Source organism: Asterias rubens, chromosome 3 (assembly GCF_902459465.1).
Source record: "Asterias rubens chromosome 3, eAstRub1.3, whole genome shotgun sequence".
Classification (NCBI taxonomy): Eukaryota; Metazoa; Echinodermata; class Asteroidea; order Forcipulatida; family Asteriidae; genus Asterias; species Asterias rubens.
The window spans coordinates 4,418,133-4,549,338 of NC_047064.1; the positions used below are offsets into that span (position 1 = coordinate 4,418,133).

Here is a 131,206-nt window from a genome sequence, read left to right on the forward strand (position 1 = left end):
CATATCACGGCTGGAGCTCGAAGGCTACACCCGGGCCCAAAAAGCCGATGGTCTCCGCACCACACCGTTACGGCATTTTGACTCCGTAAATCTACTTGTTTGTGCGAAGCATCCTTCTGAAAGCATCTGAAGCTGTACGCACATTACAACAGTAAATTACAAGGATTGTTGCATCAAACCGGTAACCGGGCAAAGCTCGTTCCACGAGCCGCATCTTGAGACCCTACTCGATAACGAAAAGGACGTGGGTTCGATTTCTGGCCGGGTCACCTTGTGGAACCTCCCCAGTCTGAACACCACACTACATGGCGGTGGATTTGTACAGGCCGAGAACATAGCCAAATGATACCTCATCTTTACGAAGGGAAGATATTTCATTCCAATTCAAAACTCACAATTATTTCCACAACTCACAAGATCATATCTGCTATCAAGACACAACAATTCTCTCTCTGCAGTTCGGTGAGTGTGCATCCACCGTAAAAAAGACACCAACTGAAATGAGACCAGCTGTAATTTTGGCACTTTTCCCGTACTTAGTCCTTGCACTTCGTTCTTCAGTTCATAATGAATCGTCCGAAGATCCCGTCTCTGCGGCAGCTGCAGGGTTGAACATCACCGGTACCACCATGGGACACGGAGCCGTGACTCTCCCGGTCAAGGTACCCCTCTACATCGGGGGTATGTTCCCCTACCAGACGGACCATGTGTTCGGCCGGGTGGAGGAGACGGTGAATGCCGCAATAGACCACGTCAATAATCTGGACGGTATACTCGATGGATATGAACTACGGATAAGAGGAAACTGGACAGAGGTAAGTTGCTTTCTTGTGAGAATATTTGTCACATCAAAATTATATAGGCAGTATCAAAGGAACATAAATTTCATCCCCCCCCCTCTAGTGCAAAAAACAACCACAGACATGGGTTCGAATCCCACCTTAGTATTATGCCTGTGATTTGTTTTCACAGAACTCGGGAAAGTACGGAGTATACAGTGCTTAACACACATCGGTGAAAGGGTGCAACCAAATTAATAACCCCATGCATGATTTTTAAAAGCAATATCTTTTTCCTGGCACAGCGTTTCGTGGCCGAGTGGTCTAACGCATCGATAGTTCTTACGGTCGACTTGTCTATACAAAATGTCCTTGGCCTAGTGGGGCATAACTGACCTTTATATTGCGCGACACCTATACTCATTACAAGAATTAACAAAAATACAGAAAGACAAAAAATACAAACACACAAACAAATCAAGTAGGAATTAAATGTGTGAAGTTTATTTAAAAGGGAAGGTACACGTTTGGTATTAATTACTCAAGACAGATAGTAACTTAAAAACTGACTTTGTAACGAGCAGAGCAGCTGTTGATAGTATAAAAGATTATGAGAAACGGCTCCCTCTGAAGTAGCATAGATTTTGAGAAAGAGGTAATTTCTCACTTAAATAATAACAGACGTTTAGCCAGAAGTCTTCTATTCCTACCTGAGAGCACACAAATTCGTCCAACAGGGTGTTTTTTTCTCTCAACATTTTCTCGCAACTTCGATGACCAATTTAGCTCAAATTGTCACTGGCTTGTTATTTTATGCTTATGCTGGGATACACCAAGTGAGAAGACTGGTCTTTGACAATTACCAGACGTGTACCTTCCTTTTAACCCTGTAGTCCCTGCACCGCCCGAGTTTGCCGAAATGATTTTTCAAGATTCTTGCAGTAAATTACTGGAATCATAGTTCAACATTTTCAAGGCTGATTATTTATAAATAAATGCACAATTTGTGACCCTTTCGGCGATATTTGTACAAGTCCTCATGGGGAGGGGGGGGGGGGGACACCAATAATTCCCCTCGTTAAACGCCTGCGGTAATATTTATGGCGATTATTTTTGTATAACGATAAAATGGACACAATCATTAGCTTTTCAAGGCTTTTATCTGGCACAATGCTGATTATTTGCGAAGGCGTTAGTTTTCGACAATATCACCATAAATGATAAATACAGTTTCCTTTGTGTTTACTAATGAGCGTTTGTTGTGTAAGAGCTAAACTTAGTTCATCATCATTAGCTTCGACAAGTCAACTGTGAAGGGATGAATCAATAATGATCTATAAAAAACTAGATGAATTCACCAATGCGTAGACCTACTAATGACTATCTAGTTTTATTTTGATATTTCTTTTTATTCTACAAACAAAAGCTAGAGCGAGGTTTCCTCCTACCGCATTATACAGTGTATCACTTTAGGTGGCTGGGCGGTCCAGTGGCTAAATGGTTAAATACATTAAGTGTAGGAGATTGTCTAACATAGGTTTTCTCGGCCAATTTCGGAAAATGAGCAGCCTATTTAACCACCAAGCTATTCTTTTTCGCGCAAAATCAAATGCTACTAAAAAGGTTAATTCGATTTCGTTTTGGGCTTAGTCAAAATGTAATGTTGCGTCATTCGAATTAACAAAATAATCATTCAATTTAACAATTCATCAAAGCAGCATTCAAATTCGCAGACGCTGCTTGAGGCGTGTGTCACGAAAAAGAATGACGCTACGCTAAATTGAACAGAGTGCTAAAGGAATTTGACTCGACCCAAAACGAAACTGAATGGCCGAATTCTGAATTTGAAACGCAGTAACAACTGGATAGGCAAAACAGCTTTAATTCGAACGCATGAAAATGAAATTGATTGCTCATTTTGCCGAATTTGACTGAGAAAACCTTTACAAGGAGGGATATTATTTCATAGTTTTGGAGCAGCGTACACAAATGCCCGACCAACCAGGGTAGCCCTTGAGATTCACCTGGTTGCTATCTTTTCACCAATTTCTGCCTCGTTTTGTACTTCATATTTAAACCCTAACATTTTGCACCCATATTAATGCAGGTATCTTCACATTACCCCATCTCAAGCCAAGTAATGGGTTTTAATAGATTTAATATTTATGTTCGAAGGAGGCAGGACGAAACTCTGCCATGTCAGCATCCTTTATTGGACTGTACACAATTTGTCTGTCAAATGGTAGATAAAACCAAATTATAAAGTTTAATTAGTTAAGCAAACAAGCTTAAATTAACTCAGCAAATACATAGACTTTTTATTTTAACAACACATGGTAGGCATACAACACATCATTGGAAATTGCAAAACAAACACTTATAACCTATAGACAAAACCTGTTAGCATTGACAACGTGACAACGTAACAGAGGGACGTTGCCACCAAGCGGGTCCCTCTCGGCAGGGGTTCAAGCATGACGTTGAAAAGAAAAAAAACAACACCAATCTATGACCCTACCTTTAAAGGGTATAATGTACTTTTTCCTAACAAAAACACAATGTCCACAGATATACATTAAACTTACACAGTTTGGAGATTATGATAGTAGAAAGCTTCCCTTGAAATTTTAGTTACTGAGATGCTGTAGTTTTGGAGAAATGAGTAAAAGTAATAATTTTCGTCTCAGTTTTAGCATGTAAAAACGTATTAACCAGTTATGCTATGGTTTTGGTATAATATCATAATTGGTTAAGGGGATTTTACATGCTAAATAACTTTGGTCTCATGAGACCAAAACTATTTTTTGACTTGGTTTACTCATTTCTCAAAAACTACACAACCTTAGTTAGTTTATGCACGCAAAATAATTATTGCCATAAAAACTTACTACACCTGGAAATGAGCAACGGAGAGCTGTTGATGTATAAAACATTGTGAGAAAAAGGTAATTTCATACTCAAATCTTGAGAGGCTTCAGGCCCGAAGTCTTTTAATATTTTTTTATGCATCTATTAAAAGCACACAGATTAAAGTTGTGCAACAATTATTTTTCTCTCTCATTATTTAGTGCAACTTCGATGACCAGTTGAGTAAAAAAATTCCCAGTTGTGTTATTTTATGCATATGTTGGGATACACCGAAGTTGTATACTGGTCTTAATGATTGTGTCCAGTGTCTTTAAAGACAATGGACACTGATTGTCAAGGACCAGTCTTCTCTCTTGGTGTATCTCAACATGTGCATAAAATAATAAACCTGTGAAAATTTGAACTCAATTGGTCGTCGAAGTTGCGAGATAATAATGAAAGGAAAAAAAAACACCCTTGTCACACGAAGTTGTGTGCTTTCAGATGCTTGGTTTCAAGACCTCTAAATCTAATTCGGAGGGCTCGAAATCAAATTAGTGGAAAATTACTTCTTTGTCGGAAACTACGTTACTTCAGAGGGAGCCGTTTCTCACAATGTTTTATACTATCAACAGCTCCCCATTACCCGTTATCAAGTAAGTTGTTATGGTCATATTTTTTTTCGTATATCATTGGAAATGACTCTGAAAATCAATGGCAATAAAATTTGTGTGGTAAGAAGTAGCAGCTATGAATAGTATGATGCATTTTGAAAAACTTTTCACCGTGAAGTACTACGGTTATGAACATTGATATCGCTCTATATCCCGAAATTTTAAGGCCGAGAAGCGATACTGTCAGTAAAGTTTCTCAGATTATGTATTGCAGTACCAGATTTTTCTTCCTGCGTTGACAAAACCGCTACAAATTTTTGCAATTATCTCAAAAACGCTACCATTTTTACAATTATAATATAGAATTGAAACATATAGGGTCCAACTACCGAACGTATACAATCCCTTTAATGTAGGTTTTTATTTCTTAAGTAAAACGAGGAGACTCTCAATGAAATTAAAAAAACTAAGCCCCGTTTTATTAACTCAAATTATTGGTAATTGATGCCAATGGCACAATTAGTTTTGACAAAGCCAATTTCATTGATTACTGTTTTGTTTTAATTGTCTTTCCATAATAAAAAATGCACTCATAAACTTGTATACTTTACCGTCATGGGCTGTTGTGTTTTTTTGTTCTCATTTATAAACGAGGTGAAATGGTTGGACTTGGTCGATCATACATATATTGGTTAACATGTTGTTCCATTGTGTATGTAAAAGTGCTGCGCAATTCATGGCTGTAAAACATAAAAGGGTAATTTATAAAACGGTCATTACTTATTGTACCCATCCCAATTACAACATTCATTGTTGTTGTATAAACCTGCTACTGATTTCAGGAGTCGTTGTCACTGGGCATGCCTCAGTGGTCTTGCGGCTATCGACATTCTGTTTTAGAATGCAGGGTTGCGGGTTCAAGTCCCTCCTGAGTGGCAACACTTTTAGAGGAGCTGCGGCTAGCCGGTTTTGGTAATGTTGGTGGCTGGTCGCTGCCGAAAAGCGGGCATCCACCAACTAGGGTCATTACCACGCAGTTATTGCCAATAAAAAAAAAACCTTATTCCTGATTCGACCAGAAAAAACCTCGGTGAACGTCTTCAGAAATTGTGGTTTTTAACGGTGATTTTCAAACTCAATGAGGTACCTTGTAATGTTTAATCTTTGACAGGGTAAACCGGACCTAGCCCTGCGGCTGTTGCATGACTTTATTTATGTCGACCCTCCAATCCTGATGTCATGGGGCCCAATGCTTTCCAGCGATGCTGTCGTCGTCAATGAGGTCGCGTCCAAGTACAACATCATCCAGGTACTAGTTGCTGACTTCTGTGGTGCAGGAACACACTATAATAGATTTCCCCGTTTTGTTACTGTTGTAAATTTTGCATTTCCAGTTATAACTCAATTTCTGCTCTAACATGAAGAATGTCAAGTCGTAGCCGAGATTTGGTGGAAAGTTTCCCATCTTCATCTGGTGCTCGATAAGGCATGGGACACCCCTCCTTTTGTGCCTTCATTGTGTTCTGGGAATGTCAATAATTATTTTGAGGATTGTAGTGGGGGTGCAGGGGGTAACTTCTGTATCACAAAAACATTCTTGTTTGTGAAACGTCCCCGTCAAACTCTAGCATACCATGCCAACATGCCCGTTTTCCAACACGAACAGTATGCTTTTCAAAGTAAGGCCGGTCTTCTCACTTGGTGTATCTCAACATATGCATAAAGTAACAAACCTGTGAAAATTTGAGCGCAACTGGTCGTCGAAGTTGCGAGATAATAATGAAAGAAAAAAACACCCTTGTCACACGAAGTTGTGTGCGTTTAGATGGTTGATTTCGAGACCTCAAATTCTAAATCTGAGGTTTCGAAATCAAATTCGTGGAAAATTACTTCTTTCTCGAAAACTACGTCACTTCAGAGGGAGCCGTTTCTCACAATGTTTTATATTTTCAACCTCTCCCCATTACTCGTCACAAGTAAGGTTTTATGCTAATAATTATTTTGAGTAATTACCAATAGTGTCCACTGCTAGCTACTTCAAGTTTTCCGCAACATAAAACAAAGGACGACTGTTTTAAAACTCAGTGTACAGTCGGTGTTCTAGTACATGGGCCACAGTCATGGCTACACATTGTTTGTGTCCCTTTTTCATGAACAATAGTTTCAAAACCACTGCTGAAGCAGTTATCTAGATAGCCATGGCGGCCTTACACTTTCGTTTTGCACTACGGTGTTCCTGTGTACAGAGAAAGAGTCCTATATAGGGCTATTATCTAATGGGAGACTTTCTGGGACGATAGAGGGCAGCAGACTTACCGGGTAAATCCATTGTTCTCAGAATTATGCGCATGTTCAGAACTACGTAAACAATGGAAATTTACCCGGTATGCCTGCTGCCACCTAGCGTTGGAAAGTCTCCTATTATCATTTATAAAAGTTTGAATGCCAATGATGGATAAAGAGTATTTTATATAAGATCTGTAAATAGTTACTCAATATCAATATTATGTTCATTTTGGTGTCTTTGTAACAAAAAGTGTACCCATGACTTTGGCTGTGCACTCTAGTTGTTATCACCCGTGTCACCCCACTCTTTCCTCGTTGCAGGCAGCCTTAGCGATGGTTCCCCCGTCACAAACTCTAGCATACCCAGTACATATTTTCCAACACGAACAGTGTGTTTTCAAAAGTAAGGTTATACGACAAATTCCACTACCGACTTTGCCTGTTCAGTGACATAAAATATTAGTTTAAAACTAAATGCTCTAAATTGTATCACCCAACTCTTTCCTCTACTTTCTTTGCAGGCAACCTTAGCTAGCTCACCAACCATTTTGGACCATTCTCGTTTTCCTCTCACCATTCGCCTTGGTATAAAGGAAGATGATCTAAACCAACCTCGGCTGGCTCTAATGAAGAGAATGGGATGGAAGAAGGCCGCTATTGTATTCGAAGACATTGAGTACTTTCGCTCGGTAAGTTTTCCCTTGCATCAAAACGACAGTGTTTTGACGCTGCATATTCGATGTGCGGACATTGTGAGAACAAAAAGATGTCCACGTATAATACCGTTATCACGCTGCATCCATCTTGGTCATGTTCCTTGTATCGAATAACTATAATGAATGCCAATAATCATTTTGTAAATGTGAACCAGACTATTTTGTTCTTCCAGTCTTGGTTTGGTTACATTGATATCAATGGGGAAATTAAAGACGTCTGCACCATGATAAAGGTCTTTTACAAGGGACTTGAAACACTATCATGTGGACTTTATTGAGCTCTGTTTTGCAGTCTGTGGACACTCCTCTGTTATGTACACTTAAGGAAAATCCCTTTCTTCAAAGTGTGTCAGTCCACATAGTGTTTCAAATCCCTACACAACAATATCATGTGACTGATATCCTACTCACTTTTGCTAAGCAGAGAAAATAGTCGAAATTTTCAAAATCTTGGACACCAGCATCAAGCAGAGACTTAGCTGAGAAGGCACGTTGGGGTACTTACCCTTCCCCCATAATGCCCAATAAACAATATAAGGAAGTGTGTCAGTCCACATAGTTTTTCAAATCCCCACACAACAAAATGTGACTGGTATCTTACTCACTTTTGCTAAGCAGAGATTTTCTGCTTATAGGCAGCTCAATGAAATTTCGCCTAGTCGACAAAGCAGGATGGCAGGTGTGATGTTCTTGGAGTGGGAAAAGGGCCAAGCATTGATTCCCTATTTGAAGTCTTGTTGTTATTATCCCCCTTGCTGAGGAGCAGACACCCCACAGACACTCGATGGGTATCGACCAAGGGATGAACAATCTAGGCCAACAGCGTCAAGAAGAGGCGTAGTCGAGGAGGCATATGGGGGCACTTACCCTTTCCCCAATAACGCCCATGTCTCCAAGTGCCTCTTTTTGAAATATTGAAATTCGAAATTAAAAAGTAGCAGATTAAAATGTGTTAAAGATTACACAGTTGTGCGTTGACGCATATTATTATAGATACCAAAGAGAGAATTCAACACCAAAGTGTGTTAAAATAACGCCAATACAATCGTGTTGGCAGAAAGTAGTGTTATTTTAACACTTTATCTATGTTGTAAATTTAATTATATTTTGGTAAAATCTATTATTATGACATCCATTGTGTCAACTTGAACACCCCAGTTTCGCAGTGCATGATTGTGTTTTGTTTTACCGCCACGTCATTATAGACCTTTATCATGGTGCAGCCATCTTGAATTTTTTTCATTGATAATAATAATTCATTCCCCCAAATCTTCAAAGGACAGCATGTCTTTGGTTTTTAACAGTGTTTCAGGTGGAAATACTTCTCAGGAGGATGCGTGTGGGAACTTTATAATCAGTGAGCTTTCAGATAGAAATATTTCTCTGGAGGATCGGTATTGGTATGAACTTATAATTATTGAACTTTCTTCAGAGGGATTTTTTTTCCTCTTGCGGATTGCTTGTGGTGTGTACTTTACAATTATCAGTAAGCTTTCAGATGGAATTATTGTCCTGTAGTATTGTTGGGCTTACTGGTGTAAGCTTACCAATTAGTGGGCTTTCAGAGGGAAATATTTCTCTAGAGGATCGGTAGACCTACTGGTATAAACTTTAGAATTAGTGCGATTTTATTCGGAGGTGAATATTTCTCTGGAGGATCGGTACTGGAGCGGTGTGTATAATTTTATAATATTACCAGTGGGCTTTCAGAGGGAAATATTTCTATGGAGTATTGGTAGGCCTACTGGTATGAACTTTAGAATTAGTGCGATTTTTTCAGAGGTAAATATTTCTCTGGAGGATTGGTACTGGACTGGTGTGTACTTTATAATTATCAGTGAGCTTTCAGATGGATATATTTCTCCGGAGGATCGGTACTGGAGCGGTGTGTATAACTTTATGATATTACCAGTGAGCTTTCATATGTAATTATTTCTATTGATGGATGGTACTGGTATACACTTAATATAATCAGTGAGTTTTCAGAGGGAAATATTTCTCTAAGGATCGGTAGGCCTACTGGTATGACTTTAAGAATCAGTGAGCTTTCTGTAGACGGAATACTGCTCTGGAGGATCGGTACTGCACTGGTTTGTACTTTATAATTATCAGTGAGCTTTCAGATGGAAATATTTCTATGGAGTATTGGTAGGCCTACTGGTTATGAACTTTAGAATTAGTGCAATTTTTTCAGTGGTAAATATTTCTCTGGAGGATCGGTACTTGACTGGTGTGTACTTTCTAATTATCAGTGAGCGTTCAGATGGATATATTTATCTGGATCATTGGTATTGGTATGAACTTTATAATCAGTGTGCTTTCTTCGGAGGTAAATGGCTGCGGCATGCGCCGTAGCACCTTGTAAACCCGTATAAGGTGTTACATAATTGGGTCTCAGAATTTATCTCTGTAATAACCTACCTTTCTGAAAGTTTGTATATCTCAGCGCCTTGAGTACCTTGTTTGGTAGATACGTGTGCTACTATATAAGACTTTGATATTATTATTATTATTATTATTATTATTATTATTATTATTATTAAATATTTATCTGGATGATGGGTACAGGTCATGTACTTTAGAATCAGTGAGCTTTCAGAGGGAAATATTTCTTTGCAGGATCGGTACTGTGCTTTATTATCATTGGGCTTCAATGGGGAAATATTTCTCTGGTTGATAAACTCCGAGAGTTTTCAAATGAATGCTGTATAGTAGAAGAATTGCTAATTTGCTAATGACCGATATTACACATGTATCTTTTGTTACAGAACATTCTTGATCTTGAGGACACGTTGACTAAAGGAGGGGTAACCATACTGACTGTAGAGGCAATCACAGATAAAGACCAGCATCAAGCGCAAATTAAAAACCTTCAGGTGAGTCCATTCGATGAACTAATTTAATTATATTGGCGTGTCGAGCGGATAAGAACACCGGACTCAAAAGCTCGGGTGTTTCTGATCGACAGAGTGTGGTTTAGTAGTACAGTAAAGAATCCCTACTTCACCGCGTGGGTTTTCCCTAAAATAATTCTCTGTGGCGTAGGGAGTATTACATCCACAACTTATATTGCTGCGATCTTCGGATGGGACTCAAAGCCGTATGTCCCGTGTGTTGTGTAATACACGTAAAGGAACACATATCATTTATAAATGCAGTTGAGACGCCCTTCGGGTATATAAAGCGCTATATAAATATCGACTATTATTTTCAAGAGAAGTGGTTCGCCCCGGTTTTCATAGTTGGATTGGCTGCATATCGCACCACAGCCGATTGTGAACCATTACATGGTGCCATAAGGTCTAATTTAAAGGCAGTGGACACTATTGGTAATTACTCAAAATAATTATAAACATAAAACCTTACTTGGTATCGAGTAATGTGGAGAGGTCGATAGTATAAAACATTGTGAGAAACAGCTCCCTCTGAAGTAACGTAGTTTTCGAGAAAGAAGTAATTTTCCACGGATTTGATTTCGAGACGTCAGATTTAGAATTTGAGGTCTCGAAATCAAGCATCTGAAAGCATACAACTTCGTGTGACAAGGGTGTTTTGATTTCTTTCATTATTATCTCGCAGCATCGACGACCAGTTGAGCTCAAATTTTCACAGGTTTGTTATTTTATGCATATGTTGAGATACACCAAGTGAGAATACTGGTCTTTGATAATTACAAATAGTGTCCAGTGTCTTTAACACGCCGCAGCTCCACATATAGCTTGCAGGAAATACAAGATTTTAGGAATTTGTTTAAAACTTGGAAGTGGGAGGTCGCATTAGCCAATGAATGAGGTATCGGCCTAATACACAATTTAGGAGCAGCGTATGAACATGCATGGTCTCCAGGCCGCTTTCCAATTTGGAAAATACAGGGTTAATCCGCCATGACGGGCACAGGTTGCAAACATAAATTGCGAAGGACGAAAGGATGGTGGGAAATCTCACCTCAAACCACACTAACAGTTCCTAAATGGAGGGGGTCATTGTTGAATGTTTTTGAAAGAATGAAAATATTGATTACTTTTCCTTCCTTCGACCCCCATCAGAATCACGACGCAAGGATCATCTTTGCCCATTTCTACGAGAGGCCGGCCTCGAAATTCTTCTGCGAGGTAAGTAGAAACAAAAACATCCATTTATATATTAATTTGCAACTCAAACATCCCGAAGTGTATGTAATTGGATTGCTGCTTTCCATGCTCTACTTCCATTGTGCTCCATTGTATCATATTCTCCTTGTGCCTTGATACACATAACAATAGTCTCCATTCATAACGTTATCATGCGATTCACGACTCGTATATATAAATAGTGAAATGCGACGGAGTCAGGTGTTGTGTACAAAACGACCCGTGGAAAGAATACGAGTAATATTAGTTAGATTTACTGCAGCCATGTGAGTTGGTACAGCACTCCACACAATACTAAAACTATTGTCTCCATTCAAGACATTATTACGCGATTCATATTGAATACGCGATTCACATGACTCGTTACTATAAATAGTGAACGGCGACAAAATCAGGTATTGTGTACAAAACGACCCGTGGAAAGGATACGAGTAATAGCAGTTAGATTGACTACATTTCCCAATGTGAGTTGGTACAGCATTGCACACTATTAGAACTACCCATTCAAGACACTATTACGCGTTTCATTTGAACACATGACTCGTTACTATAAATAGTGAACGGCGACAACGTCAGGTATTGTGTACAAAACTGTTGTGTTCTTACGTCGTCAATATTGGTATTAGGGACTTTTCGTTTTCGACGAAGGATGGTTCTGCGACGGTTGTTCAGCTAAACGTTGTCGTTTTCAGCACAACGAAGATTCATCCCAAGTACTGTCATAGAAATTGAGGGACGACCGTCCTCAAAGCCGACGCATGCGCAGATGACGCCAAATGTCATCTTTACCGTCGCAGAATCATCCGTCGTCGAAAACGAAAAGTCCCTAATAATAGACAAGGAAACGGATGTAACGTTGCGTCAATTCACGTGGTTAAAACAAGCAAAACAACAGAGCTCTTGCGTGAAACAATGACATCATATTCTATAAATAGATCACTGAGTCTGCATACACTACAAAAACGACACGTGGGAAGTCTACGAGCAATAGACAACTAGATTGTAACTCCCCCCCCCACACACACAAATCTGCAGGGTGAAGGTTGTTCAAGACTGAAGAGCAATGCCAGTGATAACAAACGTGTTACAATAATTAAGGACGATTGACGTTCGTAGAAATGTTGTTACGTGTTCATGTTTTGATAGTTTTCTCCGAATGTTTAATTCGTAGAGTGTGCCCTTAATAACAACTGCTATACTTGTTATAATTGTTATAATTGTTATAATTGTAGATATATTAGATTACAATTTCCTTACCAAATTTGAAATTGTATCGGAAGAGATAGTTGCAGAAAAAACCAAAGCGATCAAATGGGAATATCAGTAATATTCGTTTACTTTATCCATCACAAATATACTGCCATTATAATATATTTCAACTATCACAAGTTATACCTTTTCACAGCGCAAAAAGCACATCGCACAACCTGTCAACACAACATCGAAAACAGTTTTTACATAAAGACCCTTATGAAAGCCGTGCATTCAGACACATTTTGCAAATTGACAGTGGCGTAGTTCTTTGTACCCGTGCTTTTTTCCACATTTTTGTTTATTATGTTTGCCATCAGTCTTCTTACACATTTTTGGAATGTGCCGTAGGCCTAATTGACATCAGAACAACAGTATCCCCAGGTGTCACTTCTTAAAGGCACTGGACACTTTGGTACCTGCTCAAAATAATTGTTAGCATAAAAACCTACTTGGTAACGAGCAATGGAGAGCTGTTGTTAGACATGGTAGAAACAACACTTTTATGCTTAGAGGAACACGTTGCCTTGGATCGGTCGAGTTGGTCTTTGAAAAGCATTTGTAACCGTTTGTTACGAAATGCATATGGGTGGAAAGATGTTGTAAAAGTAGAATACAATAATCCACACAAACATTCCTCGAAATTGCGCGGTTTTCCTTTTAACTTGTCGACTAACACGGTCAGCCATTTATGGGAGTCAACTTTTTGACTCCCATAAATGGCCGACCGTGTTGGTTCGCAAAGGAAAGAAAAACCACGCATTTTTGAGGCAATGTTGTGTGGATCATTGTATTCTACTTTGTATTCTTAAAACATCTTTCTAACCATATGCATTTTATAACAAACGGTTAGAAATGCTTTTTATAGACCAACTCGTCCGATCCAAGGCAACGTGTTCCTTTAAAATTAGTTTTAGCAATTGCCAAAAATGTACAGTGCCTTTAATAGCACCGTAGTTTCCGTTTGCATTCGATCGTCCGCATGCATTTTGATGATATGCCACTATTTGTGAGATAGTCTGACTTGGAAGTAAAAACACACATATACGTTGACTGCGTGTGTACAGATTTTATCAGAACCTGGTAGTGTCATGTTGTGTTGTTGTGTCTACCATGACCAAATTTCTCAGAGCAGGAAAAGTAGCTAAGCATAAAAAATTGTGCTTACCAAATTAAGGTTACCAGCCAAACTCCTTAGTCACATTTGTGACTGGTATCCTGCTAATTTCTACAAAGCAGAAAATTATTCAGAAATGGTTTCTGCTTAAGCAGTTCTATTATGGGCCCATGATCTCAAAACGGCTCATGGCCTGTTTTTGTTTTTGAATAAACATAGGAATTATACGCAATGTAGAAATTATTTGGAAATATATTGGCCGGGCATGGGAAATCACGCTTTGGTGGGCAGAAAACTAGGTCATGCTATAAATAGCAGCTATAAAATAATATTGATAACGTCATAATTGAACTGGGGCACGAATCTCATCAATCAACAGGTTGTGGCTTTATTAATTGGCCAATATAGTAGCGGGTGGTCTTAACTAACGAGCCTGAAAGCACGACTTTATGCTTTAACCATGCGCGCGCAATTCTAAAAACAGTTGGACTTCCAACACATTTAAGCATGATTTTTATTACTTATAGTTTGTTTATATTTAGAACCCAATGTTAAGATACTCATGTGAGTTTTCACGCTAAAACCATTTGAGCATGGGGGGTGTCAGAATGATAAGCATGTTTATCATTTGAACAAGTTTAAAAAGTGGGTACAACAATATGTGTTTAAAACTCTCAACACCAATTTAATAATAATAATAATAATAATAATAATAATAATAATAATAATAATAATAATAATAATAATAATAATAATAATAATAATAATAATAATAATAATAATATCGAAGTCTTATATGACACACGTATCTACCAAACAAGGTACTCAAGGCGCTGAGTATATACAAACTTTCTGAAAGATAGGTTATTGAAGTGATGAATTCTGAGACCCAAGTATGTAGAACCTTATAAGGGTTTACAAGGTGATACGGCCTATTTAGCAGCCACAGCCAGGAACAACGGGCGAACCCCTTCTCTTTTCGATAAGCGCATGCTTTTACATGCGTTACACACCACATGGGACCAACGGCTTTACGTCCAATCCGAAGGACGAAGCAATGGTTAAGTGTCTTGCTTAAGGACACAAGTGTCATGGCTGGGGAATTCGAACCCACACTCTGCTGATCAGAAACACCAGAGTTTGAATTCGGTGCTCTTAACCACTCGGCCGCGACACTTCCACGATTTTACATTGTATATTATTATTTTCCTTTATTGGTTTGGATGTTTTCCCCGTAGGCATCATTCGAGGTCCTAATATAAATTTGAAGGTCAACTGATGTTGATGTTTTGATGTTACTTTCAAAAGTGTTTGCAGTTGTTTCGTACTGGGGGAACAATATTAAGTGTCATGGCGGGGATTCGAACCTTGACATTTTAGTGGACTCGGCCATGACAAAAGCGCCAGCCAGTTTGATGCTCCACACACACTGCTCGCACGTCAGTTACTATTTATAGATGTCACATTAATGTTATATCTGTATACTTAGAATTCTAGAAGTTGTAAATCAAAATCATCCAGGTCCCACTTAATGATTAATTTAAAATTATGAAATCATACCCACCTAAGAAAAAAAGAAAAAAATAATAATAATATGGAAAGGTTTGCAGTAACGCCATAATGACATCTCTAAATGAGTTGACGTTTCGATCAGTATGCTCTGAGCATGAATTAAATAATAATATAAGTTTGATTTTAAATTTAAAAAAGCTGGTAGGGCCTATTATAGATTCGAGAAAGTCATAATGGCTTTCTTTTAAAGTAGGCCTACTGCACGAACAAAACCAAAGTACAAACAACCTCCAATTATAAATAGATCAATCAAAACTAACACAAATAAGTGTCGGATCCAGATATTATCCCACGTCCATCAGCAATGTATAAACAAACAATTTGCATGTTGCACGTTTTTAGTGCATTGTCTGTGGGCATTATGCAGAAAATGTGTTTTCTTTTCGAAACAGCACCATCTGTTAAAATCCGTTCAGGGAAAGAAAGAGTAAAACACCCTACCCCAAAACAAAACAAACACATGAAAAAACAATTGGTCCGTGCAATTTTAACAATACTATTTATGCTATTTTATTTATGGAACCAGATGCCTCACAAAATGAATGTACATAACCAAGCTCAAGCCTGAGGACTATGTACACAAGGGTGCTTGCAATGTGGACCAGAAACACCAGTGTTAAACCCCTAACGCTTATGCCCCTTTCACAAGGGAATAATTGAGCCAGGGTCCCTTGTAATTTGTAGCAGGGTGTAAATAATGGTTGTGTGTCCAGGGTCCCTTGTAAAATCTTGTCAAACATTTCTACATAATTTTGCCGTGTCCTACTTAAAGCTTGCAAGCCCGAGGAAACATGTGAACAAAGGTGCTTGCTGCGTGAACCACAAACAACGTGGTCAACTTCTATTCCAGGGGCCTATTATTACACATTTCTAGAGGAGAAAACCCAAAACATAAGCTTAAGGCAGGGTGTACTTTTGGAAGTTACTTTACAAGTTAAAGGCACTGGACACCTCTGGTAATTGTCAAAGACCAGTCTTCTCATATGCATATGCATAAAATAATAAACCTGAGAAAATTTGAGCTCAACGGGTCGTCGAAGTTGCGAGAGAATGGAAGAAAAAACACCGTTGTCGCACAAGTTGTGTGCTTTCAAATGCTTGAATTCGAGACCTCAGCTGAGGTCTCGAATTGAATTCAAATATTTTAAAGAGAAATAACTTCTGCCTCAAAAACTACGTTACTTCGGAGGGAGCCGTTTCTCACAATGTTTTATACTTTCAACAGCTCTCCATTACTTGTTACCCCAAATTAAGTTTTTATGCTAACAAATTTTTTGAGTAATTACCAATAGTGTCCAGTGCCTTTCAAGATCATAAATACTTGGCGAAGAGCACTTAAGAGCTGTTAATATTACAAAACACTGTTATAAACGACCTCCTTTACAGTAGTTTTTGATATAGAGGTATTTTTTCACCACCATTTTTGAACCTGGGGTAGTGGGAAAGGCTCGGCTCATGAAGCTTTTCCCATGCATCTAAAAGCACACAATTCTATATGCAACATGGGTGTTTTTTCTTTCATTATTCTCTTGCAACTTCGATGACCAATTGAACCCAACTTATCACGTACCCGGTGTGTTATTTTATGCATATGTTGGGATTCACCATGTGAGTATACTGATCTTAGATATTTACCGAAAGTATACACTGCCTTTAAAGGCACGGTACACTGTTATGGGGTTTATGAAAGATGAATTTTGACAAGATTTTCTTTCGAAAATGCGACTGTGCAAGATAACATACGGATCAGATAGGACAGTTTTGATTATACAAACAATAAATGGAACTGTAGCGCATGCAATGGAATGCATTTTGATGTATTTTATCTGACTTGCTCTATTATAGAGGCAGTATATGGAAGTATACGAGGCATGCCGTTTTCTTAATTTAAATGGTTCACTTGATTTGATTATCGGTAGTAAACCTTGAAAATATATAAAAAAATACAGAGAGAGGCCAAGTCAAACCCATAGTTCATTTGCAATGTAATTCCACTGTCGATAGAAACAACATGGTCTTGTTGACAGTGTACGGTGTACCGATGCCAGGCCACTTGGGCTGTTTATGCTGGTTGCGCGGCTACAGCCGAGTGCGGTATATACACGACCGAATGCGAATACACTGGAGTGCGTTTCGACTGAGGGACTCTGATGGTTTTAAACACTTGAGTACATGAGCTTTTTTTTCTTGAGTACATGAGCTGAGACATTAAGACATTCTATATTTAAAAACCCCGAAATGTGGGGCTGAATGGATGGGTCAAAACAATTTCTAAAATAAATCTAAATCTTGTATCATTGACTATTCTGAATGGCCCATATTAGCCCCCAAATAATATCACACTTGCCATGATATCCTAAGCTGGACCATACCACACACCACAGAGGGGTGTCAATTAACAGGGATGTGTTCAGGAGGGACAGCAAGAACGCAACATCCTTTGTGTGCAAAATCGGTGTGTAAACTGTCATTGGTACACATTATAAATTGTAAAAAAAAAAAAAAAAAAAAAAAAAAACAGCCAGGCAATGCCTTCTTTCTTGACATGAAATAATTGAACAAAATGCACCCGCCAAATCCTCTTAAGGACACTGTACACTTTTGGTATTTTGTTAAAGACCAGTCTCCCACTTGGTGTATCTCAACATTTATGCACAAAATAATAAACAGGTGAAAATTTGAACTCAATTGGTCATCGAAGTTGCGAGATAATAATGGAAGAAAAAAAAACCACCCTTGTTACACGATTAAGTTGTGTGCTTTTAGACGCTTGATTTGGTCTCGAAATCAAATTCGTGGAAACATACTTCTTTCTCGAAAACCACGTTACTTTATACTATCAGCCTCTCCCCATTGCTTGTTACCAGGTAAGGTTTTATGCTAATAATTTTATTTGAGTAATAACCAATAGTGTCCAATGCCTTTAAGCAGACAAAAAAAACCAAAAAAAAAAACCAATCAATACGTGGACATGTAAGCACCACACTTATACAACATTCAAAACATATCATTTTATAATCGTAGAAGCATCTGCTGAAAACGTGACTGAAACACATTGCACCAAAAAGCTGCCTCGCTGTAGATTCTAATCATTTGAGCAGAGTTGCCTTTGTTTACGTGAAAAGACAACCAAAAAAATCACCAAGAAAAAAGCCCAATATAAACAATAAATAACAGCACCAACAAGAAAAAAATACGAAAAACTTTCAAACCAAAACCTTTATTTAAAGTTCCAATTTGAAATCTCATGGACTATAACGTGCATAACACAAGACAATTTCTCAAGAGAATGAATTCCTCTTCCGAAAAATCATAAGTTGAAAAAAAGAAAATAATCCAGCACTCGGTAAAAGCTCAGAATTCCATGGACCTTCAATACCGGATTTCTCGATAAGTCGGACCAAGATATTATCAGCGGAGCTTTTCTCTGAAATAATATCTTTTTGTCCTCTCCCTGAGTGGTTAAGCGTTCAGGCACTTCGCTTTAATGTATGATCTAATCGGAAATAAATGGAACGATAAGAGTTAACAAATAAAGAGAAGTCGAAGGCTGCATCAATTAATCTTTTTACATTAACAGAAACAAAGAAATATATTAAGTGGGGCTTTGAAGATACCGCCGCCCTTCAATGGCACAATAGCCTTACTCGAAAAGAAGAAGAAGAACATTCAAGAAAAACAAGTATCAGAAAACGGGATGAAAGTGTAAAAAGAGGCCGACAACGGACGTGTATTCACATCCTAGTATGAATTTGAATCTTTGGAATGAAATACATCTTCTCAGTTTAACCGGAAATGATCTTAAGAAAACATTATTTTTGAGTGAGGCTCTTTTACCACGGAAGGGCCGCCCGGTTTATTGAAAGAAGAAAACATACATCAATGTTTTGCAAATGAAACTAAATGCATTCCGCTCTGTCGTTCAATAAACACACCATAATGGCAGACCTGAACTAAGCCAATTAAAAATCATGCGGTCTTGTTTTATGTGGAAACTTCTCAAAACCTTGACTTTTTTCAAGGATGTTGAGCATGTTACTTTTGAAGGTGTTCGGGATATGCTTTACGATAACCAATGACGCTCATGGCGTTGTAACATACAGTATATCCTACTATACAAGATTGGACTATGTTTGAATCACGAAACCTACTCCTTTTACACATATAGCGAAATATGCTGCAAATCAAACTTGGAAAACCGGGCGAACCCCTTCTCTTTTCGATAAGTGCACTGGGTTCTTTTACGTGCGTTTATGCACACCACATGGGACCAGCGGCTTGACGTCCCATCATGACAGTCAAGTTGGTTTGATATTGGATATTGAACACTCACATAGGTTTCTACAGCGAATATTAATGTTGCTTTTATATCAAATAACGAAACTTTTCTACAAGGTGAACATTCACTGTACAAACCTGTTCAATATCGTAATATCAAACTAATTTTACTGTCATTAAGTTGGTTCAAACTATTAGCCGATCATGAGAATGTTTAGAGATACCAGCAGCTGTTGAGACTCTGTGGTATAACCATAGAGTAGGGCTCATATTTGAAATGTTAAAGTACAATGTTTTAAAGGAAACTGATCATTACGTAAATGCGAATTACGTTAACTTTTACGACATTCGTGTGTAGGCCCACTCCTTTCGCAATTCAGTCCGACTGTTCTGCGGCCCATAAAATCTGAAGCCGAATCGATAACGACCCGGGAAAGCTTAAGGTGTTCAAACGTGTAAAATACATAATATAACAGATACAAAATAATAATAATCTTGTATGTACAATAAAGTGCTACCCCCTTAGTTTACCTTTCCGGGTGTAGAAGCTGATCATAAAGTGAGGGTTTATACAGAATTTCATCATGTTTTCCACATGCATGCTTTCCCAGCGTATGTATGGCGAGTAGCTTAAATACCTCATGCCTGTCTCGTCAGATTCATGAGCTATCGGAATTGTGTGAGCTGTTTTTGGGATGGATTGGTGTCACTTTTTTAAGGCACTTTTTTCTGAATTTTTTTATGGACCGTCTTCCTGGCTAAAATGAGGACGCCAAAGTAAACTGTGTACAGATTATAACATTTACTTTATTGTGTAAAAGTTTCTTAAATATTCTCGTGAGACTCTGTGACCGAAGTGAGGAAGGAGTCTAAGTTTGTTTTTTTAATTCTTAAATGGACTCAATAACCGCAGTATGATATATACGCATCACATTCAATGTTGAGGCATTAATATTTGGGATTGTTGTCATTTTTTTCTGAGGTGTTTTTACGGAATTTCTTCATGGCTCAAATGAAGACGACACAGTAAACTGTGGATAGATGATGTTCGTTTTTTTTTGCATTATCAAGTTTCTTGACTAATGTTCTTACGAGACTGTGCGGAAGGGTTCTAAATTGGTTTATATTACGTGAATATACATAGCTGTAATATGAATGTACGCAGCACACGTATTGGTCTGCTTCAATGTTCATCTTATAGCCTTGCTCAAGGCAGTCGAATTATTCACTCCGAAAAAAAAACAAAAAAACACGCCGCTGCAAAAACCCACCTTTACTGTGCGTAAAATGTGTGTGAGTAACCACATCGCACGACACGACACGACAAGACACCACACCCCTTGTACGCTATCCGCATGCCTACGGCCTCCGCATGCGGGAAAGTGGTACGAGTGCGGATGACTTGTGCACAGTAGTCATACGGTGGGCGTTGAGCGATGTGACAGTGTATACGGTTGGGTCGTGCGGTGTGACTGTGATGCTGTGTGAATACGGGTGAGTTTACAGCGGCGTCTTTTCGGAGTGAATAATGCGACTGCCTTGAGCAAGCTACTTAAAGCCAAGCCTTACCGAACCTAAAATGTATCCGATTCGGTCAGATTAGCTGCTTCACTGCGGCTAAACCGGAAAACACGATCGAGCACACAAGAACACCAGTGCTCTACCAAACGCTATATAAGTTTGGCCTAATCAAACGCTGCTATAAGAATTGCATTTATTACATCTTTTTTAATCTCACTAAAAGGTATATCGTCTAAAAGCTTACGGCCCTCAAATAATCTGGATTCTGAATGGTTGGATCAATGACGCTTGGTGGCGCTATGACTCCTCCAATAACTCCACGTGCACATCAGAACAACTGGAAAAGGTTTTGCAATACCACCTTGCACTCCATGGGTTCTACCAAGCTGCTGACGTAGAAAGGATCGACTTCGGAGGAATAGTAAGAAATAGTTGACGTACCTTTTGATGTTAGTTATGCCCTTACAACGATTTGTGTTTGCACTGTATACTCAGTGACCTTCCTGAGGCATATTAGTCGGGTGGGATTCGAACTCAAGACCTCTGTAATTATAACAGCTAGACCACCAATAATGCTTTGTTCAGGATGTTCTGGGCCCAATTTCGTAAAACCTGTAAGAATTAAAAATTGCCAAGCACAGACAAATCCTGCTTCAAATCTTGCTTCAACTCCATAAAGTTCACATTGATGCAACTGGTGCCGAACTTATTCTTTGCTAAGCAAAATTTTCTACTAATAGCAGCTTTATGAAATTGGGCACAGATCGTCTTCAGGAGCATGCCCCAATGTTCTGTTTGTTCTTTAACCCAGAAACCATATCCAGATCAGAAAGCGTACATAGAGTCACTGTTAGTCACAACAGACTCTAGTGCCCGCGATGTCCTGTCTCAATCGTACGATAGCATGATGGTCATGGCCATGGCACTCAATGCATCCGTAGAACACCTCGCCAAGATGGAACCGCCACGCCGTCTGCAGGACTTCCAATACGGCGACACTGCGATGCGTGAGGTGATCATGCAAAGCGTACGCAATGTGCACTTCTACGGGGCTACGGTGAGTTACACTTATGCCTAGACCAATATAACTCATGTTAGTCCCATGCTAAGGCCTTAACTTAATACTCCTTATAGTCTACCTTCTTAAACCACGCCTAAGCAGACAGTGTGGCTACGACTTTTTGTATCAGTCAAGTGGAGACTCTTGAACGCTAGGTGGCAGCAGACTCATTAGGTAAATTTCCATGGTTATATAATTCTGAGCATGCACACGTTACAGAGATCAATGGATGTACCAAGTAAGTCTGCTGCCACCCAGCGTCCAAAAGTCCCCCATAGACGGTACATTGATAGACGGATGAACAAATGGAAAGTTCTGCATTTGCCTCTTATCGTTCTTTGATTGTATCGAGCAACTCGACCCGCTTCCACTTGATCCAACGATACTTCAAAGGGGCTGTATCATCATGATTTCGTGTACTGACACACAGGCCTGCTTAATAATGACGACACAACCCCTTTAACATTATTTTGATGCCCTAATATTCTTATAAATAGGTCACTATAAGTGTGTGTAACCATCTGCTTCTTGTATTACGCTAATTTTCAAATAATGTGTCTTTCTAACGGCAGAGTCAAGTATCGGTGGACGAAAACGCAACAAGGACCAGTGAATCTCTACGTGTCGTGGTCAAACAATTCCAGAACACCACCGAAGGTATTTTTCCCGCCCACCAGTCCACCCGTGACTTTTTTTTCTGCGAGTGTTAATAAACACACTGCGCAAGGAGACACGCATGTTTTTTACAACGTACATCACATGGGAAATCAAATCCACATTATTTGTTCACCACTAGAAAATCCAATAAAACCGCGCATGAGGGACGACAGAGTGGCGCCAAAATCATTGCTTGATACACTCTGCGGATGAGATGGCGCATTTTGTTTCATTTCATACACAGGCGGTGTACTCTTTATGACGTCATAGGGCAAGCTGTTTTTGCTAAAATCAAAGACAACCCCCCCTTCCCCGCCCCCTCTCTCTTTCCGTCGCAAAAGTAGACTTTGTTCTTGTTTGCTGCACTTTGAGGGACTGAGTTCGATAGGTTGTCGTTAGTGAGCATAGAATGATGTGCGCTATTGAGTTTTGAAGTCCACCTTTTGATACACAGAGTACAATATTTTACACATCACAAGTCATGCGTTTCGGTGTATACAGTCACACAAATCGGCTTTGTGCTTAAACCTACATTTCCCTTGCAAATTCCAGTTGGTTGATCCTTGTGTCACGCTTGAACCGCAAACACTTTCAAACTCCAAAGCCGCTTACCATTAGGAAATAGCTATAAACCTGCTTTTTGACAAGGTTGCATTTCTCCTTTTGCTTATTTGCCAACAAATGGCGTGAAAACTCATGCTAAGGAAAAACATACAACCATACCATTGTTATCTTCTGTACAATGTCGCCAACAAAAGCTTCAATAAAAACATCATGTCTCGAGAAAAGTGCAGTTTGTTGGGCATCCTTCAACTTAAACCAACATTGTTAAAAACCACTCCCTTTAAGCTTGGGACTAAAATCTAGTCCAAGATGATTAATTTAATTGTCATCCATCAGATATAGACCTACCCCTATACCGACTAAGCAAAGCAACTAAACAGCAAACTCTTAAAAATAAACAGAGATCTGCTTTTGCATTGCCTAGCACCACACTTAACTCAAGGGCACTGGACACTATCGGTAATTACTCAAAATAATTGTTAAACTATAAAATACTTCAGGCCTGAAGCCTTTCAATGCAGCTGAAAGCACACACATTTTGTGAAACTATGTTTTTCTTTCATTATTCTCTGGCAACTTAGATGACCAATTGGGTTCAAATTTTCACATCAGTTATTTATGCATATTATGTTTGAATACACCAAGTGTGACTAGTCGTTGACAATATTACCAAAACGCGTCCATGTGCTTTTAAATATCAGACATTACTGATGCATACAGTCTTATGTATTACCCTTATTATGTTTTAATACCTCGTGCATGTTCTCTTTTTAACGTCTAATGGACTTTACGAACTCGTCCACTGCGGCGTATTCCTTTCTTTTTATCTGGTCGTAAATGCACTCAGCAGTAATCATATTTTATTATCATGCATCATTACAAGAATCTTATTGTCACTTGCTTCTGTCACGTTTTGTTTGTCCATTATCACCTCCTCCCTGTACCTTACATGAAGTGTAAATATTAAGGCGGGGAAATTATATTTGCTTTTTTCTTTTGTTTATTCCCGCGCCTTAGATGGTCCGATGAAACACGTGCTATTGTTCGACTCCCCGGACGTGGAGACAAGCTTTGAACGCATCGGCAACAATAACTTCATCTGGCACGGTTTGTTAATTACATTGACAGTCAATTCAGGCCTCGTCGCACGAGACCATTTGAGCAAAATGAGCACTTTGGTTTCACAAAAAGAGATTTTCTTTTTTTATCGAAGCGGTTTACTATAGCTTCTATTGTAGATTATGTTAAAATTTGTAACACGAAATTACTTTCTGAATGGGACATTTTCTGAGACCTAGTTGTATGCAATTATTGCATAGTGTGACGTGGCCTTGTCGAGTTTAATAAAGAATTAAAAACTATGGCAACGATTCATGTATTGCTGGCTCATGATTTTTAACCGGAGTGAACAACATTGGTTGAGAGAGAAAATATAAACAAAAATCACAAATTTGCAAATCACTTTACATGGTATACATGTACTTATGAAGATGGTCACGATGGAAAACTTCCATTTAATTATATTTGCTTGGATTAGTGTTTGAGAACATGAGTAAGATGTACCATACAATGTAAAAGGTTAAGGGATAGGTAAAATCATCGAACAATGTTGAATCAACAATGTAGAATGTATTTTTTGTTTTACCAATGGGTAAGCTAAAAAATATCACCGGCTATTTTTTCACGAACGGGTTTTAACCCCCTTCACAATCCGCGAGGGTAAGTCACGGATATCATCCCTACGAGCCTGGCTGATAGAGCAAAATGCACTACATTATCCTAACTTTTGACGAATCAATATAATGGGCCTTGCTCTATTAAGGCACAAGTGCCATGAGCAAGATTCGAACCGAGATAACATAAGAACTTAGGCTATTTATTCTGCACATTAGAACTGCCATCCTCAAAAATGTCCAACCCCTTTTTTCTTAAGGATTCCCTCTTTTGGATCGATTTAGGAGAACAAAACTTCCCATTGAAAAGCACTACGACAGTGAGAATTATAATGTGCATAAAATATTTGCGGCCCGGTGATCTAGATCGCTCAACCACGATACGCCACGTTTACAAGTACATTAGTTTATTAAATTGTACTGTTTATCGGTTAAATATTCAAACACACTTTGTGTTTGAAGTTCCAACTTACAGTAAATTTGACGATCAATGGCCAATCAGAGCCAGCCAACGTGAATAATTAATTCTGATTAATTCAATACCTTGTTTGTTCTGATTGGCAGGAGAGAACATCCCAGTCGACGGGGTGACGATCAAGGAACAAATCATCGTCAAGTCTTTGAGTCTGCGCATTACAGTCATCGTGTTAGATATGGTTGGCGTGTCCATAGCCCTTGTGTTCATTTTCATCAATATACGGTACAGGAACAGAAAGTAAGTTTTAAAATTGAGCGGTTTGTGAAACAAAAAACGGAAGAAAAGAACAGTTTAGATAAGACTATTGTCTGCCCTTTTACCGTAAAATTAGCATAAATGTTATTTTATATACATTCATTCATTTGTTTTTTATTCCAACTTGGAACACACCCCTTAACAGCGGAGTTGTCATGTAACAAACACCAGTAACAAAATTCATACAGCTTATCACAAAAAGAAGTTTAGCAGAAAGCCCACAGAAAAAGCAAGGGTTGAACTTCATATAAAGTATAAGGCAATGTGGGGAGGGGAGGATACAACAGGGTACATTTTAAAGACCAACAATCGCTTCTTTTGAATAGACCTTATGCATATGACGTCATTTCAGTAGGGCGCCCTCACCTAGAGGTCAAAAGGAGGTTGTTCATTGGCCAATACTGTGCGCCGCGCGTACACATCTGTGCGTCTCGATTGTTTCGTCACCGTTTTTCCTCTAAGATGGCGGCTGGTTGACGTCAATGCATAAGGTCTATTGTAACGTCAGTTATGTCCGTTTTGTGTTTGTCTCGTCTCTGTAGGGCAATCAAGATTTCCAGTCCACAGATTAACAATCTAACGGCAGTGGGCGGGCTTCTCCTGTACAGCTTCGTTGTCATGAACAGTATCGATTCTTCGTTGTATGGGGAGAGAACAATACTCGTCCTTTGCCACGTAAGTAACAGTTTGATGAGATATTAAAGGCAGTGAACACTATTGGTAATTACTCAAAATAATTATTAGCATAAAACCCTACTTGTTAACGAGTAATGGGGAGAGGTTGATGGTATAAAACATTGTGAGAATTGGCTCCCTCTGAAGTGTCATTGTTTTCGAGAAAGAAGTAATTTTCCACGAATTTGATTTCGAGACCTCAGATTTAGAACTTGAGGTCTTGAAATCAACCATCTAAACGCACACAACTTCGTGTGACAAGGGTGTTTTTTTCTTTCATTATTATCTCGCAACTTTGATGACCGATTGAGCTCAAATTTTCACAGGTTAGTTATTTTATGCATATGTTGAGATACACCAACTGCGAAGGCTAGTCTTTGACAAATACCAATAGTGTCCACTGCCTTTAATTGGTAACGAGCAATGGATAGCTGTTGATAGTAAAATACATTGTGAGAAACGGCTCCCTTTTTAATTAAACGTAGTTTATATGAAGGAGAGGTAATTTCTCACCCGAATATTAAAAGACCTTTTAATAAAAGCACACACTGCAAACAAACATTCTTTCCTTATTTTCTGGTCTGGTCTTTGACAATTGTAAAGGGTGTCAATTGCCTTTTAGAGGGGTTTAGACAGTTTCAAATCAGATTATGTCCTCCATCCATACGGCAAATTGTGTATACACAAACTTCTTCTGATATGTGCACCTTCTTTCGAATCATCCTCCTGCAGCCAATGTTGCCCATGTTAGTTTTTCTTAAGGCACTGAATTGAATAAGCGACAAGGGTGTCTTTCTTCCATTATTATTTCACAGATTTGTTATGTTTTGCATGTCTTTGACAATAATACCAAAGGTGTCCAGTGTCTTTTAATCAGTGGGAAAGAATCATACAAATGGTATCCAGTATTTTATAAAGGTAACGTTTATGAAGTTTATGTTTTCCCTTTGTATAGTTAAATGTTTTTTTTCATCGACAGGTATCGACGTTTCTTCTGAGTGTCGGTTTCTCTCTTGCCTTCGGTGGACTCTTTGTGAAGACGTTTCGCATCCACAGCATCTTCACAAAGGCTGTAACTCGACTCAAGAAAGTGGTTGGTATTTAATTTGTCTGTGACAATTTTCCGTGTCATGACCGAGCGTTTAAGCGCACTGGACTCTGATCAGCACAGAGTGTGGGTTCGAGCCCCGGCCTCGACACTTGTGTCTTTTAGCAAAACATATAACACCTTTACTGCTAAAAAACATTGTTGTTATGCCCCTATATTTGTATCTGCGAAACGTTCTGTCAGAATTTTTCTCAGATTCTAATTGTGGACTTTTATTCCGGCGTGCACATAAACCAATTAATTAGATTTTACGTTCACTTTAAGAGTCTGCTTGTGAATTCGTTAAGCTGGTCGCCGGTCCAACGTTTGGATGTGTATAGACGATGTGACCTCTGACGTCACTAGAAAAACCATAACATGATTCGTGCGCATACCGCCGGGCAAAACCTTTGTGTTTTGGCAGCCAGCTAGAAAGTGTATGCAATCTTACCATGACTACGGGTGTTTTTGCCCGACGAAACATGACGTATACAGTGGTTTGTCAACAGAGGGCGGTTCGAATGTAATAATAGGTCACATCGTCTATATGTATATATATTATCAAGAATAATTTAAAATAATGTCCTCGCCGAGCGCTCAAGCGCTCTGTAGTTCTGACAAGCAGAGGGGTGGGTTCGAGTCCCGGCATCGGCACTTGTGTCTTTTAGCATTACACATATGCTTTGGAATTTTACTGTGTTTTTGCGCATTGTCTTTTTTTTTATTATTATTATTTTTTTTTTATTGAGAGATGATGCCACGTTTTTTTTGGAATTCCCTATTCTGTTAGAATTCTAAAATATTTAAAATATCAATCTAAACTATTTTCTTTCTTTCGATTGTACTCCACCCCAACTAGGAGCTGCCCGACACTCGTCTCATAATGTGGGCGTTTATACCAGTGATTGTAGACATCATCCTCATCACATTGCTTATTACATTGGATGAGAGCGTCGTAGAACGAGAAAAAGGAACTGCACTGGTAAATTTCCTTTCCGTTTTTTTTTAGGGATGTAGGTCTACTCTCATAGGATTATGTTAAGAACAAGCGTCTTCAATCTTTAACGAAAACCGTGTATTTTGAAAACCCCTAAGAATGCACCATGATACAGGTCTAGTATGAAGTGAACATCTATATTAAACTTAACGGTTGATTTGAACAATTTCTCCACTTAGTCAAATATTCTGAGATTCGATCATTATTTTGGCAAATTATTTTTGCTAAAAGAATTAGAAGAAAAGAAAAAAGAAAAAATTACTTTGGAAAACTTGCTGTTTAACATGTGGTTTTATTTCTAAGCGCATTATCTGGTGAATCGTCTTAATTTAAAGACACTGGACACCTTTGGAAATTGTAAAAGACCAGTATTCCCACGTGTTTTGTCTCAAAATATGCATAACATAGCAAGTCTTTGACTATTTGGACTCAATTTGTCTTTAAAGTCGCAATTGGTCATTGAAGAATAATGATAGAAAACACCCCTGTTGCACAATGGTGTGCTTTCAGATGACTAATAAAAGGCCTATTAGAAATACCTCTTTATAAAAATTAACTACATTACTCCAGCTCTCCATTGTTCGTTACCATGTATGTTTTCATGCTAACAACTATTTTGAGTTATTTACCAATATTGTGTCCAGAGTCTGAAAGTTACGGCTGGTAACACTAAAGACATTAATCACTCCACTGTTTCTCCAAAGTACAATGACCTGGGGAATCGAAGTGACTGATACCCCAGACTGGACTATTCCACTATCTACGAAAGGGGATAATATAGGTCCTTGAGTTGCCCCGTATGGCCTGAAGATACCTGTGAAAATAAGATGTTGAAATTGAATACATGTACAGAATAGATGTGGTAGAAAAATCCGAAATCAAGGAACAAACCACGGACTCGGGTAGGGGCTTAAAACTGGCAACGCAACAGTCTTCTTAACTAATCCAAAGACCAACAAAACTATTTCTGTACCAAAGACTTTGTTGAATTTGTTGTACAACACAAATGAAACATTATGATATTGAACTTATGACACCTGACATAACCTTCCGTTCACTATTTGTGCACACAGGTAGATTCATCACAACCCGAGAGGGAGATCTTGTTAGTCCCCGTACGTCAATACTGCACGTCTAGTAACCAGTTCTACTTTGTGGTGGTGTTGTACGTTTCTAAAGGCGTTCTTTTGGTGTTTGGAATCTTCTTGGCGTGGGAGACCAGACGAATCACTGTGGCTGAATTAAACGACAGTGAGTCAACAATTGTGCATTAAATTATTATTAACTATTTTCTCATCAAAAATTCATGAAATAAACTATTTTCATATGAATTTATGAAATAATGGAACTGGATAACCAACTAAAAGGTTGTTGTAATTCTATAGTTGTAGTTTTAACCATAAAACTAACCTGTGAAAAGTAAGGTGGTAGAATTTTTGAGATAATGCGGTAAATCCGAAGCGGTAATAATATTTATGTGAACGCAGGAATATTAATCTGCAAGGGGAGACTTTTGGGACGCTTGGTGGCAGCAGACTTACCAGGTAAAATCCATTGTTCTCGGTAATGTGCGCATGCTGAGAACTACGTAAACAATGGAAATTTACCTGGTAAGTCTGCTGCAACCTAGCGTTCCAAAGTCCAATCGGAATACACAATCTGAGAAACGCTACCGTCAGTAACGATTCTCATACTGTTAATATTGGGGATAGGAAGTGATGTATGTGTTTATAACCACATTACACGCTGCTCTACTTCTTACCAAGTAAGTTGCTATTACCATTAATGTTCAGAGTCATTACCAAGCATATACAGATCAGTAATTGCAAGGGTCGTGGGTTCGAATCCCACCCGAGTAAAAATGCCTGTGATTTTTTTCACAGGACTCGGGGAAAGTACTGAGTATACAGTGCTACACACATCGGTGTATATGGGTAAAACCAAAAATTAATATCATATACAGATCCTTTTAAGGATACACACACTTTGTTTATCGGCTTGTTCTTGTTTTTTTTCCGGACAGGTAAATATCTCGCAATGTCTGTTTACATCGTTGCATTGACTGTGGCCATCACACTACCGACTCTGGTATCCGGAAAATATGACGTCAACTTTGAATACGTCGTTCTCAGTGTCGCCGTAATCTTTGCCAACACGACTGTTTTATGTTTGGTGTTTTTACCCAAAGTAAGTAAAGCAACAACTCTACCACGACTCTTGCGTCGGAAATCGTATCCTTAATTTGTAACATTTTAGAACGAAATGTATAACTCCAGATAGCATCACAACATAGGACCAACGTTGGGCCTACGGAACACTTTCATTGGACCAACATTGGCTGTCAACATTGGCCCAACGTACTTTTGCTCATCGGAATTACGTTGGGCCAATGTTAAAGTTGGACCAACATTGGCCCCACTAATAATCTTTATGTTGGCTAAACATTGCCCCAACGTTGAGCCAACGTATCATTATTCAAAAATATTGACTTTGAGTTTATATTTCTGTTCATGAACTGAATGATCTTTACGATTAATTCAAGTAGTTAGAGTCTGTGAATATCTACTTATCGGTTATTATTATTTACATGTAATTTACAATACCAATAACTAAATACTTTCTACACTGACTACAACCTATAACACAGGCATATACATCCTTCTGCATTGTATGTTTTGTATTTACAGTCCAGGATCCATGGACTTTCCAGTCATGGTTTGTTTTTAATTCAAACTGTGTACTTCTTAGTTAACATGTTTGAATTACAAATGTTTGTTTGTACTTTTGATGTTCATATTTTCTTACAAAAGAATTATACACAAAAATACACAAATTTGCCTTGGATAACTTAAATTCACCCCAGTTGTTGTAATATTATCAAAGTAAATATTCACACAATTCTAAGCCCCGCCCATAAATTTGCATTTATGTCAATGTTGGTCCAACGTTGGCTTAATGTTGGCTCAATGTTGGCTTAACGTTTAACGTGATCGTCTAATTGATATAACTGTATTGTCGGTATTACTGGCATTTGACTGTCAACTTGTCCTATAACTAACAAGCAAAGACATTTAATCTATTTTATGACCAGACACACTTAACCACATTTTGGTCATATCCCCTGACTCATTTGTCGTAGTATGATTCTTGTTATGGTTGACGACGAAACATCAGACCGCCGACCTAATTCCAACATATAACTGCGCGACATTTCAACACAACTCCAACGTTTTCCATTGGAAAGCTTTGTCGGTTTGCAAAAAAAAAAAAAAAAATAGACATGATTGCATTTTGATGATTGCATTTTGATGACTGCATTTGTGCACAAATGCATAGCTGTTTCGTTAGTAACATTTTCAAATTTCTCAACTGAATTGAACTTTTATTTATATTCAAAGCAGTTATGACCAATCCTGGCTATTTTTTTATTATTATTATAGATTATACCATGTTCAGTTAGCAATTAATGACTTAAAGGTGCAAAAAAGAAAAAAATCATAACAAATCATATGATGACGGCATCATGACGTCATTTCACAATATACAAGAACTTGCCAATATCTAACAACCTACCAGGTTCCAACTTAATCGCAAACTTACTTCGGGAGTTATACGACTTCAAAAAGTGCACCTTTGGCGAAGTAGAAAACCTATACTGTGGCAAAACTGGTCTTGGGATGGATGGTACACCATTTCGGGCAAAATGGTAGAAAACGTTTTCCGGGTCAATACTGGATTTGTGAAGGCACACCATTTCGGCATAATGATGAACCTCTAATGGGCCAATGCTGGTTTTGTAGCGGTGCACTATTTTGGGAAAGCGGTAGAAAACCTGCACTGGTCCAATACTGGTTTTGCGGCACACCATTTGGGAAAACAGGCAGAAAACCTCTACTGGGCCAATAATGGTTTTGTAGCTGCACACCATTTTTGTCAAAATGGTATCATATAGAAAACTTTTTCTGGGCCAATCATGCCAATACTGGTTTTGGCAAAACGGTTAAGAAAACGTGTTCTAATTACTAAACCGACTTGAAATTTAGAAAGGAATTAGGCCATGTGAGTTATTGAACTTGATGGTACCAACATTTTGAGAAACCGAATACTATTTAAAAATAAATTATTTTGTGCTAAAATGTATACCTCCTTTAATAATTTATTGGTTTTTACATAGCATTTTAAAATTAATTTATTCATTGCTGCTGTTTTTAATTTTTTAATTTATTTTTTTATATCATGGACAACTACACTTTATTGTAGTGGACTTTTTTTTATTGCAAAGTGTAATTTTTCAGATCCTTTAGTTGTTTGTAGTATTTTTAATGGTTTCATTTAATATACGTGTAGGTAACAGCTGGTCTGGCCTAATTTTATAATTTATTTGTTTTGGGATTTAATTGGGGAATTTAGGCTTATAAGTTTTGTTTTCTTGTAATGCTTTGCGCTTTGAGGAATGGCAATTCATATTGTGCTTTATAAATAATGTTTTATTATTATTATCATTAAAGTAATTTCATTTAAATTTAATATATTTGATATACTTTTTGCATTTTTATTTTATACAATTTGTATAAAAACTGACGAGTTAAAATGCTGGTTGAATTTTCGTCTGATAATGAAAGTTTCACTTTCTACTGTTTTTTTGGCGGCACACCATTTTGGCAAAATGGTAGAAAACCTCTATTGGGCCAATACTCGTTTTGTAGCTGCACTATAGACAATCTTTTCTGGGCCAATACTGTTTTTTTTTTAGCGCCACGCCATTTTGGCAAAATGGTATAGAAAACTTTTTCTGGGCCAAAACTGGTTTCGAAGCGGCACACCTTATGGCAAATAGTGGTAAAAAAAACCTTTTTCTGTGCCAGTACTGATTTTGTATTGAACCGCATTGAATCGCATTGTCAAAGCTGTGCCACAAGATGGCTTAAGATTGTGAAAACAATTAAACACTGACGAAGTAATGTAGATTGTTCGGATTTTTTTGCTATAAAATACCCCCAGGCATTTAAAAAGGCAAAAGGTGGTCGCGTGTTGAGATACCGCCTTAAAATCAGGAGGAATTATGTCCATGCAGGAAGAAATATCCTCATATGAAAACACACTTTGAGAAGAGTTACTTTGACATTACCTCGAAGTGAGATGCTTTTCAAAATGCTTTATACAGTCGCAAGCTGATATAGGCTTCTAACCAAAAAACATCTGGCTCTTCTTTCTTAATTTTATTAAGTTGACATTGTCTATAGGCCTGGCTATTTTACTTGGCAGTGGGGTGGCAATCGGCGGTTGCGGTTGCGGCTGTTGCGCTAATTGTGTTGATAATGGCTGTTGCGCTAATTGTGTTGCTAATGACAGTCTATGCTTCAACACGTGTTACCATGGCGATCAAGACATAACCCCAACCATAGCCGCTAACTTATATCCTTTTTGTTTATTGTGTCTTTTTGAAGATGATTCTGTTTTGGACGACGGATGACAAGAGTCTGTCAATTACTATGATGAAACAGAATGGCTTCGTCAGCAGTACTGTCAGATCATTCGGATTGGGTGCCGATTCGCGAATGGACAGGTTGACTCTAAAATTAAAAAAGGTAGGCCTACGTTCTGAGTGGCAGAACTACATTAAGTAAATGACACATTATACGTTGCCTAATTTATCCACTGAAGTTTCATGTGCGCATGCTCTGAATCAAGTGAGCATTTGACAATTATCTGTCTGCCGCCACCTAGCGTCCACAGAAATTACAACTGTGTTCAATATCGAAAATGGTATAATGTATACCTTTTCTGTAATACTCTTGTTTTCCTACTTTGCAGAAGATAGACCAACTGGAGACATTAAAACAAGAATTTCGATCGTTGGCGAAAGGAGAAGCTGTGCTAAACACATAAGAATCAATCGGCTGAACACAAACTAACAATAAAAAGTAATGGATAACTTTCTGTCTTGGAAAGCTTTGAGTGCGCCACTCAGTCTACTTCTTACTCGTCATGAGGGCCTGAACATCTGACGTCAGCTTGATAAATCTGAGGTCACACTTCAAGGCTCACTGTCTGGTCATACGGTTACTAGTATAGCTGAGCGCCCTCTTTTGAACCCCCCTCTTCCAGCCCGTGTTAATTTCCCATAATATGGTGGACAGAATCTCTTGCGGAAGGAATTCCCTGTATGGGACACCGGTATTAATGACACAGCTTTATCACAGCGTTCAAAGTGGATTTTTGAAGATCGAATCAGTGTCGTTGATTACCGGCTGGTATGGGAGACTAACGCTTGATGAGTGCTGTAAGAGTACCCGAAGTGTTTTTTGGGGCCACTTTGGTGTAATTAGGTTGTGTAACTGTTATAATTAATTATGTTGTAAAAATATTCAAATTTGAATTTCTTTGCCATGCTTTTCATTTCACTCGGACAGTCTGACTACGAATTACAGACGTCAACCGCTTCTTTGAATCGATTAAATAATGTATGCTAACCAGTTGGAAAGTCTTCTAGACTCAATTCACTACAGTTACTTCTGATTGAGGGCTTGAAAGAAAATTTAAATTAAAAAAATGTTGTGGTTATATATTTATTTGTGTTGATGACTTCACTAAGAGCACCTAAAATAATTTACAAAATGTAATTAAATAAACAGATGCAAACATACTTAATGGCCTTACGTACTTTCAAAACTACAGCACCTCTGCAAATAATTTCTTAAAGGCAGTGGACACTATTGGTAATTATTCAAAATAATTATCAGCATAAAACCTCACCTGGTAACGAGTAATGGGGAGAGGTTTATAGTATAAAACATTGTAAGAAACGGCTCCCTCTGAAGTGACGTAGTTTTCGAGAAAGAAGTAATTTTCCACGAATTTGATTTCGAGACCTCAAGTTTAGAACTTGAGGTCTCGAAATCAACCATCTAAACGCACACAACTTCGTGTGACAAGGGTGTTTTTTCTTTCATTACTATCTCGCAAGTTTGATGACCGATTAAGCTCAAATTTTCACAGGTTTGTTATTTTATGCACATGTTGAGATACACCAACTGTGAAGACTAGTCTTTGACAATTACCAATAGTGTCCACTGTCTTTAAGGGAAGCTTTCTACTAAAACATTATCTTCAAACCGTGTATAAGTTTAATAAAAATTGACGACATTGTGTTTCGTGTGACAAAAAGTACCTCAACCCTTAACTCGATTTCTTCATTACTTCGGCCAATTCATCTGCATTGTACATCCTCATGACGAGCCTGTCAACAACACCGGGCAAGAAGTCCCGCCAACCCCGGAAGAAATGAGCGGACAGCGGGTAGTAAACTCGTCGTTCCCGGTTGGTCGTCCCCGTCATAATGCGGTATGCGGCGTCTTCAGCTGATGTTAAATAGAGGTTGTCGACATCCATGAGGCGGCTGGCAACATTCTTTGCTGCGCTTGTATTAATTTGACCTGAGCAAAACACGGACAGATTTGGTAACTATCGACAACAAAAATCCATGGCACAACAACTATTGGATGCTTAAAGGCACTGGACACTATTGGTAATCACTACAAATAATTGTTAGCATGAAGACTTATTTGTAAACGATCAATGTAGAGCTTTTGATAGTTTAAAATTGTGAGAAACGGCTCCCTCTGAAGTAACGTAGTTTTCGAGAAAGTAGTAATTTTCCACGAATTTGATTTTGAGACTTCAGAATTAGATTTTGAGGTCTCGAAATTAAGTCACTGTAGAATTTAACGAAAGTGTAAGACCGCCAGTGCTACATCAGACCGATAAAATAACCATTTAAATAATAAGTGTAAAATAAACAAGCACAAACCCCTTACGAAAACCACAAGGAACCCCCAAAAAAAAAAAATAATAAATAAATAAAAAAATAAAAAATAAGAATAATAAAATATAAAATAAAATAAAAACAAAAAAACAAAAACAGAAGGGAACAAGGAGCCGTAACAACACAAATTAGCTCAGCACGAAATGGTGTGGCTTATCAGAAAAATTTCGCCAGTTAAAATACGACATCACAGTGACTGGTTTCCTGTAAATGGTTGCATTCTAAAGGCAATATTTTGTATTAAATTTGATTTTATTATTTTATTATTTTATTATCAACCTCTCCCCATAACTATTTTGAGTAATTACCAATAGTGTCCATTGCCTTTAAAACCACAATGAGGATGGAAGTGGGATAATACATTATGAGTGAACCCCAAGACATACTCTCGAAACAAAATGAAATAAATTATGGAAAAATCAACTACTACATTAAGCACACAATTTAAAATCTCTCACCAAGTACGAATATACCGACGGAAACATTCAACTTTTGAAGTTCAAACTCCAGACGCAGCGAATCGAAAAACCCATGGACAGCAAACTTGGCGGCACAGTAGGTCCCGGAAAATGGCATGGATATTAGTCCTGTGGTTGTAAACAAAACAGGCTGAATCAATAGAAAACCATGTTGAAGTATGAGAGTCGGGGCCCAATTTCATAGCGCTGCTAAGCAAACAAAATAGCAAAGCATGAAATTTCTCCCTTGATAAAAACAGGATTACCAACCAATTTTCCACGTGATTTTTAGAATAAGCAAACAACAGCTGAATACCAATAACACGCAACATGAAACAAACGAAAATGTTGTTGGTAATCATGTTTTTATCAAGGATGAAATTTCATGCTAAGCAGCTCTATGAAATTGGGCCCTGGGGTCGATTTCACAAAGAGCTAGGACTAGTCCTATCCTAAGAGATATAAAAATTTTTCAGCTAGTCCTAAGTTAGGACTAGTAACTCGAGATGAGACTAGTCCTAACTCATTGTGAAATCCACCACAGGTCATTTGCATCCAATTTGTGGCAATGTTCAAATACTGCATGTAGTCTTTGCAACGGAAAACAAACTGTAAAATAAACTGCATTGGGGACCTTTGGTGACAATAGGTGACAGTTATGTATACCAGCGTATCATTGTTCTCAGATAGTGTGGGCATGCTCAGATTTACGTTAACATAAACCTTTTCGCAAACACCCAATGCTCAAGCGCTAGCTGTTGAATGAGGTGCATGCTGGTCTCCTAGCTAGACCAGCATGACCAGCCGTCGATTTCACCAAACTCTTCCGAACTTAGGATTAATCTTAGGACTTAGGACGGGTTCAGTTTCGTATCCAAATACGTAGGACGCATTGAACCCATCCTAAGTTAGGACGAGTTACTCGTCCTAACTCGAGTTAGGATTAATCTTAGCGTTTCGTGAAATCGGCTGCAGGGCCCAATTTCATAGAGCTGCTTAAGCAAAAAATTTTGCTTAAGCAAAAAAAAATTCATTGCTTAGTAAAATCAGATTACCGGCCAAGAATCCACTCAATTTTTATGCTAAGTAAACAACAGCTAAAAACTAGTCACAAGCAATGTATATGGCATGAAATTTTGGCCAGTAACATGTGTAAAATAAGCGAGCTATTTTCGTGCTTAAGCATTTTTTTTTTGCTTAAGCAGCTCTATGAAATTGGCCCCAGCATGCCCCTCATTCAAAAGTTAGCGCTTGCGCAATGGGTATTATTTTGAAACATTAGCCTGAACATCTGACGTCACATTAATGCTCGTGAATAACGCCAGAGAGTGGCCTCTAGGGTAGGTAAATCTCCGTCCATCTTCACCTTTCACCTACATTCAATATGCAAACGAGGGCAAGTGCAGCTGTCCATCGTCACCTCGGACCGGTCAAAACACAGAAACAGGATGCCTACGTCACTGCACGTTTATCCAATTAAATTATTGTATCCAATGAAATCGCGCAGGTTCAAAAAAATCAAATACCTGCCGTTATCCTTGTGAATTAAAGGCAATGGACATTATTGGTAACTACTCAAAATAATTATTGGCATAAAACCTTTCTTGGTGACAGTTAATGGGGAGAGATTGATAGTATAAAACATTGTGAGAAATGGCTCCCTCTGAACTGAAGTGCCATAGTTTTCAAGAAAGAAGTAATTTTCCACGAATTTGATTTCGAGACCTCAGATTTAGAACTTGAGGTCTCGAAATCAACCATCTAAACGTACACAACTTCGTGTGACAAGGGTTATTTTTCTTTTATTATTATCTTGCAACTTCGATGACCGATTGAGCTCAAATTTTCACAGGTTTGTTATTTTATGCATATGTTGAGATACACCAACTGTGAAGGCTTGTCTTTGACATTTACCAATAGTGTCCACTGCCTTTAAGACAGGGGACCAGTCTATTTGAACGAGCGTATCAAAGTCTCCCATTGTGTGAACTGCTACAGACTGAACATGTATTGATCCCTGACGTCACGAAGGTTACCTAATACGGAAGAGACTACTGCGATGCTTCCTTGACTCTCTGCTAACATGGCGGTGGAGTACGTAGCCAGTCTGACGTACGAGTTGAAATTCACCTCAATCGACTGACACAAACAAAGCAAACAATAAGTGCATCTGTCAGTATTAAAGGCACTGGAAACGTTTGGTAATTACTCAAAATAATTGTTAGCATAAAATTATACTTGGAAACGAGCTATGGGGAGCTGTTTATAGTATAACACATTGTGAGAAACGGCTTCCTCTGAAGTGAAGTAGTTTTTGAGAAAGAGGTGATTTCTCCCTCAACAAGCAATAAAATACTTCAGCTGCATCAAAAACACAGAAAATTGTGCAAAAGGGGCGTTTCTTTCTTTTGAAACTTGTCAAGCAGTATTTTCTGCTAAACAGCTTTATAAAATTGGGAGCAGGGTGTGGTAAGATGGCATCAATAAAAATAATTCCTAAAGACTTGATGAATAGAAATATATTAGAGCAAGTTCGGGTGAGCGACTAGACTAGACCAGAGCCGTGACGTAGCTCTTGAGTTGACCATAGTCGACCATGATGCTCCAGTGCTTGCTTCGATAATTATAGTCAATCTCTCTGTGCTCTGTGGTTTCTGGTTAGTCTAGTCGGCCTGGTCAAGTCTAGTCGACAGGGCCCAATTTCATAGAGCTGCTATAGAGCACACAAATTTGCTTAGCATGAAATTTCCTTGATAAAATTAGGATTACCAACCAAATCTCCTTGTGATTTTCAGGATATTACAGCTGAATACCAGAGACAAGCTATATTTAACAAATGGAAATTTGGTTGGTAATCCTGTTTTTATGAGGGAAGAAATTTCATCCTGAGCAAATTTTCGTGCTTATAGCAGCTCTATGAAATTGGGCCCAGAGCTTTGACTAAGCTCTCGAATTTACCACATTCGACCATGCGCCAGTTCATGCTTCGATATAGTCATAGTCATTACGCTCTGTGCACTATTGTTTCTGGTTAGTATAGTCAGTCTAATCAAGTCTAGTCGCCACCTGACCATGCTCCTACCTGAGCAAGGTTCTTTTCCATCTCCGGGACGTTCCATAGTTCCATCGGTGTGTGCGTGATATGATTTAAAATCAGATGATCTAACCCTCCAAGCCTCAGCTTCGCTTCATCGATGAGGTGCTTGGTGTGGATGGGGTCCCCCATGTCTAGAGGTATATACGAGGCATCCTGAGCGCCAAGTTGCTTGCATAACGATACCACCTGCATTCAAGCAAGAACCCTAAAGTAAAGCTGCGGCTGGATCACCAAATGAATATTCAAATTTAACCAACTAGCCTTTTAAAATATTGTGAACACTATAGATATCCACTGTTTGGTTTGGGAGTATACACATACATTTACCCAAACCTAATAGTGCTGTAGTACTTTGTACACCATACTTCACAATGGCTTACTCAATTCAAATCAGATTTATTTTCATACTGTCAAAAACACAGCATTGTCGAATGCATATGCAATGTAACAGCGAACAGAGTAGTTTAATATTTATTTTTGTTTACAGTCAAAGAAAAGCACGAACAAACTAACAAACAAACAAACAAACAAACAAACAAACAAACAAACAAACAAACAAACAAACAAACAAACAAACAAACAAACAAACAAACAAACAAACAAACAAACAAACAAACAAACAAACAAACAAACGAACGAACGAACGAACAAACAAACAAACAAACAAACAAACAAACAAACAAACAAACAAACAAACAAACAAACAAACAAACAAACAAACAAACAAACAAACAAACAAACAAACAAACAAACAAACAAACAAACAAAAAAACAAAAAAACAAACAAACAAACAAACAAACAAACAACCAAACAAGCAAACAAACAAACAACAACGCTCAATGAACTAAAATGATAATATGATATTATAATGAAGTGTAACCATAAGCCAGAGCCGTATAATGAGAGAGTTGTGACAAATTGCAATTATAAGCCATTTTGTCAAAAAACGCTACAGGGGTTTTAAGGTCACGTGCACGTTTTTAAGCATCAGCTATCGTCCAATGAGTTGCCACATTTGGTCTCAATTAGGGTGTTTTTTTTTAAAGCGTGACGCATGGTGTCACGTCATCGCAAGGGGCCTCTGTACACGGACATGGGCATTAACAACGCAATGTCGAGTTTTACCCGTTCTAGATTGGCCTCCGTCCTTGATGTTATAAGAAGTCTAGCACCTCGTCGGGCGTAGTGGTAAGCTATCTGTTCGCCTATCCCAGAGCTGGCACCAGTTACTACCACTCGTTTTCCCTTTATCGCTGCTGCTAGGCAATAAAAGAGACACTTCGCGTAAGTTTTTAAGGGGTTACCATTATGTATACTGGTCAAAGTATTATCTGTACCCACCAATAATTATGCCCAAACAGTTTAACACTAGGAACACATTGGGAACTTCCATGGGGGACGAGTCAATATTCTGACACCGGTCACCCCATGTGTTCCAAAAAACCCTGGCGATTTACACGTTAAAGTTTAAGGGTTATGCATAGGAATGTCGGAACACAGGGATGTCGGCTTTCTATAATCAGAAATAACTATTTCTTGACTAAACTCATTAAAAATATGAACAAATCAAATCTCAAATCTGGTTATCATTATGACAAGGTGCGACAATGAAAATGTATTTTTGACAATGTATATAATGATAATTTCTTGTTAATTTCTAGTTGATGTAATTTTTTTTAACATGATGTTGACATGTGCGATTCAGTTTTTAAATGCGAGACATGTTTTAATGAACCATTTTTGAATTTGAATTGAATTGACTACGTTTTTGTGAAAGCAGGAAACGTCGAAGTTTATTTGTTTGTTTGTTTGTATTATTTCCATGTATGAATGAGGGTGACATCCAGGACTGGTCTTTTGTAACGGAGCACACGAGACTGCGGTCAAATAAATATTTTTTTTTTAATAATCCAAGCAATGAGTTCCCAGGTAGGGTTGTAAAAGTAGTAAACTCGCAAATAAAGTGAGCATATTGTACATTATTATTAAAATAAACATGTAAACAAAGAAAAGAAATAAAGGTTTAATGTCCTGCTGAATGTATAGTGTTTTTCTAGCAATAGGCCTGGGTATTACTGATTATTTTTAGATATTGTCCATCAAGTTAGTGTCCAAAAACGAACTCGCCGTGGTACACAAGGCAAGCCTGGGTGATTGTTCATAAGAATACACGCCAAGCACTGTATTTAAGCCCATCACTCATACGTGTTGGCGTTTAACTTACTTGCTATAACGAAAAAATAGAGACGAGTATTATTCCCCAGGTTAACACTTGCATCTACTACTACTTTATAGTTCGATTGTGCAAGACGCCAGAGTTGTGAAATATTAGGTTTTTTTTTCTTTGACCCAAAGTTCTCTTCGTTTTTATTTACTTTGTTATTTGTTAGAGATGATTAATATTCTTCTATGCTGTTACCCCTTGCACCTACTACTATTTTATAGTTTGATCAATTTCAATTATGACTTACCTTCATTAAAGTTGTCTACCGTACGACTGTAGTATCTGAAACACAAAGCCATCACCAGGACCAGTATTGCACATTCTATTAACATCTTGATGGAAAGGTGCAACAACACCCTGAAGTGTGTAGGGAAATGATTAATCAAAGTGTCCCCACACCTTTGTTTAAGATACAGACAGCGCAGAAAAAAAACCTAAATTGCGATGGGGCACTCCCTTTTCTTTTCTGAAATCATTCACTTGATCATTCAATGTCTAAACGAATCGACTCTGATGACTGAAGTTCACCACAAGTTTGGATATCTAAGGGTCACAAGCTAACATCCAGACGAAAACAATACTAATTAAAGTGTTCACAGCACCATTTACCTCGACCCCGCATCAGACGTAGCTGTAGCAATAATGCAAAAGAAATGAGATTCAAACACTGATATAGATGGTCGACGGGTTTTAAAACACGTACAGATCGAGCAAAGCTGGTACAGTATCGTATGACCTCATCGACGTACGTAAACAAGAAGTTGTATGATCCTTTTCGAAACTATGGATCTCCGGGTTAGGCTCGTCCGCTTTTTTTTTTTAAAGCCCGTTACCGAAATTATTAAAAAATAACCGAGAGAGCCCGAAGCCGGAGAGGAGCCGGAGTTTCGAACCGCATATTCTTAACGCCAAAGTGCAAAGACGAATACCAATGTTGCATGCCGAACAGGTTCAAAACGTTCCAACAACAGTAGTCCAGAAAAAAAAACGGTTTTACCTCAAACAAATAATTTATCTTTTACGACAGTGCATTTTATTAAGGCGCCTGTTTAAGTACATACTAAAAATCCGCAAAAATCCAATGAGTGGAAATATGCATAATTTCATATATCAAATGGCGGCCATTTTAACGAGTTTTTCGTTGATTTGATCGTATAACGTATTTCCAAACTAAAATAACTAAAATGCATGTTTCAGGATAGATAATCATGTTGATATACCGCTCCTGTATGTCGAACAGGTTAAAAACGTTCCAACAACAGTCAACAATGGATATAGGTCAACTTGACTGAGTACTTTGCAACTATAATAACAAAATGGACTTTAATCAGCGAACTTCACCCGTTTTTATGAATACAGTCTTTCACAGCCTAAAGCAATACGGTGAATGGAAACAAAAACACACAAACCCCAAAATGTGCACAAATAAGCTCTGCTTGTTGTATAGGCACCATTGACACAACATTCATCTGTCTAAAATGTCAGAGTGCGGTGTATAAGGTAGATTTGGCGGCAGGGAGATGGGTCTGGCAATTGGGTACAAGCAATACAATAAACACACTGACATTTGTCTCAAAAACAAGTAAACTATAGTACGTGTGTGTTTTTATTACCACTGCAAATAAATGAGGGACAAAACTCCGTATTAACACAAAACTAAAGAAAAAAACTACGACACTCTTAACATTGAACCGGATTCTTGGCATGATGAGACCTGAGCTATTTCATGGTCAGCATGACCCGGAATTAGGACCCAATTTCATAGAGCTCCTTAAGCAGAGGATATTACTTAAATCTTTTCGTTTAAGCAGAAGTTAGCAGGATGCCAGTCACCAATTATGCTTGTGGTATGTTAGTTCAGCTGGTAACCATATTCCGGTATTAAGCATAATTTTGATATGCTTAGCTACTTTGTGTGCTGAAGCAGCTATATGAAGGTGGGCCATGTTCACACAACCAAGTTTGTATAAAACTTACCCAGGGATTCGAACCCAGGGTTACGATGTGTGTGTAATTATAGTCCCTCTATAGTTGTACTTCATGACTCTATGGTTATGTGTACACCGACACCAAAGTACGGCCCCTTTCGAAACCACGGTTTCGGCTTTGGATTCGGCGTCAGGCTCCGTACTCTCGTCTGAAGCCATGAGCGTCTGTACGCACATCACGCGCAGTATTGTCAAAACAACCACGGGGCCAGTCTAGCCCGAAGCCGAATCCAAAGCCGAAACCGTGGTTTCGAAACGGGCCTACAACGCTGATACACAGCATTGAAAGCACCATACTTCACTTTCCCCCTATGACTTGATTCATGTCCCTTTTTCGTGCGAGATATTATCTCCACCGTCAAAGTGAAGCTATCCCGGCGCACAGAGTGGGGAAGTTTCTCATGTTAGGAGATGGGACTGAAAATATAAGGGCTCTCACGGGATTGGGACTTGAGTCAGTCTAATCCCCCCTACGCGTTTAGCTACAATAATATCGTATATTTACAATCTGTTTTTAACCACACGATAGATTTACCGTTTAAAACAAGTCATACTAAGGAGTTATAACATAAATGAAACACGGGGAGACTACGTTGGGAAAGTCATAGACCTTTTCGCAAATACCGGGGCGCGCGCGTAAAGCTTGGAATTAGGTGCATTGTGGTCTAGCTGGTATCAAAATTTGATCCATATCTATCCCACAATGCACCTCATTCAACAGTCTGCGCTTGCGCATTGGTATTTGCGATAAGGTCTATTCCAAACAACGGGCGCCACCAAGCGGTTTTCATAGTCGTCCTTTTTGTGACTTTCTGTCCTTGATAATCATCAAAAAGATTAGGATAACAATCAGCCCAGTGAAGAAAAATCCTATGTACTTCAACTTGCCATTGGACTCTACAAGCAAAGACAGTAAGAAAATCAAAATGAAAATGTTTATTTATGAAAACAGAGGGAATAATTGTTTTTACATTGCTGTTTGAATAATTAGCACAAACAAAAGAAGAATAACAATTTAAATATTTTGTTTTTAATACGGAGTCGCACATGGTTTTTAATACATTCTGGAACCAGGCGATGATAGATTTTTAACATTATTTTGCAGAACTCTAAAAATGTTACTTGTTGTTATTACTTAATGTTACTAAAAAATAACTTGCTTGACTGAAGTAAAACAACATCATTATAACATTCGAACAGACATTTTTTACAAACTTTCTCACCTTCAGTAACCAGGAGAGGAAGTCCCACTGAAAATTAAAAATAATAAGAAAATAAACAAATAAACAAAACAAAATACGATGTTAACAGCAGACTTGTATGTCCAATGTCCATCGTCGAATGAACAAAGTGGACAATCGCTGAACAAACGTCTATGAATATCCAATGCGCAAGGTTACTGAAACACAATGAATGTCCATCAAACCTTGGGGAATACCCAATGCCCAATATCAAACTAGTTATACCATTAGGATATGGTGTGTGTTTAGCATCAAATTTTCAAAACTCCATTCAAAATTTTCAAAAGTCATGCAGTGGTATCCCCTGACACAAACATTACGATTTCGATTCGGGAAAACAAAATGTGAGATTGAATCTTCACTTTAAAGTATTACTTAATACAGTTAAGTTTTTCTCACCAACTAGCTTGACGTTAGCAACATGTTCGCTACCGTAAAAGCAATCGTACCCTGTAGCGTCTTGGGGCGTCGCGCCCCGAATATGCAAAACATTCATGTAGTCGACGAATACATGGTCAGTCCTCAAATTCGAGCTATTAATAATTGCACTGCCGTTCTTCCACGAGATGGCGTCTGTGATGCCGCCTCTGAAAAAACAATAAAATATTGTCTTCATCTTGGTCATGTTCCATGTATCCAGTAACTCTAATTGAATGCTAATAATAATTTTGCAAATAGGAACCAGACTATTTTGTTCTTCCAGCCTCGGTTTGATTACATTGATATCAACTTGATAAAATTCAAGATGGCTGCACCATGATACAGGTCTGTTATGATGTGAAAACTTCACAGTTAATTTGAACTACTACTCCACTTACTCAAATGTGTTGAGATTTGATCATTGTTTTAGCAAATTATTTTTGCTAAAAGGGTAAAAAAAAAAAAAAAACGCGTTTCAGCGAAATCTTCAATGTCTTGAATTTCTTTTAGTTTACATTGGTTCACTTTAACATGACTGACTGTTTAACTTGTGGTTAACAAGCGTATTCCCTGGTAGTAGGTTTAACATAATCTTGAATCGTCTGACTTTAAAGAACTCTTTTTAGCAATGACGTCATCAGTCTTACCCTGGACATTTGAGCTCTACATCTCCCCCCTCGGGCACGTATATGACCCCTTCTTCCTCTGAAACCATAAGAGATTGTAGTTTATTAAACCGTCTTCAACTGGTTAATTAAAGACAGTGGACACTATTGGTAATTGTCAAAGACCAGTCTTCTCACTTGGACTATCTCAGCGTATGCACAAAGTAAGAACCTGTATACAATTTTGAACTCAATTTGTCCTCGAAGTTGCGAGATAATAATGGATGAAAAAACACCCTTGGCACACGAAGTTGTGTGTGCTTTCAGATGCTTGATTTTGGGACCTCGAAATCTAATTATGAGGGCCTGGAATCGATTTCAAATATTTTATTGGGAAAATTACTTCTGTTTTACTCGAAAACTACGTTCCTTCAGGAGCCGTTTCTCGCAATATTTGTTTTACCATTTGTTTATTTTAAGTAATTACCAATTGTGTCAAGTGCCTTTAAAGAAAGTGGACACCATTGGTAATAAATTACTCATAATAATTGTTATTATCAAACCTAACTTGGTAACGAGTCATGGGGAGAGGTTGATAGTTTAAAACACCGTGAGAAACGGCTCCCTCTGAAGTGACGTAGTTTTCGAGAAAGAATTATTTTCCCGCTAATTTGATTTCGAGACCTCAGATTCAGAATTTGAGGTCTCGAAATCAAGCATCCGAAAGCACACAACTTCGTGTGACAATGGTTTTTTCCTTTCACTATTATCTCACAACTTCGACGAACAATGGAGCTCAGATTTCCACAGGTTTGTTATTTTATGGAAATGTTGAGGTACACCAAGTGAGAAGACTGGTCTTTGACAATTAGTGTCCAGGGTCTTTACATTAAACATGTAATTATATACACGAACATTCACAGCAACAACACATTTAAAAGCTAAACATCTCAACGAACTGAAAACATGCAGTTGCTTAAAGGATTTGGGTAGGTTTTGTAACACAAAACACAATGTCCACAGATTTACATTTAACTTACACTGTTTGAAGATAATGATAATAGAAAGCGTACCTTAACATATTAGTTGCTCCGGTGCTGTAGTTTTTGAGAAATTAGTAAAACAATGTCATGAAAGTACGTTTTTACATGCTAAAATAGTTTTAGTCTCATGATCACTGAGACGAAAATTATTTTCATGACATTGTTTACTCATTTCTACAAAACTACAGCACTTCAGCAAGTAATATTTTCAGGGAAGCTTTCTATATCTTCAAACTGTGTAAGTTTACTGTAATTCTGTGGACATTGTGTGTTTTTGTCCTACATAGACCCATTAAAGTCATGTAAATAAAACCAATATTAAATTTTAAAAAATCTTTAAAAATATGTATTTTTATATTGAGAGATCACCGAACGCAAGGCGTGGGCTGCCACTTCAAGGTGAACTATCGAACCAAATCCCAGGGGCCGCCTACTCCTGATTTGGCTGAAACAGGTTAACCCTAAACAGTCTATGGCGATTTAAGCATATCATCCACTATATAGGAGCCTGGCTGGCAGAGCCACTGCCCGCTGCTGGCTTGGAAACCGCTTGCTTGGAAATTCAGGCATGGCATAGTGGTTGAACAATAGGCTAGGCCTAAATGCTCAAAATAAGCGTGCCTTGTTTTCGCGTCTCAATAAATTCTTACACAGCTCACGGGTATAATAAATCTCATTATACCTACTGGGCCCAGAGCTACTTAACGGTATACCAATTTTTCGTGCTGACACAAGAAGACACTTTTTGCTTAAGCTTATGCTTATTTCACAGGTTAGCAAGAAAATAAGGTGGCCATCTTGCACCTTCACTTTGAATTGACATGCGTCATTCACTTTCGTGCAGTAATGATATGAAGTGCTTATGGTTAGCAGCGCTCCGATATCGAAGTCGCCCAACAATAAACACAATATCGAGTTAAGTTTAAGGTTCAAATAAAACGGCCAGCTGTTTTTCCCATCAAATTTAACAAATTTCCAAGCCGAAATACTCTCTCTGCTTCAACGGTCCGTTTAAATCTAAGCGTAGCTTAGACGTTGTCTGTGCCACTAGTGATCATACTAACCTCCACGGGGAAGCTTTGGTCGAGGAAGATGCAAGTCTACATGTTTTGCGACGTAATTTTTGTCTTTCTCGGGTTTTTGGTAGCCTACGATCGAAAAATGGAGGGAATAAATGACAGTAATTTTTTTTTTGCGGCAAACAAACAGATTTGATAAAACTTTGATTAGATTTTTGAATCCGATGAACCAAGCGAGGTAGTTCATCATACATGAAAGGTTTAATAGTGATTAGAAAAGACACGACTGTCGTTAGTGTTCAAAACGGTAGCTGGTTTGAGATATTTTATGTTTGGTCATTGAATAACAAATACTTTTCTTTCGATAATTTGATTAAAATCACTATCGGTAATTACTAAAAATAGTTGTTAGCATTCCACTTACTTGGTAACGAGAAATGGAGAGCAATAATAGTATAACAAATTGTGAGAAACGACACCCTCTGAAGTAACATAGTTTTGAGAAAGAAGTAATTTTTCACTAAAATATTTTAATTGAATTCGACACCTCATCAGCTGAGGTCTCCAATTCAAGCATCTAAAAACAAACAACCTGCGCGAAAAGGGTGTTTTTCTCCCATTCATCTCTCACAACTTCGGCGACCAATTGAGTTCAAATTTGCACAGGTTTGTTATTTTATGCATAATTATGTTGAGATACATTAAAGTGAGAAGGCTGGTCTTGACATTTTACATAAGTGTCCAGTCCAAGTAAAAAGGCAGACACACTACACGTTGCCACTGGTAAGAAAATGTACCACTAACATCCGTACCTTTTGGACACGCTGTTTCACATTCCGCCACCTCCTTCTCGTCCAATCTGTCTTCAAATATTTTTCTAAGAAAAACGATGTTGAAGTCTGATTGGCAGGGTACACCTTGGGGGAACTCATCTCTGAATACAGTACAGATGCCTTCCAACAACAACAACAACAACAACAATGGCATTAACATCAGTAGACGGGAAAAAACAAGTGACATAAGTGGCTAATGCAACGACAGCAGCATGACAATAGCAGCAACAGCAATGGCACCGGCAGCACCAGCAACAGCAACAACAGCAATAAAGGCAGCAGCAACAACAACGCCAAGGACAGCAACAATCATATCAACAGCAATAGTGAGCAATATCAACATAAGCCGCAGCAGTATAGTGACATCATAGACTTTGTTCCAAGTCTTTGATCGTTGATTTAGTCGTCCTGATAGCCGCTACAAACAGCGCACTCTTGTGATTAACCTCCGTTATTTAACCTACGATTGCGAGTTAGGGCGCGTGATAGCTAACAATGTGTTGCGTTTTTCTTGGCTGAGATGCGAAGAATAACCGCGATCTAAGACTTAAATCAAGTCTACTAACAGCATAAAAAGCAAATGTCTTAAAAAAAAAAAAAAAAAAAAAAAAAAAAAAACACGTTGGCTGGGTGTAGTTTGCTCGACTTTTGCAGTAAATGAGAAAGAAGTTCTTTGTGAATGTTTTGAAATTTTATGAGGGTAACACTCAGTCTTAAATAAAGCAATCACTAGGCCTAGTTTTGGTTTTATTGTCACCAATCCTGCTCTAAACGAATGAAAATTATACAACTATACTGTTCAGGTTAAGCTTTGTAAAACAAACATATGATTGACGCTATTCTTAGAACCTGGATGTTATAAAGCCATGAGGCGACAATACATATTAGGTGGGGGCGGAGGTGGGGGCGAAGGTGGGGGCGGGGGGAATGATGCTACAAAACACCAAGATTTCAGTCACCCATACTCACCAAGGCGAAATCTTTCACCCAATTCTCCACAACGATTGCATTTTGACCAACTAGTCCAAACGCTCCTCACCGGCCAAGAATACGAACCATCTGGGAAAAACGGTATTTTTTAATTATGTTTTCTTCTTCATTTTCCAATTTTGTTTTGGATTCATCTCCCCCCAAAACAAAATGAGATAAAAAGAGAAAGAAAAGTAAACAAAATCACCAACACCCAAATCTAAAAAAAAAAAAAAAAAAAAAAAAAAAAGACACGCTTGCCATTTTTGTTCCTCCCGAAACCTTATGATATCTCCCGCGAACATTTCCAAGAAATAGATTTCGGGAAAAAGTTGTGTTGCTGTCCACACTAAGTTTCCTGTGCTTTTTTTACATTAGAGGTATATAAAGGCCACACGAAAATAAATAAGTTAAATGGGCTTCTAATACATATTTATACAATACCTTTTTCTTTGCCGTATGCTTCCTCTCTATTTGTTGAAAAAACTGAAATTAAAAGGGAGAGACATTACGTCAAAAAAATCTTGTTGGCTCCTCAAATGCCGGACCGTGTAGATACAAAGTAAATTGATTAGGTAAAACCATTCAATATACAGCAAAGAGCAATTTAAATACAGGAAGGAAAAAGAAACAGCTTGAGCCCGAAGGATTGCATTGGTACTTGGTACTTGGTACTTGGTTAATTAATCCCTTTACAGCCCCATTTGGGCTAAACTGGGATAGTGGGAAAGTGACGTCAACAGCCAGGTGAATAAGGTGCCAAAAGAAACAGATGAAAGGTGCACTTTTAACAGGTGCAAGGAATTCTTTTTTTAGAGGACAATATTGCCATGCAGAGGCTGCGTTGCTCTGATGACAGGGATGGCTGTGGTTTGGAAAACCTGTATGGATGGAGCTATGTGTAGGACAGCAGATGGTGGGAGCCTGTTCCAAACTGACATAGCCCTTGGGAAGAAGGCGTATTTGTATGCATTAATGGTTTGAATTATTAAGGAGGTGAAACATAATTCCTGTCTAGAGGCTCTCCTCTCCAGCTGATCTAAAGAGCACAAAGATAAATTGAGAAACAATATTATACACTTTTATAAAAAGTTACAGACATCAATGAGACCCATTCCAAACTACTTACACGTATGGAACTTTGTGTTTTCCCTCATCTCGATAACTATAGACAAAACAACAACAGAAAAAAACATTAAACAAAATAAGACAGGGCAATTAGAGGAACACGTTGCCTTGGATCGGAACACGTTGCCTTTGATATAAAATGCATGGTTAGAAAACGGTTGTAAAAGTAGACTACAATAATCCACACAAGTATGCCTCTGCATGGTTATCCTTTTACAATAGTCGACGAGTTAAAAGGAAAACCATTCGACTTCCAATTTGACTCACATAAATGGCCGACCGTGTTAGTTTGCAAAGTAAACCATGCAATTTCGAGCCAATTTTGTGTGGATCATTATATTCTACTTTTGAATTATCTATCTAACCACTTAAACGACCAACTCGTCCTATCCAAGGCAACGTGTTCCTTTAAAATCACCAGTTTTATAGCAGATCACGCTCCTTTGGTAGTTTGCGAAAACATCCTCAAGTCTTACGGGCTCTTGATGTGAATACAAATGTTATTAAGCCGGAAACCTTTGGGGTGAAGTTCTTAAAGTCACCTGGAAATATAATTTTGTTCTTTCAATCATAAGAGTATATGCTTACGAACAATAAAACAATTTTTTTAGTAATTGTTTGTCACGATTTATATGTTTAAAAAATATATAAAGTTGTTTGGGGGGCTGACTCCGCCTACCCCTTTTGTGACGTCAATCGAGGCAGACTTTGTCTGCAATGCGTATAGTAAACACACGTGCAAAGTACATGTACGTCCAAGTCGTGAGTTGGTACGTTTCAAAAAGTGCTTTTCTGCATTCAGCAGCAATACACCTGGTCGGCATTGCCGGACAAAAACTAAAAATCTTTTTTTTAAACGTACAAACTCACGACTTGCTCCGTACATGTACTTTGCAACTGTGTTTACTCTACGCATTAAAGGCAAAGTCTGCCTCGATTGACGTCACGAACAGATTCACGATTCATGGTGTGACATTACACTTTGCTTGTAGCAATTAAGATTGATTCGCAATGAAGATAAAATCTTAAAGGCAGTGTACGAATTTGATTTCCATACTTTAGAATTAGCTTTTGAGGTCTCGAAATCAAGCATCTGAAAGCACACAACATAGTGTGACAAGGGTGTTTTTTCTTTTATTATTATTATCTCGCAACTTCGACAACCAATTGAGCTTAAATTGTATGCATAAGTTGAGATAAACCAAGTGCGAAGACTGGTATTTAACAATTACCAATAGTGTCCCGTGTCTTTAAGACATCTTTTTTTTCCTCGTCGTTGAGTTGTCAGTATTACCATTGTGGTTCATGTTGTAACATTACACTTTGCTTTCAGCAGTTAAGATTGATTCGCAGTGAACATCAAATATTAACTCCTTGTGAAATTAACTCAATTCAAATACACATTCATAAATACCTCAGACAGTTTCGCTATTCCTATTGGTGGAGAGCGCGTCACGTGGGTTTGTATAAACCCTTGTTTATGACCGGTAAAAAGTGTCAATTCATGGGCGTGACACGCGACCTTGCACCTGTTCTTATAAGACAGTTTCTTCTTTCCTATTGGTCTAGAGCAACGGCTGAAACAGTTGTGCCACATCACGTGATACGCGCGACGCGCACAGCATTCCCTTATAAGGAGTTGTTTACCCGAGGGCGGCGGAGGGCTTTACCATTTCATAGCTGGAGGGGTAGTGTGTTGAAAGAAATAATTTAACAATTATAATTTTTGCATTTATTTTACTTTTTGACCAAAAAGTGATGATGTTTGTGACCGAAAAGGTATTTATGAATGGGAATCAACGTGTGTTGAATCGGTTTTCAACTAGTGGTTTAAACCCGCCGAGGCCTGGTTCTTTATAATTTACCTCGACTTCGTCTCGGTAAAATTATCAAGAACCACGCCTCGTTGGGATTAAACCAATAGTTGAAAACCTCTTCACCACACATTGATTCTCTTATTTATTTATTTACATACTTCCAAGAGCAATATACACAACTGCATGTACTAAACGGATCCCAACAAAATGACTTTAAGTATTAAAGTAAGCAGGATAAAAGTACCAAACATAGTATGGGGCTGTTTTTGATAGAGATAGAAGCTTGTAAAACCAGCCAGGCAGACAAAGATACAAAACAAACTGACAGACACGCTGCAAACAAGGGGACAGACGAACATAAGACATGACAACACACAAACAGATACAACGAGAGCATAATTAGAAAATACGAGTTCACAATAAACGACAAGATGGCAAAACAGTACAAACTAATTATGTAACAATGATTGAGCTGTGGATGTGGTTGAATAGACCTTTATCATGGTGCAGCCATCTTGAATTTCTCACATTCATATGAACGTCACCAAACCGAGGCTGGGTGAACAAACAGTCTGGTGCCTGTTTGCCAAAATGAGTATTAGCATTTAATAATTGTTATTCGATACGAGGAACAAGACCAAGATGGGGGCAGCATGATAATGGTATATCCAGACCTGTGTATTGAGAGAGTTGCGAAATGGAGGGACCAGTTTTCTTTGGCCACGTGGTTGATGGACGCCATGTTGTCTCCAATCAATGCAGCACAACCCAATGGGCAGAATAGTCTGGCACCCCGTGTTCGCCCGTTTGTTATTTGGGGAACAACAAAATGGCTTCTTATCGAAAATTGTCGCAACTCTCCCAATATTCGACATGGGTCTATTACATCGGTCCCAGATGACTTACCCGTGACGACATGGATGGAGACCAATTCCTTTTCAGACTTGACGTTACTACAATAATACCATCCCTTATGTTCCGGTCTGGCACCGAGTAATATAAGTTTCTCCTTATTGTTATGATACATCAGCCCATTTGGGAGAGTGTCTTCATCGCCGAGTTGTTGCCTTGTTGGTTCGTATGGCGTACTAGTATGTTCCCAGACTGACTGGCCTTTCAACTTACTGGATATTTTGTTGCTGGACAGTTGAAAAAAAAAAAATATATATATATATATATAATTATATACGATTTTAGAATCAACAAAACTTTCCATTTAAAGATTAGGGTAGGTTGGAGGTAAATGGAACACTTTTTAGTCGCACTTAAATTTGTCGCTGGTGACTTCTGTGGCAACTGTGACTAGGTTTTTTAGTGTTTATGTTTATGGAACATTAGAAAGTGCCTTGAGCAACTGCATTACAGTCTTGACGTTTTTTGTTTAACATGAGTGCCAAAATAACGAGGCTCTAAAAAGTTCCTTTTACCACCCCGACTGATTGGGTGTGTGTACATTGAACGCATGATTAAATACACAAACACACTTTTCAATCCTCAATGTTTATGTACTACACACATCATCTGTCACATATAATTTATTTGTTAAAAGTTAAAACTGGCTTTTGAGACCCAAGCATCTTAATTGTATGTGCTCATGTAGTAGAGCATGAAAGTGATGGCTGAAACACACGATGTGTGTGATTGTCTAATCCTACATTATTCAATACTGACAGTACACCCGGGAATCCCCCCGATGCGCGTGTCCCCCAAAAATGGCTGAAGGGTTGAGTCAAAAGAGGGCGCTATCGGATGGATATTCGTCATTGTCAATCACTTACCGGATCGACTCTGTTGTCTACTGCCAATGGTCACAAAAAACTACAAAAAACCTACACTTCCAATTTCGGGTTCCCCCAATGGAATAATACAGACAAAAAAATCAAAGGTACAAGTACTAAACACAAAACCTATACGTACCAGGTGTCGCACTTCATTTCCAATTCCAATTTCATTCCGGAATACACCAGGTGAAAACTCACTGGACATTTCGTAGCTGAATTGAGAAGGTGAAAATGAGTCAACATAAAAAAGGCTCTAGACAATAAAAAATCAACAGCTCCCAATACAGTGCCCTTTACCAATACAGTTTGTTGTGATCATTATAACTTCATTTTTTTATTTTTCAATTTTTCTTGTTTATATTTTCTCCTGTGCTTTTTAAATTGTTTGTATAAAAATTCAGTCTCTGGACTGCGACAAGCAGATGTTTTTACAATAAACCAGTAATAATAAATAATAACTTGTGGATAAAGTTATCAAAGTATACACTGCCTATAATTTAAGTAGGCCTACACGTAATTAGACTGGGTTCCAAGTCTTTGAAATTGGCTTTTAGTAGGTTCTGATCACAGACATAAACATTATAATACCTACAGACCGATAGCACATGTGGAAGTCAACGTCTGGATAGTATACAAATACTGAGTGTCTCAAAGTGGAATGGGAGGTATTATTAAGTTAAAATGTTGACTGTTCCATTTCACAACCTTTTGCACATGTGCTCCTTTGTTTTAGCAGCAGGGGGGCGGCGCTGTACTGCTCAAAAACATTGGGAATAAGGATGATCCTAACTGTTGAATGGGAACTGCTATTCCCCAGTGGCGAATAGGTCTTTTTGATCGCCGGTGCGAATGGGAGTAATAGTGAATGTCACGTGAAGTAAGTTCCACCAATCAAATGACAATGATCTGTATGTCAGTTATATAATGTAGTTTGAACAACTCGAACGCAAGTAAAAAACACACACGTCAAGCAATGGGCACGTTAGCCCTGGTGGCCTTACACTTTCGTATTGTACTACAGTGACGTCCTGGACATCAGGGTACATTGCTGGGGCGGACAATTTTCAAAGCTTCAAAACTCAAATCTTACCTGCAAGAAACCACTAATTTCGACAGATTCTCGTATTTTTCTGCGGTGGGTTTTGATCGTCATATATTCTTCACAGATCCGTCATTTTCATGAAATAATGCAGCTCCCAACGTTTAGGGGTTCCCATTTTGTCTGCCGTGTGTATGAAGACGCGCGACGCGCAAATCTTGCGATGCGTTTGCGTGTTAACGCTGTTCAGTCAAGATACGGTCGGTGCATAGAGCTATATATTGACTAGAGCGCTAACTTGCTCTGCGTTTTGAAGCCACCCTAGGCGCAGACATGTTTGATGTGTTGCGTGACTACGGAATGATTTTAATTTTGAAGAACACACATTGCCGCGATTTTTTTACATTCGGCGTGTGCGCTTACGTACGCGACTGCCCATTTGCGTACGTCCGCGCTACGAAAACCGTAAGTTCGACTTGATTGACTTACTAAAAAAAGTATACGCGCCTTTTAAACATGACGCACATGACGCTCGCAGTTTGTACGCTCATCAGCCGATTGTGCGTTCACATTTGCTGCATTTTTGGGTTCGATGACACATAAAAAAGAACAAACGCACTATCATGCAAATAGCCGTACAATTGCCGTACAAAATTTCAAGCATTTGTATTGGTTTGTACATAAACATGGATGCGCCCATACAGCTTCAAAACCTTAGTGCGTGTACAACGGGGTGTTAGCGCTCTAGTCAATATATATAGCTCTATGGGTCGGTGACCAAGAATTCATGCGTCTTGCATCTTGCACGCGACTGTATACGCGTACTTACGGCAGCAGACAACACTGTGAGAAAACGATCCAAACGGGAGTTTGTTAACGTTGGGAGCTAGCTGCATTATTTCACGAAAATGACGGATTTATGAGGAATATAAATAAGGACCAAACCCACCGCCGAAAAATGTATACCGCCATAGAATGTGAATCTGTTGAACAGGTAAGATTTGAGTTACAAAGCTTTGAACATTCCGCCCCAGAAACGGGCCTTAATATAATAGTTAGGACTCTGTATCTGTGCACGTAGAAAGAGTCCTATATAGGGGCTATATGGGCAAGTGGGGTATTATAATGTCTGTGGCCCTGATAGCTGCAATAAACAACCTTCGTCCCCTGCAGCCTAAGCGAGCTACGCTAATAATGTGGGGGCGATTTTCGTGGCGTAGATGCAGAAGAGTAACCGCCATCTAAGACTTGAATCAAGTCTAACACGTACGCTACTCAACTGCTCGAATTGTGTTTGGAAAGCTGTAGTGTGAAGTCCTTGGTAATAAACATTTTGAACTGAAAGAGGAAAGTGGACTAGGCCCCCTAATTATATTGTTCGTTAACTTACCAACGGTTGACCAATTCGCTGCAAATACAACGATAACGTACAAGAAGATTTGCGCTAGCCTTCCCTCGTCGTGTGTCTGCATGGTTTTGTAGTTAAATGGGCATCCAAGAAAAAACTTGGCAAATAATAATGTTGCTAATTGTTAGGATGGGTGTCTAGTCTATGCACAAAGCTGTATATATTGACTAGAGCGCTTACACCCCGTTATACACGCACTAAGGTTTCGAGGCCGTGTGGGTGCATCCATGTTTATGTACAAACCAATACAAAAGCTTGAAATTTTGTACGGCAATTGTACGGCTATTTGCATGGTGCGTTTGTTCTTTTTTATGTGTCATCGAAGCAAAAAATGCAGCAAATGTGAACGCACAATCTGCTGATGATCGAGCGTACAAAACTGCGAGCATCATGGCGGGTATATTTTGTTTAAGAACGTCAAACACACTGAGTCGAAGTTACGGTTTTCGTAGCGCGGACGTGCGCGAATGGGCAGTCGCACACGCCGAATGTAAACAAATCGCGGCAATGTGTGTTCTCTTAAAATTAAAATCGTTCCGAACTCACGCAACGCATCAAACATGGCTTCAGAACGCAGAGCAAGATAGCGCTCTAGTCAATATATATGGCTCTATGAGTCTATGTTAAATTTCTGTATATGTAATTCGTCCGCGCAGTGAACACGCGGGTTTGATCAATTTAAATTATGACTTACCATTAAAGTTGTCTACCGTACGACTGTAGTAATCTGAAGCACAAAGCCATCACCAGGACCAGTATTGCACATTCTATTAACATCTTGATGGAAAGGTGCAACAACACCCTGAAGTGTGTAGGGAAATGATTGATCAAAGTATCGCTACACCGTTAAAATAAAAACTAAATTGCGACGGGGCACTCCTTTTTCTTCTCTGAAATCATTCACTTGATCATTCAATGTCTAAACGAATCGACTCTGATGACTGAAGTTCACCAGAAATTCGGATATCTAAAGGTAAAAATCTAACATCCAGACAAAACAAAAATTTGGTAAAGTGTTCTCAGCAGCATTTACCGCGATCCCTCAGACGTGGCTGTAGCAATAATGCAAATTTAGATTAAAACACTAATGATCGACGGGTTTTAAAACACGCACAGATCCAGCAAGCTGTTACAGTATCGTATGATTTCATCGACGTAGACAGGAAGTTATTATGATCCTTTTCGAAACTATGGTTCGGCCTATATTCTCCGGGTTAGGCTCGTCCGCCCTTTTTTAAGGTCCTTTATCGAAACGATTAAAAACAACCGAGAGAGCCCGAAGCCGGAGCCGGAGTTTCGAGAACAGCATATTCTTAACGCTGAAGTGCAAAGAAGAGTACCAATGTTGCATGCCGAACAAGTTCAAAACGTTCCAACAACATAATCAACAGTAGTCCAGAAAAAAACAAACGGTTTTACCTCAAACAAATGGCAACATAATTTATTTTACCATAGTGCATTTTATTAAGGCCTGTTTAATGATATACTAAAAATCCGCAAAAATCCAATAGTTGAAATGTGCATAATTTCATATTTCAAATGGCGGCCATTTTAACGAGGTTTTCTTTGACTTGATCGTATAACGTATTTCCAAACTAAAATAGCTAAAATGCATGTTTGGGGATAGATACTATTGTATGTATAGGTTCAAAACGTTCCAACAACAGTCAACAATGGATATAGGTCAACTTGACTGAGTACTTTGCAACTATTATAACAAAATGCCCTTTAATCAGCGAACTTCACCCGTTTTTATGAATACAGTCTTTCACAGCCTAAAGCAATACGGTGAATGGAAACAAAAACACAAACCCCAAAATGTGCAGAAATAAGCTCTGTTTTAAAGTCACCATTGACACAACATTCATCTGTCTAAAATGTCGGAGTGCGGTGTATAAGGTAGATTGGGCAGCAGGGAGTTGGGTCTTGGAGTCGGGTACCAGCAAGACAATGAAAACACTGACAATTTGTCTCGAAAACAAGTAGCCTTTAATACGTGTGTGTTTATTACCACTGCAAATAAATGATGGGCAAAAATCCGTATGAACAATAAACCAAAGAAAAAGACTACGATACTACACTCTTAATATTGAACCGGATTCTTGGTCTGACAAGACCTGAGCTATTTCATGGTCAGCATGACCCGGATTAGGGCCCAATTTCATAGAGCTGCTAATTTTTTTAAGCAGAGAATATTACTTAAATGTTTTCGTTTAAGCAGAAGTTAGCAGGATGCCAGTCACCAATTATGCTTGTGGTATGTTAGTTCGGCTGGTAACCATATTCCGGTATTAAGCATAATTTTGATATGCTTAGCTACTTTGTGTGCTGAAGCAGCTATATGAAGGTGGGCCATGTTCACACAACCAAGTTTGTATAAAACTTACCCAGGGATTCGAACCCAGGGTTACGATGTGTGTGTAATTATAGTACCTCTATAGTTGTACTTCATGACTCTATGGTTATGTGTACACCGACACCAAACTACGGCCCTTTTGAAACCACGGTTTCGGCTTTGGATTCGGCGTCAGGCTCCGTACTCTCGTCTGAAGCCATGAGCGTCTGTACGCACATCACGCGCAGTATTGTCAAAACAACTGCGGGGCCAGTCTAGCCTGAAGCCGAATCCAAAGCCGAAACCGTGGTTTCGAAACGGGCCTACCACGCTGATACACAGCATTGAAAGCACCATACTTCACTTTCCCCCTATGACTTGATTCATGTCCCTTTTTCGTGCGAGATATTATCTCCACCGTCAAAGTGAAGCTATCCCGGCGCACAAGTTTCCTCATGTTAGGAGATGGGACTGGAAATACGTGTTAGCTATGACAATAAATAATATCGTATATTTTTACAATCTGTTTTTAAACACAATAGATTTACCGTTTAAAACAAGTCACACTAAGGAGTTATAACATAAATGAAACACGGGGAGACTACGTTGGGAATGTCATTCCAAACAACGGGCGCCACCAAGCGGTTTTCATCTTAGTCGTTTGTGTAACTTTCTGTTCTTGTTAATCGTCAAAACGACCAGGATAACAATCAGCCCAGTGAAGACAAATCCTATGTACTTCATCTTGCCCTTGGACTCTATAAGCAAACACAGTAAGAAAATCAGAATGAAAATGTTTATTTATGAAAACAGAGGGAATAATTGTTTTTTTTTACATTGCTGTTTGAATAATTAGCACAAACAAAAGAAGAATAACCATTTTAATATTTTGTTTTTTAATACGGAGTCGCACATGGTTTTTAATACATTCTGGAACCAGGCGATGATAGATTTTTAACATTATTTTGCAGAACTCGAAAAATGTTATTTGTTGTTATTACTTAATGTTACTAAAAAAAAATTTGCTTGACTGAATAAAAACAACATCATTATAACATTCGAACAGACATTTTTTACAAACTTTCTCACCTTCAGTAACCAGGAGAGGAAGTCCCACTGAAAATTAAAAATAACAAGAAAATAAACAAATAAACAAAACAAAGTACGATATAACAGCAGACTTGTATGTCCAATGTCCATCGTCGAATGAACAAAGTGGACAATCGCTGAACAAACGTCTATGAATATCCAATGCGCAAGGTTACTGAAACACAATGAATGTCCATCAAACTTTGGGGAATACCCAATGCCCAATATCAAACTAGTTATACCATTAGGATATGGTGTGTGTTTAGCATCAAATTTTCAAAACTCCATTCAAAATTTTCAAAAGTCATGCAGTGGTATCCCGTGACACAAACATTACGATTTCGATTCGGGAAAACAAAATGTGAGATTGAATCTTCACTTTAAAGTATTATTTGATACAGTCAAGTTTTTCTCACCAACTAGCTTGACGTTAGCAACATGTTCGCTACCGTAAAAGCACTCGTACCCTGTAGCGTCTTGGGGCGTGGCGCCCCGAATATGCAAAACATTCATGTAGTCGACGAACACGTGGTCAGTCCTCAAATGCGAGCTATGAATCATTGCACTGCCGTTCTTCCACGAGATGGCGTCTGTGATGCCGCCTCTGAAAAACAATAAAATATTATCTTAATCTTGGTCATGTTCCATGTATCCAGTAACTCTAATTGAATGCTAATAATAATTTTGCAAATAGGAACCAGACTATTTTGTTCTTCCAGCCTCGGTTTGATTACACTGATATCAACTGGATAAAATTCAAGGTGGGATACAGGTCTGTTATGATGTGAAAACTTCACAGTTAATTTGAACTACTACTCCACTTACTCAAATGTGTTGAGATTTGATCATTGTTTTAGCAAATTATTTTAGCTAAAAGGGTTAGTAGTAGGTTTAACAAAAAAATGAATCGTCTGACTTTAAAGAACTCTTTTTAGCAATGACGTCATCAGTCTTACCCTGGACATTTGAGCTCTACATCTTCCCTCTCGGGCACGTACATGACCCTTTGTTCCACTGAAACCATAAGAGATGTAGTTTATTGAACCGTCTTCAACTGGTTAATTAAAGACACTGGACACTATTGGTAATTGTCAAAGACCAGTCTTCTCACTTGGACTATCTCAGCGTATGCACAAAGTATTCAACCTGTATACAATTTTGAACCCAATTTGTCCTCGAAGTTGCGAGATAATAATGGATGAAAAAACACCCTTGGCACACGAAGTTTTGTGTGCTTTCAGATGCTTGATTTTGGGACCTCGAAATCTAGTTCTGAGGCCCTGGAATCGATTTCAAATATTTTATTGGGAAAAATTACTTCTGTTTTACTCGAAAACTACGTTACCTCAGGAGCCGTTTCTCGCATTATTTGTTTTACCATCAACAGCTCTCCATTGCCCGTTACCGTTACCAAGTACGTTTTTATGCTTATTTTAAGTAATTACCAATTGTGTCCTGTGCTTTTAAAGAAAGTGGACACCATTGGTAATGAATTACTCAAATTAATTGTTATTATAAAACCTAACTTGATAACGAGTCATGGGGAGAGGTTGATAGTTTAAAACACCGTGAGAAACGGCTCCCTCTGAAGTGACGTAGTTTTCGAGAAAGAATTATTTTCCTGCTAATTTGATTTCGAGACCTCAGATTCAGAATTTGAGGTCTCGAAATCAAGCATCCGAAAGCACACAACTTCGTGTGACAATGTTTTTTTTCCTTTCATTATTATCTTGCAACTTCGACGAACAATGGAGCTCAGATTTCCACGGGTTTGTTATTTTATGCATATGTTGAGGTACACCAAGTGAGAAGACTGGTCTTTGACAATTAGTGTCCAGGGTCTTTACATTATACATGTAATTATATACACGAATATTCACAGCCACAACACATATAAAAGCTAAACATCTCAACGAATTGAAAACATGCAATTGCTTAAAGGATTTGGGTACGGTTTTGTAATACAAAACACAATGTCCACAGATTTACATTAAACTAAATAATCATGATCACTGAGACGAAAATTATTTTCATGACTTGTTTACTCATTTCTACAAAACTACAGCACTTCAGCAAGTAATGTTTTCAGGGAAGCTTTCTTCATCTTCAAACTGTGTAAGGTTAGTGTAATTCTGTGGACATTGTGTTTTTGTCCTACATAGACCCATTAAAGTCATGTAAATAAAACCAATATTAAAGTAAAACAAATCTTTAAAAATATGTATTTTTATATTGAGAGATCACCGAACGCAAGGCGTGGGCTGCCACTTCAAGGTGAAGGCTTAAGTGATTTAGGCTATCGAACCAAATCCCAGGGGCCGCCTACTCCTGATTTGGCTGAAACAGGTTAACCCTAAACAGTCTATGGCGATTTAAGCATGTATCATCCACTATATAGGAGCCTGGCTGGTAGAGCCACGGCCCGCTGCTTGCTTGGAAATTCAGGCATGGCATAGTGGCTGAACAATAGGCTAGGCCTAAATGCTCAAAATAAGCGTGCCTTGTTTTTGCGTCTCAATAAAATTCTTACACAGCTCATGGGTATAATAAATCTCATTATACCTACTGGGCCGGCGGCCCAGAGCTGGTTAACGGTATACCATTTTTTCGTGCTGACATGAGAAGACAAATTTGGTTAAGCGTAAGCATATTTCACAGGTTAGCGAGAAAATAAGGCGGCCATCTTGCGCCTTCGCTTTGGATTGACATGCGTCATTCCCTTTTGTGCAGTAATGATATGAAGTGCTTATAGTTAGCAGCGCTCCGAAATAGAAGTCGCCCAACAATAAACACAATATCGCCCAATAAGCTGTGTGCTATAAAATTGTGCCCTGTTTTAGCGAGTTAAGTTTAAGGTTCAAATAAAACGTCCAGCTGTTTTTCCCAACAAATTTAACAAACTTCCTAGCCGAAATACTCTCTCTGCTTCAACGGTCCGTTTAAATCTAAGCGTAGCTTAAACGTTGTCTGTGCCACTAGTGATCATACTAACCTCCACGGGGAAGCTTTGGTCGAGGAAGATGCAAGTCTACAAGTTTTGCGACGTGATCTTTGTCTTTCTCGGGTCTTTGGTAGCCTACGATGGAAAAAGGGAGGGAATAAATGACAGTAATTTATTTTGCGGCAAACAAACAGATTTGATGAAACTTTGATTAGATTTTTGAATCCGATGAACCAAGCGAGGTAGTTCATCATACCACGGTAGCTGGTTTGAGATATTTTATGTTTGGTCATAAATAGTGATTAGAAAAGACACGACTGTCGTTAGTGTTCAAAACGGTAGCTGGTTTGAGATATTTTATGTTTGGTCATTGAATAACAAATACTTTTCTTTCGATAATTTGATTAAAATCACTATCGGTAGTTACTAAAAATAGTTGTTAGAATACCACTTACTTGGTAACGAGAAATGGAGAGCTAATAATAGTATAACACATTGTGAGAAACGACACCCTCTGAAGTAACATAGTTTTGAGAAAGAAGTAATTTTTCACTAAAATATTTTAATTGAATTCGACACCTCATCAGCTGAGGTCTCCAATTCAAGCATCTAAAAACAAACAACCTGCGCGAAAAGGGTGTTTTTCTCCCATTCATCTCTCACAACTTCGGCGACCAATTGAGTTCAAATTTGCACAGGTTTGTTATTTTATGCATAATTATGTTGAGATACACTAAGTGAGAAGGCTGGTCTTGACATTTACATAAAGTGTCCAGTGCCGTTAAAGTTAAAAGGCAGACACACTACACGTTGCCACTGGTAAAAAAATGTACCACTAACATCCGTACCTTTTGGACACGCTGCTTCACATTCCGCCACCTCCTTCTCGTCCAATCTGTCTTCAAACTCTTTTTGAACACTAGGGCTGTTGAAGTCTGAGCGGCAGGGTTTACCTTGGGGGAACGTATCACCGAATTCAGTACAGATGCCTTCCAACAACAACAACAACAACAACAAAAACAACAACAACAACAGCATTAACATCAGTAGACGGGGAAAACGAAAAACAAGTGACAGAAATAAACAACAGCAAAAACACCAGCAACAGCGGCAGAGGCTAATGCAACGACAGCAGCATGACAACAGCAGCAACAGCAATGGCACCGGCAGCCCCAACAACAGCAATAAAGGCAACAGCAACAACGCCAAGGACAGCAACAATCATATCAACAGCAATAGTGAGCAACATCAACATAATAGCAGCAGCAGTAGTGACATCATAGACTTTGTTCCAAGTCTTTGAGCGTGACTTTTTAGTCGTCCTGATAGCCGCTACAAACAGCGCCCTCTTGTGCTTAACCTCCGTCATTTAGCCTACGATTGCGAGTTAGGGCGCGTGAAAGCTAACAATGTGTGGCGTTTTTCTTGGCTGAGATGCGAAGAATAACCGCGATCTAAGACTTGAATCAAATCTACTAACAGCATACAAAGCAAATGTCAAAAAAACAAAACAAAAACAACAACAACACGTTGGCTGGGTGTTGTTTGCTCGAGTTTTGCAGTAAACGAGAAAGAAGTTCTTTGTGAATGTTTTGAAATTTTATGAGGGTAACACTCAGTCTTAAATAAAGCAATCACTAGGCCTACTTTGGGTATTATTGTCACCAATCCTGCTCTAAACGAATGAAAATTATACAACTATGATGTTCAGGTTAAGCTTTGTAAAACAAACATATGATTGACGCTATTCTTAGAACCTGGATGTTATAAAGCCATGAAGCGACAATACATATTAGGTGGGGGCGGGGTAGGGGGCGGGGGGGGGATTGATGCCACAAAAACACAAAGATTTCAGTCACCCAATACTCACCAAGGCGAAATCTTTCACCCAATTGTCCACAACGATTGCATTTTGACCAACTAGTCCAAACGCTCCTCACCGGCGAAGAATACGAACCATCTGGGAAAAACGGTATTTTTAGTTTTGTTTCTTTCTTCATTTTCCAATTGTTTATGGATTCATCTCCCCCCAAAACAAAATGAGATAAAAAGAGAAAGAAAAGTAAACAAAATCACCAACACCCCCCCCCCCCAAAAAAAAAAAAAGCCAAGCTTGTCATTTTTGTTCCTCCCGAAACCTTATGGTGTATCCCGCCAACATTTCCAAGAAATAGATTTCGGGAAAAAATTGTGTTGCTGTCCTGTCCACACTAAGTTTCCTGTGCTTTTATACACTAGAGGTAAATAAAGACCACATGAAAATAAATAAGTTAAATGGGCTTCTAATTCATATTTATATAATACCTTTTTCTTCGCCGTATGCTTCCCCTCTCTTTGTTGAAAAAACTGAAATTAAAAGGGAGAGACATTACGTCTTGTTGGCTTCTCAAATGCCGGACCGTGTAGGACTACTGTTAGTTCACGAAGTGAATGGAAACCACACAACTTGGAGGGATAGTTGTGCAGACCATTGAAATTAATATTCCTCTTTTAAAACAACTCTCCAACCATATCGCCCAAAATCGCCCAAACCAAGGCAACGTGTCCCTTTAAGGCCAAGTCCATCATTATGAAACTGTACAGTTCTTGACTACAAAAGAACAATTATAGCTTGGGCTTCGGTCAACAATTCAAGACTGAATCTTTAGACCGCGTGATCTAACCCTATAATCAATCTCAAAAGAAACAGCCAGAGCCCGAAGGATTGCCTTGGTACTCGGTACTTGGTTAATTAATCCCTTTACAGCCCCATTTGGGCTACTGGGATGGTGGGAAAGTGACGTCAATAGCCAGGTTAATAAGGTGCCAAAAAAAAAAAAGATTAAAGGTGCACTTTTTACAGGTGCAAGGATTTTTTTTTTTAAAGGACAATATTGCCATGCAGAGGCTGCATTGCTCTGATGACAGGGATGGCTGTGGTTTGGAAAACCTGTATGGATGGAGCTATGTGTAGGACAGCAGATGGTGGGAGCCTGTTCCAAACTGACATAGCCCTTGGGAAGAAGGCGTATTTGTATGCATTAATGGTTGGAATTATTAAGGAGGTGAAACATAATTCCTGTCTAGAGGCTCTCCTCTCCAGCTGATCTAAAGAGCACAAAGATAAATTGATAAACAATATTATACACTTTAATAAAAAGTTACAGTCATCAATGAGACCATTCCAAACTACTTACACGTATGGAACTTTGTGTTTTCCCCCATCTCGATAACTATAGACAAAACAACAACAGAAAAAACAACATTAGACGAAATAAGATAGGGCAATTCAAGGAAACGTTGCCTTGGATCGGATGAGTTGGTCTTAAAAAGCGCTTGTTAACCGTTTGGTATAAAATGCATGGTTAGAAAACGGTTGTAAAAGTAGAATACAATAATCCACACAAGTATGCCTCGGGATGGTTTTCCTTTTACCAATAGTCGACGAGGTAAAAGGAAAACCATTCGACTTCCAAGTTGATGGCCGACCGTGTTAGTTGGCAAAGTAATTAATTAAACCATGCAATTTCGAGGCAAATTTGTGTGGATCATTATATTCTATTTTTGAATTTATTTCTATCTAACCACATGCATTTCAGAACAAACGGTTTCAAACGCTTTGCAACGACCAACTCGTCCGATCCAAGGCAACGTGTTCCTTTAAAAACACCAGTTTTATAGCAGATCACGCTCCTTTTGGAGTTTGCGAAAACATCCTCAAGTCTTAAGTGTTTTTGATGTGGATACGAATGTTATTAAGCCGGAAACCTTTGGGGTGAAGTTAAAGCATGCATTCTTATTTTAAATGAAATGTTAAAAAAAAAAAAAAATCAGCAAAAGTATCAGTTTCGGTAGTGAGCGAATGCTTGAAACTCATTTATAAAGTTTTAGTAAAATAGTAGGCTACTTCGATTTCCAAAGTTTGAGATATTTGAGCTAAAAACACATTGTTTTCCTTGTCGTTGAGTTGTGAGTATTACCATCGCGATTCATGGTGTGAAAGAAGTAACTTTCCACGAATTTGATTTCGATACTTCAGAATTAGCTTTTGAGGTCTCGAAATGAAGCATCTGAAAGCACACACCGTCGTGTGACAAGGGTGTTTTTACTTTCATTATTAGGGACTTTTCGTTTTCGACGACGGATGGTTCTGCGACGGTTGTTCACCTAAACGTTGTCGTTTTCAGCACAACGAAGAATCATCCAAAGTACTGTCGTAGAAATTGAGGGACGACCGTCCTCAAAGCCGACGCATGCGCAGATGACGCCAAATGTCATCTTACCCGTCGCAGAACCATCCGTCGTCGAAAACGAAAAGTCCCTATTATCTCGCAACATCGACAATCAATTGAGCTCAAATTGTATGCATAAGTTGAGATACACCAAGTGCGAAGACTGGTATTTAACAATTACCAATAGTGTCCCGTGTCTTTAAGACATCTTTTTTTTTCCCTCGTCGTTGAGTTGTCAGTAATACCATTGTGGTTCATGTTGTGACATCACACTTTGCTTTCAGCAGTTAAGATTGATTCGCAGTGAACATCAAATATTAACTACTTGTGAAATTAACTCAATTCAAATACACATTCATAAATACCTCAGACAGTTTCGCTATTCCTATTGGCGGAGAGCGCGTCACGTGGGTTTGTATAAACCCTTGTTTATGACCGGTAAAAAGTGTCAATTCATGGGCGTGACACGCGACCTTGCACCTGTTCTTATAAGACAGTTTCTTCTTTCCTATTGGTCGAGAGAAACGGCTGAAACAGTTGTGCCACATCACATGATACGCGCGACGCGCACAGCATTCCCTTATAAGGAGTTGTTTACCCGAGGGCGGCGGAGGGCTTTACCATTTCATAGCTGGAGGGGTGTTGTGTTGAAAGAAATCATTTAACAATTATAATTTTTGCATTTATTTTACTTTTTGACCAAAAAGTGATAATGTTCGTGACCGAAAAGGTATTCATGAATGGGAATCAAAGTGTGTTGAATCGGTTTTCAACTAGTGGTATAAACCCGCCGAGGCCTGGTTCTTTATAATTTACCACACATTGATTCCCTTATTTATTTCCATACTTCCAAGAGCCAGGCAGACAAAGATACAAAACAAACTGACAGACACGCTGCAAAGAAGGGGACAGACGAACATAAGACATGACAACACACAAACAGATACAACGAGAACATAATTAGAAAACACAACGAGTTCACAATAAACGACAAGATGGCAAAACAGTTCAAGCATAAGCAATACAAACTAATTATGTAACAATGATTGAGCTGTGGATGTGGTTGAACAGACCTTTATCATGGTGCAGCCATCTTGAATTTCTCACATTTATATGAATGTCACCAAACCGAGGCTGGATGAACAAACAGTCTGGTGCCCGTTTTTTCAAAAATGAGTATTAGCATTTAATAATTGTTATTCGATACGAGGAACAAGACCAAGATGGGGGAAGCATGATAAAGGTCTATCCAGACCTGTGTATTGAGAGAGTTGCGAAATGGAGGGACCAGTTTTTCTTTGGCCACGTGGTTGATGGGCGCCATGTTGTCTCCAATCAATGCAGCACAACCCAATGGGCACAATAGTCTGGCACCCCGTGTTCGCCCGTTTGTTTCCTGGTGGAAAAATGGCTTCTTATCGCAAATTGTCGCAACTCTCCCAATATACGGCATGGGTCTATTACATCGGTCCCAGATGACTTACCCGTGACGTCATGGATGGAGACCAATTCCTTTTCAGACTTGACGTTACTACAAAAATACCTGCCCTTATGTTCCGGTCTGGCACCGAGTAATATAAGTTTCTCCTTATTGTTATGATACATCAGCCCATTTGGGAGAGTGTCTTCATCGCCGAGTTGTTGCCTTGTTGGGAGGTTTGGCTCACTAGTATATTCCCAGACTGACTGGCCTTTCAACTTACTGGATATTTTGTTGCTGGACAGTTGAAAAAAAAAAATATATATATATATATAATTATATACACAATACAGGGTTGAAGATTAGGGTAGGTTGGAGGTAAATGGAACACTTTTTAGTCGCACTTATTTGCCGCTGGTGCCTTCTGTGGCAACTGTGACTAGGTCTTTTTAGTGTTTATGTTTATGGAACATTAGAAAGTGCCTTGAGCAACTGAATTACAGTCTTGACGTTTTTTGTTTAACATGAGTGCCAAAATAACGAGGCTCTTAAAAGTTCCTTTTACCACCCCGACTGATTGGGTGTGTGTACATTGAACGCATGATTAAATACACAAACACACTTTTCAATCCTCAATGTTTATGTACTACACACATCATCTGTCACATATAATTTATTTGTTAAAAGTTAAAACTGGCTTTTGAGACCCAAGCATCTTAATTGTTTGTGCTCATGTAGTAGAGCATGAAAGTGATGGCTGAAACACACGATGTGTGTGATTGTCTAATCCTACATTATTCAAACCTGACAGTGCACCCGGAAATGCCCCCGATGCGCTTGTCCCCCCAAAACGGCTGAAGGGTTGAGTCAAAAGAGGGCGCTATCGGATGGATATTCGTCATAGACCTTATCGCAAATACCAATGCGCAAGCGCAGACTGTTGAATGAGGTGCATCGTGGGATAGATATGAATCAAATTTGGATACCAGCTAGACCACAATGCACCTAATTCCAAGCTTTACGCGCGCGCTCCAGTATTTGCGAAAAGGTCTATTGTCAATCACTTACCGGTGTGGCGGTTTCAACTTTCCGCCGTGTTCAGTTTTCCGAATGACCAAATACGGTAACATTACGTCATGCGATGCCTGCGCACAGCAAGCAAGAGTAGTACATGTGTAGTGCTGTATTGAGTCATCCGTCTTACTCTCCGGTAGCTGTCATGGCGGCGTCCACGAGTACAACGAGCGGAGAACGCGTGTGGATCGTATGAGAGAATTTGGTGTGGCACAAGCAGTGTGACCTGCTTACAGCTGTACGCATGAATACGTGTAAAGATGGGGCAAGAGAATGTGACTAAACAGAAAAGAATCGTAATAATAAACAATTTGGGGTCACTGAGAGAACTACAGTACTCGCCAGGGTACTTGCGGCTGTATTTTTTGTCTGGCTACGTCACCCGGAAAATTGAACACGCCGGAAAGCTTAAACCGTTCCAACATCGTGGTGAAATGTCAGCCTACGTCACCCGGAAAACTGAACACGGCGGAAGACTGAAACCGCCACACCAGATCGACTATGTTGTCTACTGCCAATGGTCACAAAAAACTACAAAAAACCTACACTTCTAATTTCGGGTTCCCACAATGGAATAATACAGACAAAAAAATCAATGGCACAAGTACTAAACACAAAACCTATACGTACCAGGTATCGCACTTCATATCCACCTTCATTCCGGAATACACCAGGTGAAAACTCACTGGACATTTCGCAGCTGAATTGAGAAGGTGAAAATGAGTCAAGGCTCTAGACAATACAAAAATCAACAGCTCCCAATACAGTGCCCTTTACCAATACAGTTTGTTGTGATCATTATAACTTGTGGATAAAGTTATCAAAAGTATACACTGCCTTTAATTACAAGGAACATTACAGAATTGGTTTTTGCTAACAAAACAGTTGCTGACAGTGTAAGCACTTGATGTAATCCACCATATACATAAATTGACAAACCTGTAGAAGTTTGAGATCGTATGGCCGTCTTGGTCACGAGAGAATAGTGAAAAACCGATTACAAATTTTGCATTGCATCGATGCCAAAATAAAAATGTACAAAACGCTCACTGATCGATAAACTCCAAACGCGAAGTTAGATTATTTATTTCTCATCAAATATGACATTTCAGACAGAAATATTTCAAGGGATGTTTTCAACTATCATCATCATTAGACCGCGTAAGTTTTATGTAAATCTATGATCTTCACGATTTTTGTTTCTTACCAATTCTGTACCGTTCCTTTAAGTAGGCCTACACGTAATCAGACTGGGTTCCAAGTCATTGAAATTGGCTTTTTAGTCGGTGCTGATCACATACATATACCTACACTGTAAAAAGTATCCGTATTTTAACGGACTCCGTAAAATGAAATATTCCGTAAATCTCGCCGTTATTTTACGGACTTTCCGTATATGCAAATATTCATTATGCTAATTAGCGTAATTACAATCAACCACGTTTACCCAAACACCTACACATAATAAAGTACATGTAAGTATATATTTAGTTTCACCCACAACCGTGTACACATGTACAAACCCACGTAAAGGGGCTTAATATTTTACGGAATTAAAACAAAAGTTCCGGTAATTTTGCTGCCGGAAATTTTTTTTTCCGTATTCCTGCAGCAAAATTACACGGACAAAGTTTTTCATTCCGTAAAATATAAAATCCCTTAACGTGGGTTTGTACATGTGTACACGGTTGTTGCTGATTTGCTCGATTTGTGTTTGGAAAGCTGTAGTGTGAAGTCCTTGGTAATAAACATTTTGAACTGAAAGAAGAAAGTCAAAGTGGACTTATTATTGTTCGTTAACTTACCAACGGTTGACCAAATCGCTGCAAATACAACAACGATAACGTACAAGAAGATTTGCGCTAGCCTTCCCTCGTCGTGTGTCTGCATGGTTTTGTAGTTAATGGGCATCCAAGAAAAAACTTGGAGAATAATAATGTTGCTAATTGTTAGGATGAGTGTCTAGTATATAAGTTTTATTTCTTTATGCTGCAGAAAACGTGCTTTTTTTTTAAATAGCAAAGCCCATTGCGCGAGACGCAATTCGTTGCGCGTCCTCGCAGACACGCAGGTGGAGAAGCGCAACCATAGATTATAATTAAATAACTAGATCGGCCGCGCGTACATACGCGGGTTCATTGGGGCAGCCATTAGCCTATATGTGTGTACGGCTTATGGCGCGTATGTGTACGCGCGGCCGATCTTTATATTATATATCTATGAGCGCAACGCGCTCAGCCCGTAAAGGCAACGCGCTTTAGCTGAATATGACAACTGACGTTACACCGTAGGGCTCGATTGTGTCTTTATCATTTGCGCTCTCAACCAATGAAAAGGCAGGATATTTGAACGGGGTGTTATAAACATAAATAAACCATGGGATGATCGATAAAAATAATTGTTCAAAACCGTAGCCCCAACTTTGGGACCACGCAATTTTTGTATGTAGGCATGACGCGGAGAGGTGGCGGCCACGCAACTCCCAATGATCTAAAAATACCGGGGACTAGTCTACATACAACGCGGTCGATGTGTAGTCTGAACGTATGACGTCACACTCGGAGGCTCGTGATTTACGAGAGTGCCCTTGAGCCTACGTTAATATTCTGAAGGTCACGAGGTACGGACGAACCTCGCATTAATTTTCCAGTCAACTTGTACATTCAAAACGTCATTATTTTGCAAAAGTGCAAGTAATACAAAGTCGGTGCCTCTGATGAGTACGGGCTTCAAACCGAGGAACGGAGCCTTTCCAAAACCTTCTGCAGTTTCAAAAAGGGCCTTATTATTTTGAAGGTTCAAAAGTTGCACCAATTAAAGCCATTTTACACTTTCGGAACAGAAACAAAAAACCCAAATAACTTACAGGGTTTACAGAAGGTAATGGTAAAAGACGTCTCTTGAAATATTATTCCGTGAAATACTTTACTTTTTGAGAAAACAGTAAAACAATTATCAATTCTCGACAACGAGAATTAAGGATTTATTATCAACACATGTCATGACACAGTGAAACGTGCGGAAACAAGGGTGGGTTTTCCCGTTATTTTCTCCCGACTCCGATGACCGATCGAGCCTAAATTTTCACAGGTTTGTTATTTTCTGCAGTATTGTCCAAGGCCCACACACTTCGTGTATCACAACTTATATATATATAAGTTGTGATACACGAAGTGTGTGGGCCTTGGACAATACTGCTTACCGAAAGTGTCCACTGGCTTAAATAAAGAGTTTTTACCCGAAATTGTTTTGAACTAGTGGCTAACCAAACTTTTAAATATCGAATACCTTTATAATTATAATCTATACACTGAAGTAAAGAAATGCAATGAACCATATCAAAGCTCAGTAGTTTTCAACGGCTTGTCTCGGTTTAAAGGCAGTGGACGCATTGGTCATTACTCACAATTATTGTTAGCATAACACCAATAAACTTGGTAACGATCAGTAATGGGGAGCTGTTGATAGTATAACACATTGTGAGAAACGGCTCCCTCTGCTGAAACAACGTACGTAGGTCTCGAGAAAGAAGTAATTTTCCATGAATTTGATTTCAAGACCTCGTATTTGGATTTTGAGTTCTCGAAATCAAGCTTTGTCACACGAAGTTGTGTGCTTTCAGATGACCTGAAAGCACACAACTTCGTGTGACAAGGGTGTTTCTTCTTTCATTATTATCTCGCAACTCCGATGACTGATAGAGCTCAATTTTTTCACAGTATTTTGTTCTTCTTCATGCTTATGATGAGATACAGCAAGTGGCAGACTGGTCTTTGACAACTACCAATAGTGTCAACTGTCTTTAAAGAAAATATTTTTATATCTTGTAGTTTAATCGGGAATGAAATTTACGATCTTGGCCAGCTCGGTGTAGTTTTTTTTTTTTACTTGTTTGTTAATAGTTTATAGAACTACAATCCCGGCCAAAATGCTTGGGCCACCCTTTCCTGACGTTATAATACATCAGTTCCCTTTGCACTTACAGTCACATTAAAAACATTTTGTCCCCCGCCCCCGCCCCCCCCTCCCACCGCTCAATGTTGACTGTAACTAAGAACACAGTCGGCAAATGGAACCAACATTGAAAGGGGGCAGGGGGGCCCAACGAGATATGGCCGGGATTGTAGCCTTGCCCAATTTGTGCTGGTTCCCCCAATGGTGGAGTCTCCTCCCACATCTTAAAACTGAATTACCATATTTAGTTATTTGCTTTGATCTACCCAACAACAACAGTGTCAAGAAAACAAAATCGAAAATTTAAGCATGATTGACATATATTCTGAAATGGCCCCTTATTTTAAAGCTCATCAAATAAATAACTGTTGCTGTTGATGGAAACGTACACACGGAATTCAGCCGTACAACTCGTCCGTTGGACAACTCGACAGTGTGGAGAACTCGTCGTTGAGACATCTCGACCAATGGCCAAGACAAGCCAACGGTTAAATGGCTGATTTCCGTTTACTGATTCGTCCGACGAACGGGTTGGCTGACTCTCATTTACACACTTGGTCGATAATCAAACTTACGTGTTTATTTACTGAGCCCAGAGTGAAAGGAGAGAGGAAGGCTACACATTACAATAGAGTTACGTCTGTGCACACAGGTCCGAGGTGACACACAATGTGCTTTCACGCTCGATGGGTTTACAGTGTGCAAACATTATGGTGAGGTTGTCATGGTGTGTTTGTAAACCGAAACCTTCAGCTCCATGATTAACACTCGTGCTGTGTATAGGCCTGTAGGTACATATCTATTTCTACTTCCATGATCATCCTTCACAAGTTTAACTACACGTTTTAGAGAGTGTTTCTAGATCCTCGCTGATTTTACTTTGGAATAATTTCCCATCGGCAGTAACAGACTAAGCTGATATGCATCAACGTAAGTGACTCTTTTTTTTCGGGGAAGTTGGGGGGGGGGGGAGGGGGGTCACCATTAAGACCAGTTCTCAGGCCGTGGGTAAGGGCTTAGAAACGATGAAATGAGATATAAACGCAATTAGTAAAATCAGGTACAGTCAATAGGTTTTAAAGACACTGGACACTATTGGTATATTGTCAAAGACAAGTCTTCTCACTTGGTGTATCCAAACATAATATGCATAAAATAACAAACCTGTGAACATTAAATTGAGCTTTCGTTGAAGTTGCGAGATAATAATGAAAGAAAAAAAAAACTTGTCACACGAAGTTGTTTGCTTCCAGATGCTTGATTTCGAGACCTCAAATTCTAAATCTAAGGTCTCGAAACCAAATTCGTGGAAAATTACTTTTTTTCTCGAAAACTACGTCACTTCAGATCAGAGGGAGCTGTTTCTCACAATGTTTTATACTGTAAACCTCTCCCCATTATTCGTAATCAAGAAAGGTTTTTTTGATGATAATATTTTGAGTAATTACCAATTGTGTCCACTGCCTTTAAAGAAAATCATTGCTACTTCATGTGGGTTTGAATAAGGACAGGACTCAATTTCAGAGCTGTCTTAAAGACACTGGAGACTAATGGTAAGTGTCAAAGAGTAGTCTCCACAGTTGGTGTATCCCAACATATGCATAAAATAACAAACCTTTGAAGATTTGAGCTCAATCGGTCACACAAATTGCGAAATATTAATGAAAGAAAAAACACCCTTGTCGCAATTGGCAATGTGCTTTCAGATGCTTGATCTGAGGTCTCGAAATCAAATTCGTGGAAAATAAGTTCTACCTCGAAAACTTCATCATTTCAGAAGGAGCTGTTTTTCACTATGTTTTATACTATCAACCTCTCCCCATGACTCGTAATCAAGAAAGGTTTTATGATAGTAATTATTTTGAATAATTACCATTGATCAATGGAGATCAATGGTAATTACCAATAGTGTCCACTGCCTTTAAAGGGAACTATGCATACTGAACACCCACATATAGAAAGGAAACCATTGCTAACCATTAGTACAGTGAGCTGTATAAAAGGGACACATGTCTACTGAGCAAATCCACTGGCATAACTAGTGGTTATTGTCACTAATTTAACAGTGTTTGCGAAGCTAGATAATTAGTATTTGATTGTGTAAGTATACACGCTTGATTTATGAACCACTTGACCCTTCCAGCGAACAGGTAGTGAGTTGATTGCTTCATGCTGAGTGTCCGATGGATACCGGACACTTCGGCACTTCGGAAAACTCGGCGCTTACAAACTCGGCACGCTGCAAATTTTGTAGTAATTTTGTGTATTAAGTATACACGCTTGATTTATGAACCACTTGATGACTCTTCCAGCGAACAGGTAGTGAGTTGATTGCTTCATGCTGAGTGTCCGATGGATACCGGACACTTCGGCACTTCGGAAAACTCGGCGCTTACAAACTCGGCACGCTGCAAATTTTGTAGTAAGTGGGTGCCGGGTTTGCAAGGTGCCGAAGTGACCGGTTTACCCACGATCTCCATGCTTAAAAACATAAGTAAAGTTACAGTATACACTAAATTGATTTGGGATTTATTCCACCATTTTAAACAGTACTTGTGTCCGAATATTTAAAATAAAAAAACAATGAAATAAATGGCACATTTCGACCTTTCAAAGGGTGGAACAACCACTGCCAGTCTACTGAAGCACATTTTATTATATAAAAGAGGGGCCAATGGGAGACTTTCTGGGACGATAGAGGGCAGCAGACTTACCGGGTAAATCCATTGTTCTCAGAATTATGCGCATGTTCAGAACTACGTAGACAATGGAAATTTACCCGGTATGTCTGCTGCCGCCTAGCGTTGGAAAGTCTCCTATTATTGAATTGCACTCTTCGGTTGGTAGAAATAACCATGCACACTCCCGAAATTGTTGTCCGTTCACACGAAGTACATTTTGTGAAATTTGACAACATGCAACAATTTAGCCAGGGCGACTTGCTTAATTGCTCTCGTGTAAAAGGCACTTTTATTAGTGTTACTGGAACTGTTTCAAAACTGAAATTCTGATAATAAAACACAAAAGGAGTGTAATGGTTTGTTTTATTCATCATTCATTTTTTTTGTGGTTTTGCTTTTGAAAACCGACCGATGTTATTTGAACCTCCTGGTATAGGAATATCGTAGTTTTGTTACACTATAAAAACAAAATAAATCAAACAGCATAAAAAATAACGATTTCTGATACTTTGACAATGTATTATTTTTCGTCCCGGTTCAACAGCCCCTCCCCAACAGGGTTATGGGGCACAACCCCAGCAGGGGTATGCTGGAGTACCTCAGCAAGGGTATGCCGGAGCACCTCAGCAGGGGTTTGCCGGACCTCCTCCTCAACAGGGGTTTGCCGGACCTCCTCCTCAGCAGGGGTTCAACGGAGCACCTCCTCAGCAGGGGTTTGCCGGCGGAGCACCTTCCCAGCAGGGGTTCGCCGGAGCACCTCCTCAACATGGGTACGCCGGAGCACCTCAGCAGGGATTCGCCGCAGCACCAACGCAGGGTAATGGTATACCCATGCAGCAAGACACCACACCACAGACTGCCCCTCCTCAAGCGTACCCGCCGGGGTCGGAGCCGCCGGGTGTTGTCCAACAGGCTCCTCCACAACCCGCTGCAGGACAAGGTAACAAAAATTCGTATTTTCCCCTCAAAAAATGTAGAAATCAAATTCCAACTCATACATATATTAGTATAAGAGGTACATGATAACAATCTTACATTGCGTAGGACATTGTTCTACATTCCAATCCGTACTTTCACCACTTCAACGATGCTCTCGATTTGCTGTTGAGAATCTTGAGAATGCAAATAGTTGTAACGAAGATTACCAATCCATTAAAAGGTCACAGATTTACAAATAACTTTACAAAGGGTTTACAGAAGGTAATGGCGAAATACTTCTCTCGAAATATTATTCCATAAAATGCTTTACTTTTTGAGAATACATTAAAACAATCAATTCTCGATAGCGAGAATTACGAATTTATTTTGAACACATGTCAAGACACAAAGAAACGTGCGGAAACAAGGGTGGGTTTTCCCGTTATTTTCTCCCGACTCCGATGACTGATTGAGCCTAAATTTTCACAGGTTTGTTATTCTATATAGAAGTTGTGATACACGAAGTGTGCGCTATGGACAATACTGTTTACCGAAAGTGTCCAATGGCTTTAAAGGACAGGTGGAAGAAATTGAAAACTAAAACAAAAATCTTTCAGACGATTTCGTAAAATGTTATTTTTTTCCCCTCAAATTTAAGTTTGAGGGAACAAAATCAAATATTATTTCATGGGAACAAGTTCATTTTTCTAAGGAACGAAATTATTATTAATACTTTGTTTACCTTTTAAATTTTGTTGTACATGTCCCTTAGGGGCTCCGTAGTAAAGGACCAATGAATTGGTAAACGGATGTATGTTCTTTTCACTGCTCTCAGTGTGCTGTATATATAATTGTAACTATGTGTATATTTGGTTTGCGGTTACACCATGTGTGTATCTACTTGCCAGGTAGAGTTGTTCTTTGGGAACTGTCATGCTTCTACTGCCGTGGAGTAGATAATCGGAGGTTCGGGAGACTGCTCAGTTCTGAAAAGAACTGTCCTGCTTTTTAACTATTACCAGGGCGGATGGTATAGACATTAGACTGGACTACTACTTTAGCTTATAGGATCGTAATTAACTGTACTGCCGCGGAGTCAGTTCTGAAATTGGTCTCAACGTTTCGACTAGCTTGCTCTTTGACTGTTTTATGTGCGTCACCAGATGCGATTAAAGAATCGTGAACTGAACACCGGTTCACGATGTATTTTCTATGTATTTTCTATTGTAAAGCTTTTTAATAATTAATGTAATATTTTTTAATTATTGTAAATTATGCCGCAATTCAGCGGTATGCTGCGATGGCATTTTTAAATAAATAAACCAATAAAGCCCTGTTTACCGTTGAGCTCTGCGACTATACACTTTCGACACTTTGCATGAAGGTTTTGCAAGGCCGGCTTATCATAAATAAGTACCCAAGCTTAACTCTTTGTAACTACATATGTGGTTTTTATGTTCGCAGCGTGGAAGCCAGGAGCTACTGGCGAAGGCGCTGCCCCTTACAAGTGGGACAATACTCCTGATTCGGACCCGGAGGATAACGAGAATGCCTCGGAAGATGTCGGAACTGGTCCTGATGTGAAAGGACTGCAAACCGTACCTGGATACGAAAACGTTGTGTTTGATGATGGTGAGAGTCAATCAAATTTCACATTAAAACAGATATTATAATATTATTCAGATGTGCAACCACGGAGGAAGATGGTTCAACATGCTACTTGTGCTCTCATTGAGCAATTAAGGCACTCGATGCTTCGTCAAAAGTTGGAAAGGGAGTAGGTTCTGCTCCCTACCAGCCATACTTCTATAGTGGATGATACCCAGGCCTACATCATTAGTTATAGTGAGAAATTTTTATATTTTATGCATTTGTTGGGACAGACCAAGTGAAAATATATTTGGTCTTTGACAATTACCAAAAAGTGTCCGGTGCCTTTAGGCAAAAAAATTATGATTTCAATACTTTCAATGTCTTCAAATTCAGGTCAGCCCGTCCCTCCACCGGTCTATGAGCCCCCATCTGAACAGGAGCGACCACAAGAGACTTTTCAAAGGTAAGTAAAAATACATCCTGAATGTAATAACTTTCTGGAGTTTGTGTGCACCTTTTAAATTTGTGTCTGCTTTGTAATGTGGTGCTGTTTACATTATACATTTTTTTTAATGGTATTTTCTTCTGTTTTAAATTGTTAACCTTCAAAAGTATTTTTGAATTGTTTATGTGCGTCACCAGATGCGATTAAAGAATCGTGAACTGAACACCGGTTCACGATGGCCCTGTTAACCGTTGAGCTCTGCGACTACATTGTATACACTTTCGACACTTTGCATGAAGGTTTTGCATGGCCGGCTTATCATAAATAAGTACCCAAGCTTAACTCTTTTAAATAATTCCTTAGATTCCAAGCACACAATGGGTTTTTTTTTTTTTTGGGGGGGGGGGCTAAATACTCTTATAAAACTGGGCTAAGTCTCTTCATACAAAACGAATTCTTGCTATAATTTAGTTTTGAGTGAGGATTATTCTGCTCCCTAAAGGCGCAATCTTTTAGCTGTCACGCGGCAGAATAAGGATTTTCTAATGATTTGAATTTACTGCATCATGGTGGAAACACAATGTAGTGATATTTGTGGAGGAATTATGAAAAAAAGTAGAAAGATTTTTATGTTAATGGTGCACCCGCAAACTTTGAGCCAGTTATATCTACCGCCATGGTTTAAGAAAGCCATCAATTAATGGACCATCAGGCCATTATACTTCAATAATCAATCGTTTACCGGTTGTTGAACTTGATGAAGACTTGTTTTATATTGGAAATGATACAAAATGGACGTGAATCAATACATCTTGGAATTAAGGGACATCAAACATAAATATTGCCGTACAAATTCATGACAAGATTCACGACTTGTTCTCCACATTAGCTCACAAAATGTTTTCGAGAAGAACATTATGGACCAAAACCAAAGTTCATAACAAACAGTAAGAAAGTGTGTGTGTAGATTAGAAATCGTTTTATATACATGAGATTACTAATACGGCTTATGGAAGCTAAATTCCAGGGGTGGACTTCACAAAGAGTTAAGACTCGTCCTAACTGAGGACTAGTCCTAGAAACGTATGGGTGTCCTAAGTTAGGACGAGTGAGTCCTCTTTGTAAAATCCACTCCAGAGTGTTAAAATAACCATTTTGTAGTATTCAAAATTGACACCACAGTGAAATGTTATTTATTTTGCTTTATGCAGTGCGGAAAATATTTCTGAAGATGCCGTGAGGGCAGCCATGTTGGCGTTCGTTGACAAAAAATGTTGTTATGGATCCAGGCCAGCCAAACAGATGGCCATCAAGAACATCATTACCAGTAACGCTCTCCATGTAAGCTCAACAAAATATAATATTAATTATTGTATATTTTGAATGTTTTGGACATATTTCTGTCCTTATGTCGTTCCACTGAAAAAAAAGTTCAACAATAACAACACATATATTGTATCTCTCACTTAAAGTGAGCTAAAGAGTTTTTGTTTTTATTTTTTTATATTTTTTTTATATTCTTCCAGCTGAAACCAACCTTACCTGTATTCACTATTTACTGCTAAAAAGTAAATCCGAACACCTTGTGCTTGTTATTACAATCACTATACATAATAGATGATAAATTTGCATCAGGGATATAGAATGTTAAGTTTGGTTTACCCCTACACCAATGTGTACACTTTATAGTTTTAACAGTCATAATACTGCTTGTTTGATGTTTAAGCTCATTTAACAAGTTGTGTTGTCCAGTATTTGATTCCCTTAAAGTGCTATGAGGTATATGGGTCATTCCATGTCAGACCAACGCACTTTTTTACCTCATGTCTTCCGATTTTGATAAAAATTGCTGTGATTGTAGGTCCTTATGAGCAATGAATGCACAGCAATTTTTAGCCCGATCGGACTCACCATGTGGTCAGGGCAGAAACCACTAAAATCTGAAATTTTTGGGGTAAAATACTACCTTTTTGGTAAAAATATGTCATAACCATGTCAATTCTCATCACCTATATGCAAATTTGGTATCAAAATGATGAGAATTGCATGCTCAAATCAGTTCTTTTGTCAAAAATAAATTTTCTGAAGTGTAGGTCACTGTAATCTTTAATATGTTATCGTGACCTTTGACCCAGTTTTTGAAATAATGTATCATTCCAAAAATCAATGAAATAACAATCTGTTAATAGAGCATGTCTTCCTCTATCAGAATCCACTAAGAAACAGTTGGGCTCTTCAAAGTTTACAACTTTATGACTATTTTTGTACAAGTACCGTGATCTTTAATATGTTATCGTGACCTTTGACCCAATTTGTGAAACAATGCATCATTCCAAAAATCAACAAAATAAAAATCACTAGATAGAACATGTTTTCCTCTATCACAATAAACCAAGAAACAACTGGGCTCTTCAAAATTTACAATTTTATTATCATTTTTGTACAGTTGTTAGGTCACAAACTAGTCAATTTATATACTTTACATAATAAATCCACCAACAAACCTCACTCTTCTGATTCTAAAGTTACTTAAAGTGTTCATTGTTTGCGATTTGTTTCTTGTTGAGGGCTGATGTGGTTTAACCAGAATCAGAATTTAAACTATCAGCAGTGACACACCCAGGATTTATTATTTTTGGGGGGTAGGCCATATTTGTACGGCGACATAAAGGTTGTATTTCTTATTACTATTATTATTACTCGCCGAAGTAATGTATTTAGAAGTAATGAAACATTTGGAAATATGTTTTGTTAAATTTGTTTGAATCGTTTTTCTTCCCAGTATATTTTAGAGACATTCACCGAATCACGAACTACATCCCGCAAATTCAAACCACATAGAGGCGGTCTTGTTGACGGTTTTGAAAACGGCATGCCTCCGACTCCTTGGCAGATGCTAAGCGAACCAAATGAACTCTTCAAGACCCATAAGAAACATCAAGAAGTACCACACACGTCATTTCTCAAGGTAGCTTTGTCTTTACCATTTGACTCTCTAATACACCCCTTAAAGCCAATGGACACTTTCAGTAAACAGTAATGTCAAAGGCCCGTGTATCACAACTTCTATATAAAATAACAAACCTGTGCAAATTTAGGGCTCAATCGGTCATCGGGGACAAAATAACGGGAAAACCCACCCTTGTTTCCGCACGTTTCGCCGTGTCATGACATGTGTTTAAAATAAATCCGTAATTCTCGATATATCGAGAATCGATGTTTATTATTTTGTTTTAATGTTTTCTCAAAAAGTAAAGCATTTCATGGAATAATATTTCAAGAGAAGTCTTTCACCGTTACCTTCTGTAAAAACCCTGTAAGTTATTTGTAAATCTGTGACCTTAAAACAAAAATTCTTTACCGAAAGTGTCCAATGGCGTTAAATATATGACGTCACAACCACCAGAAGCGCCTTACTTAGGAGGTCAAAGGAAAACCTATCCCATTAAAGACACCAAGGCCCATTTCACGAAACGCTAGGATTAATCCTATATCGAGTTAGGACGAGTAAAAAACTCGTCTTAACTTAGGATGGGTTCAATGCGTCCTACGTCTTCAAATAGGGAACTACACTCGTCCTAAGTCCTAAGATTAGTCCTAAGTTGGGATGAGCGTGGTGGAATAGACGGCAGACACATGTGGTAAATTGTCAAAGACCAGTTACCTCATTTGGTGTATCCCAACATGTTCACAACAGCCATAGACGCCTAATAAGAGGCTTGAGGCCTGACGTCTTTTAATATCTGAGTACTTGATATTTTCTTTTCCTAGATACTTATCACCTTTTTATGTTTTTAATTAAATTTTTTTAAAGTTTCAATAATTTACTGTATGCGTGCATCTGAATTATCAGACCTGTATGCTTCGTATAAGGAATAGTAAAGGGCACCCATGAAGAAATTATAAATTTCTACTGGAGCATTTCAAGGGCATCAAGACAATGACCAAGGGGCATGGAGGCAATCGACTCCGTGAAATATCGACTCCATGAATAATTGGATTGATCATGCGAAACTATCAACTAACTTAAATTTACTAACCATAATATAATCAAATTAATGAATTAGTTCTCAACTGTTTCTAATCTTTCAATCTCACAGGGTTGTCACCGTTGCAATTCGTGTGGTTTTGTCAGGTGTGCCCGATGCTCGGGTAGAGGAACTGTAAGTGTCTTCCTTCTTAGACTTAAAGGGTCTGGGTACTTTTTGTGGGGGGAAAAAAACCCACAATGTCCACATACTTGCACGGTTTAAAGTTATTGATGGTAAAAAACCTTCCATTGAAATATTTCTTACTGAGGTGCTGTGATTTTTGAGAAACGAGGGATGTTTTCTATTTTTTTAACCAGTTTTGTAATGTTCGTTTTAAAGTTTGTGTTAAGGATTCACATAATTTGTTTGTAAGACACAAAACACAATGTCCACAGATTGACATTAAACTTACACATTCAAAAGATAATGATAGAAAGCTTTCCCCCAAAAGATTACTTTCCGAGGTGCTGTATAGTTTTTGAGAAATTAGTAAAACAGTGTCACATATCCCAAAAAGCTTCACTATGCAGCAGAAAGTGTATAATTTAGTGAGATTTCATTGACAAGCCCGGGGTTTATTCAAAAGTACAGGACATAAATATTTTTTTGTCAAATCACCAATGGTTTATTGATGTGTTTTCTGTTGGATGTCGTGGCTACAGGTACGTTGTGGACGATGCCATGGGAGCGGGTCAGTTACCGTACATCGAAATGGAGAATCCCATCGGCAGTCCTGCGGCTCATGCGGAGGGAGGGGACGGAGAAGGTAGGCTGGTACTGACGTCATACAATGGCAGACGTTAAAACTCTAGGTGGCAGCAGACTCGGGTAAATTCGCATTGATTACGTAGTTCTCTGATGAGAACAATGGATTTACCTGGTAAGTCTGCTGCCATACAGGGCCCAATTTCACAGAGCTGCTTAAGCACTAAATTTTGCTTAAGCAAAAGAATCCTTTCTTAATAAAATCATATTACCGGCCAAGACTCCACTCAATTGTTACGCTAAGTAAACAACAGCTAAATACCAGTCACAAGCAATGTACATGTATACGACATGACATTTCGGCCGGTAACATGTATAAAATAAGCAAGCTATTTTCGTGCTTAAGCAAATTTGTTTTGCTTAAGCAGCTCTATGAAATTTTCTCCCAGGTCTCAAAAATTGGCATTATCCTGAAACACCCGAATTTTGTTCAGGCAATCGACACCTTTTATTCGCAAAGACCAGTACTTAACTTGGCGTATCCCCGCATTATGCATACAATAAGTCTGTGAAAATTTGGTCCCATTAAGGTAATCGAAGTTGCAAGAAAAAAATTAAAAGAAAAAAACACCCATGTAGGACAAATTTGTGTGCTTTTAGATGCCTGAGCAAGCTTCCGGTCTAAGTCCATGGCGGTTCGAAGTTTCATTTTAGAAGTCAATTCAGAGTAAATAAAAATGCGTTGCGTTTATCTGTTTTTATTTGAAGGTGTATACGGTGTGGCGGGGACGGCAGAGTCACGTGTCCGGTCTGTGAAGGTTTCTGTACACTTCGACATTACATTCTCATGACGGCGTCTTAGTAAGTTTATTTCATTGATTTCATTAAGAAAATAGAATTAACTTACCAACCAAAACGACCTATGGTATAAGTTTAAAAAAATAGTTAATGGTCTGACGTTTATTGTACTAATAATTTGACTCTTTGTTCTTTGTAGCGTTAACAATGTATCGGACTACATCTTGGAAGGTACTGATATGCCAGATGAACTTATACGTGACGTCAGTGGCAAAGTCATCTTCGAACAGGCTCTGCCGTGGGTAAGTCTACCCTTTCTCTACATGATGGCTACGATTGCACATGTATAATGCTGTATGATTTATTGGGTTCTTAATATTTTCAAAGATTTGTGTTTTTTGTTGCGTTGTTTACATTAAATTCACACATAATAATAATAAAGACGATGACCTGTGACGTCACATGTTTACAAAAGATCGACAGAGCCTGCACTTCCTGCAGACACACATAATTAAAATATTGTGTTCACAGTCTAATGGAAGAAACAATAAAATGTTATATTTTATGGAGATTGTACTGTCTAATTCTTATCAACTTTTGTTATGATGAAAGCGGACACATCTCAAATCTGGTCCAGCTTTTACTTTCACAACTCTTTGATTTCTGTAGAAATTATGACACAAAATGTCAACTTTCTAATAGGACCAGTGCAGTATTGTGCCTGCTAGAATATCCAAATAATGTACAATGTCACACTTATTGTGAACAAAGTTCTAACGGTCTATTACTGTAAATAATATGTACTTGTCTTTGAAACTGCATCATGAAATGAATGTTGTATTGAAGTGAATCGAATCACAAGAGTGTACACATATACACTAAAACAACTCTTCGATCAGAAATGACATGGTGTTCGAGTCCCGTTGAGTCTGAACTATTTACGAGTCAGGTTGACCCGGAAAATGTGATTTTGCGGTTAGATTTTATGTAAGTTTGAACCATGTTTGTAATTTCGAAACAGTTTTTGTGACGCATCAAGAAATCGTACCAGACATTACTACAACCCAACTCGCAAATGGCTCATTATATTGTTAATAGACTATTCCAGTGTAGGAAATAGTAGACTACATGAGCAGAAACAAATGACTCGCTTAAAAAATGCAAGAGATATTTTACAAACTGTTATTTATTTTGCTTTCAAACAGGTGTGGCCGATATCCCAGTTCCCAGTGCAAGAGATCAACACTAATTCAATCCGTATTGTGGATAGCCACCGTACTGCATGGCCACAAGCTCGGACCTTGAAACAGGTGAGATCGTGTTTTATTTTAATCATACAATTTATATCCAAAGAAGGAGAAACTATGACAGCCGTTCGACATTTCTCTTTTTTTGGGGGGGGGGATGAATTTGCGGAACTTTCTCTGTGTATTTAAAAAAAATATTATCTTAACAGAGAACCTTATGTAATTGCACCCTATGATTAACTTATAACTATCAATAGTCACTCACTTTATTTCACTTTACTTTACAAACAACATTCCTGAAATTTCCCTGACCCCTTGGGCACCGAGCAGTAAACGATCACCAACAAGTTGAACACATTATCATAAAAAAAACTTGCTTGTCCCCATTTCTTTGTACAACCGTATAGAAGCATAGTCATAATTATTCTATAGACGATGTGACCTATGTTTACATTCAAACCGCCCTCTGTTGGCAAAACACTGTATACGTCATGTTTCGCCTGGCAAAAAGACGCGTTGTCATGGTAAGATTGCATACACTTTCTAGCTGGCTGCCAAAACACAAAGGTTTTGCCCGGCGGTATGCGCGCGAATCGTGTTATGGTTTTTGAGTGACGTCAGAGGTCACATCGTCTATATACATGTAGATACAATATCAATATTGTTATGTAACATTTGCCATTCAGTTAAAACATTAACAAAAGAAGCATGATTACGATTCATTGTTTAAAACTATTTTTAAATTGTTTTTTTTTTTTTGTGTACAGCGTCAGACTCTTCGTTCAGTCCCAGTGACTGAGGCTCACTATACGTGGAAAGACGTGAGTACACGCTTCTGGGTGTACGGCTTTGAACACGAGGTCCATGCACCAGATTACCCACACCAATGCTGCTGGGGATGCAGTGTGCTGTAGAACAACCTACCAGGGCCCAATTTCATAGAGCTGTTTAAGACCCATAAGACACTTTTCGGTAAACAGTATGTTCCAAAGGCCCACACTTCGTGTATCACATCTTATAATATTTTAAGTGAAAATTTAGGCTCAATCGGTCATCGGAGTCGGGAGAAAATAACGGGAAAACCCACCCTTGTTTACGCACGTTTCGCTGTGTCATGACATGTGTTTAAACCCTGTAGCTAATTTGTACATCTTTGATTTGTGTTTTGTTCCGAAAGTGTCCAATGGCTTTAAGCACACTTTTGCTTCAATCACAAAATCCTTGCTAAGTAAAATCATACTACTAGCCAAGACTCCACTCAATTGCTATGCCAAGTAAACAGTAGCTAAATACCAGTCACGAGCAATGTATAATACATGACATTTTGGCCAGTAACATGTGTTAATTAATAAGCAAGCTATTTTTGCGCTTAAGCAAATTTGTTGCTTTTCAGCAGCTCTATGGAAATGGCCACAGGGCCCCAATTGTATGGCTCTGCTTACCGTAAGCAAACAATCTGCACTAACAGAAACTGGGAGTTAACGCGCTTACGTCTCAAGCGTATTTCACGGGTTAGCAGTGAAAGGTGACCGTAAGCGCAAAATTCGGAGGTAAGCAGAGCCATGGAATCTGCCCAGTTCGTTCGTGTTGTCGCCAAAGATAGACCATGTTCACACCAAAGACTCATTTAACGAATGATATTTAAGTGACACTTATCAACACTTAAAATTATTATTAATATTTGTATTGTTATGTTAAAGTAACAGTACAGAATTCGATTTTTGCCAACAAAACAGTTGCTGGTAGTGTAAACACTTAATGTAATCCACCATATACATAAACTGACAAACCTGTATAAGTTTGAGATCGATGGACCATCTGGGTCAAAAGAAAATAGTGAAAAATCGACTACACATTTTGCATGTCATAGATTAAAAAAGAAGAATAAAACGCTCACTGAGCAATAAACTCCAAAAACGGGAAATTAGTTTTATTTGTTTCTCAACAATTATGACATTTCAGAGAAATATTTCAAAGCATGTTTTCTACCATAATAGCCATTATACCTTGTACGTTTTATGTAAATCTGTTATTTTTTTCTTTTAACAGCTGTAATGTTCATTTAAGGTCAACCGTCAAGTATTGACATGAGAAGAAGCAAAAAGAAAGACATGAACAAAAGTAGAAACGTGGAGAGAATTTTCGATAATGTAAATATAACAACTGTGTGCTATCAATAAATCACTGTTTCTCACCAAATGCAATGATGCTACCAAATGGGGTCGTTCAAACCAAGCAGTAATCAGCTAGTTGTTTTTATATTATTAATCTATTTTTTTAAAGTGATTTTTACGATAAATTTGGCTGTTTTAATTATATACTCAGTGCGAATTGATATATGTACATTTATATGTGTGTATTATTTGAAAATAACATTTCTATAGTAATTTTATAACTTTATCATTACTAATAAGTCACACTTAAGTTAAAGGCAAGAGAATAATAATTGTTGCAATTATTATTGCAAATAATAATAAGTCACTGTGTATACTTTATTTATTTGTGATCTGTTTAACTCTCAGAGTTTCATCATCTCAGTAGATAGTCCTTAAAAAGATAATGTGTGAATCCCAAATTTGGTAGAATATCACGAATTTGGTTTGTAAAAACTGTAAAGTGATACTAAATAAAATGAATTGCTTAGAAAAAACAGGTATAGTGTTAGTTTTGTATTTGTTGGTTATTGCTATGTCACTTACCCTGCTTTAATTGCGTAATAAATTTAGGCCCATGGATCATGATTTTTCAGCACTCCGTACAACAGTTCGTCTGAATGAACAAGATGACCGAAATGTGTATCTCCGGTTGGCCTTTTCGTAATCACTGTTTCGAGTTCCTTTCTGTCCACCTTGTTCGTGTGTCCCAAGATAATCAAAATCGCTGACGGAGCTGAAACCTATACATGTATACCGAGGTCGTAGTTTCGAAAATGCTCTTTGGTTGATGTTATGCGTCATACCCATGGTTCCGAATATCGAGCTGTCGTAAAGCGCCCTCTAGACGAGCGGCATTGCCAGGCTGTAATCTCCCTCCCCAGTCGTATTGATCGCATGTTTTATACCGGGACGTTCGAATGTATCATACCCTGCAGTCTGTCTTTTCAGGTCAGTGTTGCTGTTGATAATGCCACCTGTGGCCCCTTGTTGCGCGTCCCCGATCTTGAGAGCGGTCTGAAGACGGTGTCGCTCGACGGTGTCGTATGCATTATTTCCCCCGTCATTGTGAGCTGCTGCCTGGATGACCATGTGGTCGTAATTGCTGTTGGTGGTGGCGTTAGCTGCAGTCTTAGCTAGATTAATCGCGTTTCGACCGAGCAAATTATACGCATCACCATCATCCACCAGCTTGGTATCTGCAGACAATGTTGCCGATGAAGCCCCAAGCGATTGATACTGGCCACTGTCCGCAGTAGGGTGGTCTAACCGTTCCTGATCAAGCTCACCGGGTGCTGTATCCGCGGAGAGCCCCCGAAGTTTAAAATAATAAGCATCTTCGGGATCTTGGTCTTGAGAATCTGCGAAGCTTGTCCTCGGGGCGCTAGGTGTCTCAGAGAACACGACTGGCGGGGAATCCACGTCAACATACCCACCACTCTTTGGATTCGGTGACCGGGCATCTTGATGTCTCCCTTGTCGTTTACCAAGCACAGATGAGTTGAGGGCGGACGCACCATTGGCCCCCTCGCCCGGATGGAGTGTGACTGTATCAGGCTCGACGTAGTCGTCATCTGTCGAGGAGGTTTTTGCGGGCTTGTTGCTCACAGGTATCGGGGTGTACACCGGCGGATCGTCGTTGTCATCACTGCCCGTTGATCTGACTTTCTGCAAGGCTGTGTAGGAGGTTGTCGGATGGTCTGGCATGTACGGCGCGTATTCTCTTGGCGGAATTTCGGCATAGCCTTCCTCCTCCTAATATTGGAGAGAGAAAATGAATAGGAGACTTTCCAACGCGAGGTGGCAGCAGACATACCGGGTAAATTTCCATTGTTTACGTAGTTCTGAACATGCGCATAATTCTGAGAACAATGGATTTACCCGGTAAGTCTGCTGCCCTCTATCGTCCCAGAAAGTCTCCCATTGGAAACTTGTATGAATACAACATTAATGATACCGATTTAAGAGGGGAAAATGCTTCCAAGTTTTAAGGCAGGTGTACTTTTGGTAATTTCTAAAGACCAGTATCCTCACTTGGTGTATCCCAACCGGCCTATATGCATGAAATGAGAAACCTGGGAAAATTTGGGCTAATCTGATTAACGAAAAGGATATAAAAAAAAAAAAAAAAAGAAAAAAAAAAGCGCTTCTTGCATATGACTTTGTGCTTCAGATGCCTGATCTCATGTTCAAATTTTGGGTAAAAACTTAAAAGGGAATTTTGTTTACAATGTATTATAACATCAACAGCTCTACAGTTCTCTTTACATAACGTACGTTTTTAGAGATACTAATTGGTGGAGTAATTTCTAAAAGTTCACCCTGCCTATGGCGTTGTTGTTGATAGGAATTATTTTTATATCAACCAAAACTAAAGATTTCCAATTATAAAATAGACACACAAGTACTGTGTGAAGTGACAATTTAAACACCGTGTTAATAGTGTGTGTTTTAGTTTTCTTTTTTTACGGTCCACCAGGATTATTGTTTGACATTGATGATGGTCGTCATTTGACGTCATTTACCTTCTGGACATTGGCGAGTGACGTAAGATGTAAGACGTCACCACCAGCTAGTCTCCCGTCAAGGTCGTATGTGGGATTCACTGCAAGTAAAATCAGAAAAAAAACAGTACCTTAATAAAGATCGATGGTTTCCAGAAGCCTTTGCATAAATGTAATACTTTAGGTGTTTTCCAACAAAGACAAACAGATATTTATGTTTGACAGAGCAGGCTTAAGGGTTAAGGTTGGTTTTTGTAAATGTAAAGCCGTTTACTATGCCAAAAAAGACCTTTATCATGGTGCAGCCATCTTGAATTTCTTCCATTGATATCAATGTTACCAAACCGAGGCTGGAAGAACAAAATAGTCTGGCTCCTAATTGCAAAATGATTTTTAACATTCATTTTAATTGTCAAGCTTGAAAAAGATAACAGGAGAACAACACTACTATTGCATATAATCTTTAGTACGGTAGTGTTTCAAATAGTTGTTTAGTTACAATCAGAAAACACGCTCAATATAAAACTCATAGCACAGTATAATAAAGAGGAAAAAAAATCTAAATAAAGACCAGGTGTACCGCCCTTTAAAGACAGTGGTCACTATTGGTTATTACTCAAAAATAATTGTTACAGCTAAGGTCTCGAATTCAAGGCATCTAAAAGCACACAACTTCACGTGACAGGGAGTTTTTTTTCTATCATTATTATCTCGCAACTTCGACGACCAATTGAGCTCAAAATTTCACAGGTTTGTTATTTTGAGCACAACGTTGAGATACCAAGTGTGAAGACTGGTCTTTGGCAATTGCCAAAAGTGTGCGGTGTCTTTAAAAAAGACAAATAATATTAAACTGTACACTTTCTACAAGAAACCTATGACACACTGCGCATTATATTCACCTCTTCCTGCTGATGCAGAACTATCTGGGTTCAAAGTTGACGTCTGGGAACGGTTGAACTTTCTAAAAAAAAAATGGTTAAAAACGAGAAAATGCCACAAAGTTTTTATCAGAACGAAAACATGAAAATGAATCAAACCTCTTACTGGCAAAGGAACTTTTGAGGAAAAACAACACCACAACTTTATGCTCAACTCAAAAAGTTCAAACCACCACCATTCATCATTTGAAATGTTTCTAAGAACATTAATTACCTTATTGCTTATTTTGATTGCCGCAATAGTAATACGCCCGATATAAAATGCGTTGTTTTCACAATGGTATTTGCTAAAACGTGAAAATGAGAGTTAATTCTTCAAAAGACGATAATGAAAAAAAAAATGCTTTTGTTTTCACGGAAAGAGAAGTCAATTTGAATTTAGCTTCTCAGTGACAGTGAGTAGAAGCTTATGCATCAACTCAAAACCTAATTGTGAAAATAAAACATTACAAAAGCACAAAATCAAATACAAAACAAGATCAACGGGTTCACTTGATGCCCAATTTGGTTAAAGTTCTGTTTTACAATAGTAACCCACTGTTATAAATGATTTCATATGACATAATTTATCTAGAGTAAGCCTCCCCCTTAATTATATCAACAAGCTTCAACAATAAATCGCTTATTTTAGAGATATCATACATTTTAAAGAGTATTTTTACCCCCCCCCCAAAAAAAAAATAAATAAATAAAAAAAAATACATTGACACCAAACTCACCTGCGAGACTTCGTACAAAATCGTTTCCCGCCTTTTTTCCAGCACACGAAAATAACGAGCGCCACCAAGAGGACGTTGAGGGTAAGTGATACCCCGATTGCAACAGGTATATTACCACGTCCATAAGAAGGTGTAGGGATGTCTATTTTCACAGTGTTAGTCACCAGGCGGGTGCTTGGGGGCGATCCCCCGGTTGAACTTGTGACGGCCGAGTCTGGCTGAGTAGGTGACGTTGCTTTTCCCATCGCAGTGATTGGGTCTGTTAGTTTCAACGTGGTGACGTAACCAGTGGTTTTCTGAAGGGTAGGCTTTACTCGAAACATTTTTGACACCGCTGTGGTGGTTTCAGTCGTATCGGGGATGTTCACAGTTGTAGATGAATTGTCCTCTGACTCACAAATCGAATTGGAAATTGTGTACGTCATCTGTTTATCTTTGTAAGTGCAACTAAATGCTGATCCAGAGAAGGCTAGAAGTACAAACAGATACAAACAAAATAGTATATAAAATATTTAGTTATCAACCATAACACGACTGTAAGTCTAAACGAAATGTTTTGCAAATATTTAAAACCCCAAAAAGAAACATCGGGGAAAACTCATAAAGGATGTTAAATCAACAAATTTCACTTCGTGTTATTGCTATCATAGGTTTCAAATGCAAACAATAAGAACATGGATATGGCTTTATTGCCACGTTACATTTTTGGATCGTACAATGTTTATAGCAACAGCCTTAGCAACAGCCGCCTTATTAAACAGCACAAACTAAACCAAAATAGTCGTACGATGTCGTGCATTATTATCAACAATTTTAAATGATATTTGTGTACAATTTCAAGAATGGAATCAACTAAACACTAACCCATGCATGTAGCGTCACCTTCATCGTAACAACTGCACGTCTTGCTGTTTCTGGAAATACAGATTTTTAAGTAAAATTTAACCGTGCTGAGGCACATTTATTAATTTATTAATTTTAGCACAACTTAGCCTTGTCCAAAGCTCTTTACGCAAGCACCGGCGCGCCCGCTCTCCACCTAGCGATGGGCGACGCCAAACTGCATGATACATGTTTTGGCACGGAACTGGGTATTGGTATACTGTACTTGATACCGTGGTTACGGAGTATGGTATTTCGAGGTTTTTCAAAACCTCGTACAAATGAAGCCGCAACGGCTTTGTTGTACGAGATTGTACATACCTAAACAATGTTGTCCAATTAATATCCAGAAAAAAAAAGAAAAAAAAAAAGGTAAACTGTTACCCATGATAATTCCCTGTCACTTTTCTTAGATCACTTGGTGGCGCGGACACTGTTAAGCCTATTGTAAGTCTCTCTTATTTCCTTGTGCTCCCTTTTTCGGTAGTTACTTACTCGGGTTGCGTTTCGGTGCACTCCACTTCAAATGCAACGTATGAGTTGCACAACGTGTAGGATGCCTGGTCTCCGTCTCGGAACGACTCCAAAAAACCGTCTTTTTCGTTACCCTTTGGCACACACATAAATACTGAGTAGGGAAAAAACAAAAAAACACCTATCATTAATTGATGAACAACAAGATTCCCAAGATTCCCTTTTTTTGTGGTTCAAAGGAGTTTCCAGAGTTATTGTTTACATGTTTATTTCCGTGAATCATTGCGTAATTCGTTCCCTGATGCTCTATGAAGTTTTTCATAGCTATTAATTTTTACCTTGAGGGTGTGAAATCTATCATTATAAATAAATAAAAAATAAAATCCGCTAGAGGCAGTAATAAATAAACTAAATATTTTTGCAAGCTCTTTATTCGACACTAGTGAGAGTCTATTTTTGTTGCTATCCTTTGATACGAGTGCTAGACTAGGATGAAAAGAATAACAACATATCTATTTCTTCTAACCTTCTTCCGATGTACATCGAAATCGGTCCCTTGGTCCACATTCACAATCATCCGATGCTGGGCTGTTTTCTCCAACGGGGCTGTGCAAATTAGAAGAGATTTGAAACCATGTCATGTAGTTGCTTATTTGAAAAAAACAAAAAACAAAATGTTTTTTTTTCTGTTCCCTTTCTCGACACTTATACTATCAGGTTCGAGAAAGGGAACTTAATTATTATTATTTTTTTTTTTTTAATGTCGCCGACCGCCCTCAGAGTGCCCCAGTATGAAAAGTGTGGTTCTTCAATCGAGAATTGCAAAGGTCATGGGTTAGAATCCCAACCGAGTAAAATGCCTGTAATTTATTTTGACAGAGCTCGTGAAAGTACTGAGGCTACAGTGCTAACACCCATCGGTGTACATTTATATGGGCACAAACAAAATAAACGGGCGAATACAGTTATGCCGACTGATTTGGCGATCTTTAACCCGAGTTAGAACGCGGGTTTGTTTCACAAAGCAATACAATCCACCGTAGCACAAATTGACAGAATTGCCAAAGTGATTTGAATTGGGACACCGCACTACAGACTACGATTTATTAGCAGTTAAAAGATCAATCTCAGCTTTTGGCGAGAGTAGTTAACAGATGATATTTAATTTCCCGATCAGGACAACTACTCTCAAACACATTAGTCGCAAAGGGGGTATCGTTAGATTTTAATTCTGTGTATATTTAATAACATGCTTTAACAAATCATTTGAAGATGATAATATGTCACGAGTGTGAGATTATTTCATAGTTTACAATCTGCGAACAAAAAATTTCGGGAAAACTCAAGTTACCCCGAGCTTGTGTATTTTGATTGGCTACTCCTCACTTAGGGCGAAACCTTGGTTAGAGATTGTGAATCTCACATCTAAGAGTATCTTAAACCAACCTTTAAAAGCAAATCAATAATGCAAACGTTGGAACCGTGACCCAGGTCCATTTTCAAAGAGATGCTTAAACAGAAAATATTGCTAAACATGTTTTTGTCTAAGCAGACTTTAGCAGGATACAAGTCACAACTTGTAAATTTGGCAATGGTAGTTTGGCTAGTAACCTATGTTGGTAAGCTAAATAGTTTTGTGCTTAGCTAGCTACTTTTTGTGCTTAAGCGGCTCTATGAAACTGGGCCCTGGTGGGATCTTTCAGAGCACCGTACAAAAGAATATTCCATGAGAGCACTTTGATTCTTATGAGACATTTCCTATTGGTCTACTTCCCGTCATTTATTCTCTCAGTTTCATGTTTAAGCCATCCAGTACCGAGACTTTTGCTTAACAATTTCATTCTATACAATGCCAGGTTAACACTGTGGAATGTGTCACCTGTGATAAGGAACAAGGAGTTTTGCGTTCTTTTTGACGAAACACCCATTATGTTGAATCAACATAGCAGTCAGATAATACAGTGTGGTTGACTGGCTGGACGGATGACGGCATTCCCGTGCACCTCTCAACTCTAACTTGGGATTTAATTTGAACCAGGATTTTGACTCAATTCTTTACCGTATTCGAACAAATTTCACTGTCGAGCTCTTTGATGCATATCGTGAGTTCCACGAAATTCTCTAGTTTCGAATAGTCGACTGAAGGCAGCTGTAGGCGGGAAACAACTCGAGGCAGACCCCGTCAGCCAGCAGCGAGCTCCCGCCCAGCCAAGCTTTATGAGAAGTTGATTAAACAGTTTCCTGAGTTGCAGAAAGAAGGAACATCTTTGTGCCGATTTGAAGATCTATGGATATGTGGCATTGGTGTTTTTTTGTGTGTCTATGGATCTGACCTACATTGAAGGTCACCAAAGGAACAAGGTAAGGAAAACTGTGCCGAATCCGACCTCCACTTTTGTTCACTTTGGCGATTCACCTTTTTGAACATGTTGGGCTGTTTTTGTCTTAATTTTTTTCGAACTCTCAAACAATTGGCAGCGATTTCCAACACAATGTACAATGTCCTTAAAATGGTCTTTTTTCAATGTATTATTTTGTACTGCTGTACAATAGAAAACCAGGTCATGTGTTGTTTTATATAGAGGGCGCTATCACTCAACCAACCGCTATCACCCACGAACCGCTATCACAGGGTTCCTGTGGGGCTGGGGTTTGGGTCTATTCTTGCTTTTTACACTTTTTAATGTTAAATATTATATTAAATATTGTTCTAGCGTCTATCTGCATTCTTTTTAAAATCCACAGCCCATTTATGATGGTCCCAACTAGAAACGAGTTTGAACTTATTTGGCCCATCCACACTATAGGTACAGAAAAGAAACATGATCAAAACGTATATAAATAAACGGTCGAGTAAAAGGAAGTGTTGTGTATAGTTAAAGCAAATGGGGACAAAGTGCAACCAAACCAAGGCAAGCAATAAACACACGGAAGTAACAACAATTATAATTGTTTGACATGTAGTTCGAATCCAATAAGAAAATATTGTTTATTTAAAGGGCCTTGTAGTAATACCATTTGTTTTTTTTAAAGATCAACCGATCAAAACATGATTTTTTTTTTACGCAAATGGTGTTGTTTCTTTTTAATACCATGACGCTAAAATCTAATATGATTTTATAATATGTTATGTTCTTTTGTGTGATTGCTTTACCTTTCTTGTGGGTTAAAAGCCAATGTCCACACAAGCCTTAGTTTAAAAATCTATCAGTCGAAAATGTATGAAGACAAAACTGTACATGGCTTTCTGTTTCTAAACGAATTAACATTATCAAAACAGTTCTTGTTTAACATGTTTAGGCTAATCGAACTGCTCAACTGTAAATGCCAAAACATTGTCGTAATGTACTTAATTCTAATACGCGAGACTAGACATTCCTCAGAAGTTCATTTGGCAAGAAAAATAATTAAACAAATAAATAATGAAGACATGTATTAAAACAAGTTGATATAGGCAAGATGATAGTACATCAGTATAGGGCCAGCTTAAACAGCCAATTGAGAACCAGAAAATTCATGCATTTTATTTGAACTTTCTTTAAAGCACATAATGTTCCCGTCAGTATGCCAGCGATTCCGTTTAAATCGTATTTAAATATGACCCCATGGTGGTGTATGGAGTTCATCAACGCATTCGAGTATGACATTTTATCATAACTCGTCAATGAGCTCACAGAAAGACCCCATTAAAGCTCCGCATTAAGCTGGGTACGAATAAAGAATGATCAAGCTGCCAAGATGGACGCCATGAGGCTGTTGTTTACATAATGTATACTGAGTTGTTATAGATGCTCTTTCAAATTTCACCCGGATTCCTCCGCCCGCAGGCGTTCTTTATTCTACACTTTACAATTGCCATCCTACAAAATGTTCCTGATTTGTTTTAAGGGTTCATTGTTTTTTATTTTTTATTTTTTTTTTTTTTAAATCGAATTAGAAGGGAAAACAAAACCCAACTGAAGCACTACGACATTGCAACTTCGTAGTGCAGAACAATAATTATTGCCTTCCGCAGATACTGCGCATTGAGACACGCATTGGTCCTATAGGTATAGTGGACAACGGTTACCGTATGGAATATCTTAATCATGAACAAATAATAACAAATAATTGAAAACATCTACACAAGTAAACACAAAGTATAATACATACCCCTCCTTTTTGCCGCCCTTTTTCATGTCTGTACGCTGTATCTGCCCTGATCATTCAAGTCAATGTCATACACATCTAATACCGACTGTTTATAACGATGAGTCGCTGACCAGAAAGACTTTTCCACGCACTTCAAAATTTCTGAACATTAACTGGTACAAGCATTGCCTTTTAATGAGATTGCAGAAATGTGGTCTGGTCTTATATCTGCCATCCGACTTCCTAGTTCCGGTATGGAACGAAATGATACTGAAAGTATGACATACACGTACACCGCATGAGTGAGTGATTGATTGAGTTAATTTATTCGGATATTAAACATACAGCAACAACAAGCCAACAATGTATACTTAACAACAGAAGAGCAAATGATGAATTAAGATAAACCAAAATAGAACACAAGGTAGAAATACTGTAGACAATTATTCAAGGATAGCCCAAAATGTAGTATAGAGAATAACAGTATTATTTTACTCATGTAAAAAAAAAACTTATGAACTGCATGTATATACAACTCAATACTCAGCACCAAACAATGTGTTAATTTCAAGAAACCATTTGTTTTTGTTTACACATCATCACCGACACCCGGACAAAACTAAGATCGCTAGTTGCAAAATGTTTAGTTAAGTAGGCTTTGAAACTATTTGTAACACAATCAATGATAATCTCTAAAACGTTGATTTTTACCAGTGTCTAGAAATGCAACACAAATAGACAGTGTTTTTTTTGTTAGAGGTGTAAACAGCGTGCACATTTCAATGCGGGACACACGCTTCCTTTTGACCCCCCTTTGTTAGGTCGAGTGCAGTTCAATGCCACTTATATGAATCATTTTGGTACAAGTTTATGTGTTAATTAACATTTAGTTAATATGCGTAAAAATTAATATGTACATTAAAAGCTCTGAACACTATTGGTAACTACTCTAAATAATTGTTAGCATACAAACTTACTTTGTAACAAGCTTGGAGAGCTGTTGATAGTATAACACATTGCGAGATTCGGCTCCCTCTGAAATAACGTAGTTTTCGAGAAAGAAGTAATTTTCCTCGATTTGATTTCGAGACCTCAGAATTAGCTTTTGAGGTCTCAAAATTAAGCATCTGAAAGCACACATTTTCGTATGACAATGACAAGGGCGTTTTTTTTCTTCCGTTATTATCTCGCAGCTTCGACGACCAATTGAGTTTAAATGCCGTCACAGTTTATTTTTGGATGTGTGCACATGTTGAGACACACCAAGTGAGAAGGCCTTCAATTGAGTAAGAAATTACCCGTTTCTCAAAAACTACGTTACTTCAGAGGGGGCCGTTTCTCAGAATGTGTTATACTATCAACAGCTCTCAATTGCTCGTTACCAAAGTTGTTACGCCAATATTTATTGTCAGTAATTACCAACAGTGTCCAGTGCCTTTAAGAACAATGGAAGCAGTAATCGGCAATCGTTGTACAATTTATTTAATCGCCTCTTTTTATGGGGGAAATATTCCAGTTATACCGGTACCGGTTATGATATCAAGGAAACGGCACTCTGCTGCGAGTTTCCTCTTAAGCTTCGACCACAAGTCTGTCGTTGGCAATATGTGGTTTACGGTTTCTGGTTTCTGGTTGTTTGTTTTGTTGGGGTTGTTGTTGTTGTTGTTGTTGTTGTTGTTGTTGTTGTTGTATTTATATATATATTTTTTCTATCAATTGAGGTGAAATATACGGGTCAAAAATCAACCACATAGAATGTGCGTGAAATGGCAACATGGTTGTTTATTCTTTATTTTAAATTAATACAAGACAATCCATTATTTGGATTCGTAAAGGTCGAAATCGACGAGAGATAAAAAAACACAACTCGTAACCGAAACTGAATTGTTTGAGCTTTTAAAGGGCATGCATACACTAAACTGATTGTGTGGGAGTCTCTTTAAGCGAGCTCACATGAGTTTTCCCTGTGTAATTGCGAGTTCCTTAATCAGTAGGCAACGAGGTCTTTTTCTTCTAAATGATTTTTAATTTGTTTTTCTTTAATGGAAAACGTGAACACGCATCCGAACTGTCTATTTTTGTTCACCATAGTTCACCCACTTATATAAAAGGAGGGTACACCTTTGGTCATTACTCAGAAAATCAAAAAACTTTCTCGGTAAAGAGCAATGTAGAGTTGTTGATAAAATTGTTATAAAACGGCGTTTTCTGAAACGGTGAAAAATAACGCGGGGTGTGTGGTGGGGTTTACTATTTTTCATGGGACTCCGATGACCGGTTGAGCATTAATTTATACAGGTATGTTATTTCATGTTAAATACAGTGGACACCATTGGTAATTGTCAAAGACCATCCTCTCACTTTGTGTATCTCAACATAAGCACAAAATATCAAGCCTGTGAAAATTTGAGCTCAATCGGTCACCGAAATTGCGAGATAATGATGAAAGAAAAAACACCCTTGTCACACGAAGTGCGTTCAGATGCTTGATTTCGAAACCTCAAATTCTAAATCTCTGAGGTATCGAAATAAAATTCGTGGAAAATTACTTCTTTCTCGAAAACTACATCACTTCAGAGGGATCCGTTTGTCACAACGTCTTATACTATCAACAGCTTCCCATTACTCGTTACCAAGTAAGGTTTTATGCTAATCATTATTTTGAGTATTTACCAATAGTGTCCACTGCCTTTGAGTCAATACAAGTAAGGCTACGGCTGCTAATCAATAATTGTTTTTATACGTGTTGTGTCTTTGGTATACGTTGGTGACGGATTTTGTTTTGATCACTTGTACTTTCAAAAGCAAATTGTTTTGATTCTTTTTTTTCCTTGTAGCAATCCATCCCAATGCATGATGTGCATTGTTATGCTCAGTTTGTGTAGTTTCTCTTTTGATGTTGTTGTTGGTGTTGTTAAATGTTACAACTCTTCTTCTACTTTCTATTATCTGCTTTCTGTTTGTGGGAGGGACTATCATAATACCACTAGTCATAATGAAACTTAAACCCTGGTTAAAGGCACTGGACACTATCGGTAATTACTCAAAAATATTGCTAGCATAAAAGCTTACTTGGTAATGAGCAATGGAGAGAGCTGTTGATTATATAAAACATTGTTAGAAACGGCTCCCTCTGAAAAAAACATGGTTTTTGAAAAAGGTAATTTTTCACTAAATTAATAATAAAATACTTCAGCTGAAGCAATTTGTATGCATCTGAAAGCACATAAAGTAACGCAACAAGGGTGGTTTTTTCTTTCAGAATTATCTTGCAAATGATCAATGACCAATGACCAATTGAGCTTAAATTGTATGTTATTTTATTCATAATTATGTTGGGACACACCAAGTGGAAATACGTATTTGACAATTACCAACGGTCTCCAGTGCTTTTAACCCTTTAGTCCCTGCACCGCCCAAGTTTCTGAAAACCAATTTTTCAAGATTCTTGCAGTAAACAACTGGAATCGTAGTTCAATGTTTAAAAGATAGCTTAATATTTATGCACAATTGTTTACCCTTTCGGTAATGTTTGTATAAAAGTACAAGCTCCCATTGGGAACAATAATCGGCTCTCGAATATTTTTTTGAATTGCAACAAAAAAACTAGACGTGGTAAGAATTACAGCAGCTTCAGATAGTGTATAATTCATTTTGAGAAACAGTTCATCGCGAAGTACTTTACGGATTTGGAAAAAACCATAACTTTTTATTCCCAAAATTTGAATATATCAAGCGGTAACGCTTCTCAGATCGTATTATTCTTCCTATGTTGACATAACATTCGCTTCAGAGTTTCGGCGATATCTCAAAATCGTGACTATCTTTTCAATTTTTCCCAGGTAAATTTTATTGTATACAACTATATTTACATGGGAATAAAAACAATCGAACGGTTAAAACAAACCAAAAGTTTACATTGCCTTTGATAAAAAATGAACAAGCGAAAGTGAAATAAGCCATCTTAACTTCGTACGACAGAGCAATAATGTTATGTACACACTTCTTGTTTAATTAATACACTTGTCATTCAGTCTCAATTGATAATTTTGAGCACTAGTGCAAACCTTGATTAATATAGTTCGTTGTAAAGAGAGTTAATACAATAATGTAAAAAGATATATTTCCGTGTATATTTTTAAAATTTATAAAAACATATATTTAAGTAATCTGGCCTCACGTCATCAATCTAGACTCTCCCTTAAAAACACACAATTAAATTCAACTCAATATTTCCGCCATCTTGTTTTTTTCCCCCGATTCAATCAATTGAAAACCAGACTGAGGTTAGGAGTACTTAATAGTCAGAGCTATGTGTCGGTGTTTACTTTGTTACTACAGATAAGGAACCTGACTATAATAACTATAAAAACTCCCGGATAAGACTTGACCTAGATTTTGGGTGCCCGTGGGGTCTGACCTTTTTGGACGCTAAGGCACACCATGGTCGCTAGTATTTCCGTCTGCAGTATTTGCAATATCGCAGATTCCCCCACCCAACTATCTTGCATTTATGACATTATCTGCAGGTGTCTTTTCAAGCCACCATACTTCTACAGATCTAGTTGAGCGTAGAGTATTCGCCATCGTCGGTGTTCTCGAGCGAGCCGTACTCGTTCTCAGAAGCCTGATTTTTCGGTCTCGACTTGTTATTTCTGTTGTGGTGGGAACGATCGAAGGAGTTGTAGGTGTCGTCTCTGGGTACTGGAACCGTGAGACTGTAGTCTCCATCGTCAGCCGCTATTACGGGGTGTTTCACGCCACGGCCGGTACGGTTGATGACGTCGTACGCGTTGGTATCCTTGGCGTTACCCTTGCCGTGAATATTGCCATGTGCGGGAGACTGACCAGTGCCCTTGGGTACATCGTGTCTCATAGGGGTGCGGTCGACTGTGTTGTATGTGTTGTTGTCAGGGACGACTGCGTTGTTATGGCGAGGGGCTATCTTTCTTGCATTGATATCCAATGACTTGTATGTATGATCCTCTTGTGTGGTTTTGACGGCCTCAGTATCTACATCATGAGGAGCATTGGAGTTCTTAAGCTTGAAGTAGTAGTCGTCATCCGGGGTCGAGCTGTCATCGCCCTCGTTCCCCTCTGAGGTGGGAACATCCATGCCGACGTAGTTCCCATTATCACCACTCTTCTTTTTCGGTGATACGATTGGCTTCAGCACACGGGGTTCGGCATCGAAATCTACGTAATCGTCGTCACTGCCTCTTGGAGCCGATGGGGTTGTTGTCGAAGTAGCCGCGACAGGACGTTGCGGGACAACATCCTCCAGACCAACATACCTATCATCGTCATCATCAGTGACTTTCTTCGTTGGTTTACCTCGGTCGTTGTTTGGTATTGGCGTGTACACCAGCGGGTCGTCGTCATTAGTGTCCCTGGTACTCTTAGGATCGGTGTACACGTCATCGTCTCGCTTGGTGGTGGGGTTATACGCAGTGTAGCCGCTGGAGGCGATAGTGGCGTAACTCTCTCCAGTGTTATCTGGGTTCGGCGTGTAAATCGCTGGGTCGTCAATTTCGTTGTGATCCTTGATGGCGCCCTTTAAGCTCGTGTAAGGATCTGGTTGAGGATTGGGGCGATACGCTTCATAACCCCTTGGTTGGATGTCTGTGTAGGTATTTGTCCGAGACTCGCTCTTAACATCAGGCGCCTGTAACATAAAACAATGATCATATTTAGGCCTATAAACAAATACAAAATAATAAGAGTAACGAAATGCATCAGCAATTTTATGGATGAGGATTGCAGGGCCAAGTTCGGAGAGCGATACGCTTAATACGTGCAACTCCATCAGCTATGAAGTGCACCACCTGTAATTTATACCAAAGTAAACAGTTTCGTGGAAGGCAGGTTGCTCGGTTCCGGTGTGGCAGGAAATTCAGCCCCCCCCCCCCCCCTTTAGAATCAGTTTTCCCATACGGCAAACTTTGTACAAACTTCTTCTGACAGCGCCCTCCCATCAAATGGGACATAATCTCTGGCGGACAGATATCCCTGGGACGCAACTAGACTTACTTTCCACGAGAATAACTTAAAGGGACACACCGGCTCACCGTTTACGCAATTTAGGGGTGTATAATCATAAATAATGTTTTTATAGATGGTTGCTGTAAAAAAAAAACTACCACAATTTCTCGTACATAGCGAACAATTATTTAAAAAAAAAACAAAGCGGTAAAAGGCCAGCGTATACGTGTTTCCAGCCGTTGCAACTGTCAAATCTTCGTAACATTGTCGCACAATGTTGCAAGGAGACTGGTGCTTTGTTTATATAGCAACGTTTTACTATGACGCAGCATAAGGATCCAGTCTATCCATGTATTATAAACAACCAGCATAAATATACGGAGCAGGCAAATCTTCGACGATGGAGATAGACCTTCGTGCTTCAACGTACATCCAAAGATCGTCACGGAGAACACAGAGAAATTAGCCCAGAATATGATGGGACAGTGACAAGTCAATAAAGCATTCCTGGCCCCAATAAACTAGGCCTACTACCGCATAGCCATTATGCAGTTTGGAATGCGATCGTGGCGTTACGTGCCCCCGACGTGCCAGGACCCAATTTCATAATGCCTATTCCTACCTCCATGGTATAGTGGCACAACAATTTGCTTAGCACAAAATAGTATTGCATAGCAGAAACTAATTACCAGCCAAATCTAAATTAAATTTGAAAACTTGTGGCTGGTGCCCAACTTAATTTTAAATAGTAAAGAATTTTTGTAAGCATTTTTTTCTGCTAAACAGATGAAACCATGAAACTGAACAATGGGCCCTGTTGTTCCATTATTCACAGTGAAAGATTTTTTTTATCTCGGGGGAAGGGAATCTCGAGGGATTCAAAAGCCTCCTTGTGTGAATGTATTTTGAAACGTAAGCGTAGCTGCAAATCTTGAAACGTAAGCCTAGCTTGACTCAGGATTGAAAGCGTACCTTTTGATTGTCGGGGTGAGCGCCAAAATTTCGCAGGTTTGTTACTTTGTGCATAATGTTGAGATACACCAAGTGAGAAGACTCGTCTTTTTTATTGCTAAAGGTGTCCGTGGGTCGATTTCAGAAAGAGTTAGGACTAGTCCTAACTTAGGACTAGTCCTAGGAGGTATACACATTGCATGGATAGTCCTAAGTTAGGACGAGTAACTGGTCCTAACTCGAGATAAGACTAGTCCTAACTCTTTGTGAAATCCACCCCAGGTGCCTTTAACTATATACAAACATGTTGAACCCACCTTTATGTAAGTATAATCTACTGAGTTTTCTCGTTCGTCTCCGATGGCATACGTTGGGTTGCGGGCGCCATGGACACAAACGCCTTGAACTGGTTTCAAGATCAGATCGTTTTGCTTTGAGAGCTCGATTTCATCAAAGCCGTATGTAGGGTTGTCTGGAGAGAAAGTGCAAATTGTATAAGATAACGTACTTCAGTCTTTTTAATAGATGTTAAATTTGCATCGGGGACACAGAATATTCATTTGGTTTTTACACATATACACCGATGTGTGTTTAGCACTGTATACTCAGTACTTACCCGAGTTCTATGAAAATAAATCACAGGCATATTACTCGGCTGAGATTCGAACCCAGGACCCTTGCAGTTCTAGAGCAGTGTCTTACCAACTAGATATCCCGATAGCTAGAGGCAGTTCAAATCCTATGTTTAAGCAGCGGGTATACTGCAAACGATTTTGATACTTGATTCTTTATTAGGTATAAATACTAGGCGTACTGCCAATGTGTAAGTTCTCCGCTTGCTGTGTGACCAGGTAGACTTTGTGTATTAATGTCATCACGCCGCCATCTTAGATCGAAATGATACTACGTGTACAATCGAAACACACATTATGCACTCGCGGCGCACAAGATGGACCAATTAACAACCTTGTTTTGGGAACAATTAATGCGTTTTCATTGTGACTGTGCTAAACTGTTATAAAAATAATTCGTCGATATTTAATCATAAGACAATCAAGCCTTTTTAATAATCTATAAAACTTTTAATAGTACAACATTGTTGTTGCTTTTAAAGACGCCATCTTTGGTCCAACACACGCGCGGATTTTTGGACCAAAAATTTTGTCTAGTCGCAAGTTGTCGCAACTTGCTCAATACACAGCTCTGGACTTATCCGAACTAACAGCGCCCTCTTGGGGGTGATTAAATCATTGCAAGGAATGTCAAGGAAAATTGATTACAAACTGCTATCTGCCAGAACATACGACCAGCAGTCCACATTGATCTGAGAGACAAAGCACCTTCAGCAAATCACTTACCAGTTTCAGTTTGTCCTGAAGCCCCGGGGTTCTTTGCTGCTCGTAAATTGCCAGATCTGTTAAGAGTGGAGGTTGCAATGGGGGACAAAAACACACACAACTTGATTAACGGTTACATAATAAACCACAATCAAACTTTTAGAACTCAGCGTGTCGTCTTGAGCGGCGCATACATTCTTTGTTGATATAGTGTGGCTTGGAAGTGACGTCACGGGCTATGCCATGGGAGTAATCAGAGCCCTGTTTAAGTCCTGGTCAGAGAGTACATCCGACCCCTAAGCAGTAATATTTTAAGGGAAGCGTTATACCATCTTAATCTTCAAACTCTGTATGTTTATTGTTAATCTGTGGACATTGTGTTTTGTGGTACAAAAAAGTACCCAAACCCTTGAAGTTTAGAAGTCCAGACTTGCCTCTCCGACCTTTCCTCTGATAGTTTTCTTCCCTTTCTCCTCCAAACAAAGCACGCCACAACGAGCAGCAGCACAACAAATACTATGGCTGGAATGACACCAGCAGCAATTGCACCGCCGTTGCTAGCCGCATTTTCGCCTGGACTAGTCTTCACACCAGCAGTGGTAGAGGGCGGTAGAGTGCTATCATCAGTAGTAGTCGGAACCGGTGACATGCTGGTTGTCATCTGTGAACCTGTTGAAATTGGTGTTGCAGACGTTCCATCCGATGGACATTGGAATCCAGCGTCTTCTCCTGGTTTTATGATAGTGAAATTCGTCTCGTATAAGCTACTGGAGCATGAACAATTGAAACCAGACGGCCACACTACTTCTGGATCTGAACAAAAATAAACAATTCGAAGTGGTTTACAAGAAGCAGAGGTGGAACTAGGAAAACCAATTTCGTGCCCCTTTTCAAATTGGAAAGTGTAATGTTTTTTTGGGACATGTTATTTTAACTTTTTTAAAACAGGTGGTGCATAACATTCTTACCTTTGATATTGATATTGCAAAAGCCACAGCTGCATTCAACCGTTCCATCGCTGCCAATTAAACAAACATTTGAGGAGAAACGAAAACAGAATTTAGTTTTAATTTATAGGCATCCACTTACGCACAAACTAAGAGATTTTGACAATACATTGGACATCGAGGCTGAATCAGTTTCTTGCTGTTTTCCCCTTTCTCGTTTAACTTTTATTCAAACTAAGGAGACAAACAAAGGAGTTACACAAAACTGAATGTTATTTCAGAACTTGTGTTGCGTTGTGATTTAACTTACGTTTCCTTGTAGCAGCTGCATCCCTCGACATTATCTCCAGTATTACATATACGGAGCACAGGAGTTGAGCTACCGTCGCCGGCATTAAAATACAGGGCACCATGCTCAGTAAGACGCATCAAATCATAAGGAATTGAAGACTGGCACCAATCAGTCCCTGCATCTATAAACAAAAATGAGACGACGGATCCGTCCCCCGGAGAACATAAGAAAATTAGGAAAGTGCATGGTGCCATCATCGTCATCATCATCATCACCGTCCCCCATCTTAATCACTGTAATCATCGTCATCATTATAATCATAATCACCACGAGCGGTCGGCCGAGACCGTAAAATTCATTCAAGTCCCATTCTCGTGCTAGGTCCCTAAACACATAACGCGCCAACACACGCGCCAGTTTTGACATGGATGGACCTTCTTCGCAGCACAACCCAATGGGCAGGCTAGTCTGGCACCTCGTGTTCGCCCATGCGTTTTCTGGGGGAACAAAATGGCTTCTAATTGCACATTGTCGTAACTCTCCCAATATACGGCTCTGATAGACCTAACACCAGTCCGCCCTCACCGTCAAATGTAGCCATTGCAGTACCGAGCACGGAACAGGTTTGGGAATGCAGAGCATCACAAAACAGTTTTCTGACGATGGCACGGGATTAGGGACTTGAGCCAAGTCTAACGAGACAGAAGCATTTTGCGATCAATCTGCACACAAGCAATTCACTGGAACCTCGGACTTGTCTGTAAGTAGTAGTATACTTCTTGTACAACAGATTAACGGCACTATACACCTTTGGTAATTGTCAAAGACCAGTGTTCTTTTGGTGTATCCCATCATAAGCATAAAATAACAAGCCTGTGAAAATTTAGGCTCAATTGGCCATCGAAGTTGCTAGAAAATTATGAAAAAAAAAACACCCTTGTTGGACGAATTTGTATGCTTTCAGATAGAAATAAAAGACTTCTAGCTAGAAGTCTTTTATATTATTTTAGTGAGAATTACTTCTTTCTCCAAACAACGTTACTTCAGAGGGAGCCATTTCTCACAATGTTTTATACTATCAACAGCTCTCCAATGCTCGTTACCAAGTCAGTTTTTAAGTTAATATTTGTTTTGAGTAATTACCAAACGTGTACCTTCCCTTAAACGTAGTGATGGCTATTACATTTATTTCGTGTTGTGGGAAAATAAAACTTTACTATGAAATATGAAAGCAAAATAAATTTAACAACTTCAACAAAGAAAACCAAAGAAGAATTGACCTCCGTTTCGAAATACTTAAGAATGGAGTCCAACTGACGTGTGCGTTACCATTAACCTGTGTAATGGTCGCACATTGATGCTGTCGGGCATGATTGACATAGGGGTTTCTAAAAAAAAAAGCATCCTGATAAGTCTATTGGCCTTTTCCAAACCTTGGTTTGGTCTCCGTTAATCCGGACGTCGTTGGTTCAAATCCTGCTCTAATAAATATGTCTTTGTTTGTTTAATCACATGTCATTTAAAATATACCCGGTCAGTTTCCCTTGTGATTTAGTTTTGGATTCGAAGTTTAGGTAGACAAAAATTACACGAAGCTTAAATTAATATTACTATTCCATTTTCTTTTTCTTTTTCGAAACAGCAAAACAAAAACCATACCTGGTACAAATGATCTCGGAGTTCTTCGTTCACAAATATGACCAAATAGTCGATCACACTGAAAGTCATTCCAATTGAAGTCTCCTTCATGTGTCATCCGAAAGCATTCGTTACCGTGGTTGCCGTTAGAAGACTCAAATGTGTCAAACAGGGCTGGGGTTCCGTCCATCCATTGATACGTGCGAGTAACATTCAGACCTATCCAGTATTTTCCATTGGGAAAATGACTTTGTATGTACTCCAGTTCCTCGTCCGTTTCGATGTACAGCAGGTGTCCTCCCCAGGCACTGCACGCAGCAGAGGCTTCGTCACGTGTTTTCCATTTAAAAGCCTTGTAGCAAGAATCCTGATACATGTATCCACAATCTTGTCGAATAAGTACAAATCAATTTATTAACATGTAGTACATTACACAAAATAATATTTTCATATACGTTCTTAAGAACACCCCCAACCCACCCCAACCAAAAAAAGGCGACCGTTACATATATATTTTTTTAATATTCACAATTTTGTTTTAACCGGTTTTAAGAAATCTTCGCATCATTATTTAGTATGTCGTTCGAAAACGAATCAATCAAATCGTTTGCACGAATGATCTTGAATCAAGTTTTCTTTTTTGTTGTTTCTTTTCTTTGCCCCCCCCCCCCGTTTTAAATTTTGTTCGGGAGGGGGAGGGGGTATTATTCAGGTGTGACTATGTTCCCATGTATTTATTAGTAACTCTTTGACTAACTGTTCCACGTACGTTGTACGCTCAATATTCGTGTCTTTACCGTATAGATTATTTAAAGCTGAAATCATGCTCATTATTAACATACCCTTTTCACAGATAACATTTTTGACGTCACTGCAATCGTATGTTTGAATTACCACATATCCCCAAAACTGAGTAAGAAAAACACAGTTGCCACCAACGTCCTCGATTGGAAGCAACCCTGAAGCTATTGATGTATTCCCGTCCATCCAGATATATGTCACATCTACGGAAACCAGTCCCAACCAATAATCTGTATTTTTCAACGAATCGTCTCCAGATAGGTTGGTAGCCAGAAATCTCTGTTCTTCACGTGTCTCTACGTATACAAGGTGGCTGTTATGCTGTATACAATCCTGCACAGATTCATCACGTGATTTTTCAACCGTCTCGAAACGGTAACACGAGCCATCGAGGTGTACTTCGTCTTCGTCACAATCTGAAAATAGGTGCAGAGAGACGAGGAAGGGGACACGATTGAAAAAAATTGGGTAGGTTAGAACAGTTTATTGTTAAAAATCCATACTAAAATAATGTTGGTTCTTGGTTTAAAGGAATTAAAATTATCAATGATTCTCGTACTCGTACTTGTAGTAACTAAGGAGAGAATATAATATGTGGTACGTACGAGCATGGAGGAAGGAAGCGAAGGAGCTCGAACGAAGGGACTTCAAAAGCCGAACCCGTGGTACCGCGGTCGTTTAACGACACCTCTCATCACCCACATACCTTATACAAACAATGGGCGACCTGGCGTCTGTGAGTTTGCGCGTGCGTACTTCGTCCTTTACTCACATACAGTGTCGTATGTCGTATGGATATAATAAAGAAAAACAATTTATTTTTCTGATAAAATTTGTGTACACTTTTGCCCACCAAATCGAAAAACACTATTGAATACCAAACACCCTCGAGTGCTAACACCAAATTTTGAACCACCGGTAGTGACAGGAAAGTCGCTAACATATTTCCATGTAAACACCACAAACGGATGAAATGTGTATATTCACAATTCTTGTCTCCAATGATTCAACTTTATACGAAGGCAACGGTCCAGAGAGGCGGTACCGCACGTTCTGTACAAAGAGATCTAACCGCGCTCACTAATCGGCCGTCCAGCTAGAGGTCTCCGATCTTTTTCCATTGGTCAGACAGGGGCATTGTCAGAGTATTCTTTTGTTACTCTGCGGTTTTGCGGGTCATTCGAACTCCTTCTCTTCCTTCCTCCATGGTACGAGACACGACGTAAAATAAACGGGCTAATAAAAGAAAAACGAAATAGTGAGCATATAGAGCGTTACGTTACCAATGAGTATACTATGCTAACAATGATTGTTTTGAGTAGTGTCCAGTGCCAATAGAAAAAACATTAATAATGAGGCTATACAGCAGTGTCTATATGTGTCCTCCACTATAATAAGGACAATTTATATTGCGCCGTATCAACCTCAAAAGGTGCTCAAAGCACATGACAAGAAGAAGACATAAACAAATCATCAGAGGGAAGAGGGAACAAAGGGAAACAAAAGAAAGAGCAAAAAACAAATGAAAAGCTGTTTGAATCAATGACATTTCAATTAGTCTTTAAATGTGTCCACTGCGCTACATCCCAAATGTGTGAGGGCAAAGACTGGTTCCAAAGGAATGGTCCAGCATGTGCAAAGGACCATGTGATTCTGATTGGACCTGTCTCCAGCGAGTTAAACTTCAAATTCAAATGGACTTTTTTTGTTGATCGATGCAATATCCCAGTCGGGTTGTTTTTGTCTATAGTTGTCGTGTTTGTTTTTCCTTTAGCCATATAATCTAAACTGGTAGCACTTACCTGAAATTGGTGTTTTACATTCAAGGTTGGATGACTGCGACGCGCAATTACATGTGGTTACCTCGTTCTCGTCCGGATAACTAAAAGGAGGAAATCAAATCATAATTTACAAGGCATTAATGCGATAAACAATAAAGATGCTATGTCAGATTTTTGGCCGATTTGACCCAAACATTTTGATTTAAAATTCAATAGGTATTTTGATGGGGGTCGAGAAAGTTACAAGCTTTCATTTGCGCCATTGCTCGAAAAAGTCCGCCAATTATTAGTAGCAGTGAAATAAAGTGCTCAAAATTAGTTTTTGTCGGGGTCCAGACAATGTATCACTTGACCAATTCTTATGTGTTTTATAAGAACCGTTTTAAAAAATGTTCATGGTTCACTAAAACAATTTTGTTTAATGTTTGGGGCAAAAAAATCTGACTTAGCATCTTTAATGTAACATCGTAAAATTGTGTACAAACCGATACCCAGGGCCAATTTGCAGATTAGCCTCAATTTTATGCGCAACAATTGATCTTTGGCAAAACGTCATCGCACCGCAGTCTTGTAAAAGTTAATCAGGGTATTGTTTGAATGAATGTACTTTCAGAACTGACAGACGTTTTTCTTTTAAAGGCAGCGGACACTATTGGTAATTAGTATTGGGGAGAGGTTGATAGCATAACACATTGTGAGAAACGGCTCTCTCTGAGTAACGTAATTTTCACGAAAGAAGTAGTTTTTCACGAGTTTGATTTTGGGACCTCAAAATTAGATTGTGAGGCACGAAATCAAGCATCTGAAAGCACACAACTTTTTCTTTCGTCATTATCTCGCAACTTCGACGCCAAATTGAGCTAAAATGTTCACAGGTTTGTTGTTTAATGCATATTGTTGAGACGACTGGTCTTTGGCAATTACCAATAGTGTCCAGTGTCTTTAAGAATTTCTTTTCGAGGTCGAAGTTGAGCAAAGACAACTTTTTGGGGGTATGTTGTTCCACTTTGAAAACCTACCAAAAGGGCCAGTGCATTAGCGAACAACCCCCGGGGAGACCTCTATTGTCCTTTGAAATAATTCAAACTGACATAGAATCTGAGGAATTTTGTTGACATTTTTTCAGCCAGTTTCCGGGTCCGACTTGACCCGGAACTAGGTCAGGCTTAACAGGACTCGAAATCGAATCCGGGTCAAATCTGACCCGGGAGCTTTTAGAGTGTAGATGCCCGTATTGACATTATCCAGTCCGTGCGCAGAGTGGGAGATAATTAGCATATTTTCCAGGTTTCATTTGCAGTTGCGCGGCGCACTCGGATCCTTCGAGATTTCGCGTGACAGCGCGAGAACTCGGAGACGATGTGCAAAATTGGCTACAGGTCCCAGCAGTGTTGGGTCAAGCATGGAGTGGTAATTTTCTTGAACATTTTCCTCGTAAAACAAACCCCTTTTTACCGGATTTTCGAGACCAAAAACATGTGAATCTTCGTCTGAAATGTGGTTAAAGTTTTAAACTTTTTGTTGATAAGCGTTACACTTAGGGTGCCCCCGATCGTTTGAGCACGATTGAGACAAACTGAGTCCATATATTGATAGACGAAGGATCGTTCTTTCTTTTGGTACCACATACACTTCTGCAGGTTTGGCCGTTGATATTTTTTTCAGTGCCAATTATGTGCAAAAATCATTGTTTGTGCCGCTTCGTTTTAGCTTACGTGACGTCATCATGTAAGAAAAAGGCCTTGTGTTGTGTACTGTTCGTACGGCGCTCTTTTTTATCATGTTTGTTGACGATCGTTGTGAAAAAAATCAAACAAAATTAAATAATGAAGAAATAAAATTGTCTCATGGAAAAAAATGAATAATATCAAAAATTATTTCCATCAATAATAACAAAGCATGGTAGTTTGATGTAGGATTGGAATATGGGTTTTCTTGGTGGTGGTACTGCATTATTGAGACTCTGTGTAATGTGTAGAGTAAGAGAGTAGGTGTTCTATTTCTATGATTCGAATCTACTAATACTATTTTACATGATATTACTAATAGTTCAAAATAGAATATTTTTTTAATTAATAATTACCTGAAAGTTGATTCAATATTTGTTGACACGTTGTTGAGAAAATAAATAATACAATAATTATTGATTGAGTTTCAATTTGGTCAGGTGGTCACTGGTCAATACCTTTTGCTAGTTCATACTGGGTTAAATCATATTGATTAACTCTTAATCGAAAAGGGAATGGTCAAACATGTCTTAGCAAAAGTATTTCACTGGGGGATTGCAATTTATTGGTACTAACTGTAGTCCATGTCAGTTTTCTGCTCTGTGTAAAGTGTTTCTGAAACATTTTGGTCTTCTTGGGCATGTTTTTAACTCTATCGCTTTCTTTGTGTTCCTTTAACAGTCCCAGCTCTCTGAAAATCGACCACGGTTTAAAGTGACGGGGAGACTCGAGCCTGGACGACTACATAGGGCGATTACTGATGAAGTCGGGACTGTTGATTGCTTAGTCGAGTTGCAACTAACATTTTTCAACTACTCGGTTATCGTGCCACCGCAACTATACAAAATAGTCGTAACTATATACCTGCTTGTGAACCAATAGCACTCCGCACTAAAACCAAATTTAGTACATGGATCTCAGACAAATGTACAAAATTTTACTAACAACATATGCACACGTACTTGTCCACATTATGTTTACTCGCGTTACTACTACATACAGGTGCCATATGGCGCGTTTGGCGTAATAGCTAAATTAGTGGAATGTTTGTCTGACACCGGGGTATTTTAAGCAAAAGTTATGTCATATAAGTGCAGAGTGCTATTGTATCGCTTGCGACCATTCACAACAGCGAAAGGCCCTTTGCGTGACCACGGCTTCGACTTTGGATTCGGCTCAGGCTAGCTTGGCCCCATGGTTGTTTTAACAATTGCGCATGCTTTGCATATGCCCCGTGGGGTGTCAGATATGACAGAGCCTGAAGCCGAATCCAATGCCGAAGCAGCGGTTTTGAAAAGGGTCTTAATTTACTTTACGGAACACAATCTGATTGTTTTTCACCAGTTACACAATCTTTAAATCCATTCAGCGTTAACTTTAATATATTGCGCCTGTGCCAAACCATATGCCGTAAGGCATCTTGGGCATCGAAAACTAGTGTAAAAGTTACGACTTCGAGGCCCGACTAGTCGAGTAATAAATTTCACTAGTCGCCTTGGAGACTCCCTCACAAGAAAATTTTTTGTAAACTGAACAAAACTGATATTTATGTCTATTTTATTTAAATATACCAAGGTACTTTCCAAAGTAATTTATAATTTGTATTTTGCAGTGGTCGCTCAAGTTTTTTCAACTTGGCGTGTGTGCAGAAACGCAATATAATGTCGTTGTTATTTTATGTAAGCAGCTGAAAGGGACTTTAAAATAACTGTTTTGTAAAATTAACACAGTTAAAAGATTTGTCATCTGGGTTATTATTGTGTGTTGTATATTGAATATATTTAATTTGAAGCTGACCAAACTTTCCAGCTTTTAGTTGAGATTTCACAGTAGAAGGCCAGGGTTAGGAATTGAACATTTCATCATTTAAAAGAAAACAACAAATGAGTTTTGAAAGACTTTCTAATTTTGTAATCAATATAATACAAAGAAGGATTTCTTTTTAAAACTCAAATATACTTGGATTCATAGGATTGGATTGGAAGGCCATCATATTTTGGCACAGAGTAGCAATTATCCGTTGCGTTTATGCCAGTTTTGGTTTCGTAGACGTAAAGATACGAGTGGATTCAGAAACAACGACAGTAGCGGTTGAGTAGATGAATATTGTACCTGAACAAACATCATTAAGGTTTGTCTGCACGATTTCGTTAAATGCTACAAAAGGGACTTTTTCGGAGACCGTTATTTTTGTACAACGATGATCATTTTTATAGTCCGAAATTTCTTATTTTTGAACAATTAAAAATTCACTTTTGGTTTTTGTCATTACAATTAAGCATTCCTCGTTCATACTGCCACGTTGTTATATTTTTACATGGCTGGGTTTTCACGATATGATTTTTTGAAAATGTGCCCTCCAAGCTCATTATATATGCAAAACTGCGACTGTCTTGCATACGCTGCAAATGAAAGAAAAGACTTTTCCGAACGGTGCGCACTGACTGTATCCCATAGTCTTTACACAGACAATAGGCCGTATTTAAAAAAAAAATAGCTACGGGAATTCCCCTTAGACCCTTCTAAGGAGACCCTATTGTTCCCCCTTTGTGTTTTGACCTCGCTCTCCATAAGGGCTTCATAAGGTAGACTGTACAAGAACGCTGCGTCATGTCGATCTTTAGTCAGTGCGTTGAAGACACTGGACACATTTGGTAATTGTCGAGACCAGTCTTCTCACTTGGTGTATCTCAGCATTATGCATAAAATAACAAACCTGTGAAAATTTGAACTCAATTGGTCGTCGAAGTTGCGATATAATAATTTAAGAAAAAACACCCTTGTCACACGAAGTTGTGTGCTGAATGCTTGATGTCGGGACCTCAAAATCTAATTCTGAGGTCAAATTCGTGAAAAGTTACTTCTTCTCGAAAACTATGTTATTTCTGAGGGAACCGTTTCTCACAATGTTTTATATTACTAGTCCATTGCTCGTTACCGAGTACTGTTTTATGCTAACAATGTTTTTACGCTAACAATTGTTTTGAGTAATTACTAAAAGTGTCCATGCATGCCTTTAACATAACGCCATTTAAAAAAACACGTTTATAAGTATTATGCCTATACATGTACACTTAAAGAATCATGTGTTTCCGCATTGGTTTTGTAAAGGGAAATAAAATGCTGCGATGAAAAACAACATACCATCAGAAAAAATAGTAAAACATTAAAACAATTGTACCGCCTTTGGGATTGAAAGTGTAAAACTATCTTTACGAAACAGTTTCGTCAATTTACTGTTACTCAGTTACTCTTACCCGCCGTGGTCATCTCTACGCCGTCGGAACCTGGTTCCATCCCCGCCGATGCCGGTCCCCTCACCACCCACCGATGAAAGAACAGTCCAGGCGGTTAAGCTGATGAGGACAAACTTCAGACGGTTTCCCGAAGTCATGATTCTAAAGATGTGACCACAAAACAGCCAAAACTCACATCTAAGGATGATTTGGATGTCACAACCAAACGAGTGGTAAACTAGAACTATAGCTATGATCATACAACTTTGGATGTTTCTATGATATGCATCTGTGTACATCTATTTAAAGCTCACTTCCATAGACACTGTTCCATTGCAACTACTGGATCGAACTCCGTACGCAAATTGTTCAAAGCTGAATGGCAGTGTTTGCTCATGACAAAACCTTTGCACTTCTTCATGGCCAGCATAAACCTTGCTATGGAATTCAGTATTTATTCTTGAATTCTTGTTTTTTTACTTCCGCTTAATCATGCGTGTTTTCCCCTAGCCATTCGTTTTGTGTGTGGGGCGTCCTTATCACGCCCACACCAAACCGATTCTGACCCTCTCTAAAACACAACGAAACCAAAGGGCTTAAAAAAAAAAAAAATGCAATTGGTAATTGTCAAAGACCAGTCTTCTCACTTGTATCTCAACATATGCATAAAATAACAAACCTGTGAACATTTGAGCTCAGTTGGTCGTCGAAGTTGCGAGATAATATAGACAGAAAAAACACCCTTGTCACACGACGGTGTGTGCTTTCAGATGCTTGATTTCGAGACCTCAAACTCTAAGTCTGAGGTCTCGAAATCAAATTCGTGGAAAATTACTTCTTTGTCGAAAACTACGTTACTTCAGAGGGAGCCGTTTCTCACAATTTTTTATACTATCAACCTCTCCCCATTACTCGTTGCCTTTAAAGTTGATCCAGGACGAATGATTCATTGTTCGGACTTTTGGTTCCAAAATAGCTGTTGATTTACCGATAGTAATCTAGTACTAACTATTGTTTTAGCAAAGCATTTCCTCATTTTGTTCAGAAAAACAAGTATTTTATTCAAGTACGAAACTACGCACTGCAGTGTCTAACTACCTTTGTCTATAATTATGGTCGAAGCTTTACTTTTGTTAACTTTACTTTTTCAAACTGGCCTTGGATTAATACAACCACAAAAGAGTTTTTGTTTTCCTTTTCATTTTCTTCCATGAAATAACAGTCCATCATCTGATGTAGTACGTATACAATGTAGTTGATGTGTACTTTTGTTGGTGTTTAGTGTTTTTTTTGTTTTTCTGTATCTGCCCCTTAAAGATCCTGGACACTTTTGATAATTGTCAAAGACTCGTCTTCTCACTTGCTGTATCTCAACATATTAAAAAAAAAAAAAAACATGTGGAAATTTGAGCTCAATTGGTGGTCGAAGTTGCGAGATAGTAATGGAAGAAAAAACACTATTGTCACACATAGTTGTGTGCTTTCAGATGCTTCATTTCGATACCTCAAATTCTGAATCTGAGGTCTCGAAATCAAATTCGTGGAAAATTACTTTTTTTTTTCGAAAAGTAAGTTACTTCAGAGGGAGCCGTTTCTCACAATGTTTTATAATATCATCCTCTCCCCATAACTCGTTACCAAGTAAATTTTTACGCCAATAATTATTATTACTAATCGTGTCCACTGCCTTTAACCCTGCATTTCGGTAAAGTCAGTGGGGAAATCCCCATAGATCTTTGACCACTTGTGCCAGTTTGATTGGATGTAGCATGAAGTCAGCCTCCATGGATGTAGCAAGTAAACCAGATAAGCTTGGCCACTGAAGTTCTCCATTATATTTCTCACTCGTATATTGGAGGAAGTCAAGTTAGGCTTTCTACCTGATTCATAAGAGGAGTAATCAACTAAAAATGCTAGTTGTGTCATAAAAACCACGGCTCGCCCACCAAATACAGGGTTCGTACGGGCTGTGTCTACTTACTACATGTTGAAACCTATTATAATACAAGTACATTATGCTTTGAGTTTACTAACCGAAACCAATAAATGAATGACATACAAAAAAAAAAAAAAACTTTTTGTTAGTTTCTGAATGCACACGAATTCGAATAAGTTGGTATCGTTTTCAGGTCATCCATCCAATGAATGAAGTTTACCACCGTCATAACTTTTAATTTCTTTTCAGGAGCGCTGATTCAAAACACTGTTGTGAATAATGAAGTGAGCTTGTGGCACTGTGTCATGTTCTGCGTAAATACACGTATTGTGTGGGTATGATGAGGGTATGAACGAACTTGTCGAGAGCTGTAGGTATTCATATTCAAACCGGGGATCAATGGTTCAAGAGTTGGTTGAAGGTCCCCAGGAAAATGTGCTCAAAACCAACGGGAGCTGGTGCCAGAAAGGACGAACAAAAGGAGGCGGGGCAATAGGAGGTTCTCGCTTAAAGGTGTACACAAAAGGGGGCGGGGCAATAGACCAGTGTTAAAGAATATGCTGTTTTTCTTGAAGTGCACAAGCGAAGGAAAATCCATACAGAGGGTGGTAGACAAAGTGTGGGGTGTCGTGGGTTCTTTAGGAATAACAATAATCTCGAACTTAAATGATAAACACAATAATACATGTATGACAATCATTCTTAAAAAATATTGTTAATACACTATTTAAAAATTAAATACTTAAACGCCGTGCACACACATTGTTCAGCAAAAAGTGCACCTTCCGGCCGCGTCTGTTCGCATCAGTCAGAGAAACCATAACTATTATTTGTAGCGCGCTTGAAAAACCAAAAACCAAACAACCGAGTCCCTCCGTTTCGCAACTCTCTCAATATACAGCTCTGCGTGCAAGTAGCGAACAGCGCCCTCTTTTGAAGTTAATCTCCCTCAATCCCCATCATCGCGCTTTCCATTAATCATGCATGCGATTACACGGTACACTTTGAATGGCCTGCCATAAAACGTCTTCGCTGGTTATGTCGTTGTAATCTGTATTTAAATTCATTTCTCAAATAAAACACAGATTTCATCAGAACCAAAGGCAGAACCAAAGGGCAATAAAAAGAGAAAATTTTGCAGAGTTTGCCCCCGGAGATTCTGTGTCCCCCACCCCGTCCAATACGGCGAGCTATGTACAAACTACACATTATATAGTGCCCTCTTTTGAAACATCCTCCCTCAGCCCACATTAATTTCCCATAAGGGGACAAAATCTCCAGCGGACAGGTTTCCCCGAGAAAACCGCCAATAAATCAAGCTGTGATTATCAATGCATAATTAAAGACTATATTATAGTTTCGCAATGAAACCTTACTTATAAAAAAATAAAAGGAAGTATTTATCCTCAAGGGAAATATATCTTCTCTAAAGAGCTTTAGAAAAGTCTTGTTGAAAAACGAAATTTACTGAGTGTGTGCAGGCTATCAGCTTCTCACACGACCACCTGTGTGTTTTCCCTACTATACGGCAATCAACATTATTATAAACAGAACGATAACCTGTGGAGTTTTCACATGTTATTTTCCTCGACATTGACTGCAGTAACTCAGGCAGTAATACTTCTCTGGGGACTGTCTGGTGATACGAACCTCATAAGCTCCAATTTTTGGAAATTGGAACAAACAATTTTCTCCATTATCCCGATAATAATATCATTAAGCCCACATGCATGACCAAGCATCACGGCGTGGCAGAAGATTCTGCTCCCCGGTGATTCGGTCCCCCCTAACGGCGAAACTACATCCAATAGCGCCCTCTTTTGAATAATCTTCCTTCATCCCACGTTAATTTCCCAAATGGGGAACATAATCTCAGGTGGACAGATTTTCCTAATGGGACACCGGCAACCATCACGTCATGCTGGTTTTAAAGGCATGGACACTATTGGTAATTACTCAAAATAATAGTTATAGCATAAAAAGTTACTTGGCAACAAGAAATGGAGAGCTGTTGATAGTATAAAACATTGTGAGAAACGGCTCCCTCTGAAGTAACGTAGTTTTTGAGAAAGAAGTAATACATTTTCCACCAAAAACATTTGAATTTGATTTCAAATGTTGGGATACACCAAGTGAATAAACTCGTCCTTGTGGTTACCAAAGATGCCCAGGGTCTTTAAGGCAATCTTGTACGAAACTATAAGAATTGGTATATGATTACATGCCAACTACAGCATAGCGTTCATATTGCAGTTTGATTTATTATTAAAGTCACCTGGAAGTGGTATTTTTTCAAAATAAAGCTTTTGTCACTATATAAATCGTGATAAATCGTAAGCATATACTCTTGTGTATGACAGAAGAAAAAATTCTATTTCCAGGTGACTTTAACTAAAATTTGTGTAAGTTACTTATTTTATAAAGCAGACTTATAGTCAAAGAAATGTTGTCTGTTCCAGAGTTATTTGTATATTTCTTGTGTGTGTTCATATCAATTATGCCTGTTATATTATGAACTTTAATAGACGTAAAACAAGCACCTGAGAAAATTACAATTTCCTTTTTTTCTTTTCCCAGTTTGGAGTGGCTTCTAAATCAGGTATAGCTGTGTTGAAGTGGACAGCACCTTTTTGAACCAATTCTTTGAGTAATAATACTCCCTGAGTTCGCGTAGCGTCAGATGATATCCCCCTTTAGGGACCGATCCAATATTGACTTATGACAGTGACAATTATTGGCGGCTTACAGACCCTCAGCCCTATCAGATTTAGCATCAACTATGCCCGCTGAGTCCCGAAGACTGTTAACGAAAGATAAATAGACGTAAAAGCCGAAACCTTTCTTTCCTGTCTTCCCCACTATCTGTGTCTATGTTGCCGCGGTGTGCCGTTGCAGACGACTACGCATTGAACTGATGTTACAGGTTTATCTGCTTAATAACCGTACTCGCGCTGTATGATGGATATTATTGCCAATAACAATAATAATATTACATAATTTCCATCGGATGATCAAAATTAACCGCTGTTGAGTTTAAGGAACGACCTTGAGATATTTTGTTAAGAGTAAGGTATGTGACGATCGTGCTGTCTACACTTAACTGAATATCATCAGTTTTGACCTTAATATCAGACCCCTGTCTTCTTCTCTAGATTTGTCGACAGATAAATGAAAGGGATCAGACTACTCCAGCTTCGGTTTGAAAATAGGCCCCTTTCAAAATTGCCCAACGGTTTCAGTTTAGGCTTCAGCTAAGAGCCAAGCTTAAATAATAGACTCACACTTATGTTCTAGTTTTGGCTCTAGCTTAGACTCCCGATTGGATTCAAGCTAAGGTTCAAGCTCATACTCCTTTCTTACATTCCAGGTTAGGAATCAGCTTAGGATAAATCCTAAGAGTCAAGATAGGCTCCAGCTTTGGCCATAGCTTAAGCGTCAGCTTTAGGCACCGTACGTTATTAGAAACGTGTACCTTTAGTACGGGCCATAGTCTGAGGGAATCTGAGCTGGAGCCGAAGATACAGCGTTTTTTTTTAGAAGGGTACCAGTTTTTTTTTTTTTTTTTTTTTTTTTTTTTTTTTTTTTTGAAGCGTTGGTATGGGAGACCCTGGAATGCCATGCAGGTGGCAGCAGACTTACCATTGGTATCGTCCTTTATTAAAGGCAGTGGACAATGTTGGTAATTGTCAAAGACTAGCCTTCACAGTTGGTTTATCTCAACATATGCATAAAATAACAAACCTGTGAAAATTTGAGCTCAATCGGTCATCAAAGTTGTGAGATAATAATGAAAGAAGAAAACACCCTTGTCACACGAAGTTGTGTGCGTTTAGATGGTTGATTTCGAGACCTAAAGTTCTAAACTTGAGGTCTTGAAATCAAATTCGTGGAAAATTACTTCTCTCTCCAAAACTATGGCACTTCAGGGGGAGCTGTTTCTCACAATGTTTTATACCACCAACCTCTCCCCATTACTTATCACCAAGAAAGGTTTTATGCTAATAATTACCAATAGTGTCCACTGCCTTTAATAGGACATGACTTAATAAGCCAAACACCCCCGTCATGGCGTCACACCTTTGTAGATAATATTGTATAAGGAAACGGTGCTAAGATATAATGTTATAAACAAGAGTTTCCTTGACAATTTGGAATCCATAGGTCATATGTGCTACTACTGCCATGGCTGCTGGATGCGCCGACAACGTTGACGACATGTTTATCGATCCAGCCATAGTCAAGGCAGAGAGAAGCTGTCGATTCGGACACGGCTTCATACGTCATCCCGGACTGCATTATGTATAGTCTCACACTTAAATACGTTAATTACTCAAAATAATTATTAGCATAAAACCTTTCTTGGTAATGGGTAATGGAGTGAGGTTGATAGTATAAAACATTGTGAAAAACGGCTCCCTCTGGAGTAACGTAGTTTTCGAGAAAGAAGTAATTTTCCACGAATTTGATTTCGAGACCTCAACATTAGAATTTGAGGTTTCGAAAGCACACAACTTCGTGTGTCAAGAGCGTTTTTTTCTTTCATTATCATCTCGCAACTTCGACGACCAATTGAGCTCAAATTTTCACATGTCTGTTATTTAATGCAATATGTTGATACACCAAGTGAGAAGACTGGTCTTTGACAAATACCCATAGTGTCCAGTGTCTGTAAACTTTTATCGTTGCTTATAATGTCTCGCTCCTGCGATACCCATGCCGATACACGTCGTGGTCCGTCTTTTGTTTGTTTGCTGGAGTTAATGGGGGTGTTTGTTTGTTGTGTTGTTTGTGTATTTCTTTAATTGGTTGTTGGTTTCCCCGTTTGAATTTTGTTTAACTTCTTTGGTTGTGAATAAATGTTAAAGTCAATAAATAATTGTGATTGGATAACAATACGGCAATATACTTGTTCTATAGTGAATGAGGAATAATAATCGGCTAGCTTGTGATTGCATAGTATCACCACATGGTAACGTAATAATTATAAAGAGGTTGGGTGCTTGGGTTGATCAGACTCCCCGTTCAAAATCATCTTTACTGAACCCCCCCCCCCCCGCCCGAAAAGTCAACAAATTAAATACAACATCGAAATTGTAAAGCGACCTTGAAGCGGGTATTGGCCATACGCATCTTTCCACGGGTCTTGCCTCTGACTGTTCGAAGGTTCACCCGTCCCTGTGGTATATTCAAACCCACGCAAAGGATGACCTGCAAGCTCAAAAGAGATATCTATATCTGTTCATACTTAAATATAACTAAACAAATCACGACAAAGCATTATGTGATATTTTTGAAGAGTAGTTTTGTCCCCGAGGCGGACACTTCGCGCTGAGAGGGAATTACAGAAAATCTTACACATTATCGTGACACATTATTGTGCCCCTGATGTTTTTACCTCTGGGTTTTCTAGGGCAGAGTTGTTTTGTCAACGAGGGACATGATCGATAGCTTGTGATGCTACAACCTATTTACAAAGTTTGTGTGAGGTTTTAATAGAGTTAGGGAGAGGGATTTACTTATGTACGATGGACACACTAGACCTTTTCTTGTACTGTACTAAAGACGTCAGAGAACCACACAGTGGGGAAAGGGGTATTATGTGAGATATCTTGTTTTTAAAAGACGCTGAACTTTAAGGTTCCTCTTTGCCCTGGGGACGCTATTAAATTCAAGATGGGTTCGAATCATCTCTTTAATACGTACAGATCATGCACCAGACTAACTTTTATTTTATTTATTTTTTCTTTACCCTGGGGAAATCTCTCAGTGAAACACTGTTTTTCAGCGGTGCCCAGCAACTATATACACATTAAAATTAAAAAAAATTGTTTTGTTATAAAAATATGTATATAAAAAAAATATTAAAAATAGAAAAACAGCCAAATTTAAATAAAGACTACGGATAATTATACCACAACACTCAACAGCACAAATCAATTACAACAAGCAAAATACCATATAGACAATGGTTAAAATTCTGGTCCAGCCAGGAAAAAGACCACAAGCCCCATATATTAGATTTTAAATAGATATTGAAGAGCAACTTAAACATGCAGGCAAACTGACGAACAGCGCCCTCTATATGGAAGGGTGACTTTGGAAGGGTGGCTTACTGAAGGCCGTATCCGAATTAGCGGCTACGGCTACGGCTACATGCGTGGAAGCATAAATGACGTCCTTAGCAACACCCTTATGCAACAGCCAAAGCCGTAGCTGTAGCCGCCATTTCGGATACGGCCTAATATCGGATGCATTGTGAGTGCCACAGACCTTTTCACAAAATACTCTTTAGGAGAAAAGTCTTTTCCCACCTTTAAATCAAGACAAATTATTCTGTACTACACCAAAACAAAACAGCCATAATACAGTAAGTTGCGATCGGTATTAATTGATTAGCAGAGATTGAAGCGTGTATTATCTTTCCAGCTTCCAATTTTGTTTTTCTTTTCCTGTTCTTCCTGCTCAAGACGTAACCGAGCTGAACAGACGTGCTGTCGGTGATGTTTTCTCGAATCCTCCTTGCTATGACAGACGCTCGGCAGAGCGAAAAAAAAAAACACCTGAGCATCCAGCAAACGCGTGTCGGTGACGACAACCCGTTTCATATAAACTCCTTGCGGAGAAACATCACGACCGGGATCGTCTTCCATAATCTCACCCGTTGATTGCCCCTAATCCAGGCAGGCGACTGACACACAGCATCGTCTTTCAACTGTTTTTCAAGTCATCGGACAAAATGGGGGAACCTGTTTTTTTTTTTACCTCGCGTAGACAAACTGTTGACACAGTCCTTTTTTTTTCTAAATTCGATTTTTTTTTCCAGTGTCCTTTTCGCGCAATCTCGCCTGTGATCACTGTTGGTTTATGCAACAGCTTCGTGTAGTCAACGTATCAGGTTTCAGAGCAATGGGTGAAACACAACACTGCATTTTAAATTCATGATTTCAACCCGAACATGCACTTGAATGTTTAAACTTGATGCCATTCATTAAAAAATCACCCAAAGCTCCAGTTGTCACTTTCTCAGTTACGAACGTGACAAAATGACACGTATAATGTTGCATGAGACCTAAACGTAGCCTGGAACAAACTCCTTGTCACCCCAACTTAATCTGGAATATTTCACGCGACGTCAAAAGGGTTAGTGTGCAGGATTTTGTGCCTTCATTTCCGTGGTTGGGGACTTTTAAGTTCTTGGACAAAAGATATTATACATGATTGGTACAGTGGTGACAAAATATTCACTGACAGTATTCATGATTTGTGTGATCAACCATAGTAAAATGAAGCAAACAACGGTGGAAATTTGGGCTTAATCCGATGTGTGAGTCAAGAGAAATAATAGTGGAAAACCATGCAGTTTTCTGCATGTAATCACATTGTCCTTATACAATGTTGGTTGTAACAAAGTGAAATAAAGTGCTGCTTTAAAAATATACAGTTTTCTTTAATGTAACTCAATTTCAGACGGAAATATTTTACAGAAAGTTAAAATGAAAGTACACTGACGTTTATCTAAAGAAATTACTTCTTTTTTGTTTGGGGGGGGGGTTCGATTTCCAGTCATTACACTTGTGTCCTTGAGCAAGACACTTCATTATAATCGCTTCTTTTCTTCCAAAGATATGAATTAATGTATGCGAGAGTAGAAAATGATTTTCCGCAGTGACCTCTGAGAGGAGGAACGTTATTGGCCCAATGTCTAGGGCACTATAAAGCGCAGTCATTATTGTAAAATGCCCTTCATAAAGAACTAGGAATGTTTTGAATGAACCATTTGTCGTGCCCCCCCCCCCCCCCCCCTTAGGGTTGAAGATGGTCTCTTGAAGCATAGAGGAACATGATGTAAAGCAATCCCGTGAATGATTTTGATGAGAGCATGTAGTCATCAAGCCGTTAATGAACCGAGACACAACAGGTAGACGGATGAGCCGACCGCTTACACTAGTCAGCCCCCTGTCTCGGTCTGTCTCTGTCTCACTCTTTGCCTTGATGGAGTGACATAAATTGAAGGTCAGCAGAGAGAGAGAAAAAAGAGGAGAAAGCCAATGTCACCATCGACGGTGGAGTCCAGGAATCGTCTGACTGTCTAATCGATATCGCCAAAACACGCTCCAGGCGTTTGTCGATTGATTAAAAAGAAATGCCGTTCGGATTAAAGGCACTAGACACCTTTTGTAATTATTGCCAAAGACCAGTATTCTCACTTGCAATAACAAACCCGTGGAAATTTGGGCTAAATTGATCATCGAATTTGCAAAATAAAAGGAAAAACACCCTTGTTGCTTGTACTTTGTGTCCTTTCAGAATGATGCCTAATGAAAGGCTTCAGCCAAAGTATTTTATTATTTGAGTGAGGAATTACCTCTTTCTCAAAAACTCCTTTTCAGAGGGAGCCATTTCTCACAATGTTCTATATTGCTCGTTACCAAGTATGTTTATATTTATGTTATTTCTAACAATTATTTTGAGTAATTACCAATAGTGCCCAGTGCCTTTAAGTTTGCTGTGGCGAAAGGCGCCTCGGATGTGCACACCGTGCGGACTGTTGGGGTAATGTTTCGGATTATTATCTCGGGAAATTGTTGAGCCAGGTAATAAGTAATGTTGGATTTATCACTTTCTCCCTGCTGGAGAGGAGGCGCTTTTTCAGAAGGGAAATAACTGACTCTCCGGTGAATGAGCTTGTCAACGCAAAGTGTTATTTACAATCCACGTTTACAAAAACTTGCTGGGATGACCAATAAATTTATTTTTCCCATTCAGATCAGTGGCTCCCCTCATAAGTAATGCAAATGCGGTATGATGCTATAGTTTAGTATGGTGGGTTAAAGGTAGAATAAACAACAATCCAAACGAATCATCAAGTTAGTATCAACGTTTCAATTATAACTGCAAAAACAAACCCAAATACGGCCTGTGAACTGGGCTTTTGTTACTCGGTCTGTAAATCAGAAGGTATCTTTTCGAATACATGGATTTTGTTTAAAAGACACTGGATACCTTTGGTAATTGTCAAAGACCAGTCTTCTCACTTGGTAAAATAACAAACCTGTACAAATTTGAGCTCAAATGGCAAATGGTCGTCGAAGTGGCGAGAAGAAAAAACACCCTTGTCACACGAAGTTGTGTGATTTCAGATGCTTGATTTCGGAACCTCAAAATCTAATTCTGTGGTCTCAAAATCAAATTCAATTGTTTGAGTGGAAAATTACTTGTTTCTCGAAAACAACGTTACTTTAGAGGGAGCCGTTTCTCACAATGATTTATACTATCAACAGCTATCCATTGCTTGTACCAAGTAAGTTTTTATGATAACAATTATTTTGAGTAATAACCAATAGTGTCAAGAGCCTTTAATGAACGGTATAATTTGAGACTTTGAGGTAAGAGGTAAGCTTAAACGTGCGTTATTACGTCGTTGGTCCAATGGAGTTAATTCTTTCACATTCTAATTTTAAATAGTGAGACTTTGAAAGGGGTAGTGAGTTTTTCCTGCTGCATGCAGTGAAGTGAAATAGGCTAGAAAGGAAGACCCAACTTTAATGCTACTCTCAGCACAACGATTCCTTCAAATTGCAGCCCATGTTTGGTCATCACTGCATAATGTCAAAACTACTCAACGACTGTTGTAACTAAATTAAATAACGCCTGACTCCAAGATCGTTTCGATCGTAAGATCACAAGCACCTATTATAAACAAAACGTGACCGTGAATTTGTCAACTCAAGGAAAAGCCGGAAAAAGAAGCTCTTCACAGTCCCCCCCCCCCCAAACAACTCACCCTATAACCACGGCATGTAGCATTCCTAAACATGATTCCAAGCCTGTATTTCTGAACTCTGTCATTTCCACAGTGTCAGCAGTAAACATGTTATTTCAGGTAGCTTTAGACACCGACCATTAAAACCCTTAAAGACACTGGACACCTTTAGTAATATTGTCGAAGACCACTCTTCTCACTAGGTGTATCTCAACATATGCACAACATAACAAACCTAGTTAAAATTTGAACTCAATTGGTCGTCGAAGTTGCGAGACAATAGTGAAAGAACATACACCCTTGCCACTCAAAGTTGTGTGCTTTCAGATGCTTGACTTTGGGACCTCAAAATCTATTTCTTTGGTCTCGAAATTAAATTTAAATATTTTAGTGGAAAATTACTACTTTATCGAAAACTACATTACTTCAGAGGGAGCCGTTTCTCACAATGTTTTATACTATCAACAACTCTCCATTGCTTGTTACCAAGTAAGTTGTTTAATAATATGCTAACAATTATTTTGAGTAATTACCAATAGTGTCCAGTGTCTTTAAAACAAAATTGAAACAGTGCCCGACACAAATCGCTCATGGTTTATTCAAAAGAATTCCTGAATTGGTTTTGTTTTATATTATGTGGAGAGAGTCGGCAGAGAGTACGGCTGTATTAGTCACTGGTTCTGGCCCACTTCACCGCAGTTCAGAATAATTCGTCTTGTGGCCAATACTTCGTTATTTTGCTGGAGGTGTTTCTTCGTCCCTTCCTAAAATGTGTTGCCTTTACGCCTAGCCAGAAAAATCATCTCGAATTACCACGGCCAGTGTAAATGTGCCCCCACGATTAATTGCGTCACCTTCTGGTCAATTTGGGGGGCTTCGCATTAGTTTCATTTTAAACAGAGGTTTGTGGATGTATACGATGTGTCTGTTTGCTTTAACAATCTTGGTCGTGCCCAAGGGTCGCAATTTAAGAATCGCTCTTCAGTGATCTAGATGTGTTGTTGTTGAGGGAGCGAGACTCTGATGGAATGCCCACTCACATAAAGGTATACTCTGGAAAAACAGAGGCTGTTGTTCTAAAAAAAAAAAAAAAAAAAATTCTGGTGTGTCAGTTAGAAACTGATGCAGTGAAAAATAACACATCAAGTAAACAATTTGTTGTTTTCATTTCTTGTTACAACTGTAGTGTAGCATTTCAAAAATCGGCTTTCTACCTATTTCTAACTGTATTATAGGCTTTGTTTGTATCCACAAGTTGAACAAGCTATGAAAATATCCCATTAACAAGCGATGTTTTCCCGTCGGCTAAATTAAAATGATTATTCGTTCACAAATATTTCTACTAATTTCTGATCACATATTCACCTAACTCAAAATAAGTAACAAGTTTAACAGTTCAATACACTCCAATTAAACCCTGTAATTTTATACAGTACAATTAGCGCATATTACCCCCCCCCCCTTAAAAAGTGATCGAAGTGAAAACAAGAAAAGAACACTCAAAGAGCAATCTCGAAATCTGCTTTGGGCCTGTTTTTCCCCCGTTTTTTCTCCTTTTTTTTTGTTTTGTTTTTTGTTTTACATCATCTCTAATCACACGCGCATAGGGCCTACATGTTATTCCTGAATCCTAAATAGAAATCGAGCGAAGGGACGCATTGGACACCGTTTGTTACATTTGCAAAGACCAGTATTATCACTTGGCGTATCCCATGATCATAATTCATATAATAACAAACCTGTGAAAATGTTCACTCAAATGGTAATGTTGCAAGAAAATAACAAAAAAAAAAAAACACCCTTGTTGCACAAATTTGTGTGCATTCAGATGGCTAATGAAAGGCTTACCGAGCTGAACTATTGTATTATTTTAGTGAGAAATTACTTTTTGTTCTTTTTCAAAGCAACGTTACTTCAGAGGGAGCCGTTTCTCACAATGTCTTTATCAACAGCTCCCCATTGCTCGTTCCCACGTAAGTTGTTATGCTGATAAATGTGTTCAGTAATTAACACAATAGTGCCCAGTGCCTTTAAATAAATGAAATCTTGTAGCCCACCACGTATACAGCCATTTAGTTTTTTTTGTTTAAGTTATTTCTATTTGTACATTTCATCA

At 38.7% G+C, this 131,206-nt stretch overlaps 7 protein-coding genes across 7 annotated transcripts; 2 read left to right on the forward strand and 5 right to left on the reverse strand.

The window, feature by feature from the left end:
* The first annotated feature begins 279 nt into the window (after positions 1-279).
* Positions 280-35,276, forward strand: LOC117288529 (gamma-aminobutyric acid type B receptor subunit 2-like). The gene is made up of 17 exons (XM_033769422.1): positions 280-815; positions 5,412-5,549; positions 7,048-7,215; positions 10,011-10,118; positions 11,289-11,354; positions 21,335-21,532; positions 21,923-22,168; positions 22,744-22,828; positions 24,410-24,499; positions 25,630-25,780; positions 26,341-26,473; positions 27,453-27,566; positions 28,420-28,542; positions 29,631-29,808; positions 30,581-30,744; positions 34,005-34,145; positions 34,372-35,276. The coding sequence occupies exons 1-17, from the start codon at positions 501-503 to the stop codon at positions 34,444-34,446; spliced, it is 2,493 nt and encodes an 830-aa protein (XP_033625313.1). The 5' UTR covers positions 280-500; the 3' UTR covers positions 34,447-35,276.
* A 341-nt stretch (positions 35,277-35,617) lies between these two features.
* LOC117288578 (corticosteroid 11-beta-dehydrogenase isozyme 1-like) lies at positions 35,618-42,754 on the reverse strand. The gene is made up of 6 exons (XM_033769487.1): positions 42,410-42,754; positions 41,064-41,194; positions 39,923-40,123; positions 38,877-38,979; positions 36,841-36,969; positions 35,618-35,993 (listed from the first exon to the last, which is right to left on the reverse strand). Exons 1-6 carry the CDS (start codon positions 42,492-42,494, stop codon positions 35,737-35,739), a joined length of 906 nt encoding a protein of 301 aa, XP_033625378.1. The 5' UTR covers positions 42,495-42,754; the 3' UTR covers positions 35,618-35,736.
* A 2,176-nt stretch (positions 42,755-44,930) lies between these two features.
* Positions 44,931-55,177, reverse strand: LOC117287988. The gene is made up of 9 exons (XM_033768654.1): positions 55,143-55,177; positions 54,132-54,364; positions 51,410-51,445; positions 49,291-49,431; positions 48,524-48,607; positions 46,459-46,516; positions 45,791-45,978; positions 45,374-45,400; positions 44,931-45,047 (listed from the first exon to the last, which is right to left on the reverse strand). The coding sequence occupies exons 1-9, from the start codon at positions 55,175-55,177 to the stop codon at positions 44,938-44,940; spliced, it is 912 nt and encodes a 303-aa protein (XP_033624545.1). The 3' UTR covers positions 44,931-44,937.
* Positions 55,178-59,461: 4,284 nt separating this feature from the next.
* LOC117288404 (Ig-like V-type domain-containing protein FAM187A) lies at positions 59,462-71,217 on the reverse strand. Its single transcript, XM_033769252.1, has 11 exons — positions 71,154-71,217; positions 69,514-69,746; positions 66,995-67,030; positions 66,123-66,164; positions 65,689-65,778; positions 64,667-64,807; positions 63,870-63,953; positions 61,834-61,891; positions 61,294-61,481; positions 60,878-60,904; positions 59,462-60,546 (listed from the first exon to the last, which is right to left on the reverse strand). Exons 1-11 carry the CDS (start codon positions 71,180-71,182, stop codon positions 60,437-60,439), a joined length of 1,038 nt encoding a protein of 345 aa, XP_033625143.1. The 5' UTR covers positions 71,183-71,217; the 3' UTR covers positions 59,462-60,436.
* Positions 71,218-75,397: 4,180 nt separating this feature from the next.
* Positions 75,398-87,882, forward strand: LOC117287989 (protein SSUH2 homolog). Its single transcript, XM_033768655.1, has 12 exons — positions 75,398-75,407; positions 77,703-78,098; positions 79,541-79,708; positions 80,063-80,132; positions 81,326-81,455; positions 82,897-83,082; positions 84,215-84,277; positions 84,808-84,911; positions 85,619-85,711; positions 85,848-85,950; positions 86,854-86,958; positions 87,663-87,882. Exons 1-12 carry the CDS (start codon positions 75,398-75,400, stop codon positions 87,807-87,809), a joined length of 1,575 nt encoding a protein of 524 aa, XP_033624546.1. The 3' UTR covers positions 87,810-87,882.
* Positions 87,883-89,386: 1,504 nt separating this feature from the next.
* On the reverse strand, positions 89,387-98,746 carry LOC117287990. Its single transcript, XM_033768656.1, has 8 exons — positions 98,721-98,746; positions 95,095-95,174; positions 94,590-94,722; positions 94,077-94,126; positions 93,213-93,681; positions 92,455-92,516; positions 91,574-91,653; positions 89,387-90,803 (listed from the first exon to the last, which is right to left on the reverse strand). The coding sequence occupies exons 1-8, from the start codon at positions 98,744-98,746 to the stop codon at positions 89,892-89,894; spliced, it is 1,812 nt and encodes a 603-aa protein (XP_033624547.1). The 3' UTR covers positions 89,387-89,891.
* Positions 98,747-103,130: 4,384 nt separating this feature from the next.
* Positions 103,131-117,549, reverse strand: LOC117287991. Its single transcript, XM_033768657.1, has 10 exons — positions 117,413-117,549; positions 112,450-112,529; positions 110,741-111,063; positions 109,868-110,213; positions 108,227-108,389; positions 107,938-107,987; positions 107,404-107,782; positions 106,991-107,046; positions 105,950-106,104; positions 103,131-104,364 (listed from the first exon to the last, which is right to left on the reverse strand). Exons 1-10 carry the CDS (start codon positions 117,547-117,549, stop codon positions 103,261-103,263), a joined length of 2,793 nt encoding a protein of 930 aa, XP_033624548.1. The 3' UTR covers positions 103,131-103,260.
* Between the last annotated feature and the right edge of the window lie 13,657 nt (positions 117,550-131,206).

Coding starts and splice junctions, on each gene's coding strand:
- LOC117288578 (XM_033769487.1), bottom strand. CDS start 42,494: ATGTTAATAGAATGTGCAATACTGGTCCTGGTGATGGCTTTGTGTTTC. Junction 41,195..42,409: donor GGTAGACAACTTTAATGAAG/GTAAGTCATAAT, acceptor ATTGCCTAGCAG/CAGCGATAAAGGGAAAACGA. Junction 38,980..39,922: donor TGGAAAAGAACCTTGCTCAG/GTAGGAGCATGG, acceptor TGTTTGTGTCAG/TCGATTGAGGTGAATTTCAA.
- LOC117287990 (XM_033768656.1), bottom strand. CDS start 98,746: ATGAAAAAGGGCGGCAAAAAGGAGGG. Junction 95,175..98,720: donor AAGGGCGGCAAAAAGGAGGG/GTATGTATTATA, acceptor TAATTTGCACAG/CCCCGTTGGAGAAAACAGCC. Junction 93,682..94,076: donor AGGTGACGCTACATGCATGG/GTTAGTGTTTAG, acceptor TTGTACTTCTAG/CCTTCTCTGGATCAGCATTT.
- LOC117287989 (XM_033768655.1), top strand. Junction 83,083..84,214: donor CACACACGTCATTTCTCAAG/GTAGCTTTGTCT, acceptor TCAATCTCACAG/GGTTGTCACCGTTGCAATTC. Junction 85,712..85,847: donor ATTCTCATGACGGCGTCTTA/GTAAGTTTATTT, acceptor TGTTCTTTGTAG/CGTTAACAATGTATCGGACT.
- LOC117287991 (XM_033768657.1), bottom strand. CDS start 117,549: ATGACTTCGGGAAACCGTCTGAAGTTTGTCCTCATCAGCTTAACCGCC. Junction 107,783..107,937: donor TTGCAATATCAATATCAAAG/GTAAGAATGTTA, acceptor ATTTTTGTTCAG/ATCCAGAAGTAGTGTGGCCG. Junction 106,105..106,990: donor TTCAGGACAAACTGAAACTG/GTAAGTGATTTG, acceptor CTTTCTCTCCAG/ACAACCCTACATACGGCTTT.
- LOC117288404 (XM_033769252.1), bottom strand. CDS start 71,182: ATGAAGGTGGATATGAAGTGCGATACCTG. Junction 65,779..66,122: donor AGCATACGGCGAAGAAAAAG/GTATTATATAAA, acceptor CGTTTTTCCCAG/ATGGTTCGTATTCTTCGCCG. Junction 61,482..61,833: donor GTAGAGCTCAAATGTCCAGG/GTAAGACTGATG, acceptor ATTGTTTTTCAG/AGGCGGCATCACAGACGCCA.
- LOC117287988 (XM_033768654.1), bottom strand. CDS start 55,177: ATGAAATTGGAATTGGAAATGAAGTGCGACACCTG. Junction 46,517..48,523: donor ACCAAAGCTTCCCCGTGGAG/GTTAGTATGATC, acceptor TTATGGTTTCAG/AGGAAGAAGGGGTCATATAC. Junction 45,048..45,373: donor TCCTCTCCTGGTTACTGAAG/GTGAGAAAGTTT, acceptor CTTTGCTTGTAG/AGTCCAATGGCAAGTTGAAG.
- LOC117288529 (XM_033769422.1), top strand. CDS start 501: ATGAGACCAGCTGTAATTTTGGCACTTTTCCCGTACTTAGTCCTTGCA. Junction 816..5,411: donor TAAGAGGAAACTGGACAGAG/GTAAGTTGCTTT, acceptor AATCTTTGACAG/GGTAAACCGGACCTAGCCCT. Junction 29,809..30,580: donor TGTGGCTGAATTAAACGACA/GTGAGTCAACAA, acceptor TTTTCCGGACAG/GTAAATATCTCGCAATGTCT.